This window comes from Cynocephalus volans, chromosome 4, assembly GCF_027409185.1.
Source record: "Cynocephalus volans isolate mCynVol1 chromosome 4, mCynVol1.pri, whole genome shotgun sequence".
In the NCBI taxonomy this organism is placed as follows: Eukaryota; Metazoa; Chordata; class Mammalia; order Dermoptera; family Cynocephalidae; genus Cynocephalus; species Cynocephalus volans.
The window spans coordinates 92,071,923-92,193,818 of NC_084463.1; the positions used below are offsets into that span (position 1 = coordinate 92,071,923).

The 121,896-nt window shown below is 38.6% G+C and overlaps 1 protein-coding gene and 1 pseudogene across 2 annotated transcripts; both read left to right on the top strand.

Annotated features, from left to right (window-relative positions):
- The first annotated feature begins 28,831 nt into the window (after positions 1-28,831).
- RAB30 (RAB30, member RAS oncogene family) lies at positions 28,832-108,397 on the top strand. Of its 2 annotated transcripts, none has more exons than XM_063093955.1 (5): positions 28,832-28,988; positions 90,893-90,993; positions 94,225-94,308; positions 101,198-101,381; positions 105,705-108,397. In XM_063093955.1, exons 2-5 carry the CDS (start codon positions 90,901-90,903, stop codon positions 105,953-105,955), a joined length of 612 nt encoding a protein of 203 aa, XP_062950025.1. In that variant the 5' UTR covers positions 28,832-28,988; positions 90,893-90,900; the 3' UTR covers positions 105,956-108,397. The 2 variants fall into 2 exon arrangements, with proteins under 2 accessions (XP_062950025.1, XP_062950026.1); XM_063093956.1 differs by lacking the exon at positions 28,832-28,988 and adding an exon at positions 49,384-49,450.
- Positions 94,814-96,246, top strand: LOC134374998 (translationally-controlled tumor protein-like; annotated as a pseudogene).
- Positions 108,398-121,896: the final 13,499 nt, after the last annotated feature.

Consider the following 121,896-nt stretch of genomic DNA (forward strand, 5'->3'; position numbering starts at 1 on the left):
CATAACCTACTGGGACTTGTATGTAGTAGATAAAAAAAATACCTGCAAATCTATAACAGCAAGTAAAAATACCCAATTTTATGAATGGGCAAAAGTCTTGGACTGGCACTTCACAAAAGAGAATATCCAGAGGGCCAAGGGACATCAGTATACAGGGAAATATTCATCAAAACCACGATGAGTTACCACTACACACCCACTCAAATGGCAAGTATTAAAAAAGAGAAAGGAGGAGGAAGAGAACTGACAATACCAACTGCTGATGAAGATGTGGAGCAATAGCACTCACACATTGCTGATGGGAATAGAAACTGGTACAACCAATGGGGTAAACTCTTTGTTATCAGCTCTGGAAGTTGGATATATGACTATACATACCTATGACCCAGCCATTCTACTCCTAGGGATGTACCCAACAGAAATGCATGCATGCGTGTGTCAAGAGACATAAACAATTATGTTTATAGCAGCATTCAGCATTATTCATAACAGCAAACAATTGGAAACAACCAACGTCACTAACAAACAGTAGGATGAATAAATAAATGTTGGTATATTTTTATAACAGAACACTCTACTATGAAGAAATAAACATAAGACAACATATTGAACTAAAAAAGAATCAGATATTAAAACAATTACAATATGTATTATTCCATTCTTAAAGTTCACAAGCAAAAGTTAAACTATAGTGATTAGGAATTCATTATTATGCAGTAGAACTATAAAGAAAAGCAAGAAGTTGTGACCATGAAATTCAGGGTGGTGGTGATCTTTTGATGAGGGGGCACAAGAGGGCTTTGGGGAGGCTAGCAGGGTTCTATTTCTTGACATCGGTAGTGGTTACATGGGTGTTTGCTTTGTGATCATTCATTGAGTTATACATTTTTGTTTTGTGGACTTTTCCGTATATGCATTATATTTTACAATTTGAAAAGAAGTTTAAAAGAACCGTCTCTTTGGAGAGAAAGTCAGTGTGGCAAAGTGCCAACAATTACTGCAATGAGGTGAAGGGTATGTGGGTATTGTACTATTCTTTCAACTTTTGTAAGTTTAAACATTTAAGAACATTTGGAGGAAAACTCTCATTTTATCTAACTTCCCCTGCAGCCACTACTGCCCCATTCCAAACCCCTTACCTTATAGCAAACTCCTTGAAAGTGTTGTTTGTTTTGAGTCTCCAGTTCCTTTCCTCCCACTCTCTACCCAACATGGTCCAACCAGGGTTTCGCCTCCGCTACAGCAGCGAAACTGCTCTTCTCAAGGTCGCTATGTGGCTAAATCCAGTGATCATGTCTCAGTACTCCCCTTTATTTACTATCATTACTATCCGCAGCATTTTTCTGTTGATCTCTCTCCTTCCTGAAACATTTTTCAGTTTCCAGAACAGGTGTCCAATTTTTCTCTTACTTTTCCAATTGCTTCCTGGCATTTTCCTTTCCTGGTCCTCTTCCTGATCTCTAAATATTGAAGTAGCCCAGAGTTCTGCCCCTGGACAGATATGGGCACTTCAAACCTTTACTTAAATGCAATTTTTTCAGTGAAGCTTTATTTGGCCACTCATCTAAAATTACAATCCTATACTTCTAGCTCCTTTTCTTGGTTTGTTATATTTTTCTTAGCACTATCTAAAAATACTGTCTACTTTATTTATTTATTTATTTTTATTGCCTATCTCCCCCACTAGAACGTAACTTCTTTTTTTTTTTTAAGAAAAAAAGATGACTGGTATAGGGATCTTAACCCTTGACTTGGTGTTGTCAGCACCACGCTCTCCCAAGTGAGCTAACCGGCCATCCCTATCTATGTAAGGATCTGAGCCTGTGGCCCTGGTGTTATCAGCACCACACTCTCCCGAGTGAGCCACGGGCCGGCCCCTAGAACGTAACTTTCAACACGGAGAGATTTTTATGTTTTGTTACTGCTCCATGTCCGGCATCTAGAACAGTGCATGGAACACCAGGCACTCAATCGGTGTTTGTTGAATGCTAATGAATTGCACTTAAAGTAAAATCCATAGTCCTAGCTTTAAAAACCCTGCTTAATTAGTCTCCTGTCAGCCTCTCCACTCTCATTTTATACCCCTTTAATTTCTCTAAACATACCAAGCTCTTCTCCAACTCCGAGGCCTTGCACTTGCTGTTGCCTCTGCTGAGAAAGCTCTTTCCTGGCTCTTCACGTGGTTGGCTCCTTCTCATTCTTCAGTGCTCAATTTAAATATTCCCTCCTGAGAAGGATCCACTCTGACTATCCTATCTCTGTTTGCCTCCATCTGTACACAATTATTCTCTTATACATTTCCCTGGTTATTTTCTTCCTACTTTTTGTCACAATTTTTTGTTAATTTATTTGATGACATGTTTTCTTGTCTGTCTACCCTGGTACAACATAAGCTTCATGAAGGTAGGAGTCTATCTAGTCTGTCTGGCTCTCTCACTGATATATCCCCAAGATACAGCACAGGCATATGTTTATTGCTCAATAAATGTCTATCAAATAAATGAATGAATGAATAAATGAATTAATAAAAAAGTAAATAAATGAAGAAAGCAACTTTCTCAGTGTTTAGAGTAGGGTTCAAATATATACAAAGAACCAATGCCATCACTATACAGAAAAGGACAAAGGGCATTTGTCCTAATGCATCAAGAACCCAAGAATGAAATATTCAGCATTCCTTTAGAGTCAACTTCCTTACCAGATCCTTTTTCCCTCTGAACGGTCTGACTAGTTAACTGAGGAATAAAGAGCAAATGTGGAAGTAGTCCACCTGCACCAAAAGGACTCCTTTTGATGTACTAATTAGAGATGGCCTGAAATGTTTGGATATGGACAGTTAAGAATGGCTGATGTTTGAGATTCTGTAGTTTGTGCTTGAAATAACCACGGCTATGTGGGAGGAGGAGTAGGAGGGTCGCTTCCTAATTAGGGCGAAGTACACTGTGCGTCCTGACCACATCCATTTATTATTATTATTATTATTATTATTATTATTATGTGTGTGAGAGCAGGTTGTACAGTAAATTAAGGTCAAGTTTAAAGGGAAAAAGAACCTGCAAAAGAGAAAAATGTAGCTGGGAGTGGAGAAGTCGGCGGAACAGAGGGACATATTGTTTTCATGAGAGGGAGGAGCCATTAAGGGGCAGACAGTCCACTCAAATGACTCCACTGAATCTTCATAATAACCCATCATGGAGCGTACGTCATTCCCACTTAACAGATGAGGGAATGAAGGTTTAGAGACATGAAGGATTTGTTCAAGTTCACACAGAAAGTATGTAGCATCCCGTTTGAAAACCTGATCCCTCTGATGCCAGAGCTCATACTCTTCCCACCATACCTGGTAGCCAGTCCCTTCTTCTTTCCAATGAGCAGTCCTGGGCCTCCAGGGCTGGGAAGCCTAAGATGATTGCACAGACTTCCCTGCAATGCTATCTTGTGATGTATTTCTCTCCTTTCTCAGTGACTAGCATAGTGCCTGGAACATAGCTGGCTTTTCAATAAGAGTCTCTTGAACAAAAATAAAAGAATGAACAAATGAACAAAGGAGATGTCTTAAACAAGGTGTCTTCCCTTGTGACTCACATGCTGAGAACCAAAAACACTTAGCTCCTGGGGGTCTTTCTCTCCACAGCAATTCTCCAGGGACTTTCTAGGCACAGTTCTCCAAGAATAGCAAAAAAGACCTGGCAAAAGGAAGCTGTAGTCAGTCTGGTATTTTGCTTCCTCTGCCCTGATTTGTGGAACACTGTGTGTGGTTGTAAAGCCTGAAGGATTATCTTCTGGTTGTGTGGTAGTTGTCAATAACAATAGCTAGCATTTACTGAACACATACTGTGTGCTAGCCAGAGTGCTAAACCCTTTACATGTTTTATTTTATTTAATCTTCTAAAGCCTGAGAGAGAGGTATATCTATTATCTCAGTTTCACAGATAAGGGAAGGGAGATTTTGGCTTGTCTAAAAAAACCAACTGCCAATTTGTGAGGTAAATACTGTAAAGTCCCTTCTTTTCCCTCTCCTTTTTCTCCTCTTCCCTTCTTAAGATGTAAATATGTGATCTCTACATTTGCACAGTCATCTAAAATGCAAGCAATCCTAAGATTTTGTATTTTCTCTGGTGAGTGTGGTAGAGCAGGGCTGTAATATGTACATGTCTTTTATATGCAATGTATTTGATATCAAAAGGCCTAGATTTGAACTCCAGCTCCATGATTGACTTTGGGTTTTGGGCTGGCATTAATCTTGAAGAGCCTTAGCTTCCTCACATATGAAATGGGGGTAATACAAATTCTTTCCCCATGAGGCTGTACTAAGGGTCAAAAGAAAGAATGTGATTTGGACAGAGTGAGCCAGTCTATAAACATTGACTACTCTTCTGTTTGGAGAACTCGCAAAGATCAGAGTCCACCATACAGCCCCATCAGGGCTGGTGACATCCTGTATCCAGGATTGGACACAACAGTGCTGAGACTATCAGGAGCTGTTTCTGTATAGAGTTTAGTTATTCCTTCTTGTACAGACATTTGTTAATAGCCAGCTGATCCACCTAATAGAGGAACTGGAGGCAGTTAGTTTTCTGAGATGCCAGGACTGGGGTTCCAGGTAGGGACTGTATCCAGAGCAGTTAGAAGTGGGGTGAAAGAGACAGTAAGTCTAAACCTGGTATATTTCTCCATTTATTTATGTCGTCTTTAATGTCTTTGGGCAAAGTTTTAATCTCCCTAGAGATATACACATCTTTTGCTGGATTCCTAGGTACCTGATATTTTTAATGCCATTATAAGTTGTTTATCTTACACATTTTAAAATTATCTGTGGCTGGTATATAAAAATGCAATTGATTTTGTATATTATCTTTGCATTCAGTAAGCTTTCTAAGCTCTTAATAAGTCTAATAATTTATATGTAGTTGTATTTGGATTTTGTTTCTTTTCCAATTCTTAATGCCTTTTAGTTATTTACTTTTCTTGCTTTACTGAGCTGGCTAGTAACAGGACAACAGTGAATAAAAGAAGTCTAATTCTTAATCTCAAAAAGAAATGTTGATTTTTTTAATCATTAAATTTAATAATATACTTTTTAAGAGATACTCTTTGTCAGTTTAAGTTCTCTTCTATTCCCAGTTTGCCAACTTTTGTTTTTGTGAATAGATGTTGAATTTCATCATTTTTTTCCCCCTGCATCTTTGAAATGACAATATGTGTTTATCCTTTCAATCAGTTAAGGCATAAATTACATTTTTGATTTTTTAAAATATTAAGCTGAACTTGTATTTCTGATACAAATACAACTTGGTTACAATGTAAGGTTTGAATTTGGTTTGTTAGGATTTTACTTATCTTTGTATCCATGCTCAAAAGTGAAACAGCCTATATATCCCTCTTAATATTCTCATCAACCTTGAAAAGTGGGGTTTACCAACTTCATTTTACTTGTGATTCTGAAGAGGTGGAATAACTGGCCAAGGTCACTTTACCTAGTTAGTGGCTGTGCCAAGAATGTCTGAACACAAAGCCCATTTGTTTCCTTTAGACCACATAGCTTTCACAAACATTTATCAAGGCTTCAAAACCATTGCCCAGCTCCTGAACGTTTCAAAAACATAGAATTGAGAGGAAGAGCATGATAAGGGTGATAGCAGCAAATAGTCTTGGGAGGCTGTGCTGATATTCTCACTCACCAAAATCAACAAGAAATAATTCATCTGCATTTGAGGAGAAAATGTGAAGCTGTATAATTCCATAGAAATCTATTTTGCAAGTAAGCATAAAAAAGAGGAAAGCATAGTAATATTTTCTAGTTAAAAAATTTGATATGAGATTATTTAGTGACCAAAGGTAATCCAAATAACAGGAATTCAATCATTCAAGCTAAAAAAATTGTCCCAGCTAAGTATTGTAATGTCCAGAAAATTTGTTTGAGTGAAGGAAACTATTGACCATATGCAGGCTAACTGGAGGGAAAAGTCTAAAACACATTTCAGCTGTTAGATTTGAATAAACAAGAGAAAACTTCATTAAGGTAAAGGAAGGATTCCCAATGCAGTATAAAAAATGTATTTGGTGCTGGCCAGTTAGGTCAATTGGTTAGAGTGTGGTGCTGATAACACAAAGGTACAGGGTTTGATCCCTGTGCCAACCAATCACATGCACACATACACAAATGTATTTATCCTTTTTTTTTAAAACCTATTTTTATAAAACTTAGAGTAATGTGTTAAACTGATTTAGTAGACTATAGAGCATAAGGTATTGAAGGGGCGGTATCTCCATTCTTTGAGGAGTTCCGAATGGTGTCTGTGAAAAGCTTTGGAAACCAGAGTGTAAATCTGTGAGTCCTGGCATTTTTTCACACTTTACCCAAAGGACTTTTACAGATACTTTCTTGTAAGTTATCACATGAAAGTAATCTTCATTTTTGTTAAGTTAATGAGGCTTATCAACCTTTTTATTGTACATTATGTGCCAGACACTGTAAACAATTTTTCTCTTCCTCCTCTGGGTTCTTGTCAGACCTTGTTATATTAGTTGGGGTACACTAACTGTTGTAACAAACAACCCCCACTTCTCAATGACTTAACACAATAAGAATTTCTTTCTGGCTCACATCACAGTCCAATACAGGTTGGAGGTAGGGAGAAGAGAAGAGAGCTCCTTGTACTTAATGGTTCTGCTGAATTCTCTGGCAGATGAGGGAAGAAAGAGAGCATGGAAAATTGCAAGGGAGAGTTTCATGGGTCAGGCCTGGAGATGGTGTCGATCACTTCTGCTCGTATTTCAATGGCTGGAACACAGTATTGCGGATACAACCTAACTGCAAGGGAGGCCAGGAAATGTAGTCCTTCTGTGTGCTTAGGAGGAAAAGAAAAATTGTTTGGTGAACTAGTTAGCCTCTACCCAATAGGATATTGAGGATTAAATGAATGCTTGTAAAGAGTTTAGCTCAGCATTTCTGTGCACATAATGTAGGTTCAATATTATCATGTTACTTTTCTTACCAATGAGGTAGATACAGTATTAATTATCTTCATTTTAGAGACGAGTAACAGGGTCCAAGAGGTTGTTGTTTTCCCAAAATTGCATAACTAGTAAAGAGCAGAGCTGGGATTAAAGCTAAGTCCGTTTTCTTAAAAACTAGAATGTATTTGTTTGAGGTACTCGATGAATGTTGGTTCTGCTTTGCACGGACAGGCCATGGTCTCAAAGGTTCAGATACTGATTTCCTGGAAAATCACATTGTACTCTTTCCATTTGTCACACATAGATGAATCTGGGTCAATCCTTGCTAAAGATGGGATTGGTTATTCCCACTTTATGGTTGGCTGTAGGTGCTGCTGCTTAGACCACTGATCTCTGAGGTGGAGTGTGCCCACACTAGGGGTATGCAAGACAATTTCCTGAGGTGTGGTAAGAATTTCTGTAACTTCTACTTATGTTTGTTATTCATAAAAAAATCTAAGTTCTATTAAGATGGATTGAGGTTGGCATCCCCACACTGCCCTGTATTTGATGCTCATGTCAGATAAGGCACAAATGGATGTTCTTTCACTTTCAGCTTTTAGTGACATATTGCAGTTCAAAAAGCAATTTATCGATTTTTAAATCTAATTTTCAATAAACTAAATCTCACAAAGTGAATAACTGGCTTAAAAAGATGGCTGGAAAAAATCCTGTGAATTGAGAATGATACGTAGTAGGACAAAAAATGGTAGAAATGACACTTCTACCTAGTACGAGCACTTTGTCAGTCACATGATGAGGTTAAATACAATGATGAATCAAATCTGACTAGCTGACCAATGAAAATCCAAGATTATGAAGTCTATTTGAAATATTAATTTATATCCACTATTAATAACAAAAACTTAAGTATATATTTTCACTGAGGTAAGGTAGTTTATTTCAACTTCATTCTTTCACTTCAAACTTTTTTTTCTACACTTCATAATGCAATCTTATACTGGTACAGTAGTTCATGTGTATAACTTACAAAGTAATATACATATAGTGGGGGTATATGCTCAACTAAATGTACTTGATTTGAAATTACTGATTTAGATGAAGCCTTTCCACCTTTCTCCAGTTGAGTTCTAGTCTGTGAACATAACAGTGATTAGTACCTAATAATCACACAGTAAGAGTTAGTAGCTGTTATTAATATTAGGTTCAGTTCCAAAGCCCAAGGTGGTACAGATAATTCTTATGCAGACAGATACCATTTATATATAACCCTCACCATTTCACCTCCAGTAAACAGTATAATCTGGTCTCTCTGTAAACAGTTTCTTTGTTTGCAACTATAAAATTTGCTGCAATTGTAATGCTAGACCTAAAAGGCAGTCATATGAACTTGAGGAATCCCAGAAATGCCTCCCTCTGACCGCTTTCTTTTAGTGTGACTTGGGGGAATGCAGAAAGAACTCAATTAACCAGTAAAAGCCTCCTACCTTATTCCCACCTGAAGCCCCGTTATTAGTATTCATTCCTGTGAAGGGGACTATCTTCACTCTACCCCCAGAGTTCACCTTTCCTGCTCCGCGCTCCCGAGCACCTTGCATAAACCTCACAAACAGCACTTTGAATGTAGGTACTTGTTTATGTGTCTGCCTGCTGAATAACATGCTCTGGTGAGGATAAAGTCTACCTTCTTTCACACTGTCTAACTTTGCAGTTAGACAGTGCTGACTATATGATCTTAGGTACGTTACTAAACCTCTTTCAGCCTGTGATCTCATCTATAAAGTCGGAAAATGCTTCATAGGGCTGTTGTGAACATTGAATGAGACCATATATTTAAAAAAGAAATTGGCTCATTTTAGGTGTTCAACGAAAGTTATTGCTGTTTTCTCCATCTCTCCCACCCAACACAATAAAGAATGCCTTTTGACTGTTTGTTAAGTGAAAGAATGATGGATCAATTCATTTATTTTTTTTAAGCCCTGAGATCCTCTTATAAAACAAGAGTTTTCATTGAATGATGACTAACCTTTCAAGAGTGTTTACTATGTCTCAGGTTCTGTGGTATATACTTTAGACTCGTTTTTGTTTAATCTTCACCACAACCATATGAAGTGGTTACTTCTAAAATCCCCCTTTCACGCACAAGAAAACTGAGGCCTAGTAACTTATCCACAGTTGAGTGGTGAGTGAAACCAAGTTTGGAATTCAGGTCTGTCTTACTCTAAGGCTCACATTGAGGAGTCTTCAAAAAGTTCGTGGAAGGATTTGTATTATCTTTCTTGTATGATTTTATTTGTATTATATTACCTTGTATTGTTCTATTTTTCCATGAACTTTTTGAAGTACCCTTGTACTTACTTCACTGTTGTTGTAGTACATAACACTTAAGGTTTAAATACCCAGTTTTCACCCCTGCTGAGGACCAGCCCCATGGTTTTTATTGCCAAACCAAGAGCAAGCTGCATATATTTGGACTTGGAGCAAACACTGCCTAGGGCTTTCGCAAACACTTCATGGAGACCATCCTGTTCCCTCCCCCACAAGGCTGTGCCTTCTGAAAAGCAACATGCATAGCGGTGCCAAGAATCATATCCTTTGAAGTATATAGCCCATGAAATCAACCTGCCTGGGCTTTGGCCCATCCGCCAGCTCTGAGTCAGCTGGCAGGCGAAAGGGCCAGAGGTTCAGATGTAATCAGTACCTAAACAAGCCCAACCACGCCACCTCCACCTTCCTCAGTCTCTCCTATCCTTCCAACCTGATTTCACCACAGGAAACCTGTTTGTGAGGGAAGGCATCACATTTCTCAGAAATGGCCCAGTGACTCCCTCTTAATTCCTCCCTCACTGACTCTCTGTCATAGACAGCCACCCTTACTTTGTAAATGACAGCCATGATTAATGATAATTAATGCTGGAAGCTTTGACAGTATATTGGAATGAAGTACAGACTTTGGGGTGTAATCAGCCAAGGTTCAAAGTTCCAGCTCTGCAATATTGTTCGGCAAATTGTTCAATCTCTTTAAGTTTCAGTTTTCTTACTGACAAATCAGGGATGACACTATAAACTGTATCTTACAGAGTTGTTAAAAAAAGATTAAATGAGAATGTGAATGAAATACATGTAATGCCCTTAGAACAGTGCCTTTGCTTACAGAAAGCATCAAACAGTAGCTATAACTGTGTAGCCTGGGGCAAGTGAACAATGAAGATTCTATCACTCTCCACCCGGAAACTTTATGTGAAAATTACAAAGCCCCTGGCACGTAAGTGCTCAAAACATTAATCCATTTGATCAATGAACTCCCTTTCTGTTTTCTACTTTAAGAATAATAATAAACAACTCGATTTTCTTCCATCACAAGCCTAGGTGAGATGCAGTCTTGCTGTCATGTATATGAGGGAAAACACTATTGGAGATTAGGTAAGAGTCTAAATAGCCGCTTTGGCTAGACTGTACTAGGCCCTGAAGATTCTATAGCAAGGAAAGGGCCAGATGGGTAATTAGAAAACTTTATAGTTTATATGATGCTTAGTTTTCCTTTAACCAATTTGACCCACACAACTTCATGTGATAGTTCTCATACCATTTTTGGAATTATTTAAAATACCTGTTATACATGTCATTCTCCTCTACTATGAGGCAAGATAATCTTTTTATTATCTTTCTCTACACACATAAAATTTCACAGATGAGGACACTGGCCTAACAGAGTTCTAAGTGAGCTTCTGAATGGGGACAGGTACAAGAGGAAATAGGAATCATTCTACCTGGAAATCCAGAGATATGTTACTCATGTGAGATAAACTTTGGGACAAACCTTAATTATGTGTAAAATCGCAGAATTCATACCTCAAAATCTAAACAAGATAAAGTATATAATGCTGAGTTTTGGTTGTAGCATATATTAATGAACCTGAAAGCAACTTGGATACTATTTCTGCTCATAAAAGGAAAATTGAACATGACCATCAGTCAGTGGTCAAGAAGCACGGTGTGATTTTTTCAAGTCTATAAAAGCATGGTGGAAGCACACAGCACTATGCGGTACTATAAAGTAATGAAACTATGCTTCTGCACTACCTAGATGCTGAGTTCTTAAACTGGGGCATGTGAGTAGATTTCGGAGGGACCACAAACATTCTAAAATTATGGGTTTTGCACAAATGAAGTTGTGGGGATGATTAGGGCAAGGAGAAGAATTTGGCTGTTTCCTTTTGTGTGTAGTGGGGAAGGTAATATCCTGGATGGGTCCATAGTTTTTATAGAATTCTTAGAGGTCCATGGACCTAAAACATTAACAAACACCACTATACGGCATGAGAAAAACCCTTGTTTATTCAACAAACATCCACCAAATACTATGTAGAGACACTATGCTGTCTTTTACCTCATAGTAGAGAATGACATGAAAAACAAATATTCTGAAGAATGTTAGTGATTTATGGCATGAATTTTTTTCCCTTTTTATTTTATTATCAATACAAGTAGACTCCCTTTGTGATGTCTCTCTACCTATCTGCTTATCTCAATGATCTAAAGTAGAAACCCTGTATAAAGTGCCTAGCACATAGTAAGTAGATTCTCAACTGTTAGGTCTTTTCCCTTCACTTATCAATTTAAAGCCACATTCATCTCCTCCTGCCCTTCTTCCCCTCTCTATTGCTTCTTGTAATATTCACTGAAATGAGATCTTGCTGTAGGAGTATGTTATCCAGGGTGGAAGTAGGAGGCATGGGATGATTTTCCCATATCTGTACACCTATAAAGTATGGCAGCATTACAAAAGTTCTTAAGTAATGTAGGTTAAATACTAAAAGTTCTGGCACAAAGAAGGTACTGAATGAATAGTGACTAATAAAAAATAAACAACAAAAAATTGAATCAGAAGAAGAGCAGATGCAGACCCAAAGGAAGTAAGAGTAGAAGGAACACTGGTAAGTTTTAATAGGTTTATTGATATGAAAACTACAAGGAACCTTCCTTTGAGTACATGGAGTCATTCTAAATGAGAAGACTGAGGGTCAGAGAGCTGTATCCACTCAAGCAAAACTCAGATCAGCCTTAACTTTGCTATGCAGCTTCTAATATCACACTACATGAGATTTGGAGAGATCATATATTTGCTAGAATTTGGTTATTATTATCCCAGTTGTGCCTCTCCAGTTAAAACTGGGGGATAAAACCTTAGGGAAACTCACACACACAAGGGTTTTGCCTCTAGTTGGAACATACCGAAGTGGACCTTAGAATATCCTTAGTCCAACTTTACTACTTTACAGATGATGAAATTGAAGCCCAGAAAGGGGAATTGACTTTTCAAGAATAAGTTACTGGCAGAATCGGTACTAGAATCCCAGATTGATATGCCAATTTTTACACGAAGGGCACCCATCCTCAGGGCTCATCTTCTCTTTCTTTGGGGTCCCTTATCTTTGAGAATCCAGGGCTCTTACATTACTCAAAACATACTACTCATATCCATCCTTCCACGCACTTTGTTCCATTATCAGTCTCTCAACTCCTCACTCCCATCCTTTACCTAACCTAACGCACACACTCTTTACCTTTTCTGAGTCCTAATTCCTTTTCATGGTTTAAACTACAAACTAAGGTGCTGACTAACAATGGTGTAATGATTTAGTCTTTCCTTGTATGTATTTCTACAGAGGCTTATTAGAAAAGGTACTGTTTTAACAAAAAGACACACTTTTTCAGTAAGGAATGAATGTACATGAAACATTCAAACATTACTTTTTGAAAAATAAAATAATTATTTTAACTACAAAAATTATAAATGAAGCAGCACAAGAGAATGTTTTGGGTGATGGAGCTAATTTGTATCTTTTTTTTTTTTTGGCGGCTGGCTGATATGGGGACTATTCTGTATCTTGATTGAGGGGTGCTTACGTGACTCTACGCAGTTGTCAAAACTCATATAATTATACACCAAAAAGAGTGAATCTTTTAAAAAAATTTTTTTATTTGACACATAATAATTGTACACTTTACAGGATACAGTGTGATATTTCAATGCGTGCATATAATGTGTGATGATCAAAAGAGTAGTTAGTATATCCATCACCTTAAGTTTTTATCACTACTTTACATTGGTAACATTCAAAATCTTCTCTTCTAGCTATTTGAAAAAATACAATGAATTATTGTTTACTATTGTTACCCTACAGTGCTATAGAACACTAGATTTATTCCTCCTATCTGGTTGTGATTTTGTATCCCTTAAACAAGAGTAAATGTTACTGCATGTAAATTTTTAAATTAACAAAAATTTTTAAAAAGAGCAAAAGAAGTAATTCCATAGATGTGACTTAGTTTTCCTGCCCAGAGGCAATCACAATGCAATACTGGTCTTCTAAAGAATGACATTCTAATGATAGAAATTTAGCACTAAGTCAGACTTACTGGAGAGAGATTGTTGGAAATGAAGACTTTTTAGTCCTCTTAAACCAAGACACTCCCTGTTCTACTTGGCGTTAAGGTTGGTACTTACTGGGGCAAATGAAAATGGGAAAATTAGGTGTGAGGGCTGGGGAATATAGGTGAGAATTAGGACTGACACTAAAATTTTAACACACTAGACAAGCTAGAACCAAAAAACCAAACCAAACCAAACAAAAACAAAAACTGGACTGCATAAGAACAAAAGCGTGATTGGTTTCAAAGGTTACAGGTTTTACCCTAGAGCTGTGATGAAAAAGCACACTGCTTGATAGCTTATCTGGAATAAAATATTCCCCTTCCTGCTCATATTACTAGCATGTATAATTCAATTTCAATACAGTTCTTACTCAGTGTTTTTTCTGTTACATATCATTTATGCTGACATATCCACTTGACCCATTTACTTGATATTGATTACTAAATGTAAAATTGATAATTCTGGCACTTTATTGCCATTACAATATTCATATTATACTGCAGCTTTTTTGGCTTGAAGATCTATCTTTCCATTTCTCCGCGACAAGACTGTCAGACTCCCACAATCATGTCTCTTTATTTATCTCGGCATCCCCAGAATCTACCTAGTATATTATCTGACACCTAGTGGATAACCAATGAATATCTGCTGAAGAAACAAAAGCCCTGTTTTAAGCATGAAGGAAATGTGAAAATAAATATGGTATATATATCTCCTGCTCTCAAAGGAACTTACAACTTAGTGGTTAGGTACTGTCAATGTAGTTAGAAGTACACAAATATAGATGGGTAATAGAGGACAAAGGGAAGGGAAAGATTGAGTGTACAGTAGTGTGATTATGGAAGCAACTTTTCTTAATGTTCTATCACGAACATTAGTGTAGAGGGTGTAATGGAAGACCCTTTAATGTCCTTTCATAGAGCTATGGCTGATGATAGAAAACCTTACCAGGTCACAGGAAAATAGACCCAATGGAGGTAGCCTATCTAAAAATGCTCAATCTAAATGAGGATGGAATAGCTTTTGACAAAACTGTATCTTCTTGGAAGGTGTTATCATAAAGAATCAGATCCCAAAGGAAAACAAAAATTTTTTCACTAAAAATCAAGTCATTCTGGAGACATTTCAAAGGCTTCCTTTAGAAGTTAAACTTAAGTTACAGTAATGGTTTTACAGTCATGGCATTAAATACATGATGACATAAAGCTCGACTTCAATATATAATATTGTATTCTCAAATATCATGGTCCTCTCAACCTGTGCCTTTCACAAGTTAGTTCTGATACACTGGGAATCAAGGACTACAGTTCAGTCTCCTGTTGGGGCCAGATAGGATTTCATCAAGAAATGTTCCATCTTCTTCATTATCTGAAACAGTCTACTCTGTTAGTACAAAATCTGTCACGAAAGGATCAGATGATAAGGAGTGATGTAAGCCAATTATTACTTAAAGGACTAAGCAGTCCATCAAAGTGTTATAACTTAACAACTTATTTATCCATTAAACAATTACTGCATGGACACTGTGTATGTGCCAAGCAGAAGAAAATAGCATATTACCTGCTAGTAACAATAACATCTGGTTGCTAAAAGCAGTTTACTGGTTTATGAGCCAGTCATTTTGCAGCATTGTGCTAAAGAGGAAGGAGAGTTAGAAGATAGAATCAAGTTGTTTTTTAGATACTGTAATCAGCTTTTGGGGAGCTTTGGGAATTTTAAAGGTGGTTTTCTAACTCTCCTTTTCGGTCTACAATTAATAGGTTCTACCTTTTCTAGGTCAAGTGATAAATGTTAGGCAGTTTATTCATAATTATTTTCAAAACACAGAATTGGGTCATGACGCCTGCATAAAGACTGCAAGTTAAAAAAAGAGTATTTGGAATTAAAATTGTTCTGTAAAGTCTGGGACAAATCTTCAATGTATTTATGCTTCTAAGCACCAAATGACCTAGATGACTATTCTGGAAAGGAAATGACTACAGGTCAATAGTCCCTTATCCTAAATCTTTGGGACCAGGAGTGATCTAGAATTCAGAAATCTTTGGAGTTTAGAATGGCAATAAGGTCCATATACTGTGTATTATGAAATGTCCCCAGTAGGGTCTGGGGCGGTGTACTGTGATCAAAAAATATTTCTGCAATGAAGCGAATGAATGCTCACACTAAGTAGGATTAGTAAAACCTATAAATGGCTTCACATCAGTATAGGCCAGGCCAGGTTTTATTTCCTAGGTACTTAATTTCCTTGTCTGTAAAATGAAGTTCTATTTAACTTCTCAAGTTATGGGTTGAAAAACATGACTACCTCTGAGTCAGAACTGAAATAATGTGTATCATGCACTAATTTGGAGATGTTGGTCTAGTGCTCCCTATACCCATCAAAAGGGCTTGGAAATCATTATTAGCATGTTCTCAGTCCGAACAATGATGTTTTTGTCTAAATTGGTTTACTTCCTTCTATACAAGCTATGCGAAAACACATCCACTGATGGTGGGGCATGGGGGAGGGAGGGCATTAAAAATGCTATTAGCTGTAAATTACCAACACAAACCCCAAAAATCTTGAAATGTTTTTCTGGGAACGTAAAGTAAAAAAGATGAAAAGATTCCAGTTACACTGTGAAGGCAAAGCAGAGACAATTATTGCAATGGAAACTACAGTTTATCTATATTTAAAGTTTTAAAAATATTATATATTTAAAAATAAAAATGTATTTTATTACCTGGTCTGAGTTTCACAATGGCTGTATCTCTCTGGAAAATGTGTAAAAAAGACCACATTTGTACTGCTGGCAAAATGATAGCTTTCTTTTGTGCAGAGAACTGAGTTACTTAGGTCTGGGACATCCCCTATGTTGTTTTTTTCTTATGTGTTTCCCCAAAAGGAAAAAAATACTAGTAGCAGTTCTTGTGTAGTGAATTTTAAATGTCACACAAACCTGGATTCTATTCTCACTTTTTCTACTTGTTAATGGGTGACCCTGGACAAATTTATACCTTAATTTTAAAATGGAGGAAATTCTTACCCTGATGTAATGAAAATGGTAGCTAAACATAACACTTATGGCAGTACTTACTTATTTGCTTTCTATTGAGGAGAAAATAAAATGTCCCTCTTCATTAACTTATTGCACGCCCACAAAGGAAGAAGAGATTTTTAATTTCTATAATTGGAGGTAGGTTAATGCTGAAATATTTGAGCAGTGTCTAGAGAAAGAGAGGTACCCTAAATTTGAAGCTGATCAGGTAGGGATAAACTAGTTGTGTGCGAGGCACTTTTGTAGGCTTTTGGGATACATCAAACACAGCGAATAAAACAGACAAAAATCCTTCTCTTATGGAACTTACACACTAGTGAGACCATTTGAGGATACTAGTTCTAATCGATAATTTATCTATGATGGACATACTTGGGTTACAAATAATCCCTCCAATCTGTTCACTTATTGAGCAAATGGAGCATTGAATCCCTAATATAGTACGAGGGTACTTCAAAAAGTTCATGGACCAACATCCAGGGTTTGATCCCTACACTGGCTAGCCACCAAAAAATGTTCATGGAAAGATGTATATTATCTTTTAACTATATTTTTCCACAAACTTTTTCAAGTACCCTTGTATTCCATTTTTCATATTCCTTGATGAATTCTGTTCCCTAAAATTGTGAACTCATTGAAAATGTCCATTCACTTGTTCTATTATTGAGCTCTTACTATGTACCAACTGTAGCGGATATAGCCAAGCTTGGGTAATAAACCTACACTTTCAGATATCAGTAAAGGGGCTACCTTCTCCCCACTCCCACCAGGAAACAAATAGAAATAATTTAGTATTTTCTAAAAAGTATCTTAGTCCTTCACTATGAGAAAATTAGAACTTCCTTAAATTCACTTTATGGAATAAATATTTTGATTTTGAATTATATGAGTTAAGGCACCACAAGTTCCTCAGAGCTTAGGTCTCTAAAGATCTTAATCAGGCCTTGGATACAGCAGTGAAAAAGAGAAAGTTCTTATTAAAAATTTTAACCAGGGTCCTTAATCAGGGTTTATAGATAAAATCCAGGGGGTCCATAGGCTTGAATGAGAAAAAATTACATCTCTTTTCAATAATTTCTAATAAAATTTGAATGTAGGCAATAAATCACAGCAGTGTTCGCAGTCAGTAAATGTGACTCTGACACAACTGAACTCTATTTTCATATCACTGTTGTTGCAGACAACTTGAAATATCATTTGTGTTCACCACTATGTTGAAAATACAGTACAGCCACTCCTAGATCTTAATCAGTTAATTAATGAATTAATAAAGCACATTTATTCTATCTCAATAATTATTTTAAATTTTTTGGTATTTCAATATTATTGGCTCCCTTTGTAATTCAATGTACTGTACTTTATATATTTAAAAGTTGTTTTCTTCTTAAATTAAGTGGTCCACAGACTTCACTAGATTGACAAAGGGGTTCATGACACTAAAAAAGTTGAGAGTCCAAGGCACAGTCATCTTTGTACCTCTGGGGCCTTGTACTTGGTAATGTATATACCTACAGAATGAAATAGATTTAGAACTGGTAACTGTGCCCCCCAAATATTGATACTTTGGGCAATATTTGTAACAGAGTACTGTAAGGCCTTTAATTTTTTAATTTTTTTTAATGCTTTAGATGAAGCATGCAATGGCTCATATAATCTATAGAAAATTTCCCTAAAATAACTTTATTATACAATTTTTTATATAAATATTTGCTCATGTGGCTGGACTATATTATTCACCGCATATCTATGTACACAGAAACATATTTTAAATATTGGCATCTGTGTCTTGGAATTGCAGCAAGAATAAGAGGTACTGGAGCACAGTGGAAAGAAGAGTGAATTAGAAACACACAAAGGAGAGGGGGCCTATATTTAGAGGTTTTACTCTGGCAAGTTATTTACCTTAGTGCTTTTTAGGTAAAATTAGGGACTGAATTAGGTAGAATATTAACCTTCTAGCTATTAAAAATGCGAACTCCCATACCTCACCCTCAGATTTTTAAGCAGTATATATATCTAGGTTGACATCAGAATCTGCATAGTTAGCATGTGTCCCAGGAAATTCTGAGGCTGGAAGCCTGTGGATCACAGTATAGAACTAACATTACAGAAAATTGTATCTTTGGTGCTCTGTTAAATGTTACCACACTTTGAAGATAAGGAAACAGATTCAAAGTGTTAATTTGTCTAACTGACACCATAGTTGCTAACAATCAGAGTAGGAATCCAGAATCCAGGCCTGACTCTACAGCAGTTCTTCCTACTTAGCTATGCCTTTGGAATGTTACAGATCTAACATTCTTCAGGTGGGCCATACAGCTTGAACTCACTTCAGGTATTTGCAGACCAAATCCTGAAAATGGTTTTATTTATTTAGGCAATACTTTCCTTATCTCAATCTTTAAACCGTCAGTGATGGAAAGAGTCCTTCAGTTAATCGTAAATGATGTTTATATATACATATACACATGATATTTATATAGTGTATAAAACATCATTTACTAAGCTGGTGTTTGGTAAACAGTTAAAACTGAGGGGACATTGCTTTACAACACCTAAGGCAGAGAAAATCACACTTTTCATGATAAAAATGGTTTAATTTTTAATATATGTATTTTTGGTGAATCCTAACGCAAAAACTTGTGTTTTGCTTTAAATGAAAAGTGACCTCACATGTGATAATACTTTACATATTCACTTAATTCTTACAGTAACCTGGTGAGGAAGGTTTTATCCCCACTTCACAGATGAAACTGAGGCATATAGTTAAATAACTTGCTCAAAATCAACAGTGATTGGCAGAAGTGTGATTTCAAACCAGGCCAACTGGCTCTGAAGTCTATGTTCTAAGTCACAACACACTGCCTTTTGAGTACTTATTAAGCATTAAGTATTTTTTCATGTTTTTCTTTAACTCTTAAAAATACCCAATGAAATAGGCACATATTCTTTTTATAGGATTAGAAGTCTTGGAATGATGAATATGCTCAAAGTTATGTAATAAATGTTGAGAATCAAACTCAGAACTTTCTATTGCTAAAGCCCACACTCTTAATGACTAAACCAATGTCCCATGATGACATGGTGATGATCTTAAGTGGATTTATCCATAATGTACAACAGTACAAACAGTGTGATAGTCTGCAGTTCTATTTTGACCTCAACTAGTACACAAATATTTTAATACTATGTCCCTGCCAGTGTTAAGAGAGGAATTACTTTCCAGTTACCTGTAAGCCATTAAATGAATTTTAAGTGAACTCTACCAGAGTACCAAGACATATTCTAAAAATTTAGGGTTACCCCAAGCTACAACAGATCATACAGTTTCTGAGTTTCTACGAAGGTTCAGGCACATAAATGAACAACCTATATGAGGTTTATCTCTTACCTCAGACTACTGAGCAGGTATTAAATTAATGATTAACAAGTTTATAACTAATTACCTTAAATAATTAACTTAGCAGTAAACAGAGGTGTCAAATATTTCTCTAAATCTAGGTATAAGTTTGGACCAAGGCAATAAGCAATTACCCTATCAACATTTATTTTCATGTCTTTTCATCTCTCCAAACAGTTGAAGCGGTAGGAGATTGCTGGACCAAAGCCCACAAATAGGTACTAGCCTGGACACAAGTCAGGGTTTAGCCTAAATTTTCCAGATATGGGGAGTCACTGTAGATGCATAGGACCTTGCACTACTAATTAGTTTAAAATGTGTTAACTTGCTGCAGAGAGCAATTCAACTGGCAGTCACATTTTGTCTTTTCTTGGAAATAAATCGGGTTATTCCTACTGATGCATATCTCATGTGAAAAAATGAAATCACATTTGGACATACTGGGTTCTAGTGCCAGGATCTAGTAATAACTTAGATACACTTTTAAAAATTATATTGAACCCTCACCTGTCTTAGCTGCTCCCTTCTTTTACTGACATCTTTCCATTTACCCTGCCAGATAAATCTCTAGAGAAAGCAGCTCATTTAAATTGGGTAATAGGATGAGAATGACTTCATGTAATGAAAAATGTAGTTCATAATTGTGTCAGAATTGGATTTTCTACTTTTTGTGGAGCTTTGTTGCTCTCCTTGTGCATTTTTCTGTTTGCACAATTATAAATTTTTTCACATAAGTAGTGTAATGAATTCAGCCATCTCAGATTTCTTCTCCTCTAGGTAATGTGTACTGATAAACACAGCTGGACAACAAGATGAGACCTGGTTGTCTAACCTCCTGGTTCAACTGAGCACCGTTTTCTCTAATGGTGATTGTGATGATTCCAGTTACGTTTGGCTAGAATGTATTAATGATATAGGTGTGAACAGCAAACACTATGTTTTAGAACCAAGTTAATTTCTCAAAAGAAGCTGAGGCTCACTGTCATTGCTATGCTTTTTTGGAAAAGAATTGTAAAAATGCACTATTCTTGGAGCACACACTTGGTTAAATAAGCAGCCATAAAGACATGAAAAATGGGTACTATGGGAAAGAAAAATAATTAAATGAAAACCACTGAGTATCATGTAGAAAAAAATAAAACAGTACTTCAGAGCTCTTCTCCCTTTTCTACTGGTTGGATATCAGGGCAGAGTAGAATTTTCAGTGTCCTCAGATTCCTGTGGGAAGTGATCAAATTACCCTTAGGTAGAATATGATTTTGGTCTCTACTAAGTAGGGAGATCATGTACTCATGCCTCTCTTCCCATCTTAGATAAATCCTTGTTTAATCCTGTCCCCTCTAATCCATTATTTATGGCCTCATTCAGTGCCAAACTTCTTAAAAGATGTTATCCACATTCAGTACTTACTTCTTCTCTTTCATTCCCTTCATTCCCTTTCACTCACTTCTCAAATCCCTGAAATCTGCATTCTCCTCACTACTTCAATAATTCAGTTTATCTGGAAAATGAGAAAATCCAGCAATCCCTCTCAGAGAAATACACTGCCAGTTGAAAAGCAACAAAAATTGTTCATAAATTGTCTCAGGAGCAGCAAGAAACAGAAGCCAAACAGTTTTAGAAAGACACACAAACATGAATAATGACAATAGAGCAGCCATAGGACTGAAACTCAACAAAGAGGCATAATACTCAATATTAAAGATATACAGTGTAAACAAAGTAAATGGAGGTTCTTGCATTTAGATTGCCAAGTGTAAAAAGTAATAAATGTGAACTTTATCACCAAAAGCAATGCTTAACTTTTACGACATTCTCAACTGCTGAGACAGTAAATGTTGCACCATACTATTGTTAGTGAAGTATTCTATCGAAATAGCCTGTGACCAGTAAAGGTCATTTATAATATATATATGGAAATTGCTTTTTAGTTGCAGTATTCCAATTGTAATGGAAGCATTCTTTCAATATTATATGCAACAACAGGATACTCTTATACAAACCACTTAAAGGCAAAAACAAAATCCTTCAGCAATTGTTTTATTTCAGCATGTTAAAAAACCTAAGTTTTTCTAGTTTTCTTGTATAGAAAATACAAACCATTCACAAGAAAATGGCTTTATATATGCTTATATTGAGCCAAGAGAATATTGTCCAGTTTGATGGAGAGAAATCCTAAGAAACCACAAAAGATCCCATTTAATTTAACAAAAATGTTTAAAATGTCTGTAGCCACCAGGGTCCAGGGTTTGATCCCTGTACCAGCCAGCTGCCAAAAACATGAAAACAACAAGTCTGTGGGGGAGGGCATGACTTTTATTTTGGCTCAAAGTCCTAAAAAAAAATTGAATTGCTTAGGTATGTCAAGGAGTATGGTTACTGAATTTTATCTTCTGGTGGCAGAGTAGATCAAACAAGTCCCTAAGCTATTAGTTTGATAAGCACCTATGTGCTAAATCCATCAAATCAAGAGTTAGGTGTGAAGAGGGTGACTCTGATGAAGATTCCATTAAAGATTTTTTAAGATAAACTCCTGGAGGATTAATCTTTATAGCAAGTTCAGATACAAATAGCATCCTCAAAGATTCTATATCAAATTAAGATTTATGAATATGAACCTTCTTATATAATTGTTCACAATTGAGCTTCTCTGCAAATTTGAATTTCTTTAAATGCCTATATTCATTTACATTTGGTAAGTTCATCTTCATATACTCTTGCAAAGAATTAATTATTCAAAGCTGTTAAAAACTGAAAAATAAAATAATAGGATAAAGAGGACTCACTTTTCTGGTTAATCATTAACTATGGGCATCTGGATTTCAAATCTTGACTTTGGGATATTTACATATATCTTCAGACACACATTAAATCCAGCTGCTAAAATTATGCCAATTTGTTACAAACACAGCAGTTAGGTTTCACACAAAGACTAGAAAACATACTTTTTAGTTTCCTGAATACTGTTAACTCAAACAATGTTTAATCCAGACTGACAATCTTTGTCCTTTTTTGGGGGGCTGGCTGGTACGGGAATCTGAACCCATGGCCTTGGGGTTATAAAGCTGAGCTCTGACAAACTGAGCAAACTGGCCAGCACCAAAGTAAAAATGTTTAAAAGATAAAGTATTAAAAAGTTTTCTATTGGCCCAGAAGAATTAAAGATCTTCCCTAGAGAAACTCCAGTTGTTAAACTCTATATGGTGTGCTCATCTGTAAAAAACATTTAACTCAATCTAACGTGAGGTTTGAAAGATATTTTTTGGTAAAATGTTTTTCTTTTTCCCTGTAAAGTTTGTTTATTGTCTCAACTATGTGATTAGGTTAAACTAGTTTTAATGTAACTGCCGGATGTATATCAACCGGATCTATATCACCTGGCATTTCATTTCCGAGAAAGGCCACAACATTGATTTTATTTTGTAGGAGACACACAAAAGCCAGACAACATAATAGACAGTAATTCTTCCAAACTTAACAGCTTGAAATATAGGAGCATTATTTTAGAACTTTGTCAGGTTCTAAACAATTCTAATATTTTTCACAATTTAGAACACTGTTTTCTTTTAGGGAATTAACTAGAGATTCTCAATGAAGACAGAGCCTGATCAAATGTGGGGCTTTGTCAAGCTATAGATACACAGGCAAAATCTTTAGTTATGTAATTCTTTTGATTTCAGCCACCCCAGGCACTAGCATAATCTATTAGTAATATAACTCAGTAACAGGCATGCCACATTCCTTATGTGTTATGGGCTGAAAGATGGATGCCCCATATCAAAGGAAGAAATGGAACTGCATTTTCATAACTTGTCACATAAATTTGGCTCAGAAATTGTTGAAAGAGTACCTCTGAGGTAACCCCTGTCCTTGGAATCCCAACTACCCTGGGACTACTTTTTTAAAACGTAAGAAAATTCTCTGCTAAATGCATTACAAATTATTTCATTTAATCCTCACCAATACCCCTGAGGTTGCTATCATCACTGAGGCTTAGACTGTTACACAAAACACTAGTCAATCTTCACACACCATCTCCAAGAGGCCTCCCTCCTCTAAAGACTGCCCCAGTAAGTGCTGGATTCTTGGGGCTGCTTCAATAATTTCAACTGCTATTCTCTTGGGTTTTATCTTCTTTCGTTAGCATATACGGAAGAAAGAATGTTGTAGGATTTCGAATGTTAAGACCCCCAAAAAAGTCAGTAAGAGAGCCAAAAATTTGGACCTAACAGGAACCTAAGGACAATATACCTAATTTTTCTAAATTACACTGATGCAGAAAAGCAAAATGATTTGACCATGGTGACATAGCCAGTTAGGAGCACAAAGCACCAAACCAGAATCTGTTTGAAGTCTAAACTGCATTAACTAACTAATTAATGAGGCCTGTCTTCAAACAAAGCAAGGCCTTCAACACTAACCCTTGCCTAAGCCTCCATCCTCACTGAAGCAGTTTCCATACTACTGGTTTACATTCAGCACAAACTTGGTCAGTGACCTGGAATAGTTTGGCAATAGGAACTATAGAGCAAGCCATGGTGTATAACTATTTATAATTAGTCAACTAATCCCAGTGGTCCTTAAACACTGATTTATAGTCATTCTCTATAATGCTATTATTAATCCACCTTAAACAGAGTAAACCTAAGTTAACTCTACTATCTTTGTAAAAAATAACACTCAGTAACTGAACAAATCACCGCAGGACAAATTATGTCTTCAGAAGTCTAAAACTAGATTACTGACCACCTAGAAAATAATCACCTATGGTAACAGCAAAATGAGATAGAGCCATGGTTTTCTACTTTTGATTTACCTCAGAATTACTGATATGCCTGAAAATAAACTTCATATTTAGTTTTACTTGAGAAGAGTTCATCTATTACTAAGATTATATAATGGTATACTTGATGAGAATTAGGAATAGATTAATATATTAGCTGTGTGAACCTAAGTCACTTGCCCAGTCCATTTCCTAATCTGTAAAGAGTAAGCTCTGAATATGAAATGCTTATATGAAACTATTTTGAAAAACAAAGTTTATTATTTTTGGCAGGTGGCCAGTATGGGGATCTGAACTCTTGACCTTGGTGTTATAAAACAGTGCGCTAACCAGTTGAGCTAACTGGCCAGCCCAGTAAAGTTTAATACCATTCTGAAGTATCTGAAGCTCACATTCTATTGTTTATAAATTAAGACCCTAGACTCCTCTATTGAAGGAAAATGTGAATTAGCTGTTTGAAACATAACTAAAATATAAAGCATATTTCACGTGCACTACTACTGTCCTAAAAATTGTCTTGAGATTCCAACATTAAAATCAAATATACACTGAATTGTACAAAAATTAAAATCTTAGAGTATCACAAGAAAAAAAAATCTAAAGCTTAAACAAAGAGTAAAGAGAAACAATGGCAAGCTGACTGTAGCATTAAAGACACTGAACAGGTAAGAAAACTTGATTCTAGTTCTAGCTGTCTTGCCACTAGTGTACAGTGTGACCACTACCAATTTTTAATTTCACTGTGCCTATTTCCTCATCTGTAAAATATATGGATTAGATGACTGAAAAGATTTCTCAGCTCTAAAAAAGGGATCTGTGAATGCTATGGTTTGAATGTTTGTCTCCTCCAAGACTCATGTTGAAACTTGACCCCCAAAATGGTGGTATTGAGGTGTGGCCTTTAAGAAGTGAATGGGTCTTCAGGGCTCTGCCTTGATAAATTAATCTGCCTTCATGGATTAATGGGTTCTCCTGAGAGTGGACTAGTGGCTTTACAAGAAGAGAAAGAGAGACCTGGGCTACCACGCTCAGACCCCTTGCTATATGATGTTCCGATCTGCCTTGGGACTCTGCTGAGTCCCCACCAGCAAGAAGGCCCTCACTAGTAGTAGCCTCCCTGATCTCGGACTTCCCAGCCTCTAGACTGTAAGAAATAAATTTTGTTTTTTTATAAATTACTCAGTTTCAGGTATTTTGTTATAAGCAGCAGAAAACAGGCTAAGACAATGATCTAAAAGATCCCTAATATATATCATTTACTCAAATATCAAGACCAACCATCAAATATAAAAAATTTTTTAGGACAGGAAAGGAGTTATTAAAGAGATTGTTTTCAGAAAATTCTACAAAATATCAGATACTTCAATTTCTTTTAAATTTCTGAATAACTATCATATCATAGCATTGAGCTCTTACTGGGTGTTTCTTATCATTAGACTTTTGTAGTATTAGGCTAAACTCTCACTTTAAGAAACATCCAGGCAAGTCAGGATGTTGTGGTACTTTTAAGGCTAAAATTGATTCCTCCTCACTCTGCAAATGCCATGTATAGAGTAAATTGATTACCAGGGGAATTCCTCATCTACACATTTTCAGAATTCATTCATGGGTATAATTAGCAATAAACATAAAATCTTTGCCAAAGCTTTTGTTATTACTTGTTTGACACACTACAAAAACACAAATACAGGATGCAGAAAACTACTCCACCCAACTTCTATAGACTCACCTATAGAGTTCTAACTCTGGAGAATTCAATGGGGATGGGTGGGCAATAACAATATATTTTTTACAGTACTATAGGTAATCCTGACACTTATCCCTGTTGAAAAAACTCTTGCTCTAACAGCAACTGACTCAATATTCTCTAATGAGCTACCTAAAACACAAATCAATGTCCTAATTCTCTTTTGAGAGATGAAAAGAATACGGGCTGCTTTATCTCCCTAAGGCATTCCTAATTCCACTTCGACAATGTTCTCTTAACCTACAGCATTTTCTCTGAGACACTGAGTTTATCTTTCTAAAAGCCAGCCTCACCAACTCCTCACATATTAATTTCGTAAATGAAATTTCTAAAGAGAAGTGCAAGATTTTTTTCATATCTTAATAGTTAGATGTCTGTTAAATATAAGGCTGGAAAAACTTCAAACCCCCCAAACATATGATAAGTTATAGAAATCACTGCATTCTATATGTATGAATTTTCACTCACATGATTTCTGAGGAATTGGTTGTTTTCCCTACAAATTTGAATTCCACATAACTCGAATTCAGGCAGTATGGCGTATATTAAAAAAAATCTTACAAGCAAGATTCTAAATTTGTGTAAGATAATAAGACATGAGAACACCCCTAAACCATTAACCCCTAAAAATAATTTAAGAGCTTGAAACTAAGCTTACATGTAAATATGTGGAGTCTATTTTATCTTTATTAAGCTTAAAACATTTCCATAGTTAAACTGAAGGTCAGAAAAAAAATGGTAACATTTTGTTCCTTTTCCTATACTTACCACCATTAATTGCAAAAGTGTTTCTAAATAATAGAAATACTTGCATGAGACTTTTTCACTGTTGTATTCATGGATAAATGACCCCAACCCATATTACCTTTGCTTAAAAATGAAACAAAGCTATTCATCTTGTTCCCATAAACATGACACTGTTGAAAAAGTTTTTGTAATTATCATATGCCTATATCTGAGAGTGTTTCTACCCTGTTTTGGTCATCTTTAACAACTCTGCCTAATCTTCTTTGATATGAGAACCCATTTATCGGGCGTAATTTTATTGACTCTTAACATAGAGGTGAAGTGCATACCTGCACTGACCCAAAGTAACTAGTTAATTTTGTTTTTACGATAATGTTCAAAAGGGAGGGGGGTAAACAACACTAAGTATATAAGCATTTTTAACCCTTCAGACACCCTCAGGAGGAAAAGAAATTTCTCATCATTCCACAGTGTAGGCAGACTCTGAAAAAGAACAAACAGTATTGTTTTAGTAATACAACTGGAAAAAAAAAAAAATACAGTACATTTGAGATACTGGGCAAAATAAGAGACCAGTAACTTTGGTTTTAGTTCCTTAATTAAAAAAATTAGTTCTTAATCATATATGTATGGGGTAACACAAATTAAAGACAATGTATTTTTTTAAAAAAACTGGTGAGCCACACTAATGAACTTCGCGTCTCTGCAGTATTTTAGCATTCACTCTAGATTTATCCAAGAACCAGTATTACTCTGGAACCGATCACCAGCCATCGATCGGTACGCCTAACATCAATAATATCCCCTCCCTTTCAACATTTCCCCGCATTCGCTGGTAGGTGAGATGTTTTAAGCAGGATGTGTTGCTCCTTTAGGTCGCTCCTTGTCTTTTATTTGCACGGCCAAAGCAACGTCCCTTTCCAGCTTGGCTAACTTCCAACAACGATTTCTTCGGAACCCTTTGCATATCATTCCTGTGTGAAAAGTCAGTGAGGGTCTGAAACCTTGGGGAGAGGGAAAGACGTTTGGGAATAAATGACCAGAAGACAAAAATAAATTTAGGAGGGGCAGTCCAACTCCGTGAATGGAAGCGGGCTTCTCCGACTAAAGGCGAAAGGGTTGCCGCCCAGGTCCTCGCACCTCAACAAAGACACTAACAGTCCCAACTGTCCTGTTAGTCTGTCTAAATAATAACCCGAGCCCAGAAGTAAACCAACTCCCTTAATCCCTTAGTTAGGAAAAGGAGCAAGAGGCGTAGGGCCCTGCACGATCTTGAGGCCGAGGCCAGTCGGACCCGCCGGCCATCAGCCCCCCGTGCGGCCTCCACCCCCCGGCTCCCAGGTTCTTGCCCTAGGCTCTCCGATCGGCTTGTCCTCCACCTCACCGTCCCCACTGCATCACTCGGCTGCCGCACTACCTAAGACCTCTGCCAGGCTCCGCGGAATCTTCCCCATTACTCCAGACATGGCGGCCAGGTTCTCTTCGCTTCTTCGCTCTGGGCGAATCTGACCTTGGCGCATGTTGGGCATTGTAGTTCCGGCGATAGCCTCGGTGTCCCACCAGGACGAAAGAAGACTACAATTCCCACAGTGCACCGCTCCTGAGCATGGCTATTGGGGCCTTTCGGACAGAGGGATGATGTCATTGCAAAAACCCCACTGCATTCATTGTGCTACGGTCTATCCACCCCCCTGCTGCCGCTGGGTTTGCGATTACCGCTCGCTCCAGCTGAGCTAAGAGTAGCAGCAGCATCGGGGCAGGGACTGATTCCAGCCCTTGGACTTAGGACATCGCAGCACCTTCCCTTACGTGCGTGACTCATTCGCACATCATTTCTGTGTATGCCTGGGGTGGGGAGAAAAATCCCAAACCAGGTGAGTTGAAGTGATTTATTAAAATGCTTCTACCAAGTTATTCCTCCCGCTTAGTTCTCAAGGCTTTCTTTTGGGAAGATGGGGGCTGTGTGTATGTGGCGGGGTGGGGTGGATTGGGGAGGTACTCGCAGGCGCTGCTAAGTGAAAAGCTCTGTGCGATTTGGGTCACTGCAAAGAACAACTCCAGCAACCTTCCCCCGCCAAAGAACTGCTGCCTGCCAATTCCCTAATCGCAACTCCCCTCAACCTTTTTAAGGCTGGGAGAGGGGGCTGGGCCGGGAAGGATGTTGGGAAGCGCTCTTGGGAGATCAGGAGAAGGCAGAGGTGGGGGACTGCAGTCCTGTCACATACGGCCCCATGCTGAGGTTTGAGTGGGAAGGGGTGATGCGTGGGGAGAAATGGAGACGGTTATTTAATGCGGCCGCACTACTTTGGAACATTTCTATGTCGTTTGGATGAACACACATTACTCATTTTTAAGGTGAGCGTGCTGCTTCTGAGTAGCCTAAGTTTTGTGGGGCTTTATTTTATGTGTGCGTGTCTATGTCGTGTGTCTCGCCGTTTTTGCTGATTTGAGGTGACAGTGTCCTTTAATGGTGCACTCCGTGCCAGTCAGGAACATTTCACGTGTCTGGGGAAGGTTCTTTTAAGCTGCTGGAGGCAGCATTTTTGTTAAGTGTTTTCCGTTCTCCCGACTTCAGGACTCAGGATTGTTTGGAAGTGGAGCCGACAGATTTGTGCTCGTGTGAGTGTTTTCAATTACATTGTAATAGGTTCCTTGCCACTGACAGTGGTACCATAATGAGCTGCCCTTTCCTGAGGCACAGTCACCACTCACATATAACGGTTTGGAGAAAGGATCAGGGAACCCGGGTTCATTTTAACACATTAAGGAAAGGGAAAGTTAGAAGTGCTGTTAACCTTCATTTGCCTTTAAGCGCCCCTGGAAGAGGGATCCTGGCAGAGAAACCAGTGAACACAGTAGTGCTGTGTTTTTGGTTGCTGTCGTTGTTTTGTTTTTGTTTTTAAACGAATGGATACATTTAACAGGACAGAAACATTCTGACTTGTATAATGTTGGCTCTCTTGTAAGAGTTATAGGGATGATTAGTGCAATAAATATTACTTTGAGATAAACAACTGGTTGGCTCCAGAACAGATGGGGCCAGTCTTAGCTGAGAGATCTACAACCTTGGAAATGAATGGATCTGGGGTCAACCACACCTCCACTTGGAATGTCCAAAAAACGAGAATGCCAGAGTATTTGCTTAACTCTAAAATACTAAATCTTTTCATAGCTGAGTTGGACATTGGGGGAAAGTCATTACTGGCTGTCTTCTGCTGCTGCTGAACCAATTTTGTTAATTTCTGATACAGAACCTTAGATCTCCAAAGTTGCAGCTGGGCGATACTTCATACTTCCTTAAATGCTGTTTGTTACTGAATGCAAAGGACAGTCCATTGTATGGGCTTTGTAGTAGAGTGTTTTATTGGGATACAATGAGCAGCTTTTGGATTTGGGAAAAGACTGACAGTCTGCTGCCTCTTCGTATGTCTCTCTGTTGCTTACCCGCTGCTCTTCTGGACACCCTATCCTTCTCACCTGTACCTTCCTTTCTCCCCCCACCCACCCACATCTCTTAAAATTCTGTTTCTTTCTCTGTCTCTCCATTTGCAGTTCACATTTTTCCTCTGTTTCAGAACCTCTCCCTTATCACCAGTATGTCACATCTTTTTCTCTAAGTCTCTTTCCAGTCTCTGAACACACTCCCCAACCCTCCTCCACCTCACCAAGGAATTCCGGGGTGACTGTAGATTGTGTGAATATTTATTGAGTGCTCTTTGAAGAGGCTTTGTCTTTTCTCTTACTTGTAGTCTGTGCTTGGCAGGATGAGCAGCAAAGAGCCTGACCCCATGGCCCAGTTTGTGTTTTCTGTGACAGACATAATCTGGCTCCAGCAGCATGTGGACAATGAAACGTTGCAGTTGGGCTGATGCTGCTTTTCCTTAAACTGGCACCTGTATTAAGAACTGCCAATGGGTTAGCAAGGTTTTTAAATGCTTAATATGAAACGTTCTCATAATTCCCAAAGAATAAGTAGTTTTCAAATGGCTTTTGCCTCATTTAATACATTTTTTTGTTGTTGTCCCTACCTCAGCAAGTGGTGGGAGACTCTCTTTCCCCCTCTCTTCCTGTTCCCTGTTGATTGCCGAGGAGCAGTCCAGGTGGCTTAACTGCTCATTTGTTGTTTTTTGTTTTTTTTTTTTTGAAGTTACTTGGAGGGACAACAGTTTTCCCTCCTGTTGGTTCTTCCCCTTTGTAGAGGAAAGAACTTTGTTATTTTATACCCTTCTCTTAAGGAGAAGGGTGTGGTGGTGATGATGTTTGCTTACTTAACAGCAAGGCTTCTCTAGGCATAGAAAGTCTAATTGGTGTCCATCCGGAGGCAGATAGTGTAAAAGGCAGATTCAGAAGCTGTCATGCTAGACCTCTCGTATCACCTTCTCATTCCTAATTTTCATCTTCTGAAAGCCTCCTTCAGCCACTGAGGTTTTTAGTGTTTTAGAGAGGAGACATGAGCTGAAATGAAAGGTTAGATTTGGCCGCACAAATCTGTCTCTTTGACCTTGAGTAAATGTGAATTTCTTTTTGCCTCAATTTGCATATTTACAAAGGGATAATGATTCTTGCCCCTTGGTTTACTTGGCCTGATGTTATAGCCTTCTATAATCTGGCCCCAACCTATCATTCTGACAACAAATATTAATTGAGCAGCTACTGTGTGCTGAGCACTGTGTATATATCAGTGAAAAGAAATGCTTCCTTCCACTGCCCTCATGAAGCTTATATGCTAACAGAGGAGACAATCATCAAACAATTGCAAGTGTGATTAATGCCACTTCCAAAGGGAAATGTACTGCAAGGTGGTATAGGAGTGCCTATCAGTGAAGGTCTCCTGTAAGAAGTAACATTTCGAGAGACTTGAAGAGAGAGCGGAAGGAATTCAGGATGGCAATGGGAGGTGCTTAGGGTAGGACAAAGAGGGTTTGTAGCCGAGGGAACTGCATGTTCAGAGTACAAAGGGAAGAGTGGTGAGTCTGAGAATTTGAAAGTAGGTCAGTTGGTATGCAGAGGTAAAGCAAGGGGAGGGAGACCAGAATGAAGAAGGAGGAGGCAGGCGAGGTGCTCAGAGGCTAAAGAGTGGGCAGTTTTCTGACCTACAGGTGAATTTTGGTCTTTATCCTAAGGGCAATGGGAATGTAGGAAGGGCTGTAATTAGCTAGATGAATGATGTATGTAGAATGATATTAAAAACATCACACTGGCTATTAAGTGAAGAAGAGATTGGAGAAAGGCCTGGCCAGAGTGAATGTGTGAAGACCAAGTAGCACGTCATTTTTGTAGTCTATGAGAGGGATGATGATGCTAGGATCTAGGGTGGTGGCTCAGAGAGAAGGAAAGAAATAGGAGAGACATTAAGTTTGAAAATTATAATTGATAAGATGTGTTGGTTGCTTGCATGTGAGGACAGGGAGAAAAGGGAGTCAAGAATAACTTGTTTTTTTCCTTGAGGAACTGGGGATGACATTTACAGAGCAAGAGAATGCTGAATGCAGACTAGATTTTTTTATGTTTTTAGGAAGGGGGAACTTTGGGACATGTTCAGTTTGAGGTTCCTGGAAGACATCTACAACCTTTCTCTCACTCTTCTTGTCCATGTGTAGGACGTGGCATGGTAGAGAAAAAGCAGCTTTGGATGAGGCTTTCTAAAGCCGAGTACTACTTATTTATTAGCTGGATCATGTCAGATATGTCACATTCTTTTGCTCAGCTTTAGTATCCTCATCTGTCATATGTATTTATTACACTAATTTATACTGACCCCCAGTTATGTATGTACCATGCTAGGAACACAGCATTGAATAAAATACTGTTTGCTTTGGAGGAATTTGCTCAGGTTAGGGAGACAAACATAAACAAATAAAATCACATACAGAGTGGCCATGCTAGGAGAGCACAGCCCCAAGGGAGGCATTTATTCTTCCTATGGGAATGGGGGGTGTAAACAAAGTGTCAGGCGACCTTTGACCCTAAAGCAGACTGTGTTCCCAGGTACCTAATAAAGTGCCTTGCTCAAATTAGGAAATCTGTGAATGTTTGTTGACTGAGTGAACTAACCTAAGTCACTAAGGGCCCATTCAAAAGCTGGAAATATCAACACATTAGAAGAGGGCAGTTAATAATAATGCACATGTCAAATGTAAAATGCTTTTAATAATTCCATTAAAATGTTTGCCTAAGACCTGCAGCCTTTGAGGTATAGATGTTTTGTAGATGACTTTTAGGGAAATTCAGAAATATTTCAGATTTGTTTTTTGTGGGGGCTGAATTTCCTTGATTCAAGTGATCTTCTCAAAAATCATTCTAACTGAATAGAGTTCTCTAAACCAATGGGTATCAGACTTTTGAGTTTCACAGATAAGTAAAATTACAAAAAATGAAATAAAATTGGATGAACTGTTGATAATATTCTTTTGTAGTAAAAATATTTTTTAAATATCTCCACTCACTTTTATAAAATATAAAAATATAGTTAGCTTTATGAAGACCATGAACCTTGAGATTGTATGTTAAATTGTGTGTGGGTTCATGTGCTGAAGTTCACATGTACATGCATGCATTTTTCTATTACTCCATGTCTGTCTCTGTGTAAATTACTTAACCTCTTTGAATTTCTGTTTTTTTGCAAGATTGTTGTGAGGTTTAAATGAGATAATATGTTTTAAATGTCTGGTACTATGCCTGGGATAATAGCTGATGCTAATGGTAGCTGTTTTTAACATTATATTTACTTAATGTTTTTTAACATTTTATTTATTGGGTGATGCTTGTTTAGTACCCATAAAGACAAAATGAGGAAAAAGGTAACTAACTTCTTGTAATGAGACAATGTAATACACAGCATCATCGATGTAGAATTTTTGCCAGAAGTGTTTAACTTAAATCTAATCATGAGAAAATAATCAGACAGATCCAGATTGTGGAACAAACTGGAAAACAGCTGGCCTGTGATCTTCAAAAATGTCAATGTTACGGAAGATAAACAAAGCAAAATAAAAGGTATGGGGGGTGATCTACAATAAAGGAGACTAGAGAGATAGAGGGTACTTCAAAAGGTTTGTGGAAAAATAGAATTAAAAGGTAATATGAATCTTTCCATAAACTTTTTGAAGTACCCTGAAATGACAACCAAATGTAACATATAGTTCTTGATTGGGTCCTGCACTTAAAAAAAAATAAAAAAATAAAAAAAGCCATAAAGCACATTTTGGGGACAATTGGAGCTACATATTAGATAATCAGTAACAATGTCAATTTTCTTAGATGTGATAATGATTCCATCCATTTAGCATGATATGTTGTGGATACTGGTATTTAGATCAGTTGCTGTTCCCGAACGTTGCCTTCAGGAATGTCACAGCAAAGCTAGAAAACACAAAGGGCTGCTTCAGACGGTAGTGATTTTTTTGGTCACTGCAAGTATTTAATCCTACGGACTGGGATACCATTCATCAGGATATTGTAAGTGATCTTACATGTCCTTTCTAAACACAATCTTGTCATTCTATGAGAGTGCAAACTTTGACAGCTGGCACTCTATCCTTGACATTACTAGAGGTAGTAATGCATGTGGAGCATTAACTGTTTCCAAAGTGAAGAGGAAAGAATGGGAAAGGCCACATAAATATACATCTTAAATTTTGATTTTTGATTCTAGAAATAACACAAGATTAATCAAAATTCATTACAAAAATACACAAAGAACTACTTAGGGAAAGTCCTTTTTAATTCCGCCCCACAAGATAATTAACTGAGATTTTCATGTGTATTCTGTCATTTTCCCCCATACATATATTAATATTATTATAATGCATATTATTGTTTATAATAATTCTCTTTTGCTTAATATATTTTGGGCATTTCCCCCGTATATTTCCATGTTGCTCTAACTTACCTGTTTTAATGGCTATTGGAAACTGTGCTACAGTGAGCCTATGTGTACATGATTTTGTTATGAATTTATGGGAATATTTCTGTACCTTTGTAAGGGTGGAAATACTGAGTCAAAGGGGCACAAACAATTTCCCTTTAATTGCCCCTTCATTTAAATTCCTATTAGCAATGTCTGAGAGTGCTATTTCTACGTGCCTTTGCCAAGTTTCTTTAGCCACTTGGGCTAAACTTTCTTACTAAGGGAATGAAGTTGTGAAGGTTGGACAGATCATGGACAAAAGTAGGATAACAGAGTTTCTGCTGGATTTTGTGATGGCTGTAATAAAGGTTGATATGTAAATAACATGGAAACCTCTGGAAGAGGGAAATAAAATGCATTATCCCTGCCTGCAACACAGCACAGTATTTAAAAAGTGAATTGAAACAGTGAAGCAGTCAAGAGTTTTCCCCAGAAAATTCTGCAAAAAAATTTTATTTTTGAGTTATGGTTAACTCAAAAATAAATGTGGGCATCATCAACCTTGAGATGTAAATACCCTCTTCTGCTCACTTCCTCTATGTCTCAGTCACAAAACCACATTGGAAAGGGGAATTTAAGCTCCATTTAAAAAATATCTGAAGCAATCCCCTCATGGCCAGCAGGAAAAAAAGAAAAAAAAATTCTGCAGTAGGTGATTAAAAGGCCTTGAGTGTTCATCTTTCTGAATTTCAGTCAAAGCAAGCCTAGGGCAGACTTTTGACATTTTTCTATAGAAAAGCAGGTATGAGCTTAGGAGTGGCCTTCAGTGACTCACTGATTGTGAAGATCAGAAACCGTGAATTATTTTCACTCCTAAGCTTTGTGGTTGGGTGGGGCAAACAAAAAATTTGAGCTGTTTATGCTACATGGGCAACTAACCTTTTAAAGCCTCAGTTTCTTTATTTATAAAAGGTGGATTATTGCGAGGCTCAATTGAGATAATGTATATAAAGGGGCTTTGGCAAATTTATGTGCATGTGAATCTGTGCTGTTGTTAAAGTGCTGAGTCTCTGACTGAGCCAGTTCTTAATAATCTTTCCTTTAATTTCAGGGGCATTCGTCGTCTGAGAGACCTTTTTTCAGGAGTTCTATCTCATAATGTCTTAGTGTTATTTCTTCAACCAGTGTTTGTGTGCATAAACTAAATACAAGGTCCTGTGCTGGGTAGGAAAACAAAGTTGAAGCCATCTGGGAGCTTTCCTTCTTTTCCACTTTTATTCTAGGAGATTAATGTCTTTTAATGAGGGTCTTCAATAAAAGATGTTCTACAAAGGTGTATTGTGTATGCTGTGTTATTCTCTCAATCCTAGGCAGTACATTTAGGTCCCCCTTTTTTTTCTACATACAAATGAGGAAATAATTCTTAGTAAGGTTAAGTAACTTGTTTTATTTTTTGACGTTACCTAGCTAAAAAAAACTTCAGATGTAGACCCTCGGTAGGTTTCTCGAACCAAAACCATACTGCTTCTCCAGCTGCTTCCTGTTTTTGCCTTGTCTTTTGATTGAAAGTACACATTTCAAAAAGGCAGGATGGGCTGGTGGCACTCATTTTCATATGGTTTATGTCACCTTTAGGCACTGTATTAGTCTGTTACTGTTGCTTATAACAAAATACTTGGAACTGGGTAATTTATAAGAAAATAAAATTTATTGCTTCCAGGTTCAGAGTTGGTGAAGTCCAAAGCCCAGAGAACACATCTGGTGAGGGTCTTGGTGGTGCTGACAGTGACTCAGGGGTCTCACACGGCAGAGAATGATGGAGCAGAGAGAAATGACTCCTCATGCAATCTCCTTTTAAAGCCCTCAGAACCACACCTGTGACCACCATTTTTAATCCATTCACCAGGCCTCGGAATCCAATGGTCCTCAGAATCCAATCACCTCTTCAAGACCCCTCCTTTGAATTACCATAATAGGATTTCTCACCCTCTTAACAGTCACATGGAGATTAAGTTTTGGGGGGACATTCAACCCAAGGCAGGCACAGATGGAGGAGTTTTCCATAGACATGTTAAGTTAGTTGAAGCCATAAGGTGAACTGTCATAGCATCTTCTGGGTGCTGGGGAGTTTATGTGTTTTATTTGATTTTTTTCTTATAACTTTTTCCTAACTTAACTCTATAGGTTATTTTCAAACCTACAGAAAAGTTGCAAAAATAGAATAGTGAACAATCTACATATCTTTTATCTATCTTTTAGATTCATATGTTTTCTCTTTTTACGCACACACATGCACACACTCTCTTTTTCTAAATGACTTAAAAGTTGCAGACATCACCACATTTTTATCTCTAAGCACTTAAGCACGTATTCCCTAAGAAGGACATTCTCCCATGTAACCACAACACCATTACATTGAAACAATAATATTTTTTAGAATTTCTGTCATTCCAATGTCCTTTGTAATTTTTTTTTCCATTAATTTTGATCCAGGATCTAATCAAGGATTACTTATACAAGATGTTTAGTTTTCTTTAATGTAGCACAGTATTCTAGCATTTTTACCTTTTGTGATATTGAAATTTTTGAAGATTTCACTTTGTCTTGTAGACTGTGAATTGGATTTGTCTGATTGTTTTCTCATTATTGGACTCAGGTTAAATACTTGTGGTAAGAATTCCCCAAAGGTAATGTTGCATCCCACCCCTTGCATCGTTGGTGACGTAGAGTGTCAGGTTGTAACATCACTGGTAATGTGGAGTTTGATCATGTAGTTGATGTGGCACTGCCAGATTTCTCCATTGAAAGGGTACCCTTTTCCCTGTGTAATTGATGAAATTATCTGTGGGATGATATCTAGAGACTGACTGAATATCCTGTTCCTCAACAACTTTCATCCAGTGGTTTTAACATCTATTGATAATCCTGGCCTAGGTCCACTGGTATTTGAAAGGATGATTTTCTAATTCTCTCTTTCCTTCTGTATTTATTATCTGATAGATTAGCTTTCACCTCCCTCCCTTTTCTTTAATATTACTTGGACTCATGGATTCTCCCTGCCCCTCATTCCATTTGTTATAATCCATTACCAAAATTCTTGCCTTTTTTTTTTTTCCAATCTTATGCTTTTCGATACTCAGATTGTTCCAAATTTAGCCAGTGGGAGCCTATCTTACCTTATTTTACCCTAAAAGCAACCTGATAAAGTAAATGAGATTTTTCCCATTTATGTGAGGAAAATAAGGCTCACAAACTACTATTAACTTTTCCAGGATCACATAGCTAGTTAGCAGAGGAGGCCAGATGCAAAACCAGTTCTGACTAACTCTAAAGTAGTTCCTAATACTCCACACTGCCTCCTGGCTGTCCAGGGACTGCCACCTGCTGACCTCAAGTTAAAAAGTAAGAGCACAAGCATTTCATCGTGGTTGCTAATAGCAAATGATTGAAAACAGCCCTAAGTGTGCATCAGTAAGGAACTGGTTAAATAAATGTGTGTATTTACACAAGGGAAAACTGTGAAACTACAAAAAAGAATTAGGGTATTCTCTAAGTATTGATAAGAAAAGATCTCCAAGGATTTATTAAATGAAAGAAGGAAGGTATAGAACTGCATATTTGTGAAAGGAGCGGGGGATAAGAAAATATATTTGAATTTGCACAGAGAAACCCTGGGAGGATATAAAAAAATAATGTGGTTACTGGTAGTGGGTGGTAGGGGAGGATGGTGTGTGTGTATGTTCGTGTGTGTGCATGTGTGTGTGTGTGTATGTGGACTGAAATTTTTCAAGATGTGTTTTTTTATATAATGTGGATTTTTAAATAGGTTTATTGAGATATAATTCACATACACCACACAATGCACTCATTTAGAGCGTACAATTAAATGGTTTTTAGTATGTTGATGGAGTTGTGCAACCTTCACCACAGTCAATTGTAGCACATTTTCATGGCCCCAAAAAGAAACTTTGTATTCATTAGCAGCCACTCACCATCTCCCTCATCCCCACCCTCCCAGCCCAGGGGAACCACTAATCTACTACATCTGTATAGATTTGCCTCTTGGACATTTCATATAAATGGAATCATACCATGTATGGTCTGTTGTGACTGATTTCTTTCACATAGCATAGTATTTTCAAGGTTCATCCATGTTGCAGCAAACATCACTACACTCTTTTTTTTTTTTTTTTTTGGTGGCTGGTGTGGTATAGGGATCCGAGCCCTTGACCTTGGTGTTGTAATACCCGCTCTAACCAGCTCAGCTAACTGGCCAGCCCCTGCATTCCTTTTTATTACCGAATAATACTCCGTTATATGAGCATACCACATTTTACTTATCCATTTACAGTTGATAGACATTTGGGTTTCTACTTTTTGGGTTATGAATAATGCTGCTATGAACTCTTGCATACAAGTTTTTGAGTAGATACATGTTTTTATTTAATTATAATATATACCTAGGAGAGGAATTGCTGAGTCAACTGGTAACTCTCTTTGGCCTTTTGAGGGTCTGCTAGATTGTTTTCCAAAGCAGCTGTATCATTTACATTCCTACCAGCAATGTAGGAGAGTTCCTATTTTTCCACATCCTTGCCAACACTTGTTATTTTCTGTTATTATTTTTTATTATAACCATTCTAGTGGCTATATCACAGTGATTTTTGAACAATATCAATGTATTAGCAGTATAATATCTATTCCAGAAGTAAAATTAAAACAAAACAAATTAGAAAGAATTGGCAGTTTATAAAGAAAAGTTTCAGATGACCAGCCAGAGGGTCAGGGTGTGGAGAGATGGGTAGGGACAACCTTCAGGTTTTCCTTGTTCAGCCTGGTGTCCTTATGTATATACATTTTCTATTTTCCGCTTTTTAGTATGAGTTTACCATTCTTCCTCTAGTGCTCTCCCAGTTTCATTGCCTGGAGAGTGTGTGTGTGTGTGTGGGGTGGGGGGGCTTGGGTGTAAAGTGCTGGCCTCAGGATTTCTGCACTTTAATAGAAGCTATAGAAACAGAGTAGCTAGGACCACATTATTTCCTAAGATCAGAGGAAGTACCAGGATTCTGTTGGCCATGACGTTTTCACATTGCTTCCCCAGCATGCATGGTGAGGGCATGAGACAAGAGTGCTTTGGCCATTGTTGGCTGGTCCAGGAGGCAGAGGAAAGCTTTAGAAGGATCCTGATGATGGGAGCCTACAAACTGGAATTTGAATTTGTGTTTTGGCATTTCAAGCTATGCGATCTTGAACAAGTCACAACTTCTCTGAGGCTCAAATTTCTCATCTGTAATAGGAAATACCTAGTCTCAAAATATCTTCTCACAAGATACTTACTAATTACAAAGGGGAAAATAGTAACTTTACAATGGAGAAACATGGCAGACACTTTTACTGAGTGATCAGTGTTAACACCATTGATGTGATGGGGCAAATCTGAGAAGAAAACAACATCATGTGTGTGGCATTCCTGCTAAAAATGCATAACTTCAATCTAATCATGAGGAAATAGCTGATAAAACCAAATTGAGAAATATTCTATATAATGTTTTTTTCTGTATTTTTCAAAACTGTCAAGGGGCTGGATGGTTAGCTTACTTGGCAGAGCATGTTGACAACACCAAGGTCAAGGGTTCGGATCCCCATACCAGCCAGCAGCCAAAAAAAAAAAAAAAAAAAAAGTCAAGGTCATTAAAAGACAAAGACTAGTGAAAGATTAAAGGAGACCAAAGAGACCTAGAAAATGTAACATGTGATCCTGAATTGGATCTTGGAAAAGAGAAATTTTATTTTCCTTTTACCATAAAGGACATTGTCAATCAGTAAAATTTGAATGAGGTTTGAGATTACATAGTATAGTAGTATAGGATCAATATTAATTTCCTGATTTTGATAATTATACTGTGGAAATATAAGAAAATGTCCTTGTTTTTTTAGGAAATGATAAGTAAAGCAATACTGTGTCTGTGTATATAAAGAGAGAGAATAATAAAGAAAATGTAGTAAAATATTAACATTTGGATAATCTGGGTGAAGGATATATATAAATTCTTAGTAATTTTCGTGCAGCATTTCTTTTTCTTTTTTTCTTAGTATTTCTTCTTGCAACGTTTTTGTAAGCCTGAAATTAATTAAAAATAAAAAGGTAAAAATGGAGGGAGGGGAGATGACAATACTGAGAGCATAAGGTTGTTGTGAGGACTAAACAAGGCTGAAGTACCCATCACCTGGTCAGCTTCACAGTACATGTGGGCATCCTGGGATGGGCAAGGCAGATGGTGTTTCTTAGCCATTATTTGGGAGCCAAATTAAAATTGACCTGTGGCATACGGTGACAGTATTGTTCTGAACCCAAAACTGGGATTTACAGTCTGACACATAATTTTGTCCCTTATTTCTAAATTCATTTAATTGCAAAGTCTTATGAAAGTACATACATCAAATAGCATTTAGTTATGTTTAACAAATCATCTCAGTTTAGTATTAAATTTACATGAAGTTGTGATTATCCAAGGAATGCTAGGGGGAATGGTCACTTTCCGTTTGGCCCATATTTGGGCCAGTCCCAGCATTTGGGCAACTGCCTCCTACCTTCTCTTTTTCTTCCCTTCCTTCTCTCCCACCCACACACCCAGTTCTGATTTTGTTCCAGAAAATCATTTTAATTATCTATGTCAGTTGTAAATTGCTTTGGCAGACAAAAGAAACTTGAATAAGCTTTTCCTTCCAATACTCAAGAACTCTGCTTTCTAAGAGCTAACTTCGGAAAGAATGTTTCTGGTCTGGAAAATTTGGGTAGCAACCTCAAAAAGAATTCATGTCCTAGAGGAAACGGGAATGGGGTGGGGAGCTCAGTTTCTTTTGAGAGAGATTGAAATAACTACTTCTGTCTAAAATAGTAATAAAGATCTATTTATTTTTTCATCTTTTTGCTAAAATCCTTAAAACATGAATGATTAAATTCAGAATAAACTTAGCCTAGGCACCAAAAAACCCTCAGATAATCTTGATTTAAAATCATTTAGAGATTTTGGATAGGCTACTTTGATGACTGAGAAGATCCTCAGTGTAACTAGCATTTAAGCCTGTCCCTTTGAAGTGACAAAATTTCCAACTCTTGGAGCTGCAAATGTATAACTCAAGATTCAAAATTTGGTGGCACCAATTTGGATTCATTGCTATTGCCATGGAATTGTCCTTTTGTTTTGGCTATTACCTGCCATAAATTGTTTGGTCTTACAATTCTGTATGCTTCTTGCTTTTAAGGTTATCATGGCCTGGCAGTGGAATGGCATGTTTGTATGTACAATAAATTACTTTTATTATGTAACTTAATTTACTTATTTTTTTAATTAAAAATTTTTTTTTTATTTTTAAAAGATAACCGGTAATGGGATCTTAAACCCTTGACTTGGTGTTGTCAGCACCACGCTCAGCCAGTGAGCAAACTGGCCATCCCTATATAGAGATCTGAACCCGTGGCCTTGGTGTTATCAGCACCACACTCTCCCGAGTGAGCCACGGGCCAGTCCTATTATGTAACTTTATAATAATAATATTGGCAAACTATTTTTAGTTTACAAAGTGCCAAGCACTATGCTAACTACTTTACATAAGTTATATCATTTAATTGTGGCAAAAACCACGAGGAAACTGAATCTCTGAGAGCTTAAAGTACCATGCCTAAGATCATATGACTAGTAAGAGGCAGATCCAAGACCAGAAATCAAGACTATCTTACTGCAAAGCCTGTGTTGTGTGATTTTTCTGCTGTGCAATTTGCAATTTTGTAGAAAGATGATTAGTTTTTCACTTTATCTTTGGAGCTGAGTCCTGTTTTATTTACCTGATATGTATTTATTGAGTGCCCATCACATGTCAGGTACCTTCAGAACTATAGAGATGGCTGAAACCTAGTGGTTCATCATTAAGGAGTTCATACTCAAGTGCAAGAGAAAAAACGGTACACCCATGCTCATAGCAGCATTATGCATCATAGGTAGAAGCAAACCAAGTGCCCATTGGGTGAATATACTTCACATTACTGAACTGTACACTTAGAAATTGTTAAGATGTGAATTCTGTGTTATGTGTATTTTACCACAATTAAAAAACCAAACATATACACCCCTTGTCGTACTCCTATACGCCTATGTTTGTGCTGCTATAACAAAATACCTGAGACTGGATAATTTATAAACAACAGAAATTTATTTGTCACAGTTCTGGAGGCTGGGAAGTTCAAGATCAAGTTGTCAGCAGGTTTTGTGTCTGGCTAGGACTGCTCTCTGTCTCCAAAATGGTATCCTCCCCAGGGGACAAATGCTGTGTCCTCACACAGCAGAAGGGACGGAAGGGTGAACTCATTCCCTCCAGTCCTTTTATAAGGCACTAGTCCATTCATGTGGAGTCCTCATGGCCTAATCATTTCTTAAAGGCTCCATTGGGAATTAAGTTTCAACATGAATTTTGGAGGGGATACAAGCATTCAAACCATAGCACCCCTCTACTATGTGGTGGAATGTGATCAGTGAGACAAGAAAGGACTTGTAAAACCTCTAGGGATTAGAGATGGCTTCCTAGACAGAGTAGATCTGGCTGGGCAGTGGAAGATGGGTAACTTTGTGTGGCAACGAAGAAGATGGGAAGGGCAACTCAGGTGAAGGGAATAGTGAGCAAAGTTATAGAGCAGCTTTAAGATCCAGTCCTAGTAAGGAACAAACCTCCAAGTACATGGTTCTATAATTATGGGTGTCCCAGCCACCTTCCACATGGGCAAAGACTTAAGAGCAAAGTCTAAATCAGGTTCATGAAGTCACAGAATGTTAGACAGGGACTCATTCATGATTCATTCAGTAAACATTTATTTAGCACAGAGTACCTGGTGCTATGCTAGGCACTTTATGTTGGTAGATTTAATACCCCCAAGAACTCTGGAGTTATTAGTAGCCCCAATTAACAGATGCAGAAATTGTGACTCAGAAAGATGGAGTAACTTGTCTAAAGTCACGTGACTGGTAGGTGGCAGAAGCAAGACTGCCTGTGGAGCCCATGCTGTGTGCACTAAGCTATACTGTCTCCCTTAGGGGGTGAGTGTGAAGTGATGTCTGCCTCTGAATTTATAGTTGAAATGGCATGTGATTGCCACCACTTGTCATCTTCTTGCTGCTTTTGAGGGTACGTTGGCTGAGTTATCTTACATGTCTGAGGCTCAGCTTCATCTGTGAAATGAAGACCTATATCAGACCAGATTATTTGTAAAGTTTACTCCAGATCTAAAAATCCCATTCATTTATTCATTCATCAAACACTAATTTTTTTTATCTGTCATATACTGGGCACTGTGCTGGTGGGTACAGGCAATTGAGATTTGGCAGGACACTGTTCCTGCCTAGGAGAAGATTGTAGATTAGTGAAGAAGACATAAAAGAGATGATTATTATACAATATGGTCATACTGCTGGTAGTGGTATATGCAGAGAACTATTAGGGTGTAGAGGAGGGGCACTTAACCCTGTCTTAGATGAAAGGCTGCTAAGAGGAAATGACCCCAAAGACCAGGAAGATAATGAAGAAAACCACAAGAACCTCATCCTTCTTGTAGTTCCTGTGGTTGTAAGCATACTACATATTTATTAAATTCAGTAAACCTTTGGGGAACTCAGAACTCTTTTATTTTAAGCCTGTGGAAAATTTAGTTGAATTGGACAGTTAAGTGCAGCTATGTGCCAAATATTTATAAGGTTTGTATTCTCTTTCATGCTGGAGAGAGACTATAAGGTTAAAGAGAGACCTGGCAGTTAAATTTTTTTTTTTGGTCGTTTTCGTGACCGGCACTCAGCCAGTGAGTGCACCGGTCGTTCCTATGTAGGATCCGAACCCGCGGCGGGAGCGTCGCTGCGCTCCCAGCGCTGCACTCTCCCGAGTGCGCCAGGGGCTCGGCCTGTGGCAGTTAAATTTTTAAAAGGGAATTTATGAAGCATGGAGCAGATTAGTAAGAGGCCCAAGGGCCCAGAGTTAAATGAGATGTTCACAACTAAAGTCACAAATGAAATGGCAAAACACTAGGTAAGATAAGTGATTATCTCAAGAGGGCCGAAGACTGGTGAATTACTCAGAATTAAAATTACTAAGGATTAGAATTCCAATACTAAGGAAGTGAAGTTGGGGTTGAGGGAGAAAAGTCAGGAGCTAAGTTTATTGAGCAGCTTCTGTGTCAGGAACTGTGCTATGCCCTTTACATTCATAGTTTTATTTTATCTTCCCCACAATTTTGTCAGGTAGATATTCTTATCCTTGCTTTACAGATATAGAAACTGAGGCTCCAAGCGGTTGTGACTTGCTTAAGGTCACAGCTAAAAGAGACTGAGCCAAGTGTGTCAAATCAAGGCCTTTGTCCCTTCCTCTAACCGATGCTCCTTCAGGATGCTAGACTTACTATTTCTGGAGGAACTGTACCAGGGCAGGGCCTCCCTTCCATCTGTGGAGCCCGGGGAAGTAGTGACAGTCAGAAGAGGCCCGCTCTTCAAGTTTTTTAACGCACTGAAGGACAGCTTTGCCAATTCCCCATGTCTTTCTTCGGAAGTGGTAGATCACCACCTCCCAGGAATAAATGGCTCTTACTAAAACATTAATTATTTTCCCCTTTTTCTCCTTTCCTAGGTGGTGTATAAGTGTTTGACCTTGGTGATTTGTCTCAGAAATGGCTCATAAAAATCATCTGAGCGAATGTTGATAGAGGCCAGCCAAGTTTATGTAGTTGATTCCCTCTCCCTCCCCCACAAAGGATGGCTTCAGCTCATTTGCTCCAGATTTTATCTGTGGGGCCCTGTGAGACCTTGTCACCTGGTTCTTGAAAGCCTCGAACTGTAAGATTCTGACAGGATCACATGGCGGTCTCAGCACTTCTAATCCTCTGCCTTAGGCTCCTTCCTTCTTTCTCAAGGTCCCTTGTGGGCATGGTGTCTTCTCAGGGAATGCTTTTCCAGTTGGCTTTGGAGGCAGGCCAAGCGTCTTTCCCAGGCCCTTTAGCCCCCTGGAAATTTCCCACATATGGCTGCATGAAACATAGAAAACTAGCCTCCAATATGGGTTGACGAATTATGCCATCAGGGAAAAATCTCCAGCCAGGCCATTTCTCAGCCCTGGTATTCCATAGTTTGGGCTACAGTGAAATGGATAGAGGGTCCAAAGTCAGGAGATTGGAGCGCAAGTCTTGGCTCAAGTCACAGATCCTGGGCCTGTGAGCCCTCAACCTGTCTGAGCCTGGGTTTTTCAGCTGTGAATGAAGGACTGATGACGATACCACTCATACTGTTGTTCTGAGAGTCAATTAACTCAATGTAAAAGAGCTTTATAACCAGCCTGTAGAATGTATTGCAGATGTCAGTGCTTGTTGTTAGAGATCAAATTTGGCTCAGAGAGGAACATTTTTGGAAACTGATCAGGAAGCTTGCTGTGTCATCACTGGCCCTCAGTTCCTGGCAAACCTGACTGTTGCTCAAGGAGGCATTCATGGCATCATTCTCCTGTTTGTAATCTTCTCATTTATAGTCTTGTAAATGCTACCACAAGCTTTGGTGGTTCTTGAATATTTATTGCCGAAAACTCTAGTCAGGATTATACACTTATACCCAGACCTACTTACCCCAGAGTAATTATTTGAATTCTTGGAGCTGCATAAGGATTCATTTTCCAATAAAATCTGGGACAACAGCTGGCTATGTGTGATCAGTGAGGTTTATCTTGCTTGCTAGAATTTTGGGTGGTTGAGAACTCCTGAGGGTGTCTTAGTAGGTAAGCTCTAAGGCAGGGCTATTACAGCTTTAGACGTGCTTATGGGAATAAAATGAGGATGGGGAAGAGAGTATTGTACTGTGTAAGTGGTTTATGAGTTTAAAGCTAGAATCCCTTGGAAATGGAAAAGGGTCTTTTGTGTATTGTCATCAGTTTGTTGGAATTATTTCCCTGTTCTAGGAAATGTTCTAGGTGTTCCCTAGACACTTGGGGATTGTCACTTACTTACATCTTCTTGCCGCTTCATTCTTCCAGGCTGTGTTGGTCAGAACTCTTTAAGTTGTAAATGAAAGAAACCCAACTCTAATTTGGGCAAAGAGGGAATTTGTGGGAAGGATACTGAGGTATTGCATGTAACCATGAGAAGAGCAGGTGTAGCTGGAACCGGGAGGTATTAGAACAGGTAACTTCCCTAGCAGCCCCCAAATTTCAGTGGCTTAATACAAACGAATTTTATTCTTGTCCATACAGCAGTTCAACATGGTTGCTCCTGATTTGGCAGCCTTTAACATTTTGGGGACCCAGACTCTTTCCATCTTGTGATTTCTCCATTCTTAGAGTTTTCTCTTTTTAACCTATAGATGAAGAAGGAGATTGAAGGATCTCACGTGGGAGGTTTCCATGGACCAGGTCCTGAAGTAGCTTCCATCATTTCTGCCCTCATTCCGTGGACTATAACTCAGAATATGGTCCCACTTAACAGTAAAGGAGGCTGAGAAGTGTGGCCTGTTTGCCCAGGAAGAAATAAAATGGGCTTGGTGGGCACCTAGCTAGTTTGAACAATACAGGGACGCAAAAGCTGCCAAGATTCTCTTGCCTTTGCTTCTCTCCTACATGGCAGGGAGCACAACTGTAGTCTGCTCTTGAACTAAAAATCTCACTGTCCATGCCAGTGAAGGACTGATGTATACTCTCACTGGCTTCAAGTAAAACATCTCAGGAATAATGATTGGACCAGTGTGGATCATGTGACCACCCCTGGATCAATCAGCAGTGGCCGGAAGGACAGGGTGATTTAGCGTAGATGTGGCCACTGGGAGCCCACTTGTGCTGCTCTTAGAGAAGGGGGAATCATTGTGAGATAAAGAGTTACCTCATTTGCCATCCACTAAAAAAGCTCAATCTCTCCTTTTGTTTGTACTCTTGTGGAAAATCCAGGGCAGCTCTACAGCCATCTTTGTAGCCCTCCTTATCATAGCCACACCAAATGATTGTATTTTATTGAATCTGTGACACCATCATTTCTAACGTGTATGATTATTTTACGTAACACTGAGAAAGAAAGAGAAAACAAGTTTCCAGATAAATTATGACACGATGCTAAGATGCCACTCATTGTAAAATGCATCCTAATTTCCAAGCTGTCAAAATGTAAGAAAAATGTTTGTAGAATTGATGAAAGATGATATTTATTACTCCACAACAAAGCTCTATACTTTTATGCCTGGTACCATTGCTCATTTTGTTTCTTCAGTCCATCTGTCTTAGTCTGTTTTCTGTTGCTATGACAGAATACCACAGACTGGATAATTTATAAAGAAGTCGATTTGGCTCATGATTCTGGAGGCTGGGAAATCCAAGAACATAGTGCCAGCATCTGGTGAGGGTCATCCCATGGCGGAGAGAGAGAAGGGCAAGCGAGAGCGTGTGAAAGAGAGAAGAGGCCAGACTTGATTCATAACAACTCACTCTCACGATAACTAACCCATCCCTGTGATGATGACATTAATCCATTCATGAGGGTTCTGCCCTCATGACCTAATTATTTCTTAATGGCTCCACCTCTTAATCCTGGTAAATGGCAATTAAGTTTCAACATGAGTTTCAGAGAGGACAAACACTAATTTAATTCAAAAAATATTTTGCAGGTATCGAAGAATAAGACAGGTTCAGCTTCTGCCATCTTTCCTCTTACTGTCTGTATCCTTTCCAGCCTCACACATCCCCTCTCCCCCTTTTCCATCCTGGTGTTATGAAGTACCAGGTGTTTTCCAGGCAGACTTTTGGGCACTGAAGGCTCAAGAAGGAATATGATGGGATCCTCAAGGGACTTAGAGCATGGAGTAGTAAGGGCAGCAGGGTGTGGGGCGATAGTCATACAAACAAATGAGTAAATAAAGTGTTACAGGTCCTGCTATTAAAGTCCGTACAGAGTACCATGGCCCCTGAAGTAGAGGGAATGGTTAACTCTGCTCTGAGGAGTGAGAATGTTGTACTGTGCTTACTGTTGATTGTGTACTCTTAGAAGAGTAAGCAATAGTCTCTTTGAGTATTACTGTGTAATTATTTCCATAGATAACTAACAATCATCATTAAGTAGGCCAAGATGCTTTGCTAAGTCTATTTGAATCACCTCAAACTTCCTATTAAACTCCACCTTCAAAAGGCACATGTAGGCCTCCTTTCTTTGTGCAAGCATTAACGAATAGTTTGCGATGACTTTTATAGAGACAACGTGAGGAGATATCAAATTTATCTTATGATGTAGGCAGTCTGCATTTCTTTATGTTAATTACCTACCTTAAAAAGGATTATTTTTACCTGTGTGATTATTTTTCAGTCCTTAGTGGATGCTCTGAATCATGTGCTCTGCAGAGAGAACAGGAGCTGCCAAGAAGGGCTGAGCACAGGCACTCAGGGCCATGCTGGATCCCAGCAGCAGGGATTCCAAGGACGGAATTTGGAGAAAATGTGAGTGAGGGTGTTTGGGCCTGAGATCAGAGAACATCCATGGCAGGATCTTTCCTTAGAGGTCCCAGAGCTCAGATAATGTGACCTGAGTGCCAGCTCCTTATCTCTTGAGCAAGGATGCCAGTTATGATTAAACCAATTTTTATTGGTTTGAAAACACATGAAGACAACAACAAGATTCTGGAAAGTAAAGAGATTTTTTTTTTTGCGGTTCATAGAGAGGTCATCAGAGGGCTAATGTCCATCTGTCTGTTCTGGCTATTAGAAAAATCTTATCTAACAAGTAAGGGGAAGAATCCAAACTTAAACCGTTCTTCTCTCTTCTGGTTTATGAAGAGCCTGGAAATGAACACTGAGATACACAGAGTTTTTTTTAACCTTCCAGGCCAGTATATCTAGAGCAGGGTGCCTGGGGGAGAGTGAGACATGTGAATCCAGCTCATCATTGGGCACAGGGGGCCTTGTAGAGAGAGATGGGCTTCTCTCTGGAGAACTCCAAGTAGCTTCTTTAGAGAAAGGGAGAAAGGGCGGAATCTCTGGATCAACTTTGTAATTTCTGAGTAACAGTCTGACTGTGTAGTATGTGGTTGGAGTGTTGTGTACTTGTAAATGGAGATGCTTAATTGGGGGAAGGTGGAAAAGCAACCCTAGCCCCTTTCAGGAGAACTCCTTGTAAGCATACGAAAAGAGGAAGAACAAAGGAAGAAGAAAAGAAATCCATCCTTTGAAATCAGCAAAAGGTTTATGCCTAGCCATGATTTATGAGTATACAGAGGAGGAACATTAAAAGACTAATTGCTGGGTGTTTATTTTGGAGAAGTATGTGTAGTGTGAGTCGAGGCAGGGAGCTTTATTTTCCTTTTTACCTTGCACTAACTTCCATTACTGTTTATAGGATCATATATTCTAGACTTTCTTTGGCTTGCTGCCCTGACATAAATGTTTGAATTCCTTGTTTTGGTATTATATATTCTTAACAACAACAAAGGGAGCTGTGAGCTAAATTATTCTATATGCCTCATTGTGGATGGGATTTATTCTCTCTGCTCCATGGCTATTACTATTATCTGTCCGGATGATCTGTGTTTCTGATAGCTACTTCTACATAGCTTTATAATTTGCCCAAGGGGTTTGTTCAGGGGATGGCTAAATGTATTTTTTATTTGGTGGAACAAGATGAGTCTTAATCCTGGTTATTTGGGTTCTTACAGGTGCCACTGTCATCCAAAGGGCCTGCAGAGCTGCATGTTTCCCTCATTGTGGTGTTCATCCTGGGGGCATTTATTATGTAGTCCTTTGATACGCATTGCCCCGACTTACCCTCTCGGTGGGGATTTAGTTCTTAGGGTTGTTGCTACAGAATCCATTTGTTCAATTAAACAAATAGCAGTTGAGCTCCTGTTGTGCCCTGGGTATTGTTTCAGACTTGGGAACACACTGTGTGAAGAGCCAGAATCAGACTGCCAAGGAAACTCAGCAGAATTAGAATGCTAAAATGTCAGGATTTGAAGGGTTTTACAGATGTTCTTATCCAGAGATTAGCAAGATTTTTCTGTAAAGGGCCAGAAAGTAAATATATCAGGCTTTGGGGACCACATATGGTCTCTGATGCATATTATTCTTTGTTTTTACAACCATGTGAAAACATAAAAATCATTGTAAACTTGGGGTGGGTGCACAGGCTGGATTTGGCCCATGGACCATAGTTAGCCAGCTCCTGATCTAATAGACTCCCTTCATTTTACCAGTGAGGAAACTGAAGGCCAGAGGGTGAGATGCGCCCCTGCCTGCCCCACACCCCAAGGTCACCCAGCTAGTTCTTTACACAGCTGGATTGGTGACCCATAGTAAAGCATCCAGAGGTAAGGCCACCCACACCTCAAACTGCCTAGTCAGTTTGTGGATGTATAGCTTTGGTCCTGAGGGAAGTACAAATCTTACTTAATTGTTAAATCACTGGGTGCCTACCACATTCCAGCCACTGTGTTTGGGACTGAAGATGCAAAATTAAGTACAACAAAGTCCCAGTTTTCAATCAGCTTAGTTGTTGGTATAGGCAGGTAAGGGGATAATGTGGAACATGGCATATTAGAGACAAGTGGTGGGTACTGTGGAAGCACAGAAGGGCACTGCTTCCTCAGTGAGTGGGATGCTTCAGTGGATGAATGAATGAAACCATTCATTCATTATACCTCCCTGACTAATGCTCTGCAAGCCACTGCCCAGCCTATATGACAGGGCCTGCCTTCCCCCACAGTTGCATGTTTCTTTCTTTGAGGACTGATACCTTGTGCACATCCCACATATGCATGGATTGGTAATGAGGTTAAAAGACCTAAAATGAAAAAAGATTCAGATAGCCAGCAGAGAAGGATGGTTTATTTGGAAGTTGCTTTGTTGCATCAGTTTATCTGAGCAACACATATGGTTTCATCAATCATAGAGCCTTTTAATATTCTAGAGCATGAAGGGATTTTAGAATCTCTTAGCTATAACCTCTCATTTAACAGATAAAGAGAGTGAGGCCCAGAGATGTTAAATTATTTACTCTGGGTCACACAGCTTATTCATAGAATATCAGGGAATTGATTCTAGATTTAGAAAAAGATATCTGGTATAACCACCCATATAATAATAAAGATTACTAATCATAGCCAACATTTATCTAAAGTTTATTATGATATGTATAGTAATATATATCATCTCAGTTAATTCTGACAGTAACGTAATGTAATAGGTATGATTACTATTCCCATTTTACAGCTGAGGAAACTAAGCTTGGAGGGATTAAGTAAAATTTCCCAAGCTCACTAGCCAATAAATGGTAGAGTTAGGATTCAAGTCCAGACTCAACTGCTTAACCCCATACTACATGCTCAGAGCACTTGGCTCCAGTTTGACTGAGTGCTTGGATTGTGCTTCTCCAATAGTTTGTGAGCTCCTTGTGGGCAGGGCCCATGTATCTTTCATCTGTGTTTTCCCACTCTGTGCTTGGCATGTAAAATTTGCTCAATAAATGTTTGCAGAATGAATGAATCGATGAGTCAATCAACCAATGCACACTTCTTTAAATAGTTGACACTTATGGTGACAAATGAATGGAACTCAGTGGCTGAGCCAGACCCATTCCTGGCTATGATGTTAAGACAGATAGGCTAAGATGCAGATTTGGGCCAGAGGAGCCCATTGCTCTGCAGCTGTCTTTATGGTGTCCCTGAACATCTTTGAGAATTAATGTGCACAGTAGAATTCTCTTTGAACATCAAAGTTTCCTTGAAGATGTGACAGCCTGGTTGGTTTCTTTGAATCTGATGAAGTTTGTGGAGGCAACTGGAAGATTCTCTCTGCATGTGGTATCAACTTCCTTTTGCACAGCCATTTTAATTTAAAGTTGTGGTTTCAAACTATATTCTGAGGCATCCTAGGGTTTGTGGGCTAGAGAATTGAGGACTTCTGTAAGAAAAATCATGCATGGATTTGGCTTTGAGCTAAATAATGCCTGAAACAAATATCTTTGCTGAATTAATTTTTTAGTTCTGACAGATGAGAACAACTGACTCATTAAATGGACAATACTTTGCAATGTTTTCCTCCCTTTCTTACATAAGTTGAATGTTTCTCTCACCCAACAATAGTAATACACGGGATTGCTCCACTGCTGATTTTTGAAGTCAGACATTTTAACAAATTTGTAGAGATTGTTCTTAAAAAAAAATGTGTATGTTTCTACCTAGATTACTGCTTTTTATATAAAGAATGGCATAGGCTTTGTTTGCCATTCACTGTAAGCAGGGTTTCTCTATATGACATAATAAAGCTGAGGTCCTTGGATTTTAATTCAGAAAGCTATATCCTTTGAACCGAGTCCCCTAGGTTTGTTCATATAAGTCAATACACAGCATTAATAATTGCTGCATATCACTTGGAGGAAAATCCACACGAATGAAGAAGGTCTTCATTAGGCTGTGAAAAGAACAGATTTAGGTTTTATTATAAGACGTTTTAGGGATTTTCAGGGGGAAGAGATGTAACACAAGATACCCTTCTTATTTGTAGGCGTTTGAGAAATTTCTTAAAACAGAGAAACACATGAATAGTTGTTTTCTAACAAAAATAAGACAAAGACCTGCCCATGTTTCTTCCAAAGCTTTCTTCTTTTCAAGTTCTATCGAACCCTACACAATTTTTTTTTTTTCTGATTATATGAGGAAGAAAATCTCACCTGGTGATTGTTTGCTGTTAATACCTACTTTTAAGCATTTCTTTATTATTAATGAATCTTTCTCATCTCTATCAGGGTATACTCCTGGTTTACTACAGTTTATATCTGCTCCCCCCTACCCCCCCTTCAGCAGCAGCAGTAGTTGCCTCCAGTAAGAAGGAGCAGAGGTAGGGGATGACGAGAAGGGATGAGAAGTATGTGTTCACTGCATGGTGGTTTGCTGTGTTACCAGCTAAATATTCAGTATCACCATGTTCTGGAGATAGGTGTGTGGTTTTTTTCTAACTTTTTAATTCTGAAAAATTTCAAAAAGAGTACAAAGAATACTCAAAAACTCTTCACTTAGATTTACTAATTGTTAAAATTTTGTCACATTTACTTGATCTTTCTCTATAAACATATTTACATCATGATACCTTAAAGAGGTCAGTATTTCTCCAAAGTATTATTGGACATTCTTCTACAGAACCACAATACCATTATCATGCCTTAGAAATTTGACATTGATTCCACAATATTCTGTAATATACAGTCTATATGGAAATTTTGCCTTTGATCAGCTAGCTTTTGCTGTATAACAAATCATGCCAAAACTTTGTGGTTTAAGACAGCCCCCATTTATTAATACTCATAATTTTGTGAGTCAGTTGGGTAAGTGAGCCTCTAATGTGGATCAGGCTCAGATGATTGGCTGGGCTCCCTATATATCTACAGTTAGCTGCTCCATCAACTAGGGGCTGGCTGATCTAAATTGGCCTCAGATTGGATGCTCCACAGGCTCTGTCATCCTCCAGCAGGCTAGGACAGGCTTGTTCCCATGGCTTATGGGCAGATTCCAAGAGGGAGAGAAAGTGCACAAAGGCTTTGGAGGTCTAGCCTTGGAATTGGCACAGCATCACTGTGTTGCAGTCTTTTGACCAAAGCAAGTCACAAGCTCCTCTTGATGCATATTGCTCAGGGATATGGATACAGGGGTGTGAACAATTGTAGCCATTTTTGCAAACAATCTATCATACTCCTATTTTCAAATAATATTAATAGTAATGTTAATTTATAATGGTAATATAACTGTTTTTAAGCTAGGATGCAGTAAAGGATTACATATTAAGTTTAGTTGTTATATATCTTTGGCCTCTTTTTTTTCTTCAGTCTTTTTGAATCTGTAAGAATCTCCCCTCCTTTTTTGTGTTTTATGATATTTTTAAGATCCCAAGCCTGTTTTCTTAATACTGCACAATCTAAATTTGTATAATTATTTCTCCATGATTATATGCAGGTTAAACATTTTAGGCAATAATTCTAAATATCTGATGTTTATTTCCCATTGCATCACAAGAGGATGCATATAATATTAGTTGGTCCAGATTATTGGTGATGCTAAGTGAAATCATTTGTCTAAAGAGAGGGTCTGTCAGATACCGCAATTGTAAAGGTGACATTTCCTGGAGAGTTAACATTCTTCCACTCACATCAACATATATTTATTAAATACCTACTGTGTATCTAGTTTATCTAATTTAGTATTATGAGGAAATCTAAAAGAATAGTAAGTAATATTTCCTGTCTGAAGGAATATACTGTTTTCTTGAGTTACTATTTTAAAAATGGAACAAGTAGTAGAGAAGTAGTGATTCTAAGTTAATGATTGGTTCAAAAAAACTTTTTATTGAAGTATAGTGTACATACAGAAAAGTGCATATTATAAGTGTAGAGCTTGATGAAGTTTTCAAACTGAACACATCAATGTAACCAGCACCCAGATTAAGAAACAAAATACAACCAGCATCTCAATAAAACTGATGTTTAACTGTATAGAACTTATATCCAAATAAATGTTGTTTTTTTCAATACCAATTCGTGAATGGCCCAAGGAAATCAATATCATTTTAAGCTCAAAACAGTGTTATCCAACTTGATCACTTTTTGTTTTATTCAAGATTGGTTCAGATTAACTTTTCACAACGTTCATACATCAAAGTCTCTCTTCCTTCATTGCTGTCTTAGAGCAGAAGGTGACCTCTCCTTTACCAAGGGTAGCTTTTCCCCTGCACATTCTGTCCTGTCCCCTTTTGACTTCCTGGGGTCTGGTCTTCCTACTTCTTTCTTACATCTCTGCTTCTCCTCATCGGGCTACTATTCTTTCCCTCTTCTTCTTTTTATTGATGAAGTTCTTAAAAGCCTGCCCCCTCTTTCTCTTTAACCCGTTCATTCAGTTGCTCTTCAAAACTTGGTTTCTTTCTCCACAATTCTAGTGAAGTTCACTGGCAAACTCCTGCAGTAGTCCCTCATTATCCACAGAGGATACGTTCCAAGATTCCCAGTGGATGCCTGAAATCATGGATAGTACCGAACCCTACATATCCTGTTTTTTTTTTTTTTGTATATACGTACTTATGATAAAGTTTAATTTATAAACTAAGCACAGTAAGAGATTAACAACAATAGCTAAAAATAAAGTAGAATAACTATAACAACATACTGCAATAAAAGTTATATGAATGTGGTTTCCCTCTTTTTTCAAAATACTGTAATATTTTCACACCGTGGATAGCTGAAACAGCATGTATTAGTCCATTTCTGTTGCTTATAACAAAATACACAGAACTGGGTAAATTATAAAGAAAATGAAATTTATTGCTTATTAGTTTCAGAGGCTAGGAGGTCCAAAGTCCAGGGAGCACATCTGGTCAAGGCTTTCTTTGGTGGTGACTTCAGTGAAGGCGGGGAATCGTGGTGAATGGTGGAGCAGAGAGCATAGAGACTAACCTCCTCATTCACTCCCTTTTTAAAGCCTTCAGAACCATGCCCATGACCACCATGTTTAATCCATTCATTATGGCATAGTCCTACAATTTAATCACCTCTTCAAGACCCCACCTTTCAATTACCAAAATAGGAATTTCCCACCCTCTTAACCTTGTCACAGTGAGGGTCAAGTTTTGGGGAAACACTCAGTCCAAGGTACCGTGGAAAGCGAAACCACAGATAAGGGGGGACTGCTATACTAAGTCAGCCATTTTTGTTTTTAAGCCTTTGTTCTCTTAGATTTCTGATTCCTTTGGAAGTCTTACTCATCATTTTTTTTGAGACTGTCTTCTCTTTTGGCTTCCATTTATTGTGTGCTCTTGGTTCTCTGCCTCCTGCTCAGAGCACTCTAACAGTTTTGACATCCCCAAGAAAGAACCACAGTAATTCTGGCTTCTTTTGGTCTGTAAGAGAATGGCATTTCTTAGGATGTTTTTTCACGGACTGTGGGTCATTATGTTGGCAGTTTATCTGCAGCTTGAAGATTGTGGTTTTAATGGCAAACTCTCAACCAAATTGATGTAAATTCTCTGTTATCTTAGTTTCTTGATGCTTGCCTGGTAGAAACAAAATAAATGTTTGTTGGAATCATTCATTCACCCAATTATTCATTTATATGTTCATTCAATATTTACTAAATGTCTAGTCAGTGAATTGAGTTTTTTGTTAAGTTTAACAGTAGGTTAGTTTTTTTCCAAATTATCTAAATACGGTTTTCTTTGTCTTTTCATTTCAACCTTTGTTCAAGTCTGTTTATTTTATTGTATTTTTTTTTCTAATTTGGGCAATTACTAGTTATATAACTCTATGGCTCTTAGATCTAAGTTACTTAACCTTTTCAAATTGGTTTCCAGATTTTTAAAACAGGGATAATAATGGTGGCTATCTTCTGGGTTGTTGTAAGGATTAGATGAAAAAAAAAATACACGTAGCACGTGCTTAGCCTATAGTTATGGATCTATAATAACAGATAGTAGCGATCACTATTATTCTTACTAGAATGTGTCAGACACTGTGCTTTGGTCCTCATAGCAAATGTCTTGAATTAGGCATTATTCTTTCCAATTTTCACAGGGAGAAATGGAGACTCAAGGGATTTAAATAACTTGCCAGAGGACACAGAGCTAATAAACTGCAAATATGGGATTTCCAATTCCATAGTTTGTGTCCTTCAGTTACACCAAAAAGCCTTTCAGCATTTTGTATGATGCTTAGAAGTGAACTAGGAGTCACTTTATAGTGACTGAAATTAGCTAATATTGTTCTCATTTGCCTTTTGAGAGGTAGGACATACCAAGGAAGTTCTGCCCTGTTGGGAAAATTCCAGTCCTGAAGGTCAGATTAATAAGGATTTTATTTTAAAATCACAAATTCTAGGGTTTAGAAGGATTTTAGGTAGCATTTTGCTTCCTAAATTACTGAATTCACTCTGTAACAATCTGGCCAAGGGGCCATCTGGTTTATTTTTTAACACTTCCAATGACAGGGAAGTCATCATTCCCCTCTCCCACCTACTCCCAAGTCAGGTCATTCTACTTTCCTTAGCTCTAACCATGAGATAGCCCTTCCTTATATCCAACTAAACTTCTTTCCTGTGTCTACCTTCTGCACGTTGGTCCCAGTTTGGCCATGATGGCTACATGAAGTCAGTGGAACCCTGTTTCCTAAGGCAACCTTCCAGATTTTTGCAGTTAACTCTATCTTAACCCCCAAACACCTTCTCTTCACCAGGTTAAGCAGCTTCAAGCCTTTAATTCATAGCTTTTCCACAACACACAACTGGATTTACTTTCTTTTTTCTTCTTGGTGTAATATAGAAGAAGCATGGCCATCTCATGAGCATTTTGCTTCCTCTCCAGTCTTTCTCTTAATACATGGTATCAACATCTACCCAGTTGTTCAAGCTAGAAATCTAGGAGTCTGTTCCCTTCACCATTCACATATAATCGATCAGCACATCTTTTCAGTCCTGTTCCTAAATATAAAATCCATCTTCATTGACATCACCCTGGTCTAAGCCACCATCATTTCTCCCCTGATTCCTAACTCTTGCACCATCCCCAAATCCCTCTTCCACACAGCAGCCAGAATTATCTCTTGAAAACACAAATCAGATCATACCATTTCCCTTATTAAAACCCTTCTTTGATTTCCCATTGCCCTTAGAACAAAATCCAAACATTTTTTTTGTGGTCAACAGAACCTGCCTCATCTCAACCATTCTGTCTTCCCCATTACTCATTCAGCCTTGGTCCCTGGTCTCTGTTATGTTCCTAGGACATGCCATGCCTTTTCCTGCAGCTGGCCCTGGTGCTCCATGTGTCTACTGCCTGTACTCTTCCTAACTTTGCAAATGGCTGGCTCCTTCTCATATGTCAGGTCTCAACCCAAATCCTACTTTCTCAGAGCAGCCTGCCCTGATCACTTATCTAAGGCCCCAATTTCATCATCCTGTAGCTCTCAGATCGGCATTGTCATCTCTCCTCATGAGAACATAAATTATTTGGTGACTGGACGTACTCTGTCACACTGACAGTTGTATCCTTTACAAGTGGCACAGTAGCTGGCTCATAGAAGGTGCTCAATAAATACCTGAGAAACAAGTGAATGGACTCATAATTGGCTGAATGAAACAGCACTGGAGTCATATTGAAAACAGATTTGAATCTGAGCTTTGCAACTTCCCATGTGACTTCGGGCAAATTACATTATCCCTCTGGGCTTGTATAAGCGCAATCCTATCAACCTCACAGAATGTTCTGAAGGTTCTTTAAGATACTGGCTATAAATGTATCTGCCTCAGTACCTGGCACATATGAGGTGCTCAGTCCACCTCAAAGCCTGGTGCTTAATTCCATACATGTGTAGAAGAGTTTTTATCAGGTTTCAGCCTGATTTAATAGGACTGTATATGTGGTGTGTCTGTGTGTGGGTGACCCTGGGCGTCAGATGCTCGTGACCCCTTCTAACCCAGGGTATCAGCTATCGTGTTAAGAGGTGCTCAGTCTGATAACCTGAGGATGCCAAGCCCTTCACTGGGGTGCTGAACACAGACCCGAAAACCTAAGTGATCAAACCTGACATCATATGGCCAGTCTCTTGTCAAGACGGATTGGGATGCTCTGTCTAGACAGTCATCTCCCTTGGGAAATCACAGTTGCTATAAGAGGAGGTGTGTGTGATCTTCTGTTAAGAATACAAAATGGACCTCTGAGCTGTTGGGAGGGGGCTGCTGTGTGGTTGTGAGGGCCTGTGGAGCACAGCCTGCAGAAAGGAGCTCTCTGCTTCTATACTCACTGGAGTTTCTGGATCATGGTGGTAGCCTTCTCCTTCACACCAGTAGGGTCGACAGAGCCCATGGGGCATGGGAAGGTGGAAACATAGCTATCAGCCATCTGAGAGCCAGTGATTCTGTGCCTCCACTGAGGAGTGCTGGGAGGAATTGAAGGCTTAGCCTAGAGCATGGGTGACCTGCCTGGGAGGGGAGCTGAAATCTCCATGCAGCTTGCTTGCTTGGCATGATGGCTTAGTGATTCCACTCTGCAGGCTGTTAGGGAGAGTGTTTTAAGGGGGAGGCTCTAGAATTAGATAGACCTGGATTCAAATCTTGGTGATGCAGCGACCTTGGCCAAGTTACTTAATGCCCATGCCTTGGTTTGCTCATTGTAAAATGGAGATATTAATGACCCCTATCTTATCTGGTTGCTGTGAGGATTAGATGATATAGTGTATGCAGAAATCTTCATTTAGTGCCAGGCACATAGCCAATGCTCAGTAAATGATCATTCTTTTCAGGCAGGACAGGTCAGGATTTTCAGTTTGGTATTTTTGATGAGCCTTACCCATACTGAACTTTGAGTCCTGATTCAGCACTTGCCAGCTGTGTGCCTTGGACAAGTTCTTGAACCTCTCTGAGTCAGTGTTCTTATCTGTTAAATGCTGTTTACAATTCCCACCTCGTAGTGAAGGTGAAATGAGATCAAAGCACCTGATACATAGTAAGTGCTCAAAATACTCACTTCCTCCCCCTTTGGATTTCAAGTATCTGAAATACGGCCCCTTTAAGCTTGTTAAGATTCCTCACTAGCCTTGTATGCAGCTGTGGGCAGACAGCTTTGGCAGAAGGAAAGCAGCTCTTTTTTTTTTTTTTTTTTAATGACTGTTTCATAATCTGTTGGCTCAGATCTGCTGCTGCCACACCCTGTGCTTCTCAGGGTCCCTGGGTACAGTTGCAGTTAGCATGTGCCTTGCCTCTAACCTAAATGACCCTGGAAAGTGGCTGCTATAGAAGACAGACGTTACTGAATGCAAAGTGGATTTTATTCCCTGCTCTTTGGGGTGAAGCTGGCTCAGGGATTCTTAGTGGCAGGGGGAGGGGCTGGCGGGCCTGGACCGCAGTTGGACTTAGCAGCCAGGGGTTTTCTGGTTTTCATTAAAATTCTCTGGCTGTCTTTCGGGATTGCTTCATTGGATATGACTATGCACTGGAGCTGGTCATGCAGTTCTTTCAGCTACACACACCCATTGAATCATAGTGGCCCTGAGGACGAGAGAAAATTGAAGGTGGAGACAGCCTGACTGAGGGGGTCTCGCTCAGCAATATTTGTAATAATGGACCCTCATCTATAACTATAGAACTTGAGTATTGCAAAGCCTTAAATACAGATAGGAAGGCAGACGCAGCTGAGCTGGGAATGGGTAGTAGAGCGAATCCTGTTACAGCTTGCTCTTGAGGACAGACTTGTTCTTAGGACATTTGGGGGTTTCCTGGCAGCTGTCAGAAGGTTCCCAGTTGTTACATTAATGAAGTCAGTCTGATCCGATTATTCTTTGGAGGTGCTGAAATAGTCACATGCCCAAGGGGTTTGGGTTTGGGAGGCAGTTCTCTGAGGGCGACAGGCTGAATTAGAGACAAGAGGATTCAGTTTTAAATGTTAATTTCTGGTAGCTGGAGGAATCTCTCTTGAGATTGAAACTTGAGTCTGAAAACCTAGGTTCAAATCATGACCCTGCTATTAACTTGCTTTATGACCTTGGGCAAGTTACTTTCCTGGGTCTCAGCTTCACAGTGTGGTTGCAAGGATTAAATGAATAAATTATGTAAAGCTCTTGGCATATCATATGTTCTCAACAAATGGTAGATGTTATAATAATTTGGGCTAGATTTGACCTGCCACTCCAGCTCACCATGATGTATCCCAATTCTGTCATCTAAAACATTTGTTCTACATCCCTCCCATCTTTGTGTCATTTAAGAATTTGGGGCAAAGATGCTCCCTAGGGCAAGCTGAAAGTCCTCTCACTGGAAAAATATATCAAAACCATATTATTATGTTTCCCAATGACAGGCTTAAGATGTTGTATGTTTCATCTGTAGGTAACTTAGTAGAAAAAAAGGATTTTTCCTATTCTTGATGGATAGATTGTGGGAAAGCCATTTTAATTGATCTTAGGCATAACTATCCCTTGATAATACACCTAAGAGAGCATCACTAAGGCTCACATTTCAGAGTAAACTTCTTCAGAGTAAACTCCATTTCCAGGATTTTCTCCTTTTACTCTACTCTTCAAACCCTGTGACTAGCCACAGTGGACTGCTTATGTAAAAATAATTAATAGAGTTGGTTAGAGCACAGTGTTATAACCCGAGGTCAAGGGTTCAGATCTCCATACTGGCCAGCCACCAAAAAAAGAAAAAAAAAAACATTAATATGAAACATATAATGCATACCAAAGAATATTTCCAATATAAATTTACAGTTTGCAGAAGAAGATTAAAATTGTGTATCCACCATGCAATTGATAAAAATGAACATTATTGGTACTACCCTAGAAGCTGCTGGAGTTTACCCTGCCCTGAAATCACGGCTTCCCCTCTTACCAGAGGTAATGATTACCCTGACTTTCGTGTTGATCATGCCCACCCATGTTTGTATTACCAACACATATATTGTTCGGTTTTTTTTAAAACAAAGAAGCAAGCACAAACCTAGCAAGCTTTGTAAGAAAAGGGTAATATTGGTACTGTTAGATCTAAACTCTGGCTCATAATTTGGCTTTGGTTTCCCTGAGGGTTACAAAAGTCCCTAATGGGAAAGTCGGTGAGCAAGGTTGTAAATGAATCCTAGGAAATATAAGGCTCACCACTACTGGGGCACCTGACGGGGTTGTAGTTTGGGCAGGTACTGGATGGGAACATGGTCACAGAGAGTGGACTGCTCTGTCTTTTCTACTTCTAGTCCCTCTTTGGCCTACCTGCAGCTCTCAGGGAGTAGGTCAAAGCAAAACTCTTCTATAAGATGGAGTGAGTGACAACAGCATGGAGGAGATGAGCAGATACTTCACCAGCACATGGTGAAGACAAGTAGAATCTGAAAAGAATCTAGACTAAGTTTACCTATGTGTGCTTTGTGAGGTTAAAAAGAGAGTATGCTGTACAGCGTGTGAAATTTTCTTACCTGAAAGTTGACTCCTAAATCTAATCAAGCCTCTAGAGCTAACTTTGATTTATTGGAAAGATAGGGGAAAGGATGACAAGTTGAATAACACGCTATGGAAGCAAACAAATAAATTCAGAATGTAGAACATTCTGTCAGACAACTGACTTGGTTTCTGTGGCAAGTCAATGGCATGAAAAAATAAAAAAGTGTCTGAAGAATTATAACCAAATGTAATATGTGAACCTTGTTTTGATTTGGATAGTCTATGTATTAGTTTGCTAGGGCTGCCATCACAAAATGCCACAGACAAAATACTGTAACAAATAAACAACAGAAATTTATTTCCTCTCAGTTCTGGAGGCTGGAAGTCCAAGATCAACGTGCAGGCAGGGTTGGTTTGCTCTGAGGCCTCTCTCCTTGGCTTGCAGATGGCTCTCCCCTTGCTGCCTCTTCACATGGTCCTTCCTCTGTGCACACATGCCCCTGGTGTCTCTCTGTGTGTCCTAATCTCCTCTTCTTATGAGGACACCACTCAGATTGGATTAGGGCTCACTTTAACAGCCTCATTTTATCTTACAGTAGTACCCCCTTATCTGTGGTTTCACTTTCCATGGTTTCAATTACCTGTGGTCAACTGCATTCTAAAAATATTAAATGCAAAATTCCAGAAATAAATTATGCCTACTTTTTAAATTGTGCGCTATGCTGAGTAGCATGATGAAATCTACCATTGTCCAGCTTCATCCCATCTGGGATGTGAGTCATTCCTTCATCCAGATGTAGATGCTCCTTTCCCTTTGTCACTTAGTAGCCATCTTGGTTATTACATCCACAGTACGGTATTGCAGTGCTTGTGTTCAAGTCACCCTTATTTACTTAAGATGGCCCCAAAGCACAACAGTAGTGATGCTGGCCATGCCAATGTTGTTGTAATTTTTCTATTTTATTATTAGTGATTGTTAATCTCTTACTGTGCCTGATTTATAAATTAAACTTTTACTATAGGTATCTATGTATTGGAAAAAACATGGTATATACAGGTTTCAATACTATCTGAAGTTCAGGCATCCACTGGGGGTCTTGTAATGTATCCTTCACAGATGAACAGAGACTACTGTAATTACCTCTTTAAAGGCCCTATCTCCAAATACAGTCACATTCTGACATATTGAGGGTTGTTTAGGGCTTTAGCATACGAATTTGGGTGGGGGGTGGGGAGACACAATTCAGACTGTAACAGTCTAATTGTAAAAAAGGCATTTTTGAGCTGTTGGGGAAATTTTATTATGAATGGGCTATTAGATGATATTAATAATAACTGTTAATTTTTTTAGGTATGATAATTGTATTGTAATGTAAGAAGATGGGTAATGTAGAGATAGGTTCTGTAAAACCTATGGGTACCTATATAGGGATGAAATGATAAGATGTAGAACTCGTTTTAAAATATTTAAACAAAGAAAAAACAAAGACAAACAAACAAAAGGACAGATTAAGTTACCATGCCAAAATCTTGATAATTGTTGAATCTGGGTCATAAGTGTAGGGGATCTACTTTTACGTATGTTTGAAAATATTACAATCATATATTTCAAATATTTAGAACCACGACACAAAAGAGGGTTTAATGGCAGTGGGGTCGTTGGTGATGACCGTCTTCAGTGTGTCTGCCCTTGAGTTATACTTCTCCAGTCTGGTTGGCTTCTACCTCTGGTCGTCACCACTTGGTGAGGGACACCCTCCAGGAGCTTCTTTAAAAAAAGGCGTATGGAATGTGAATTTCTGAGATCTCGTATACTTGAAAATACCTTTGTTCTATTCTCATACTTGATCGATAGTTTGAGTATTGATTGCATTCTAAGTTAGAAATCATATTCCATCATATATATATTTTTTGGTGGCTGGCTGCTACAGGGAGCGAATCTTTGACCTTCGTGTTATCAGCACCGTGCTCTAACCAGCTGTGCTAACCGGCCAGCCCTTTCTTCAGGCTTTAGAGATATTACTTCATTGTCTTCTTTTTATTGTTTGTGAAAGAAGTTGGAAGGACTCTGATTTCTGATTCTTTGTGTATGGCCTATTTCTTTATTTTTTCCCCTCTCTAACAGCTTGTAGATTCTTCCCTTTGTCCTCAGTTTTCTGGAATTTCACAGAAATTTCACACCGGCATGCTGGACCCTTTCAACCTGCATCCTTCAGTTCTTTGAAATTTTATTGAGTTATGTGGTTATGATTTTTCTTTCTTTTTTCTGTTCTTTCTTTCTTGGGAATTTCTCCTATTTAGAAATAGAATTCCCTGTGCTGGTCCTCTAAAATTTTCTTAACTTCTCTCCTTTGTTTTCCATATGTTTGTTTTTTATTTTATTCTGTTGAAGACTTCCTCAGCTTTATCTTTCAGTACCTTTATTGAGTTTTTAAAATTTCTGCTATTATGTTGTCAATTTTTAAGAGCTCTTTTATTAATTTTTAATTTTTTTTAATTGAAGCTGAATTAATTATACATAATTGTGGGGTTGACTATCAATACTTGTGTACAGTATGTTATGGTCAAATCAGGATAATTAGCTTATTCATCATTACAATAAGTAATCGTTCTTTGTGTCCATTAACCAATTTCTCGCTGACCCCTCCCTCTCCCCCTCCCCCCTGCTCTTTTCCGGCTTCTGGTAACCTCAGTTCTGTTCTCTCCTTCTGAAAGTTCAACGTATTATTGTGATTGCATTTTTTTTTCTTCCTCTCCTTCTCTTTCTTTCTTTCTTATTTATTTTTTAGCTCCCTCTTATGAGTGAGGACATGCGGTATTTCTCTTTCTCTATCTGGCTTATTTCACTTGTAATTTTTTCCAAGCTCATCTATTTGATGAGCTGTGAATGGCAGAATTTCATTCATTTTTATGGCTGAGTAGTATTACATTCTATATATACTACATTTTCCTTATCCAGTCATCCATGCTGGATCACATGGTAGTTCTATCTGTAGTTGTTTGAGAAACCTCAATACTTTTTTCCATAATGGCTGTACTAATTTACAGTCCTGCTGTCTGGCTAGGCTAAGGCCTGGAATCCTCACAGTGCCAATTGTCTAGCTCTTAATCCTATTCGTGACGCCAAGCTACTTGACCACGACTACGCCAATTGTGGTGCTCTTTTACCTGCTGGTAATCCTGCACCAACTGGGCTGATTGTCGAGGTAAGGCTGGGTCTGGAGCCCACAGACCCCTCAAGCCCTTTCACAGACTGGGTCACAAACCCTTCACATGCCAGGCTGGGTCACCAGACCTCTTCACGCAGGTCTCTGAGCTAGGTAACCGGCCAAAAGGTCCTTGGAGCCATAGATTAGAAAGCATGGCCTTGCAGGGCAGATGCCTGAGGCAGACGCCCACCCACCTGCTTCACTAAAACTCCTCTCTCCTCTCTCTCTCTCTCTCCCACTCCCTCACTCCCTCCCTCCCTCTCTGAAGAACACAAGAATAGCAACAAAACTAAAAAAATACATTGGCGCACATGAGCACTAACTCCACACACACACACAATTTACTTACAAAGGATGCTGAACCACACCCAACTGGACCTGGGGTGAGGGCCCTGACCAAATTATTCTATTTTCCCAACACCTGCCAACAGTGTAGAAGTGTTCCCCTTTCTCCGCATCCTTACCAGGAAGTCTAACTAGGGTGAGATGATATCTCAAAGTGGTTTTAATTTGCATTTCCCTGGTGATTAGTGATGTTTAACATTTTTTCATGTACCTGTTGGCCATTTGTATGTCTCCCTTTGAGAAATGTCTGTCCAACTCCATTGCCCATTTTAAAGTCAGATTATTTGTTTTTTTACTGTTGAGTTTGAGTTCCTTGTATATTCTGTCTATTAAGCCCTTGTCAGATTTATAGTTTGCAGATATTTTCTTCCATTCTGTAGGTTGTCTTTTCATCCTGTTGATTATTTCCTTTGCTGTGCAGAAGCTTTTTATTTTGATATAATCCCATTTGTTTATGTTTTCTTTTGTTGCTTGTGCTTTTGGGGTCTTATTCATAGTCTTTGCCCAGTCCTACATCCTTAAGTGCTTTCTCTATGTTTTCCTCTAAGAGTTTTATAGTTTCAGGTCTTATATTTAAGTCTTTAATTGATTTTGAGTTGATTTTGGTATATGGTGATAGATACTGGTCTAGTTTCATTCTTCTACACATGGATATCCAGTTTTCCCAGCACCATTTATTAAAGAGGCTGTCCTTTCCCCCAGTGTATATTCTTGGTGCCTTTGTCAAAGATCAGTTGGCTGAAAGCATGTGGATTGATTTCTGGTTTCTCCATTCTGTTCCATTGGTCTGTGTGTCTGTTTTTATGCCTGTACCATGCTGTTTTGATTATTATAACTTTATAATATAATTTGAAGTCAGGAAGTGTAATGCTTCCAGCTTTATTTGTTTTTTTTTTGTGCTAAGGATTGCTTTGGCTATTCAGAGCCTTATTGTTCCATATAAATGTTAGGATTGTTTTTTCTTCCTGTGAAGAAAGTCATTGGTATTTTGATGAGGATTGCATTGAATCTGTAGATCACTTAGGGTAGTGTGGACATTTTCACAATGTTAATTCTTCCAATCCATGAACATGGAATTTCTTTCCATCTTTTGGTGTCCTCTTTAATTTTTTTCAGCACTAACAGCTCTTTTTGTTCTCTGAGTGTTTCCTTTTTTAGTATCTTATTTTTTTTCATAGATGCAGATTTATTTCATTTTTGTGAGAATATTACTGGTATTTCCCCCCTGCATACTATCTGTTTCCTTCAAGTTGCTTTTTTGTGTTTGCCATGGTCTGTATCTTTATTAGAGGTTTTCCCAAGATGTCACTCTGAGTGTGATCCTTGGCTGTGTTGCTTCCTGATTAAGAGGAGGAGGGAAAAAAGCTGTCAAGACCTTGACATTATGGTAAGTAAAGAAGCCACTCCCAAAAGACCACCTCGTGTATGATTTCATTTATATGAAATGTCCAGAATAGGCAAATCTATACAGACAGAAAATACTTTAGTAGTTGCCCAGGGCTGGGGAGAGGTGGAATGCAGAGTGACTGCTAATGAGTATAATGTTTTCTTTGAGGGGGGATGAAAATGTTCTAAAATTGACTGTGGTGATGGTTGTACAACTCCATGAATATACTAAAAACTGTTGAACTGTATACTTTAAAAAGGTGAATTGTATGGTATGTGAATTGCATCTCAATAAATCTGTATAAAATAAAACTGTCGGGAAATTCTGAAGGGATCATTAACCCTGAGCCTCACTGTGGGGTGATCTGGGTGGGCTGTTGGTTGGGAACCTCTGAAGTCAATATCTTCAGGTTTACCCTTGGTTACATTCACCAGAGAGGAGGCTTCTACTCTCCTTTGAAGAGTGAGGTTCTGCCTGACAGTATCTGGTAGTCAAGATGAGAAGGAATATGGGGATCTTTGCACTCTGCCTTCAGTAGACACGTGCCTTGTCTTTGTTATGGTCTCTCCCCAAACCATGCTGGGTACTCCCAGGCCAGAGACACTGTTACTTTCTATTATGGAAAATTCCAAAGATTTACAAAAGTAAAGAGGATGGTACAAAGAACCCTTACCCATTATCCAGGTTCACCAGTTATCAGTTCATGGACATTTTTCTTTCATCGGTATCCCCCAAGCCCCTTCCCCAGATTCTTTTCATGCAAATACTAGACATTTTTGTCTTATGCTCTCCAGAGACTAAGCCTCCAGAAGTTAGTGAGGAGGAGGAATCTAGGAATCTAGCTTTTTGAGCAGCTTTCACTCTTGTGTGCTTTATTCTAGCATTCTATATCCCTGCCCTAGCAGTACAAGGTACTGTCAGTTCCTGTGCTTTTTAAGGATTTCGTGGTTTAAATCAGCTGAATTCTCAGCTTTCCCTGCATCTGATTTAGGATTCAGGTTTTTTTGAGTCTGCTAAGTCAGTCACTACTTGTTCATCTGCTTCCCAGGCTTCCAAAATTTGACACCATCCTCTTCTCTCATCTTTCCCAGTAATTGTAAGATTTTGTTAGTAAGAAAAAAAGTGCTTTACTGAATTTTTGTGGGGTTTGGGGAATGAGTGAAATTAGATGCAGTTTTTCAGTGTGCCACCTTCTCTAGGAGATTGGCTGTTAATTTTCCTTTCCATCTTGCCCTATCCTGTCCTATTCTATACAACCCTATACCCTATTTTATTTATTTATGTATGTATTTACTTATGCATTTATTTACTTGTCTGGAAGACTCCTTTCCAATCTTTTAAGAACTAAGAGGATCCTCCTTACTTTAGCATGCCTTTCTTCTGACCTTAAGTCCAGGCAAAGTGAAGGAGTCCCTGCTTTTGTGCCTACCTGGCATGCTGTATTCACCTCTTGCTGTGGAACTGTCTACTCTCACTTTGCATGCTGCACTGCAGTGTGTTTACCTCTCTGCCCCATCAGCATGTAAAGCAGGATTTGTAAGATTATATCTTGTTTTTCTCTGTATCATGAGCACAATGCCTTGCTCCCAATAAACATTGTTAACTCACAGACTGTATAATTCAGCATTGCACTTCCAGGATTGGGGACAGACAAGTGCATGATACCCCTTTCCTTCTGGTCCTTGACAGGCAAGACTGTTTGGTAAATATTAAAGAACAAAGCATGTCTCTTGGACTTGTTGTTATGCAGCATTGTTCCCTTTGCTTTCAAGTCTGTGTTTTTGACTCAGTCAGCAGGTTGGAGAGGGAGGGCAGCTCTATGAGTGTAAACAGCCTAACGATGAAGGAAAGGACCAGTCAGAGATAGATGTCTTTTTTCCCTCCCTTGATAGAAAGGCTCGGCTCGGCATCTGTGCTATGCTTCACACTAGAGAAGGGGCGAATTTGTTCTGTCTTGACAGCTACTTAGTTCTGCAGTGTCTTCCATTGCTCTTTCCTTTTGGACAAAATGGCAGGAGAATTTTAAAAATTGCTGATTGCATTGTTAAAAAATTCTGATGTTAAAGCATTATCTATATAAGGTCCTGTTAAAATACAAATATATAACTTGGAAAGAGTAACACTTAGCCTGTTGTTTCTTAAAGTATGTTCCCCAAGATGCTATAAATATCTTCCAGGAGAAAAGAAATAGGGAACTGGTGGTCGAATTTGGGATGCTGGATTAAACACAGTTAAATAGGGCTTCTTATTTCAAGATTTCTCCGAGCCTTGTTACTGAGCATTGTGAGTCTCCAAGAGGGGTACGTAATAGGTAGCATTTCTTAAATTTCCTTACTTTTCATTTGAGGAGCAGGAGCATTTCAGTGTTGTGTTTTGTGGAACACATGAAACTCTTGAAACAGCCCCTCAGCTTAAATCCATCCTTTGGGGTCCCATACAAATGCCACCTTCTCCAAGGCTTTCCTGTCTATCCTTAGAGGTATACAACCCTTTCCTTCTTTGGACTGTACTTCCTTCATTTGTCTAGTTGTCTCCCTGGCTCTTCCCTAATCTCTAGGAGATCATACATTCTTTGCACATTTTCTGTCACTTCCCACCATATCTGGGACATTGCCTTGCACGAACAAAGGTGCTCAAGAAATGTTTACAGTACTGCATTGGTTTCTTAGCTGAGTCATCTTAGAGTCCAAAGGGCACTGGCAGGAATGGGAGCCCAGGAGGGGCCTGAAGCTTAAGACCCTCACTGCTCAAGCATATGAATGGGTGGGCGCTCACAGCGAGGACAGAGAACCAGTGAAAGAGGCTGGTTCTGAAGGGCAGAATTGGAAAGCAAAAGCAGGAGATGCTGAGACGGTAACTCAAATGTGCTGAAGGCCTGTTGTATGCCTGTGGTAAGCTTTCGATACTTAAACTTAATCTCCACCTTTCAAATGGGTGATACTTCACAGATGAGGAAATGGAGCATCAGAAAGGCAAAGTAGGAGTAAGTACTGGGGCTACAAGATGAATACAACCCAGTCCTTTCCCCCAAGGAGCCTTCATCTTCTGGAGTAGATAGTCCTGTAAATAAATAATTATGAACAGTGGGTTGACTGCAGTGATTAAGCTATGTGCAAGGTGTTGTGGGAGAACCAAATAGGAGACTCTAAACTGTGTATGGGGGGTGGGAGGGAAGAGGTGGAAGGTGGCAAATCCAGGAAAGCTTCCTGGAGGAGAGTGATGCCTGAGCAAAGTGGAGTAAGAGTGCAGGGACTGAAGGGACCAAAAACCCCCCAGAGCTTGGGGGTGAAAAATAGCATGAGGAATTGATTGTTCTTGGAGTATGGAATGTGAGTTAAGTGAGAATTGAGGTTGGAGAAGTTGAGAGGGTATTATAAAAAGGCTGAGAAGTTCTGACTTGATTTTGAAAACCGTGCGAAGCCAAAGTAGGGTTTTCAGCAGAAGAACAAAGTGTCCAGCACACGTTTTGGATGTACACCTGCCAAGGTGTATCTGAGCTGGGTATGACCGAAGGCCAGTGATCAGCTGGGGCTCTCTCCAGTAGTGTCTGTGAGATAGGATGAATTCTGACCCAGGGCAGAGGCAGCATTGGAGGGGACGAGAGAACTGGTTTGATAAATACTCAGCAGATAAAATCAGCAAGACAGGAGATAGGAAGCAGAGGGGAGTCAAGTAGGACACTCAGGTTTTGTGCTTGGGCACCCCCTTCTTCCGTGAACCGACCTTTCAGTCTGCCCTGTCTGACTGCTTACCTTAAGCAAAACCTATGCGAAGTGTAGGTTTATAGCAATTAATTAGGAGACAGTGTTTTATGGAGAGATTGTGATATAAGTTTCCTTTAAAGATTATTGACTTCAGAGCATTTATAATATACTGTGCTTCTCAGAATTCTTATTTTTATAACTTTAGGAATAAATCTTTTGGGTAAAGCATTGGTTCCCAAACCTGGTTGTGACCTGAGAATATTTTTTTCCCCAACTTTTAATTATAAAAAAATTCAATCATACTGAAAATTTGAAAGAGTAATAAAATGAATGCCCAAGTACCTGCCAACTAAATTAAACGATTGTTAATATTTTATCTTATTTCTCAAATATATGTGTGTATGTGTACATGCATACATATATATGCTGGACTGTTTGAAAGTAAGTTGCAGACATTATAACACTTCACCTGAAATGCTCATTTCAGCATTTGTCTTCCAAGAATAAAGACATTCGATACAACACAATTATTGTATCTAGAACAAAAAGCAAAATGATCTTCTAATATCAGGCCGTGCTTATATTTCCCCAGTTGGAACCAGGGCATGTTTACTTTGTTAATTTTTTTAAATTCTGCATTATTAATGGAAGAAACTCTTTGTAGTACTCTAGATTCCACTTCTGATTCTTGCCAATTTTTCTTTTTTATTTAAAATTTATCTCTATTTTAAAATTGTAAAATAAAGCATACTTATTTTTAAAAACTTCAAATAATGAAAAATATACAGAGTAAAAAATATCTAAAGGAAAAATTGAAAGCCCTCTCTCACTTATTCGAAGCTAAAGAAATAGACATTCTTAATCAGAATATCTAGGGAAGGGATCTCGCAATCCTGTTTTTAAGAAACTACTTGATGAGTTTAATGTAGTTCCCCCAGTAGCATTTGGGAAATCCTGCTCTACTGTAAAGCATACCTACAGCCATTGTTTTTACTTGAGATCAAACCAAGAAGTACTTAATCAATGCCTGTGATAGGTGGAGCCGTGTGCTGGGGACTGTAAATGATCTAATAAAATATGTAAAATATGTGATCTATCTTCAAGAACATCTTATTGGAGAAATAAAACTGACATTCACAAAGTCATTAGGAAGAACAGAATTAATATTTATAGAGCACTTACTATGTGCCAGGTACTGTGGCAGGTGCTTTACGAAAATATTTTATTTAAATCTCACAGCAGCCCTTGAGGTAGGTAGTATTGTTCTTATTTTCTATATGAGGGAACTGAAGCTCAGAGGGTGACATGCCCAAGTCATTCAGCCTGTAAGAGGTGAAACAGAGCCACTATTTCAACCCAAATCCATCTGAATCTTTCCAGCACTAAGCTACTTCTCAAAGCAACAATGGCCAACAACTGTATTGAATTTCCTACTGAAAAGCAGTCTTACCCCCACTCTGATATTTGAATCAGAGAATAGTTTTAAGAACTAACATGTCATCCCACCAAACCCATGGCTGAAATCACCCCAAAAGAGGAGGCAGGGCAGTTCCCACAAGACAGTGCCGCCCCAAACAATCCCAAGATGGGACCAGTTGGGATTCCAAAGAAGCACTAAATGCCAGGGTGATCAGTCCAGCGCATTTATTAGGGGAATTTACTTAGAGAGTGCTGCAGTGGACAAACAACGAGAGAAAAGGGATGTTCTCCTTCGTATGTCTGTAGTAAGGGAGTCAGGGTATGGAGTTTGTATGAGAGTTTAAGGAATTTGGCTCAGGGCTGAGGTCAATTTCTTTCAGTATTGTGGCAACAACCTAGATATTTTTATCAGTGCCTGGGAATGTTCAAGGTTCCAGTTTTGCTCCAAGCCTGCTGGGAGGATCGTGCAGCTCACTGGATCACAGAGAGGTCAAAGCACTGTTTGATTTTTGGTCAGGACACCAAAGTGGGGGAACTGGGAAACCCTACACCTAATGTGATCAAGAGCTAAATTTATGTGGTACTAGTAACATAGTGTTATAAAGGTTCAGAAAAGGAGAGATCAGGGAAGACTTCATTGGGGAGGTAGCGTCTCTGTTGCCCTGAAGGAAGAGACAAACTAAAAGAGGTAATGGGAAGTGAGGTGAGAGAAAGGTAGGGCTTGAGGATGTGGAGCTGTGCTGCCATGTGGTGGAACAGGATAGGCATGGAAAACAGGTGACAAGAGGCTACTTCCTAGAACACCCATAGCCACTTGCTTCCTGAGATAGCCAGGCAAAGAGGAAGGAAACAAAATGATCATGTGCCTCTATTTCCATCTTCACTTTTGCTGAACATAAATGCATAACTGATATTTAAAAACATTTTTACTACGTGATTAAGTCACCAGAGAGTTTATTCACTACAGTTTTTCACTTATACTGCATTGTGATTTTTCTCAGTGTCCCCATCCTCTCCTCAAACCCACTCTGAATGTAAAAGGGTGACAAATGAGGGTCCTGCAGCTAGTAGGACTCCAGCCAGATATGCAAACATAAGTGACATTTGAATGAAAATGCCATAATAGAAGTGTATATGAGGAACAGAGCTTGCTTACGTAGAAGTGAGTAGGGGATGTGTGTTTGCGTTGGCTCTCCCAAGTTCTCTGCAGATTCTTTCCAACTCTGTTCTGATTATCTTCAGAACCTGGATTTGGGATCTTTTGCAAATGCTGCTATGTATATTATAGTCAATGGTGTGGTGGAACTAAGAGGCCTGTAGGAGTCAAAATAGACCTGGATTAGTATCTCAGCTCCTCTGCTTACCTATTTTTTTTTTTTTTTAAACCTTGGGCACATTACTAATTTTGTTAAAATTAAGTCTTATGGACAGAACTGAGGTTATCAGAGGTAGCAAAGGGGGAGGGGGAAGAGGTTAGCAAGAAATTGGTAAAAGGTCACAAAGAATGATTATATTGTGTAATGATGAATATATTAATTATCCTGATTTGATCACCACATATTGTACACGGGTATTGATATTCAACTCTGTACCCCACAAATATGTATAATCAATTACGTTTCAATAAAAAAAGTTTAAAAAAGATTAAATCTTATAGATCTTTGTAATTTGTAATTCTAGCCCCTTTCTTTGCTATCATGAAATTTACCCTCGCCACTGGATAATTCTCAGTAACAAATAAACATGCTGTGGTATTTCTTATCTGAAAACAAACCACCCCCCCATTCCCAAAACCTTTTCTAATTTTGTCTCTTAAATATTGAAAAATAAACTCATTATTACATTTAAAAATTTGTTGACATTATATCCCCCCCAGCTATCTCCTAGTTCCTGGTTCCTTTCCCGAGTAAAACTGAGTTGTCCGTAGTTGGGGCTTTGACCTCTTCCCCTCACTCTAATCTCTTCCCATCATTCCACCAGGACTGTCCTTGTCTGTATCAACCAATGACCTTCATGTGGCCAACTCTAAGGCCGCTTATTTGTTTTAATCTGACTTATTCTTTCAGCAGAATTAGCCAAGGCTGATCACTGTTTCCTTTGACATCTACTTTCCTGGGTCTCTTTCTCCTTCTCTGGGCTTTCATCAAGTCTTTCTCTCTTCAATCTCTAAATGGCAATGTGCCCCAGGTTCTAAAATTGCCCTCTTTGCTTCTCTATTTATTTACTGTCTGTGAATATTCTCTTCTAATCCAATGGCTTTAAATGACATCCATTTGCTAATGACCCTCAAATTTGTATCTTCAGCCTCAAACTTTCTCTGGAACTTGAGACTTACATCCGTATGAGACGTGTCAAACTTAACACAGCCAAAAGAGAACTCTTGATTCAGCCTCCACTCCAAACTGGGCCGAGCCCGTGGCGCACTTGGTAGAGTGCTGCGCTGGCAGCGCGGCGACGCTCCCGCTGCGGGTTCGGATCCTATATAGGACTGACCGGTGCACTCACTGGCGGAGTGCCGGTCACGAAAAAACGACAAAAAAAAAAAAAAAAAAACAAACGTACCGTTCCCACAATCTTCCCACCTCAGTAAGTGGTGCCTCTGTCCCTCCACAAGCTCAAGCCAAAATAGTTAAGCATTACTTTTGATTTCTTTCTTCCTCATCCTTATCCAGTCCTTCGGTAAGTCCTATCTTCTCTATCTTCAAAAACGTTCCCAAATGTATATCCTTCCCTCCATCTCTACTACCAGCACCCTTGTCCACACCACGTCATCTCTCACCTAGACTACCTGTAGTAGCCTCCTAACTAGTCTCCTTGTTTCTACTTGTATCCATACCACAGTACCCTCCATTACAGGGACCAGAGAAATCTTTTAAAAATGTTAACCAGAAATGTCACATTTCTTAAAACCCCCCAGGTGGCCTCTCATTGCACTCAGAATAACATCTATACTCCTTGCCTTGGCTTTTCAAGCTCTGTGTGAGCTGCTCCACATCAGTCTCTGAGTCCTCTTCTTGTTGACCATGCACTCAGCCTCAGTGTCCCTTCTTTGGGTTCCTTGAACATGCCAAGCCCATATTCACTGTAGGGGCTTTGCATCAGCTGATTTCCCAGCCTCAAATGCTCTTCTTCCAATCTTTGTGTGGTTGGCCCTCATTCGAATCCTATTTTAAATATAGCCACCTCTGAGAGACCTTCTCTGACAACCCAGACTAAAATAACTGTCTATTTTAATTCTCTACTAGCACTTGTCACTATCTGATGTTTTTCTTGTTTATTTATGTATGTGTTTACTGTTCCATTCATTCGTTCATCACCCTATTTTATGATTTATGGGAAGGGGGACCTTGTCTGCTTGTTTATCACTGTATCTCCTGCTCGTGGATCAGTGACTTGCACATAGTAGATGCTCAGTTTGAATATATAGAATGAACGAATATGTTTCTCTCATCTGTAAAATGGAGAGACTAAAACTTATGTCTCAGAGTTGTTGAGGACTTATATTATCTAATTTGATAATGCACACCAAGTCAATAAGTGTGTGTCCAGCATATTGTATTTAATAAATAGAAGCTATTATTTTTTAAGTGTCTGGCTCATTGTAGATATTCAAGGGAGAATAGTTCTCTTTCTTTCAGGCTGGGTCCCCTGCAGTATTTTATATTTAAAATCTGCACTTTGGGCAAAGTGATGGAAATTTCCCAGTCAGCTCTGACTCTGTTTTTTTTTTTCTGAAGAAATGGCTTAAAAATCACTGTTCAAGGAATAGTCAACATCAGCTAGTTTGGAACAATTATTAATGTCGGTTCTGTCCCTCTCCCCCAGTACACATAGAGACACTGTATTATAAGAAGGTTTGGCTTTCTCTTGGGAAATTATAATTTTTCCTTCCCTTTGGTGATGTGATTGTTGCCAATTAACTCTCCTTAGGACTAAAGTGCTTTGGGGTTTGATTTCCTCACTCTGGTGGTTTAGGTTTTCTGAAAAGCATTCCCAGCTTTTGTGTGTACTGGTCAGTTTTTCTTTTGCATTTATTTAATAAACAGTTATGGTCTACTGAAGTGGCAGGCAATCAGGATGCAAACAGGAACTCATAGGGGCCTCTGTCCTTAAGGCCTAGTGGAGGAAGCAGGATACATAAACCAATGAGGATAATAAAGTGTCTATGCAGAAAGTCTCTGTAGAACATAGAGGCAGCACAAAGGAGGGTTGGGGAGGAAGGTTTCAGAGATACCTGGTTGTTCACCAGCCGACAAGGAGAGAAGAGCCCTGGGAGTAAGGATGTAGAGAGATGGACCTGCCTGCGGGTCCATACTCTGGGAGCTTGGTATGGCTGTGTGATCACAGTGGTGGTGGCAACACAGAGGTCATGAGAAGTGCAGCCAGGGAGAGACGCTCGGGCGTGGATGGCTTTGTATGCCCTGCTAGGAAATTTGAACTTTTCCAACAATAACATTAACACTAGCAGCACCTCAACTTATTTAGTGTTTCCTATATGCCAGGCTCTCTCTCTCTCTCTATCTCTCTCTTTTTTTTTTTTCTGTGGCTGGTCAGTATGGGGATCCAAACCCTTGACTTTGGTATTATAACACTGTGCTCTAACCAACTGAGCTAACCGGCCAGCCCAGGCTCTCTTCTTTGTGCTTTATTGTATTAATTCCTTTAATCTGCACAACAACCCAATGAGATAGGTACTGTTATTATTCCTATCTACAAATAAAGAAATGTAGAAATGTGGAGGATAGGGAACTTGCCCAAGGTCACCCAACTCCTAAAGGGCAGAGATAGGATTCAGACTCAGGCTGTACTTCCTCTTACAGACAACTTTGTGGAGGCAGCCCAGAACCCCTGAGGAGATTTAAATGTGGGGATGACCTGATCAGATTAGTTCTTTGGAAAGATTGCAGTGAAGTCACATTGTATCTTGTACAGGAATTTGTTCCAAAAGCATCTAAGGCAAAAAAGGCCAAGTTCCATTTCTCCTTGACTGTGAGTGAGGTTTGCTACATTCTCTGTGGCATACCATGTCTCAGTCATTCCAATGCAGCTGGTTTTCCTCTACCCGTGGAATAGAGGGCAGAGTCTTTGGAAGACATGCATGTAATAGATGAATAGTTGGTTTGTGTTGAGGGGCCCTGTTGCTTGAAAAGCACAAGAGCATCATACTCCTGCAGAAACTGAGCCCCTCCATGGTGACAGCAGACCCAGCCCCTGTCTCACTCTCTCCAGGCCCACACTCGTCTCATGGGCGGCAGAGCCCATGCACTGCTTAGATAGTGTTTTTCCCTGCCCCCATTTCTCTCTCTGGAGGAGTCCATGGATGTGGGTGCAGGTTAGGTGTGTGTGTGATGATCTGCACTGCACTCAGTAGCAGGGTGGAGGAAGGACTGTGCAAGTGGGGAAGCGGGAAGAAGGCAGAGAGAGCAGGCAGAACACAGCAGCTGCCATCCAGGTACCAGGATTTGGCCTCAGTGAAGGTCAGGGCAGGTGGGATGGAGAATAAGGGCATGAGAGATGTAAAGGAGGTTAAATATTTTGGACCTAATAACGAATGATTGGATTTGTTCCCTTCAAGCTTTTTCTGATCTGAAAATTTAGTACATCATTTTGTCTCTCTGTTTTCAAAGTCTGATAAAATTTCTTCTAATTTCCAACTACATCAGCTTTACTAACATAACACATTACTCTCTGTGCTCTTGGCTTATGGCTTATGACATAGGCCTAAGAGTCATCTGCAGGTGTTAAGAGCTATCTATTTTGTCATAGTAGTGCAATATTTCTTTTTACTTACAAACGACCATTATATGAAGTCTCTTGAAATAACCCACCACTATGTTCTAGTACAGGACTTGTATTAAATTAAGTTCGCTAGTTTTAAAAAATTGAAATGATTTTGTAACTACTTTAAAGAAAATGTTGACATGAGTCAACAAACATGATGATAAAAACAAAACAAAACCATCTAGTGCACAGGAAAAAGAGGCCGGGAGGAACACATCAAAATGCTGACAGTGATTGTGTTCCTATTAGCAATTTATTTTTCCCTTTTCTGTGTTTTCCAAGTTTTAAAAAATGTGCCTATGGTACATGCAAAATGTTAAAAACACATAAAAAAGGGACAAACTTAACAAATAATCCTAACACAACATGCTTTTACTTTTGAAATGCCTTTGTTTTACATCCATGCTTATTTTTCATAGCTGCAGTACTGACAAATGCAGCTTTGTATAGTTTTTTCATTTTATAGCCTGTCAACATTATTTCATATTTCTACATAGTTTTCATAATTGGCGTTTTTAATGGCTGCCCTGCATTCCATGGTGTTGATGTTCTGCACTGAACTATCCCTCTTTGGACATTTGAACTGTTTTCAATTCTTTATTCTCTTAGATAAGATTTAATGAGCATTTTTGTTCATTTAGCATTTTGAGTTCACTCAGTTCTTCCCTTAAAGTGAATTTCCAGCAGTGAGCTCACTGTTTGAACTCTGTTACGGCTTTTTGTGTGTGTCGAGTAAGATCCTGCTCTCTACAGGAGCTGATGGAATGTGGCTGGTCACTAGCTTCATACGTATGCACCTGTCCCATGTTTTCCTCACTAGTACTGAGCCCTATCATATTTTAACAATGTGCATTGTTTCTAAATAAATCATGTTTATTGAAGAAAATTTAGAGAAGATATAAACTTATGAAGAAAAAAATAAGCTATTCATAATTTTACCACCCAGAGGTAAGGATTTTTAAAATATATTTGCTTCCAAGTATCTATTTCATAATGTCACATCATGTGGCTCTTTGAAAGTGTAACTACTTCTCTATTGGGTAGAGGTTTTATTCCTGCCTGCATCTTGGGGGTCTATTCTTAGTAAGACTGTAATGAACTTTCTTGTGAATAAATCTGTGTGCACATCTTGGAATCACTCCTTAGGAAAATTCCTGGAAGTAGAATTGCTGCGTCAAAGAGTATGGACCTTGTTAAGGCTTTTGATGAATGTTGAAAACTTGCTATTGAGGAAAGTTGTGCCTCTTCATAGTTCACCTATTAATGTTTGGATGTCATTCCTGCATTCACTGGGTTAACACCAGTGGCCATTTTTTTATCTGTTTATCTTGAAAGAGGTTTGAACCTCTCTGTTTTTTGGTCCCTGGACATGATGTTCTTGGCATAAAAGTTCCAGAATTTCTCTCAGATTTCATCCGTTGGTGAATTGTACCCATCTACATCTTCCACCCAGCCTTAAACTGCACCCGGACCATGTTTACTTGAAATCTTGATTTCCTAGACTTTTTGAGATCTAGAACTCTATGAAAGACACTGCTTATTTTAGCGTAAACTTTTCTCCCATTCTCAGCTATTTCTTCAATAAATACTTGTGGAATTCTGGTTTGAGAAATTCAGAGTGTAGAGAAGATGGAGAGATAATTACAATACAATGCAATAAGTGCTGGGTTGTGTTATTTGCATTTGTTGAGAAAGAAGACATTCATTCTACAAGGGGTATTTGGGAAACAGTTGCAGAGGAGGGAGCGTCTGGCCTTTGTCTTAAAAGATAAGAAGGAATTCTTCAGCAGGAAAAAGGGTATGCTCGGGAAGAGAAAGGACATGCAAAGCTTGGAAGCATAAAAGGACATGGGGTGTTTGGAGAAAAGAGAAAAGCCCATTTGATGAGGTTTAACGTATCTGGAATTGGGGAGAGGTGAATTGGATGAGATTATAAAAAGCATTGTTGCACTAACCTAAGGTGTTTAAACTTCATCCTCAAGGCTGAGAATTTGTAGGCACTTTTGGGGAGACAATTTGTAAACTAGCTACAGGGAGCCAAGTTAGAGTCTATAGTAGCCTGGCTGGGTGAGAGCTGACGAGGGCCAGAGCCACGTGGGCAAGGAGGAGGAGAGAGGTATTCAAGCCCATTTCTGAAAGAAAATCTTGGCAACAGATGGCTTATAGCATGCTGTGTGTGCGTGTGCGTGTGCGTGCGCGTGTGCGTGCGTGTGCGTGTGTGTGTGTGTGTGTGTGTGTGTGTGTGTGTAGGGGGCCATGTTGAGGGAGAACTTGTACCATCTTCTGGCATAGGAATATGCCAGGATGCAGGTAAGATAATGCACAGTAAAGCCCTTAGTAAACTATAAGTGCTCTATAAATGTAAAAGCTTATTGATAGTAATAGTCCCCAAGAAATCCTGCCCAAAAGAGCTGTTTCGTAGATGAAATGGGCCCATGTGTGTAAAGCACCTGGACTCTGGACAAATAGTCATTCTTTTGCATCACACAGGACCTGTCACAAACTTGAAAGACAAACGTGCGAGAATTCCTATGTTTTATTCTCATCTATTTGGGTTCTAGAGCACGTGGCCACTTACTTCCCTTTTACTTTTTCTCCTGCTTCCAGTGTGGAGGGAATCTGAACAGCTGAGGGAAGGGAGCAGCCTGCTCTGACAGTCTTCCAGCTAGGGAGGAGACACCTCTGTCCTTGGTAGGCCTCTGGTCCCTGGAGCAGAGGAGCATCAGGGGAACATGTGAGCCCAGTTCTGGGCCCAGGCCCTGACCTCTGGCTCTCTGGCCAGGCTGGGGAGGAGACTGAAGATGCTGATAAGGAGGCCCTTCCTGTCCAGCCAAACAGGCGCAGGAACGCTTCTGCAGAGGAAAGATTAGACACAGCCCCTGATTTAGAGAACACAGCAGGGAGGGAAGTTTGTGCTTTCTGTTGGTATTGTTTATTGTTGGAGGAGGACAACCGAAGGAGCCTTGCCTGCTTGTGAAGAAGACAGAAATAGCAAGTTGGGTCTGGGAGGGCCTTTTTTAGATCAGTTCAACTAATATGTTTTGCAGACAAAGCTCCCCATTGGGAAGGGTATCATTTTTCTTCCCCCAGGGAACGAAGTGCCAGTGTTTCCAGGTGCATCTAAGTCCCTTTGTCAAGTACCTGCTCCCAGGTGCTGTGGTACAAAACAAACCAGCTCCACTCGGGGAGTTCATGAGTGGGAGCCCAAGTCGTTCCTAAACAGTGGCCTTTCCCTTCTCCTCTCACCTGTGTGTGGAAAACCAAATCTGTGCTCAGTGCTAGGACACAGTATGACCAGTTTTCTCACTATGGTAAAAGTGCACTCAATACAGATGTTTGCTTTTGTTAAGGCTGATGAAATGCTCTTCTGTGGATTAATTTTTGTTCTTCTTACATGTTTGGTATCCCAAATCTGTCTTGTATTTCTGGGAATTAGGAAAATAGAAAAGACAATATATAAAAAGAATAAAAGAATATTATTTTATTGTCTTGAGTTTTGAAAATAATATTGTGGAAATCTTAGGCCTGCTTTGTTTTATTTTTAATTTTTTCCTTGCGAGTCTTAAAAAATATTTTAAGGGTTGCTTTTGAGTACCTACTCCTTATTCCACCCCAATCTATAGCATGGTTACATGCCAGCTGCCCCTGGTAGTTATGCCTATGGCCTTTACCAGTGGGAATTCATATTCACAGACCTTATTTGTCCTGACAGCATCTCTGATTTAGGCTCAGGGGACCTACATATGCTCTTCTGGCTCTGTTGCTTACATGCTATATAGTTTGAGGCAAGTCGTTTTCTTGGTTTCAAATCCATCTCTGTAAAATGGGGAGAAAAAGATGGGTTCCATCTGCTTCCTCAGGAAGATTGTGTCAGAGTGCATAGAAAGTAATTGCTAAGCTGTAAAAATGTGTGAATTTTGTTTTTATTAGTGACACAAACAAGCTACTGTTTGATCCATTGGTTTTGGCTATCACACGATAGATACTTGGTTTTGAGGGAAGTTGTTCTGAAAGAATGACTACGCCTTGTAGGGACTCACTGGGCTGAGACACAGTTTAATAGAGAAAGCAATGATACACACAATGAACTGGAAAAAGCAACTCCAGAGTCTGGGTGGGACATTTCCTCTTGAGGTCCCTGTCCCATGAAGGGGTACAGCAGGGCAGACAAAGAGAAAGACAAAAAGATAGAAACAGAGCACCCCAAACAGACTTTTTAGAGGGCCTTTCTCCCTAAATTAGGAAAACTGTTTGCCTTTCAAGCACTTCTGTAGACTAAATGGAAGGGCAGAATATAATTTACAAGTTGGAGATCATCTTCTTTCCTAGGAAGAACTAAATATTACAGCCTCCCTAGGGACAACTACGATTGCCAGCTTTTTTTTTTTTTATCATTCCAAAAATATCTTATGCATATATAGATATAGAATTATATGTCCCCTACCCGTTTTTTGTACTATACACACCATTCTCACCTTGCTTCTTTCACTTAATACGTTTCACAGATATCCATGGCTGTGTGATCCATTGATGTAAGGTTGCCATAATGTATATAACAATTTTTCTACTGATGGACTTTCAGGTTTTCATAATTGCTATTCAAATACTGTTGTAATGAATATCCTGCTATATGTGCCTCTGTACACAGGTATGAAAATAAATGTATGATAGATTCCTAGAAGTGCAATTGCTGGCTCAGAGGGTTTGTAATAGCATTTTTAGTTTTAAATCAATATTGCCCTTCATAGTGGTTGTTGCATTGATTTACCTCCCACCAGTAGTATACGAGTGCCTCATTTCTCCATATTCTCTCCAATACAGAATGAACTTCGTCAATCTGACATGAAAAATAGCCTCCTATTATAAATGTGCAATAGTTTTAATTTACTCTTATGAATAAGGCTTATCATTTTTTAAAAAAAATGGAAGTGCTATTTTTATTTCCTTTTTTGTGAACTATCTGCTCATGTCTTTAGCCCCCATTTTTTCTATTGGGCTATTGGAGTTTTCTTATTTATTTGTAGGAACTCTTTATGCATTTAATGAAATTAGATCTTAATTATATGTATTGCAGATATTTTAGTCAGTTCTTCATTTTTATTGTTTTGCCATACAGAATTTAAAAAAAATGAATTAGTCAAATTCGTCAATCTTTTTATTTTATAGCCTCGATTTTGAGTAATTCTTAGATAGCCTTCTCCACTTTAAGTTTATATATATATATCATGTTTTCTTCTAGTACTTTCATGCTTTCCCTTTTTTTAGATCCAAACCTTGAATCCTTCTGGAATTTCACTCCAACTGAATTTATTTCCAGAAAGACCTGGATTTTTAATCCAGGCCCTTTTTACTCGTTAGCTATATGATTTTGAACAAAGTAATTAACCTCTCTGAATCTCAGTTTCCTTATCTGTATAATGGGAATAATAATACCCATCTAATGGGCTGTTGAAAGGATTAAATAAGATTGTATATGGAAAACATTTAGTATAGTTCCTGGTACACAGTGTGTTCAAATTATGGTCCAAATACCAGAAACCTGGGAAAACATTGCTCTCTGGCAAAGAGAAGAAATTCTAGGTGGCCGGGATACACAGGCCACTCTGTGACTCACTAGTATGTGACTTAGGATGAGTCACTTCATCACCTAAATCCTGTTTCCTTACCTGCTTAATGAATGATAAGAAGTAGCTTATGAGGTTGTTGGGAGGTCCAGATTAGATCACGTCTGTGAAAGCATTTAGTAAACTGTAAAGGGCCATATAGAAAGTGCTGGAGTTTATGGCCTGGTGAATGAGGAGCAGCCGTGGCACAGGTGGGTGTTTGACATCTGTGGCTAGGGAGAATAATTAACTTGCAATAACATGAGATTAGCAGCTGATGTAAAGCAAGTGAGTTTGTAGCTGTTGATTATAGTAATGGTTAGTAATTGCCTCCTAGTAATTAAGCAATAATGAGCTTCCTGGGACAGAACCTTGTTAGCGTGAAAGATGGACCAAAGGCTTTCAATTCAATGTATACTTACTGAACACAACAATGGCCTAAGCAGAGGCGAGTGTCCTGTTGAGATATAGCCCTTATCCTTAAGGATAGTCAAGGTGATAGGTAGAGCATGGGCCTCTTCACCAGGCAGACATATATGCAGGGACATAAGCTCCACAGTGCTTTGGGGTTGTCAAGGAGGGAGAGACTTACCTGCACAGTCCCTCTATGCCGGGCCGAACCCAGTCTGGCCCAGATTCTGGAGAACCCCAGGCCAGTAATGCCTTCTTGAAATTTTACTTGTTGCCCCTTTTTTTATTCCTCTGTTTGGTTGTTTTCAATTTATCAGGGATATCTTGTCTCTCATGCCCTGCCCATCTCCTTTCATAGCTCTGGGTGAGCATGGTGTTGTGTTTCTATTATGACCTGACTACTCAAATTTTCCCCGGGTAGGCTTGTCAAATAAAATATATGATATCCAGTTAATTTTGAATTTCAAAAAAACAGCAAATAATTTTTTAGTACAAGTATATGAGACACACTACTGTTTTAAAAAATTATTCATATGTCCCCTGTAATCTTTGGAACAAACTTATATTTAAATTTATTTGTGCTATCTGAAATTGAAATGTAAGTGGGTGTCCTAGCTTTCTTTTTATTTATTTTTTTAAAACCTTTTTCTTTTGCAGTATTTGGCAATCCGTACCTGGGCAGCTCTGATTTCAAATGCTACAAAATAGCATTTACCACACTAATGTTTCAGAGAGCCTTGGTAACAAAGGATGTTAAAAGGTCTTATATGAGAAAAGAATTCTCAGTTAAAGATATGTTTGATAAATACTGGATGAAACAAAGTAAGCTGGTTTTCTTTATTATGGGAATTTTCAGAACATTTTATATCCCGAAGACAGGGTTATAGTATTTAGTATTTATCAAAGTTATGTCATTGTGAAGCTATGCTCTACACCTACACTCCTTTCCTGAGTATTTAGGGTCATAGGAGCAAATGTTGAATGAATGCTGAGGGTCTCTGGTAATTGGTTCTATTTACAGACCATGAGTTCTGATTTTGGGTTTTGGGAAAATATTACTCTAGGGAAAACAAAAAAACCTTATATAATTCTGTTTTTGTTTTAAAAATTCCATAAATTTACAAAAAAATGCACACATAGACAAATGTATATAAATAAAGCAACTAGAAGGATATATACCAAAATATATATATAACTGTATACCAAAATATTAACTGTATGCCAAAATATTAATTGTATCCCCAGGGTACAGAAGGAAGTCTGGGTAGGGAAAGAGATTATAGGTAATTTTCCTTTTTGTCTGTCTGTATTTTTTGCATTCAGTATGCATGACTTTTGTCAGGAGGGTTTGATTATTATATTTTTGATTATTATATTTTTAATTATTATATTTTAATTGATTTGATTATTATATTTTTTAAATGGGCACTTTCCTGTATATTATCTTATTTGCCTCTCAGGTGACACAGTGATATAGGTTCTCATATCATCCCCATTTTATGCAGAAGGAAACTACACTGCTCTTGAACACACCTGGGTCTCTTGGCTTCATTACCCATGCTGTCTCTTTGGTGTGAGTGACAGCACATGCTGTCCTGGGAAGGGACCTTGGTGCCTATTCACCCAGCAGTCTCCATTTACAAATGTCAAGGCCCTGCAGGGGAAAAGGACCTGCTGGAGACACATAGTTTTTGAACAAGGACAAGTCCCCAAAATATTTTTTGGAGGCAGGGGCTGGGAGTCAGAAAGTGGGGGAGGGAATCAGGCTCACTTTCTCTGTTATACTGAGCCCCAAAGGCCAACGGGGAAAATGCACAGATGTGCAACAGTAAATACAGTTATACTTTTTAAAGATCACTATAAAAAAATGGGTTGTTGCCAAATTCATGTTGCTTAGAATAATTTTTGTTTTTCTTTTTAAGCTTTTCATACTAGATATCATTTCCTATATCTTAAACTAATTTTTTCCTTTTCCTTATCAAAAAATAAAAATTTATTTTTGAGTCTTATGCATGTAATGCATTTATTTAGGATGGTTGTGGTGATTATGATATTTGGGATTTTGCTTTTTCATCTGATCAGTGTTCCTGTTTATATTCCCTGATGAATGATGACTAAATTGTGGGGATGGTATGTGGGGAAAAGAGAGTCCAACTCCTAAGAGATCTGGGCTGGGGAGCACTGTGAGGAGCAGCATATGATCTCTGTGCCTCAGTTTCCTCTTCTACAAGTTAGGGATGTTAATAAGAGTACCTACATCATAGGGTTGTTGTGAGGATCATTTGAATGAATACGTGTAGAAGAGTGCCTGGCAAATAATAAGCATTGATAAGTGTCAGCTATTGTTATTGTTAACAATAATAGAATATAAAATCCTACAGTAATGTTTGGCCAGTAGCATATCTTGTGATATGTTTGCTCCCCAGATAAGGCAGGACTTTTTTTTTTTTTTTTTAATTAATTTATTTTTTGGTGATGGCCAGTACAGGGATCTGAACCCTTGACCTTGGTGTTGTAACACTGTGCTCTAAACATCTGTGCTAACCGGCCAACGCCAAGGCATGACTTTTGTTGTTAGTTTAGTGGCTGTAACTAGCCAGTCTGCTTGGGAATGGGTTTCCTCCTCCTGGGATGCTGTCTTATTGTCTTATCACATGGGGAGTGGTGATACCTTATGGGTCAAACAGAATGGTTTCCTCAAAGCTTAGTAGTTTCCAGAGAATCCTGTGAACTTTTCATTCAGTAACGTGTTTTCTATTAGAAACAGAACAGTAACCACAGCAGGAAACCTGGAGTTTACAGTCCAGCCTTAGCCATAAACAGCTTGTGTTTTTAAAGAGACCAAACACTTTTATCCCAGAGGTTCATTTAAAAATATTCAATTGTTGATTAGAGAGTGATGTTATAACATCAAGGTCAAGGGTTTGGATCCCCATACCGGCCACCCACCAAAAAAAAAAAAATAAATTAAAAGTAATCAATAGAGAATTAAAGTAATTTCTTATAGAAAGAGGAAGAGTCTTAACTTTTATTCTGTGGCTTGCTGCAGGTGGTAACCACATGAGACAATGTTGACTATGACAAATACTCTCTTTCGCCTTCTTTTCCTAAAGGGCACTGTTAACCTTCTCTTAGAAGCCCTATTTCTCAGATCTTTATTTTTTGGACATTTTCATCTGAATTCCCTGCTTTGCTTCATTGACCTCTGACAAAAATGTTGAAATAAATGTGGGTCAAAAAATAAATGTGTGGCACAGAAAAAGAATGCAGCCCAGACCTATGCTTCCTATTGCTTATTGACTTACGAAAGCAGCGAGTCGTGGTCCATGGAGCCTCAGGTCTTCCTGCCATCCTTGTGCCTATCCCCGGGTTGTATTTTCTTTTCACATTTAATAGCTTTATTGAGTTTTAATTGACATACGATGTCCCTGAGTTTTTATCAGGATTTTGACTTTGATCCTACCACTGTAGTGGTAGAAAAAAGTTTGGACTTGAAGCCAGAGGAGAAGAGAAAAGGGAAATCACGCTTATTGAGTGCTCGCCCTTCATTATTCAATTCATCTCATCTTTCTAGAGCTCTTACTAGGAGCCAGGCATGAGGAAAGGCACTAGAGGGTCATGGTTCAGGGACAAGGTTGCTGGAGCCAGGTTATCTAGGTTTGAATCTTGGCTCCACCACTTATCAGCTGTGGGTCCTCAACGACTTCTTATTTAACTTCTCTTGTGCCTCATCTGTCAAATTAGGATGCTACCAGAGCTCACCTCGTAGGATTGTTGTGAGAATTAAATGACTTAACAATGTAGAGTGAGATGATGACGATGTCGATGACAATGACGGGGAGGTATTAACCAGCTACTTCATTGCTCTCATGCTGCTCACAGTCATGAGTGTGTGTTGCGGGGTGGGGGTTGGGGGGATGAGGGACCGAGGGATGGGGTTGGAGTGTGAGACATGTAAATAATTACAGTAAAGCCTGGTGAATATGACCGTAGGAGAGGAGGAGGGTCTTGCAGGAGTGTCGAGTGGGGCTGCCCAGGCCCCCTCTCAGGTCAGAGGTGCATACTACAGGAAGTGACGTTTAAGCTGAGGTCTAAAGGGGGAGTACATTTTAACTTGGTTGGGGGCGACAAGGGGAGATTGTGTTCTGTGTTCTGGGCAGAAGCAACAGTATATTTGAAAGTCTAAAGAGAAAAGCAATCCTGTGGTGTTTAAGGAACTGAAAAAGTCCAGGGGGCCTAGAGTGTGGGGTAGGAGGAGAGAGGTGAGAGCTGGGGCTGCCAGTGAAGGCAGAAACCAGATCGTGGAAAGCTTGTGAGTCATATTAAGGAGTTTGGGTCACTCAGTACCAGGTACTGTCCTTGGGGGTTTCCATCAATTCCTTCAAGCATCACAACTCTGTGATATAGGTGTTATTAACCCTATTTTATTGTTGCGGAGGTTGAAGCTCTGAAAAATTGTTGCTTGCCCGAAGCCGCAGACTTAGTACAGCCAGGGTTAGAATGTAGGTCTCTCTGGCTCCAAAGTTAGAATTCTTTTGATGACACCATATGCCTTTGGAATTTGAAGTCTGGCTGTTAGCTTTATGATTTCAGGCTACCCTCTTAATTTCCTTTACTCACCTATACAATAGGTAATATATTAATAAATAAAATCTACTGAAATTCACATAGAAATCACCTTTGCACACAGGGAATTTACTCCCCTAGGTACTTGACCGGTTTGGTACATTGGGCTGTCCTCTCTGCCCCACAGCCTATAGCTATTTGAGCATAAGGTGTGCTGGTGGGAGTGACCCTGAGGCTGCTCTAACTCTCCCAAGCACCCTTCCCCTCATGGGCTCACTGAGTGTCCTTTCCTCTCCCTCCAAAATCCACTGGGCTTGCTCTGCCTATACCTTATGAAATGAGCTCTGCCGCTAGCTCGATTTTTGTTGCTATTTAACTTTGCTCCTCTTGGTCTTGAGGACAGACATTGTCTCCTCTCTGTACTTCCTACAGTGATCAACACAGTGTGTAACAAGCACTCAACAGATAACAATTGCTTTCACCAGGACAGGGCTTTATGGGTACCGAGGCTCTTTTGTATAGTTTTTTAAACATCTTCACAACAGTCATCTGAAGTAGACATAGCATATAGTATTCTTTTTAGTGCAACCGGAGAAACTAAGTCCTACACTTCAGCAATATGCCCATTCATTAATTCTTTCCTTCTGTCAAGTAGACATTTACTAAGTGTAATTCTGTCCCAGGGGCTAGGAAAATAGAACTGAAAGGCATAATCCCTCCTCTCAAGGATGAGGCAGACCTTTGAACAAATAATTATGTACAACAAGTGAAGTTTTAGGTCAGAGGAATGATGAGAGTTTTTAACTTTATTTGGGGAAGATCAGTGAAAGATTCAGAAAGAAAGAGATGCTTACATTGGGCTTTGAAGGATTTCATGATTCAGAAAGGATGGGAGACAGCATCCCAGGCAGAGGAAGTGACGTGTACCAAAGCCTATAGGAATGAAAAGACAAGCACTTTGGGAGGGGCTGTAGCATCAGCATGGCTGACAGGAGGTGTATAGGAATGGGGTGGTGGTAAAGGAGAATGATGGCTGTAACTCCCACTGTTATGACCCCCAAGATCTCCAGAACTTGCAGGAGACTGAAAGGACCCTTCTTGGATCCTTCCTCTTCATTCAGTCTCCTAGTCACTAGCATTTCTTCCCAGAGGCACACACAGCCCATAAACTATCTTTCAGCTCTGGATAGGCTCACTTTTGTTCCCTGCGTCTTTGCACCCCCAGCTTGCCTGCACATAGATTTGTAATCTCATTTTCATGCAAAAAGAGAACAGATCTTATCACAGGAGCGACCTGTGACCTGTCTGCTTGGAGGAATAAAGGTTACCAGGTGAAAGGACATCTGTGTCATTTAGTCTCTGTGGCATGAGGTAGTTTGGAAGGGATAAAGTCCATCTGACTGAACACCTGTGTTCCTCTCTTGCTGGCAGGGTCACAAAGGGGAGTGTTAAATTGCTCTTCAAATGAGTCAGACCTCTTGTTCCTGAGGAGACGGGGCTGGCATGGTTTGAGCTTTGTGGGCAAGTCTGACGGGGCCTCTCATGCTTGCCTGTGTTTGTCTTGCAGCTGTGTAAATGAGTATGGAAGATTATGATTTCCTGTTCAAAATTGTTTTAATTGGCAACGCAGGTGTGGGGAAGACGTGCCTAGTCCGACGATTCACTCAGGTAAGGGAACTTGGAAGCCCAGGGTTGGGTTTCTCAGTCTAGCCTGTGGGGTTAGGGAATTTGATGGGATGGGTGACTGGTCCCAGTACCAGCTTCTTGGCTCATGTTCTGAATGTGTCCTTTGAAAGCTGCATCAGCTTTGTAGCCTAGACTGAAGTTCTGTAAACCACCTCAAGGGTGCGTGGTTCTGTGGGTCCCCACCAACCCTCCCATGCCTCTTATGGCTTTCTTTAATGAGAGAGGCAAGTGGTTTTGCTTTCAGTGTGCAGTATCAAAAATAGATTATTAGATAAAAAATAGATTATTAGTTAATAACAATCCAAAGGTGTAAACAAATGAATCTGAACATCAAACTGAATCTAAATATTAAGCTTTTAAAACTCTAATACAAATTAAAACAATCAAACTCCCTACCTATGCCCCCTCACATCCTCCTAGGAAACCAAGTCAGTCATTTTGGGTTAGAACCAGATATGCTGACTTTCTAAATCTCTTCAGTGGGAATGAAATGAGATCAGTGAAGAACTCTCTGAACTGAATCGAGTGTTCCCTCTGGATTGAATTCTTATCATGTGCCCTAAGTACAAGTTGCCTTTGGGGCTGCTCTTTTGAGAATCACTGCCTAAGGTTATACACCTATTTTTATAGAGAAATTAGTGAGAAATCACTCTGAAGTTAACTTTTTATTGTGTTTTCCCCTGAAAAATATGCATGGTGTCCTTTTCAGGACAATCACACTATTTACGTATATTGCATTTTCATAAAATGCTCATTGGGAAAGCCTAGCTCTTCTCTCTGAGGCATAGGGCAACCTGGAACTGTGGAAAGAGGACTGGCTTGCCCTGTGAGCCTGGGTAAGTTACCTCTTCTTCCTGGGCTTCCCAGGCACTTGCTGCACATGACCACCTGGTTGATCTCCAAGACCCCTTCCAGTTCTGACAGTCTGTGGTTCTGTCGAAAACTGGAGAGGCATATTGGATAGGGGCTCCGAGTCATTTTGGAAATGTCAAGGTTTTTCCCATGAGAGATAAACACAGAATAGATCCCATGCTTTTACTAAGCCTTGGCCTGATGAAATCAAAAGTAACAAGCTAACAGGCATCTGAGCTCAGTCAACAGCTATGGAGTTACACTGGAAACTCCAACTGGTTTTACTTCTGTCTAACATTAGTAATCTTTTCTGCTTCTGATAGAAGGACAAGACTGCTAAACTGCAGAGACATAGAGAAGTTTTTAGTTCTTTTATCAAGAGTTCCCTTGATCTTTTCTGACAGGTCGCTTAGAGATTATTCAATCCACTCTTAATTTTGCAGATGAAAACATCAGATCTAGAGGGATGGAATGACTTACTTAGGATCTGTCATCATGTTGGTGGCAAGGCCAGCACTAGAACCCAAGTTTCTTGCTTCTCAGTCTGATCATTTATATCTCCTGCATATTGTAATCTCTGAAACCATAGGAACCGTGACTTTCTCTTTAAAAGCATAAACCCTGGTGAAAATAATTCCATTTTTACCGACATTTTTTTTCTTTTTATTTATTTATTTATTTCGAATATTCATGAGATACAAAGCTGATTGTCCCCCCTCCTGCCCATGTTGTGGGGGCCAGATTCATATTGAGGACATACCCATTACCAGAAATTGCTTTTGTACCCTTTGTCCCCTTCCAATTATCCCCCAACCTCCCTCCCCCTTTCTTGTTTTTCTTTTCTGTTTATTTTTCACCTCTCCTGACTCCTCAACTTCCCCAAAAGTTCATATTTCATAGACAGGATAATGTTTGTTTTTGTTATTTAGTAGACAGTTAGAATGAATTGGATTCAGTTGTTTTTGAGGCATGAGGGGCTGGGGAACAAAATGATGGGGGAAACATTGAGAAGAATTTGTTTTATTTTTTTGTATTTGTTAAGCTGCAAAACAGCTGGAGTTATAAACTTGAAGCTTGGCAGCCTTGTGTCTGAGCCAAACCAAAGTAAAAGAAAATTGACTCAATATTTGTAAGTAAAGTTATGAATGTTTATATTTACATTTTTTGCAGAAATGCAGTGTAACATTTTCTGTTGGTTTGAAGCTCAGTTTTTTTTAAGTTCAAACTGTAATTAAAGAACTCTCTTGTTAGGGAATGGACTTAATTAAAGATGCCCCAATCTTACTGTGGAGCTAATAAAGTTCCTTTTACTTTAATTTCTGGAAATTCTGGAATATGAGTGAAAAGAGAAGAGAACCCAGGTGAAGAGTTCTTTCTTGACAGAATTCTTTGGTACCCCCAACTCCCTCCCTAAGTTACAGGAAATATTACGTAATAGTAAATTACATAATACATGTACTTTTGCTAATATCCCATCTTTCTGGTTAAGTTTCCAGTTTGAGGTAAAGCTTTTTTTTTTTTTTTTTTTTTTTTAAATTTTGAAATGCTCAAAATAAAACTTATCAACCTCAACCTTATTGAATTTGAGGCCCAGGGGTGGTTTATCCAAGGTCACACAGTGATCCTAAGGCTGCTGCCTCCTGCTTTAGCATGATTTCTGCTCTACTGTCTCCCTGATGACTTTCATTTTTAGATTATCTTCCCAGTGTCATTGGCCCTGCTCCCATGTAATTATATATCCATGGTACATAGCACTGAGGAAAATAGTGATCACCATCAAAGCAGAGGAAAATCCAAACATTTCATTGTCTTGTTCTTGTTTCATATGCTGAATTCTTCTTTGTCTTTCATACTGGTTGTCCATCCCCATGTCTGTCCATGCTCAAGACTGATAACCAGTGTTAAGCTTCCTTGATTTTACCTCTTTTAGAGCACCTAATCCATTTTGTCCCCACCCTAATAATCCTGATCTCGTCCCTGTGGCTCCATGCTCCTCGGTCTTATCCTTGTGTCTGATTTTTGTTTCATTCTTTGATATTGGGTCACCCCTACCCTTCCTAATTCTCTCCCTTCACCCTCTCTGTCTCCTTTTCTCCCTTTCTTTGTCCCCCTTTCTCCTTCTTCTTTCAACATTTCTCTCCCCCACTTTTTCCCTCCTCTTTCCTTCCCTCAAAACATACATACAAAGTGAAATTAAACAGGGCTCCCATGACACTAACCAGAGTTCTCTTTTGTAATAGTTAACTTGGCCAAAGGAAGGGCCTGGGGAAGGGTAGTGGTGGGGAAGAGGGGGAGGAATTTCATTTCATTGAAAGATTTGCTTATCTGTTTTTTTTTTTTTTTCTGTTATTTCTTCTTTAGGGTCTTTTCCCCCCAGGTCAAGGAGCCACAATTGGAGTTGATTTTATGATTAAGACAGTGGAGATTAATGGTGAAAAAGTAAAGGTAAGATGCTAAATGTTCAATAGGGCTTTCATTGTGCTTGCTAGGAGAGAGTTTAAGGAAAGTAGTACTTTTATAACATTTATTAAATCTTCTAATTGAAACTCACATTGAAAACAATACATTCTGCCATGACAGCTTATTTTCAAAGAGTTCTTCTAGTCTCTTTATAGGGGCTGGAAGGGGTTTTGGGTGATGTGTATACAGATTGGAAGACAGAGAGAAAAGGACTAAGGCAAGTTTGTCCTGTTTTGTGTCATATCAGAAGTGATGTGAAAATGAAGAAATTTCTTTTTTGATCTACTGAGCTGGGCCAATCAGCGGTGCTACCTCCTCTAAACAGCAGCCCCACAAAAGAGCCTCCTGATTCCTACATTTCGTTATGAATAATTTGTTAAAATTATCCTGCCTCCCACTATCTCCTTCTCCCTAGTAAAAGAGAGATACTGAATGAGGGATCCAGGAAAATCCAGGATCTCTACCCTGTCCTCCCCTTTGTGGTGTCGGGATGGTTTGGTACCTGGAAAAAGTGAAAGAAGAAGGGAGATAGTGTTTATTAAGTGTCTACTATGTGTCAGTACCTCTGCTAGATGCTTTCACATGTATCATCATATTTAGTGTAATCCTTACTGCAAACCCTAAGAGGTAAGTGGTATTATACTTGTTTTAAAGGCTTCAGAGAAGTTAAGTAACTTACTTATCCATGGCTGTACAGTTAGGAAGGGAAGCAGGAGGGATTTGAACAAGTTTTGCCAACCAGTATACCCCATTCCCTCCCGGGGTCTCCTCAGCTATGAGAGGAGAGAAATGAAGGCACAATTGGCCCATCACCTTGAAGCAAGGAGAGGAGGAAGGTGATGAAAAGAAACAAAGCAAGACTAAATTATGTGGAAGGAGGCTAAAGATCTTTGGAAAGTGCTCTACTTGCCATATAGAGTAATTGAAATTCCACTGTCACATCTCTGAGAGCAAGAAGTGATAACCCAGCCATCAGCAGCACAATAGCATCAGAGTTCTAGCTGGATCCCAGCCTAAGCATCCCAGGTTTGGTTCCATGTTATTTGCACCTCTCTCCCATACGTACCTGTACTCCTTCTTTTGAATGCCTTGGGAAGGCAGAGAAGCTCCATGATGCTCTTTTAGCCTTTTTTAGATACTCATCATCACAGAGAAATGTTTAGGATGAGGCTCTTGAGTGGGGGATAGACACTTTTCCAGTTTCTCTTTCAGCCCTGACTCCTCAGAATGGTTTCTTACTGCAGAGACATCTGCACAACACATCAAGTACAATAGTGAATGGAGAGCTGGGGCACTGGAAGGTAAAAGCAGTGTGTGAAACCCACATATATGCCAACCAACTTTTTCTGCCTACTTCCCCACTCCTGTCAAGCACCACTCTGGCTGCACTGCGCTCGCTCTGAGCTTCAGGCTCCTGCTAAGCTGGCGCTGCCATCCTCTCCCTCCAGCCACCTTTGTGATTATCTACCTGGACCTCATCAGCCAGGATGAGATGTTCTCCAATGTTTACAAGACCTGGGAGATCGTGGATGGGCTGTGCCTGGAGGTGGAGGGGAAGATGGTCAGTAGGACAGAGGGCTGAAGGCTCCAAGGGTGAAGGTACTGAAAACATAATAATCACTGGTGTTGATGTTGTAATGAACCATCAATTGCAGAAAACCAGCTTCATAAAATAAGTACATCAAAGATTACATATAATCTGTGAAAGGCAAACTCAAAGAACAGAGAAAAGAAAGAGTAAAACCTCTATGATGTGGGTTGTAGGACAAATCAAGCACATCCTTGTTAATTTCAAAAACTGGCAGTTCTTTATTGCTGAAAACAAGAATCTACATGGCATGGATGCTCTGCTGGACAAGCATGAGGGTGGGATGACCCCATATGTGGGTCTTTAAGGCTGGTTTAGAAATAGAAAAATGTTAACAAATTTGGCAGTTACTTTGGATCTATCACCTGCCATCATAAATGGTTGCTGCTTGTCATCCACAGAATACCAGGACTTAAGACAAACGATACCGATGTCATCTTGAGCTCTTCATTTATTTTGACCATGATTTACTTGTAATGGAAGTGTTGTTTTTCTTTAAGAAAACATGTCATGTAGGTTGTCTAAAAATAAAATGCATTTAAATTCATTTGAGAGAATGCTTCTTAGTTTAATACATATTTATACTAAATCCATGACTAGAAAGCATAAGACTATCTTCAGATAACTTCTACAGTGAAAACTACTTCTGGGACTGGAATATAGAGAACAAGAATCAAAAGTTTTAACTCTCAGTTGCAGTAAAGGGAAAAACCGTGCTTATAGCAGTGCCAGCATTTGAAGTGGAGCCTTATACGTTTTATCGCCTACAATGGAAGTAGTTAACTCTGGAAGAGATTACCAAAAGAATAAAAAAAGACTAATTCAGTTGGGGAAAAAAATGCCAACCAGAAAGTCGAAAACATAGTGCATTTGGGGTGGGGAGAGGGAGCTGGGGTGTGAGGATAGGAAGGAGAAATTAGTGTGCTCAAGAGGTGTTGGCCAAAAGAGCCTTTTGTAGCTTTCTGTTGTTCTAGCAGAGGGGATCTCGTTGTCAGCCAAGGGGGTTGGGTAAAGATAACTATTGTTTTATGCAGTTTATATCCAGATGTTTGTGTTTCACATTTACATATGCATAAGTGTGTGAGTTCATTTGTTTGATCAGAAATGTCAGTGCCTACCATGTTCCAGGCTCTGGTCAAGAATAAGGGTGAATAAGAAATGGTCCCTACTGTTAAAGAACAGGATTATTTTTCTTTTCTGAAACCCCAGACTTAGGTACTCCATTTATTCTACTTTATACAAACCGCAACCTCATTTTTAAGTGCTTATTACATTTTGCTAAAATTCATAGTTGTATAACGTCTGACTCAACCATGAGACCACAGCCTCCACAAAAGCAAGCTTTGTGTCTTTTGTTCATCTTTGTATTCGCAGTACAGTTCCTGTCCCTGACACTTCTTTAGGTTTCTGGAACTTCATCTATAAAAAAGGAGAATTGGCTAATCTCCTACATCTAGTCCAAATCAATTTGCCTGTGATTCTTTCTAGCCTAATATGTACACTCAGATACAGGACGACCCTCTTCAACACATAAATTCCGAGGGCCTCATTAACCTTTGAACATATGAAGAGTAACTTCTTTAGACCTTATGAGAAGAGGGCAGAGCTGCCCAGGTATACTAAGAAAACAGTTTTTGTCTTAATGTCCTTGTACTTTGACATTTATTGAATACCTCTTCTTGGTGATGCTTAAGTGTCTTTTGCTAGTGGTTTCCAGGCTATCTCAGAGCCCCATAAAGTCAGTGGAAAGGAGGATCTGCCAGTGCAGTGTTATCCACCTGATGGGTGGCAAGGCCGGGAACAGAACCTGGCTCTCCAAGCTGACTTGTCATCACCCCCTTCAACCTCCCCACATTGTGCATTCTTCCAGGATGGCTCCCAGGACTGAAGGCAGGGAATCCATGGTGTTAGAAAGATTCTTGTAGCTATAAAGACTAAGTGTCAAATCAGTAAAGGCAAAGTTAAGGAAGAGGCCCGTCACTTCAAATGGTCTGCATTATGAAAGTGGCCCTGGGTATGCAACGTAATGAAAACATTTATAGACCATTGAACTATACACTTAAAAATGGTTAAGATGGTAAATTTTATGTTATGTGAATTTTACCACGATACAAAAATTGGAAAAAATCTGGAATTTTCTGCTATCCATTAAATATATTTTTTTAGTCTATCATAAATTAGTTAGTAATAAGCAAAACTTTAAGCTCGGTCTAAGACGTTTTAACCTTGGGAGATTAAATATAATAGAAATAGAAGATTTGCTATATTTGTCTTTAATCAAGTCTATGTTGCATAGATAGGAGAGTCATGAAAGTATGTACATATATTTACTCCTCCAACCATCTGTCTTCCATCCATTCATCCATCCATCCTGTGTTATTGTAGATGCTTCGTGCCGGGTATTGTGGTAGGCAAAGTACCTCTGCCCCCTATGAACTTTCTATCATCTAGCTCTAATAACATTTTAAAAGTGAAACTTTTTCTGATACTCTACTAATCTTTTAAGTAGAATTTATCAGTCCTTCCTTTGTGAATCTACAATCCTTTATTCATGCAGTTGGCCATCATTCAAATGTGTCTACCACGTACATGCAGTGTGTTAGGAAGGCATCGAGGTATAAGGTCAAATAAGACAGCCCTTGTTCTCAAAGAACTCTAGGAAGGAGATAGACTAGGAAACCAATCATTGCAATACATTAGTGTGACAGCGAGGCAATAGAGGTTAAGTAGTGGTGCAAAGAAGAGAGTAGATGAACAGCGTAACCCCATGCTGGAGTTGAAAGTGGTTGGAAAGCCCATGACTGCAGTCTTGAAAACATATGGACAGGGCCGAGCCCGTGGCGCACTCGGGAGAGTGCGGCGCTGGGAGCGCGGCGGCGGGTTCGGATCCTATGTAGGAATGGCCGGTGCACTCACTGGCTGAGTGCCGGTCACGAAAAAGACAAAAAAAAAAAAAAAAAAAAAACCAAACAAAAAACATATGGACGAGCATGAGACTAGTGCTAGGAGACATTCTTTCCTGCTGGCACCGCTTAATAGGGACATCTCATTTTGTACTATGGTTAATTAACTATGTATGTGTCCTACCTATAGACTGAGCTTTTTGAGATCAGGGATTGTGTTTTATTTATCTTTGTATTCTCCCTGGTCCTAGCACAGTGCCCTGCATATATTAATGTCCTATAAATGCTGAAAAGAAGTAAATGACTTGCAGATAATGGTGAAACCAAGTTGAGTAATAAAGGCAGTAAAATATGAATATCCTCCATAATCAGCTGTTGGGCTAGAAACAAGAAGCCCCCTGTGAGAAAGTAGCATATATCATGGCAAGGCCACACAATCATTATTCTGGAAAATATTTCAGTGGTTTAAACTCTCAAAGCTGTTCTTAAGATGTGCCAGTACGAGAACATACTAATTTCTAATGATTGACAGTATTTAAATCCAGTCACAAGTGTTTTAGAGGCTAAGCATGGCTTTGTAACAACAGTCTGTTGTTCTTAGACACATCCTGGCAGAGGGGAACCATGTCCCTGTGTTTGAGTAGAGAAGAGAAATAGCTTTTGTCCAGGCAAAAACCATAACATCTATATGGTTGCCTTTAGCATACACAGACTTTTGTGTATATCATCAAAGAGCAGCTGCAACTTCAAATAAAAGGACAGCCTGTGTGCCACCAATTCAGGGTGGGGACTATTGGTCACTCATCAGCTCTTCAGCTAAACTGGTATCAGAGGGTGACACCAACTGATTCATCCTCTTTGGATATAGATGCACATTTAAATTGGTCGTTGGTGGCAAAGGCAGCATCGTGGTATGGAATGAGTCCTCAACTGGGAATAGAAGACCTGGAGTCTGAGTCCCAGCTTTGTAAGTAACCAGTTAAGAGACAGTTTCCTTTAATAAGTGGAGGCATAAATTTGCCTACCTCACTGATTATTATAAGAACTATAATGAGACTCTGAATAAATATTTGAGCATCTGCTATTTGCCAGGCTCTGTATTTGGTGAGTAAAATGGACTCTGACTTCTCCCTCATGAAGCTTTCAATCTAACAGAGAAGACGGCTATTAAACAAATTATTTAAAATAATGATTCAAGTGTGTCAGGTTCCATAAGGGCGAATGACACGATATGTTGCAAGAGAAACTCTCTGGGGTGGAAGATGGGGAACATGGCCTAAGCTGAAGGTTCCAGAAGGCCTTCCCTGAGCAAGTCATGTTATGTCTGTGGAGGTGAATGCACCTGTGATGTGCGAAATATTTACAAGTAGAAGAGAAGATTATTGTTGCTGTTGATGTTTGTATTTCTCAGGGTCTTATGATTTGTTCTACACTCAGCAGTCTCTCTGGAGAACAGTTCTCTTTCAGTAGTCACCTGCTCTGTGCAGGGAAATTCAGGGAGAAGTGAGTAGTATTTTGCTTTCTTCATACCAGAAACATTGGTTACCAGAACCATCAGTTATTAGGTCTTAGAACTGGTAGATGAGCTCAGAAAATGCGAACTTTCAGCAGGTTTCATATTATTAATCTCTTTTTATGAAAAACAACTGATGGCCGAAAGAGACTAAGTGATTTTTCCCAAGGGCATAGAGCTTAAAAATGGTGGAGGGAAATTATTTTTTGTCTGCGGTGGCATTGTGCCTATTTTCATTAACAAAGATAATAACTTAATATATTTATTTGAATTTTAAACTGGGAAAGGTGGTGAGGATGGATTTTCTCCTTTCTGGTTGCTGACTAAAATGCCAGTAGTCACAGGATGACAGCTTGCCGTGCATTGTGACTTTTGTAATACAGCATTCTGGTTAAGAGCATGAACTGTGGGACCACAATGTCTTGTTGAATTGGCTCTAGAGCATACTGGCTGTGAGACACTGAGCAAGTTCATTGATCTCACTGTGCCTCAGTTTCCTCATGGGAAAAAATGGTATTGTAATAGTACCTACCTCATAGGGTTATTGTGAGGATCGAGTTAGTACATGTAAAGTGCTTAGAGTAGAGTTTAGCACATAATAAATGCTCAATAAGTTTATTTTTTTTTTAGAATAAAGGGTATATTCTTAAATAATCTAACAAAGAAAAAAACAAAAACAAGCCCTTCTCTCTATCCAGAAATGCCTAACAAATTAAAAAACAAAACAAAATATAGGTACTTTTTTTTTAAGGGCAGAAAATAACCATGAAATTATTTGGCTGAAGGTGTTCTCATTTCCAAAATAAAGCAAGGCAATGCTTACTTTCTTTGCTGCTTCTCTAGTCTGATCCTTCTCTTTTGCCTTTACAGCTACAGATTTGGGATACAGCAGGTCAAGAGAGATTTCGGTCCATTACCCAGAGTTATTACCGAAGCGCCAATGCCTTGATCCTCACTTATGACATTACCTGTGAGGAATCCTTCCGTTGCCTTCCTGAGTGGCTGCGGGAGATAGAACAATATGCCAGCAACAAGGTCATCACTGTGTTAGTGGGTAAGTAAAGGTTAGTGAGGAGGGAATTTGATTTGTGGGCATCAGAGAATTTATAATCACATAAAGCTTGTACCTTGGTACCGTCCAAGAATATAGTCTATAGCTGTATAATTCATGCAGTCAACATTGATTTCTTCAACTGAAGAAAACTGAAGAGAAAATGAAATATGTCCTAATGTGGTGATGGTTTTAAAACATAAAGTAGAAAACATTGTTGATTGATTTTTCTATCAGTGTGGACTCTAGGGAGGAAGTTGGATGGTCATGAAAGTTATGTGGGCTACTAAACATTAAAAAGAAATCTGATTACAAGATGTGGAAACTGCTGGTCTAGAAATAAAACATATCTTTTAAGTTGATAAAGAATTCATTACTGAAGCAATTTTTTATTACCTGAAAAATGGACTTAAGTTATTTTTTTCTTTTCTTACCTTTATGCTGCTTTGAGAAATGCTATGTTTCAGAAAGAATCCACTAAAGGAAGTACTGCAGTTTGTTTCATCTTGTAGGAGGACAGAACCTCTGTTTAGAATGGGGGAAAGCCATTGATTTTCTATGGTGACAAATACACCAATTAAAAATGGGATTGCAGTGAAATGGACCAGGTCATTGAAAACTACTCTAATTTTGATGGAAAAGTGTTAATAACTATATGGTTACTTAAATGTTTTCTTCACAGGAAGGAATGTTACTGTATAATCTAGCAAGACCTAATTTTGGAAATTCGAGTAGAGAACCTTAGAAACATTGCTAAGTTACAAATTAGGGTTAACAGTAAGCTAAGTAAACATTTTATAATAAGCATTATAATTGGTATATATGTACCAGGAATCATACTAGGAACTTTATGTGTCATAATCCCTAATTTACAGATGAGGAAACCAAGGCTCAGAGAGGTGAAGTTCTTTGCCCAAAGTCATACAGCATATAAAACCGACTCCAAGCCCTGTAGTTGTCCAGCTGTAATATGCTGCTTTGTAACAAATTGCTGGATTTTTCCTTCAGGCCGCTGGGTTAAGTATCTGCCTCTCTGTGAGCTAGTGTTCCATTCCCAGACCTGAAAACCCTCTTGCTCAATGGTGAACCTTTGCCATGAAGCATTTGAAGGTCCCCAGCTCTAGATTTATGCTTTCTTTCTGTTCCATGGAAAGCCCTTGAGTCAAATTATTACTACTTGGGATTTTTATCTAAGGAAGTTAAACGAGAATTTTAGGGGAGATAATTAGTTCAATATGAAAGAGGTATTGGCTTTTTAAAAAAACTTTTTACTATGGAAAATTTCCAACATAAGCAAGAGTAGAGAAAACAGTACAGTGAACCCCCATGTACATATCACTCAGTTTTAACAATTATCAACTCATGACCAATTTTAGTTTTTATTTATTCCCCATATATTCTGTCCACCCTCCCTCCCCTCAGATTATTTTGAAGCAAATCCCAAATATATTAATTCATCTTTGAATATCAGTGTGTATCTTTAAAAGGTAAGGTATTTTAAAAAAGAAAATCTAATAATAATGCCATTTTCATACCCCCGAAATATTAACAATTCCTTAATAGCCTCAAAAATCTATTTAGATAATGTTTAAATTTTCCTGATTCATAATTTTTTTTAAAGTTTGTTCAGGGCCGAGCCCGTGGCGCACTCCGGAGAGTGCGGCGCTGGGAGCACAGCGACGCTCCCACTGCAGGTTCAGATCCTGTATAGGAATGGCCGGTACACTCACTGGCTGAGTGCCGGTCACGAAAAAGACAAAAAAATAAAAAAAATAAAGTTTGTTCAAAGCAAGCCAAATAAGGTCCATATGTTTTACTTGATTATTGTGTCTTTTTTCTCCCCCTTTTTTTGGCAGCTGGCCAGTACAGGGATCCAAACCTGTGACCTTGGTGTTATAAGGCTGCACTCTAAACAACTGAGCTAACAGGCCAGCCTGATATGTTTTTTAATTCTCCTTTTATCTGTAGGTTACCCCTCCATTTTTTTTCTCTCTTTGAATTTATCGTTAAAACATTTGTTTGTCTTGTAGAGTTTATAAGTCTAACTTTTTTCAACTCTGTGGTGTCATTTGATGTATTCCTCCAGCACTTGTATTTCTTGCAGATTTGTAGGTAATCAAGAGGCCTGATGAGATTCGGGGTTTTTTTTTTTTTTTTTGCTTCTCTTTTTAGCAAAAATATTCCATATATGGTATTCTGTGGCACAGTTCTCAGAGGACAGGCAAGAAGAATGCTTGGTTCTTTCTTTTATATTCACTTTTCAAGATAATGACTTGGTTCCCTAGTATCTTCCAAAAGTAACTATTGAAGTTTGTTTATATTTTTAATATTATTATGAACGTATGAATTTAAATATATTCGATGTATTCTAGTCCCTTGCAGTGATTATTATTGATGCCTCAATAGTTCCGACTTTGACAGTGGGAGCTTCTTCTAACAGGCTCCTGAGCCCTTTTGACATGACCCAGGAATCCTTGACAATTTTCTTTCTTTCTGGTATGACAGATGTTCCAGGTATATCTTGCATCTTGTACATTTCCTGCTCCTGACCTGGAATTAGCCATTTCTTCAAGAAGGGCTGTTTCTTTTTAATGGAAAGTTGTATTTAGAGGCTACCACCTAGGTGCTAGGAGTTCTTGTTACTAGTGGGTAGATCATTGTTTCGGGCTTTTTAGTGGACAGAGTTTGTGTGTATATGTGTGTGTGCATGTGCGTGCATGTGGTAAATTCTGTAGCATCCACGAGGGGGTTGTCTTACTGGGCTCTTCTAAATGTTCTGACTCACAAAATTACCACAGGCCGCACTTGGTATTAGGTTAACTTAAAAGGACACAGGACAGGAAACAGGGCTTAATAACAGGTCAGCATCAGGGATACCACTTCAGTGGAAGTAGTCCTCATAGCAGTCCACATAGCTTTCCAGGACACCCTCCCACCCCAACACACACACACAATTCAGGTGTGAAAAAGCAAGGTTCACTTCAGGCAAGTGAAGGATCTGCCCTGGCCTAGAAGCCTCCATGCCCCATAGGAGCCAAAATCTCTTAGAACAACTCCACAGGCATAACTTGCAGAATCTCTTCAAGTGAAGAATCATTACGATCAAGGGAAGCCCAGAGTTATGGCTTTCCGTTTGGTATTTATAATGCATACATAGAATTCCCAGGCCAGATGTAATTTATCAGTCAGGGGTCATTTTTACCATAAACAATGTTACCAGGTAACAGCTGACATATCACCCTTGTCAGATTTCCTGGAGAATAGAGATAGGAAACTTTTTAAAGATAAAATACACCATGAATTATTCACACTGATTCTTCCATTTATCATTCAGGACTGCAGAAATTTTAACTTAACACCATTAATCTTATGTCTGTATTTCCTTTTTCCCATGCTAAAAATCCCAGTTCCCTATGATGCCAGCATAATTACTCATTTTCTTTAACCCATAATACACATATAGTATCCTCAGAATAATAATACCAGCCCTGCTATCCACACGACCACTGCTGAAATCGTTCAAGATTTTTTTCTTCAATTCTTTTTGTCCTTAGGGTATATACCACTAGGGATGCATGGTTAAATTACTGTATTTTAAACTCACTTGAAATAGTTCCTCTCTGTGTGGTTATATCACCACATGATAAATGTGTTCATTTGTTTAATTTTGCTTTCAATATTTAAGGATTGCTTATTAAATTTAATTTTGTATAAATTGTATAGTTGTAATTAATTATATAATTATATAAAACGTGTAAGTTTCTGATGTCAAATCTACAAAACAGAGTATATTTAGAGAAATCTGGTTTCTATCCCCATCTCCTCAACCCTGTTCCTTTCGTAGGTAATCATTATCTTTTAAATTAAAATTTTGGTTAATTTTTTCATTTAAAAAATAAGCAATACAGTGTTTGTGTAACATATATTAATATTCTTCCTTTTTTCGTAGACAGTTGCATATTATACATGCTTTTTTCTGCTTTGCTTTTTCCACTTAACAATATATCCTAGTGTTCTCATTCTATGGCAGTATATAGAAATATTCCTCCTTACTTTTTACTATGGCAAACATTCCATTGTGTGGATGTACCACACAGTTTATTCAGCCAGTGTCCTACTGATGGGCATTTTGTGGTTTCCAGTTCTTTGCCATTACAAATGGTACTCGTATTTTAAAATAAGCATTTCCATAATCGTGGTCACATTTGCTTTGCTTTACTAGCCTATCTGTCTGGTTTAACTTCAGATCTGGAATTGCATTTTGATGCTTTTGAGCCTACAAAAAGTCAAATGATGATTCTTTCTTTGATTTTACCACTGTTCCAGGCAACAAGATCGATCTGGCTGAAAGGAGAGAGGTCTCCCAGCAGAGAGCTGAGGAATTCTCAGAAGCTCAGGACATGTATTATCTGGAGACCTCTGCCAAGGAATCTGATAATGTGGAGAAACTCTTCCTTGACTTAGCGTGCCGACTCATCAGTGAAGCCAGACAGAACACGCTTGTGAACAATGTGTCCTCACCCTTACCTGGAGAAGGGAAAAGCATCAGCTATTTGACTTGTTGTAATTTCAACTAAAGGCTGAGGCAAGGAAAAGCAAAAGGAATCAGCAGCTGTCCTGATGGGCCACAAGTTGCTGGGGCGATCTGGCGATGACTGTGGCTCCTGCTCTCGGACCTTCTGACTCCTGTGGGCTCCTGAGCTTACAAAGCATGGCAGGCCAATGGCCTCGTCCACAGGCCAGCATTAGCAGAATATATAATGGTTTCATCCTTTTGCAGTCTGGAGTTGGAGCAAGGAGAAAATTGCACTAGGCACTCCATGATCTGCAGAGCATGTTGCTTTTGTTTTTTTAAAAAGCAAGTAAAAGTGCATTCCTGAACACAGTCCAGGGGGGAATGTACCATAGGGACCCCTCCTGCACGTCAATAGGTGCATGTGGGAGCTGTTCTGTAGGGCTTCAGTGGTCATCTTCCAGGGCCCTGGTTTTCTTGTCTACCAGATAAACGAAAACTGGGAAGGCCAAGTACTCTGTGGTGCATACTGATAATCCCACGGAGATTTTGAAAAGTGTTGTTTCTCTTGTCCACAGGCACTTTCAAGAACTTGGGGATGTAAAAATGAAATGAAACCTTTACCCATGACCAACAGTAATAACAATCATTGTTTTAATAATATATACAAGCTCCATGACTCCTTTTGGTGCTAATGATTCCACTATTTCACAGACCAAATGTTTTAGTACATTGATGTCCTTAAATGTATTACATAGAAATTAAAAAAAAAAAAAAATAGGGGGGAAGTCCATGAATCAGTACTCTTCTCAAAGTCTCATTACCACCTTTTCTAGGGTGGATTTGTTGGACAAGAGAATACTTCTCCTTTCATGTTCCCCTCTAAATCTCTACGATTTTTTTCTATTCTCTCATCTTTCTTGCCTTTTAAGTAAATGAAAAAGTTTGAAAAATGAAAAAAAAATACAAATCATTGATGATATTCTAATATAAAAGATTAGCTCTAAGACATTATGAGCAGCATGAGAAAACAGAGCAGATATGACCAAAATACTGTGGATTAATGGACTGCAGTGCAGGGTTCCAAGCAGAGCACAGTCCTTGATAGCAGATCACATCTTTTACTTTTGGTACTATCCATCTTGGACAGACCAATGCTTCGGATTTTGTAGACGTTTTTAGTATAATAAGTGAGAATAGCAACAGATAGAAAGTCTCACAAACAATTTTTGTATCTTCAATAATAACCATAGAAGAATTCTGCTTGTGGAAGCAGGTTGAGCTGTCGTTTATCACCTCCTTGTAATAATGTTATTCTCAGACGTGTGACCATATATTCTTTCCTGTTTCTTTCTCTTTTCCTCTCTCTCTTTTTTGGTCTCACCCTTCTGTCCTTCTTTTCTCCCTCCGTCACCCCCTCCGTCTCTCCCATCCTTATATGCATGTGTTATTGCAGATCTCCAATTCAAATGGAGATGTGGATGCCTTTACTTAGCCAATTTAAAAACAGGACTTAAAATGGAAGATGTGCTGCTCAATATGTGTTATTTCTTCAGTGCCATACTTTGATACCTTCCAATTTGTTCACTGATACAAATGCATATTGGGAAAATAATTAAACCTGTATGCTGTTGATGCTGTCAGATATTTCTTAGCTGCTTAGCATAACTGAGGGATGAGCAATGGAATTAGGATGTGATATGTAATTCCACTGTTGCTGTAGATGGTGACAATCTCGGTCCTGATATGTTAATGTTTGAAAGCTATTTAATTGTAAAGAAATGAGTCATGTAGAGACATGGTATTGATAAAGCATTTCTAGCATTATTCTAGCAGGTTTCAGAGTGACCATTCTCTTACACATGGTATTGTACATATTGTTTAAGGGACTGATAATTATGGTTGGCCTCATTGTGTTTTTTTCTGATCCTGTGGGAAAGAGAAGGGGATGGTAGAAGTTTGAATTGCTTTTCTTTTAGAATCTGTTTCTACAAGAAAGAAAAATAACTTTAATAAAAACCAAAATAATTTATAATAATTGTTGCCTTTCCCTCCCATCTTCTCCACTAGGCCACCGTCAACTAAAAGTATCTAGAAAAACGAGTTAATCAAGGTGGCAGAAGAACTTCTCTTTTTAAACTGTGAGGACATGTCCCTAAGTTTAAATTTATTAAATTTCATTTAGAGCAAAAGTCCAATGTTCCCACCACATGATGACCCAAATTTGACCCATGGCAAAAAATGTGTTGAAAGTAAGGTTGCTTTGTGAACTTAGAGGAAAGGGCTTTGTTAAATTGGATTAATTTAGTTGCAAAATAACAGCTTCTAGGGCCACACTTGTAATTATGAAATTTTTATTTTCTAGGGCTTAGCCTCTTCTATCTACACTTGGTCAGATGCAGAAGGGGCTTAGAAAGCTCTGCTTTTGGCTCCTTTCTTCCCTGTTACTCCTGCCAGCCTTTCTGTAGCTTATAGTCACCCATCCATGGCCCACCAGCAGGGACACAAGAGAATGTGGGGTTGGGGAGGGGGGCGGGGGCTGGGAGCGAAGGAAAAAAAAAAAGAGAATGTGGGGTTTTGTTTCTTTTCTTTCTTAGTTGTGTGAATTCCAGATTAGGCCTTATGGACACTTGTCTAATGATATATCTCAAGTTTGAGAACAATCCCTTACAGTACTGTAGGTGCAATAAATCTTATTTGAATAAATATTTTAGTGCCAAGAGAGGCTTTTTTGGTTTAACAGAAATTCTTTCAAGTAGAACTTGAGAAAGGACACTAATTAAATGAAGTCCTCTTAACCCAGGTCAAGACCTAAGGTTATTGGTTTGCCTAATAATAGTTCTTATGCTCATGGCAATATTTGCTAAGGTAAGAGCCTTCTTTGGATAAGAAATGATTCCTCATTTAATGGTGGATAAAAAAAGAGAGTTGCTTTATTGTGATTTAGTTTGGCTTGGTCTGACTAATGAGACTATCAGAGTCCATGTCTCTTCCATTTTTGGTGTGATCTTTTTCTCTTTTTAATAAAGTTATTAAATATATGGCAAAACTTTTTTCAGTTTCCAGTGAGAATGCATGATATTGGCGTCATGGGGTCAGGTCAAATCTTGCAATTTGGTGATATTAATGATATTTAGCATGGCTTTGTGTAGACTATATCCTCAAAGGATTTTATACTTTCTTCTTTGCCTATGCAAGGCTTTTTACTCCCTTATATGCTTTTATTAGATCTGTTGAATTATATTAACATTTAATTTTTTATTATACAGGGCCAATTATCTTTTCTGTGGATTACTCAGATTAGGCCATTGACTTTTCCTGGACTTTCTTTTCCCTCGTCTTTTAGTTCCTTCATGTTAACATCTCTCCATGAATAAAGTAGCAAGAAAATAATTAAAAATGAAACTCATATGGATTGATTTGACAGTGTGGCAAGCTCTGATTTAGAGTTTGGTAAAAAAAGGTAGAAACCACTGACCAAAATAAGATATTTAGGTTAGGATTATTTATTTTAAGCATTTAAACTTGTTGGAGGGAGGAGGCACATGCAACAGAGGACTGGATTCTTCCTCTGTTCATGAATGTATGCCTTTGGAGGACACTGGTGACTTCCACAGTGTTAGGTCAATGATTTGCCTCATTTACCCTTTAAGCTATCCCGTAATTCTTCCAGATCCATGATCAACTTTCAGTTCATCATTCGTTCTGAATAAATAGCAGTTGCAAATGATTGTGAATTGTTCTTCTGACTAAAGAAAAACATCTTTTTTTTTTTTTTTAATAAACCAAGCCACACGGATGAGATATCATTATACTGCAATCAGAAAAAAAAGTTTCTTTTTTTTTCACATATCAAACTAATGACCTTAAAAACAGACATTTTTCATTTCTTAATCCCGTTGAACTCTGTATTTCATGGTTAGAAGTACTTAGAGATCATTGCTCTATTAGCCTCTGGGAGAGCTTTTCTAGGGCTTGCCATTCCTTTTTTCTAGAATTTGTTTGTTTGTTTTAACTGCAACTGGTTACTTACTTCCCTCAACCATGGTCCTGACATATGTTTTGATGTAACTATAATAACACTTTTGAGACTTAGCTAGAGAATAAAAAGCAAAACGTATTCCATATAATCAGTACGGTTAAATGCTCATTTTGGGATAAGGGAGGGATATGTTTTCTTTTCTTTCTTCTTTCTGGATTTCGTTTCTGTGACATGAGTCTATTTATGTTTGGAAGGAAAGCTGCCTTCCGTATGTTCTTCACACTGCTAATTTCTTCATACTTAATCAAGAAATTATCATCTCTTTAAATCACTAATTAATATAGTAATGTTAGAATAAAGGAGATGGCATTTCAGCTCCTTTCCTAAGTCCCATGATGTTGGAATTTTACAATCATTTGTGGGAGCGATACTTTGAAATTAAAAACAAATTGAGGCATAACCAGCATGGTGAAGGAATTTAAAATTTAAGACAGTTGAGGAATACTTAAAGGATTTTGGGAGATTTAGCTCAGGAACGAGAGGGAAATACAATTTGTGTGTTAGAGCAAGATGCTCTGTGGTTCAAAGGGGTGGACTGAGGCCCACTGAATGAGACCACAGGGCCACAGATTTGGGCTCCAGGTCAGGTAAGGGTTTGGGCCATAATCCTGAAAGATACAATCCTGAACACTGTAACGTTCCTCAAATGTTGAAGTCCTGAAAGATCCCCAACATCTAAAATCTGGAAAACCACAATCCCAGAAGATAAAAATCCCAACATATAAAAACATGACAGAACACTTCGTAGGTCACTTTTCACAGTAAAATAGGTAATAATAACATACGTATTTTTGCAAGCATAAACACTCAGGTATACTAATGGCAGTGGCATGGGTATAACCGTTATGAGCAAACTGTATTCATAAAGAAATAGGTCAAAAAGCAAAATATATAAATGCATATCACTATGGTTGGTGATTGTGTGCACCCACCTATATAACTGTGGTCATCTGCAATACCTTGATGGACAACCTAAGTCTTTTGACAAGATGGATCAAAAACTGCAGTGGGTCACCACCACATGTACAGTCACCTAAAGAGTGAGATCTTGAAAATTTATCTTTCACAAATAGAGATGTACAAAAAGACATCTCTTCATTTACTGAGGAAGTTACAACATTTTTACATAATACACGGTGCTTACACACAAAGTCAATGTTGTGGTAATGGACTTTTGTGGAGTCAAATTCGCAAAATATACATAACACGAATTGCAACTCTCAAAGTCTTTATACAATTTATACCTCCAGTATTGGAAATGATGCAAAGATGAAATACATAGCTTAGTGAATTGTAAAAAATAATGCTGACAATTTAAAATAGTGGGGAAAAAAACACTGAAAAAAAAAATCCCCCCTCCACTCCCCCCAAAAAACCAAAAAACAAAACTGAAAAGAAAATGAGACATAGGAAAAACTGTCTTACAGGGATAGATTATGGGCAATTGCCCGGAGGTAGTACATAAAGGCTGGCCAGCTTTCACAGTCATTGACTATATTTTGAAGTCTTGCATTGTGATGAATAGATGCTTTTTTCTTTTTAAGGCATGGCTCTCCTCTGAGAATACATTCACCTTCATTTTCCATGTAGTGCTGCTCGTTTTGAAATTCTCATGTGATTTGATATACACTGACATGAGCATCCCCTATTAAATTTTCCCATCTTCTGTGTCATGCTTCTGTGTTGTTCGGGGTACATGGGAATCCATTCTGCATGTACTCATATACAGACCAAAAACCTGGTGATTTTTGATTTGGGGATTTTAATCTTTCAGGACTAATTTTCGGGATTCTAGATGTTAGGGAGTTTAGATTTTAGGGATTTTAATCTTTAAGGATTTTTGATCTTTTGTGATTTCAACATTTGGGATTATGGCATTTGAGATTGTGTGTTTTGGGCATTTAGGATTATGATCTGCACTGGTCAGGGAAAACCTCTTCAAAAAGTTGGTTTAGGACCGGCCTGTGGCTCACTCGGTAGAGTGCGGTGCTGATAACACCAAGGCCATGGGTTCGGATCCTATATAGGGATGGCCGGTTCGCTCACTGGCTGAGTGTGGTGCTGAAAACACCAAGACAAGGGTTAAGATCCCCTTACCGGTCATCTTTTTTAAAAAAAAAAAAAAAAAAAAAAAAAAAGTTGGTTTACTGTGAAGGCTGACTCAGGTAATAAGACCTTGGCAAAGACGATGTGGAGAGAATCCAAGCATTGTTTGGGGGTTGGGCCAGATAATGTACTAACTTAAAATTCTATGTTGCAGTACTTTGCCTCTCATAACACTTTCAGTTGAGTATCTGTTGACCCACAACTAATGATTTTTTAAAAAGGGCTTTGCTCTTTTGCCACAAGTACATCTCACCCTCCAGGGAGAAGGTTGCTTATGTGTTGTTAGGCCAAAAGACTGGCTGCTGTTGTGCCCTAGGCTGGGATTGCCTTGGCAGTTCATTCATTGATGTCCTGTTGAAATCACAAACTGGTTCTGGACTCGAAAATCAAAAAAGTATTGTTTTAGTAGAAGTTACAGGAAATCATGGAAAGTACTCATTTGTCACTTGCCAAACAGGCCTGTCTCAGTTTAATGAATAATGGGTGTCTCTTCACTATTTCAGGTTAGGCCTTTTTAGCAGAGCAGAATCTTCTATTAAAGATCCCACAAATAGACCAATATAAAATTTTGCAACTCCCATAAGAGATGGGCTAGTGGGAAACTGGCAAAAAGCAGCCCCCAAGATGTATTTTAGAAAAGTCTCAAATGATACTTGGTGAATTGGTTTGATTCTTGTGAGAAAAAGGTGAGTGAGTTTAAAAGAACTGAGGCCAAATTGCTTCATGTAGAAAGTAACAAAACACAGGTCCTTGACTTGAAAATTAGAGATAAGTGTAATCAGTTTTTGCTAAAAAAATCTACGACCCAAATGATTCCACCTGCAAAATAACTTTCACCCTTGTGGGCTGATAGATGGCTCTTCATTGATCTTTTTTAAAAAAAGTCATTGGTCTTGAATCAGTATGGTGAAAAACATACCTCAGTTTAGGTGAGACTTTCTTTGACTCCTTTGGATAAGAGAGATCAGAGCACAAAGACTAGCCATCACTTCTGTCATTCCCTAAGGTGTATGAGTTAAAATTTTACTTTCCCACTGATTTAAAGCAAAAATGTGAGATGATGTGTTCTAATTCCTGATAGTCTTTGGTGGGTGGTGATTTTGACACTCCAGGGAGTGATGTAAGGATACGTATAGAAGCAGGAGCACTAATTTAGGTGTGAGGAGTCCTAGTATGCCACAAATTAGCTGTGACTTTAGGCGAAGCACAATATCTCGAGCATCACTTTTTTCATCTATAAGATAGACCTATTTAGACGAGATAAATTGAAAGCACAGTGCTTGGTAAATAGTAAGCACTCAAATATTGGTTCTTTTCTCCTTAATTAAGAGCAGACTTTGGATGGTCTGATACATGTACAGATCCTGAAGGGACAAAACAAAGAAAACTTGCTGGCTTCAAAGAAAAGAACTCCATTTCTGAAAGGGTGCCTTAAAAGGAAGTCACGTATTTTTTTATTTTTTATTTTTTTATTTTTTATTTTTTTATTTTTTTTAATTTTATTTTGTCGATATACATTGTAGCTGATTAATGCTCCCCATCACCAAAACCTCCCTCCCTTCTCCCTCCCCCCTCCCCCCCAACAATGTCCTTTCTGTTTGTTTGTTGTATCAACTTCAAATAATTGTGGTTGTTATATCTTCTTCCCCCCCCCCCCCGGTTTGTGTGTGTGTGTGTGTATGTGTGTGTGTGAATTTATATATTAATTTTTAGCTCCCACCAATAAGTGAGAACATGTGGTATTTCTCTTTCTGTGCCTGACTTGTTTCACTTAATATAATTCTCTCAAGTTCCATCCATGTTGTTGCAAATGGCAGTATTTCATTCGTTTTTATAGCTGAGTAGTATTCCATTGTGTAGATGTACCACATATTCCGTATCCACTCATCTGATGATGGGCATTTGGGCTGGTTCCAACTCTTGGCTATTGTAAAGAGTGCTGCGATGAACATTGGGGAACAGGTATACCTTCGACTTGATGATTTCCATTCCTCTGGGTATATTCCCAACAGTGGGATGGCTGGGTCGTATGGTAGATCTATTTGCAATTGTTTAAGGAACCTCCATACCATTTTCCATAGAGGCTGCACCATTTTGCAGTCCCACCAACAATGTATGAGAGTTCCTTTTTCTCCGCAGCCTCGCCAGCATTTATCGTTCATAGTCTTTTGGATTTTAGCCATCCTAACTGGGGTTAGATGGTATCTCAATGTGGTTTTGATTTGCATTTCCCGGAGGCTGAGTGATGTTGAGTGATGTATTTGATCCATGCTTCTGCCTTTGGGCATTACTGTCATCCTTCCATTTCTTTACATATTCAGGAAAGGTATTCTCTCTCCCTCCCAATGGGCAGTTCCAGGGTTGTAAACTCCTCATTATCTTAGAACTGAAATACCTCACAGTGCAATTTAAACCTCTATCTTCTTGATCCCATTCTCCACAGGAAGAAAAATGGGTTAATCCCTATCTTCTTTTTAAGAGGTCACATTTGCCATTTATTATTGCCCTTTTACCTAATTAAAAATGTCAGAAAAAGCTCATTAAGTAATAATCATTATTCCCTTGGTGAATGTAAGGATAGGTATTAACTCTTAGCTTTTTATTGCTATCAGATTTAGATTATAATCTTACTGTTGAGTCAATTCTTCAATTATACATAAGTTTTTCTTCTTTAGTTATAACATAATTGTGTACTTCTGAAGAATTATTCTGATTGTGTGGCTTTTCTTTCCTCCCCTTGGTAAAATGGAGTCATGAATCCCAGTTTGTGATCTGCTTTTAGAATTTAATTTTATATATGACGTTATTTGATGGACATAATTACCAACACCCAAAAGGGTTTCTTTCCCTTTCTATGTGCACACTAAGTTCTGAAATAAAAATTGGAGTACCATATGCCTAATAAAGCAAAAATTCATGTACAGAATAACAAAAGTTAAGAATCTGGTCTGTTAAGATAATTTGGCCTTAGTTGGTTGAATGGTGCACAGCTTCTATTTAAGGTCACATAGTTATGCCTGGATTAAATAACAATAGTAATACTTGACAAGCCCTCTGAAAAACAGCTGCTAAACGTATTGCTTTCTGGAATGTAATTATTATTGTTCTATACAATTGCAGAGTGCTAGTAGAATTTTCTTGTAGGCTATGTGACAATGAATGTTAATTGATTTATTTAAAAATATATTTTAAATACTATACCTTTAAGGCCTGTTGGGGCTTTCATGTCTCTGTTGTAGAAAATTTCAAACGACTAGAATGCTGACTTCTAATTTTTACTCACTGAAGTGTCTTCTAGACACACCTGATGGTTGGAGCTCCTTTGATGGTATGTGAGGGAGCTACATAAATGTATTTGGAAGAGTGCGTGAGTAAAATTCTTGTTTTCAACAAAGAAAAAACTCCACTCAAAATTTCAGATAATAAAGGTTTAAGAGATTTTTGGTAATCAAAAGGGGGAATGCGTGACCCATTATGTATTGCTGCACACACTTTAATGCATGACTTTTAGTATAAGGATGAAATAAAATGCAAAATATATAATTTTGAAGATCTTAGCAGCTAATTAAAATATCTAGAAGCTGCTTTATGAAGACATAGGGAAACCTTGAATTTCCCCTTTTCCTATCTCTTCATTAAAACATGGATCTTTAACATACACATAGTTTTAACAAACAGGTTAATCTGAGTTTTATGAACTCAATTCTTAATATTTGGCTACTGGTTTTGAGCATAGGATCTTAGTAAAATCTACATACATCAGTATATAAAATCTAAACATCAACTTCAATACAAGCATAGTACTTGATTTTAAACATTAATATGCAAATATTGAGTATACTGTATCATATTTTATGTTTATCTATTGAATTTTTTTTTTTTTACTTAACAAAAAGCCTGTTAGAAATATAAGCCACTGATGACTTGAGTGCAATTAGCTTAAGACATTTTGTAGAAAGGTGATTATATGAAAAATTTAATCAACTTAAAGAAGTGGGGTGGGAGGGAACAGGAACCTGAACAAAATATTTTTAAATAAAGCTACCTATGTCTTTTTAAAGTTAAGATATAATTCACACATTATTCAATTCACCCTTTGAAAGTGTAAAATTCAATGTTTTTTAGTATATTCACTAAGTTGTGCAACATCACCAATATCTAACCTCAGAATATTTTAATTGTCCCCAAAAGAAACCCCATGCCCATTAGCAGTCTCTCCTCCTGTCTCCCTCAGCATCTGGCAACCACTAATCTACTTTCTATCTCTGTGGATTTGCTATCCTGGACATTTCATATAAATAGAATCATACAATATGTGGCCTTTCGTGTCTGGCTTTTATTAGCATAATGTTTTCAAGGCTCATCTATGCTGTAGCATGAATCAATACATTCTTTTCATGGATAAATAATATTCCATTGTACAGATATACCACATTTTATTACTCTATTCATGAGTTGAAGGACATTTGGGTTGTTTCCACTTTTTGGCTATTATAAATAATGCTGCTATGAACATTTTGTAAAAGATTTTGTGCAGAAATATGTTGTCACATCTCTCAAAAACAACTAGGCAGAAAAATCAAGCCATTTGTGTTTATTTAAGTAGGATCTCTTAAAATCCTACTTGGAGAATGTAACTTATGATCTTAGTTCAATTGATCAATTAGGAGATCACTGAATAATGGCTAACTTCCCAATATATCCATAAGAATTTTTCTATGAGCCCATAATTTAGATATGATAATCAATTTCATGAGGTCTGCTTCAGTCTTGTAGAAATTGAATTGTCATCACACAGAGAATTTCTAAAGCCCTCTGCATTATTTCAAAAGCTACAAATCATGCTGGAGAGGAGTACTCATTCAATTTTTTAGGATTCATGAAGGAGCATTTTTAATATGCAATTTCTTTTGTATATCGACTATCTTTTAAAGTTTGGATTTTCCTTCTTGTAAAAAGATTGTCAAATTGCCAAACCACCTGACTGTCCATTGTAGGTTTAGTTTTTATTATTAAGAAATAATTCATACTGACAGTAAAAGTAAAAAGAATGTATTTTGTGTGCAAAGGATGAATGTATTAAAAAATCCTTTTATTTGTAACAATTTCTTTAAAAAGCTGAATGGAAATTGCTTTCCCATGTACTTGTATATAAATAAACATTTCCTGTTGCCCACATTTGGAAGATCATATGTCATCAAAGTATGTAAAAAAGCAAATAAGTCTTGAGTTTACTAATGTCCTTCAGCATGGTGTGAAATCTGGATCTGGAGATCTGGAGACCCAAGTTTGAGTGTTGATTCTCTAACTGGCTAACCTTGGACAAGTCATTTAACATTTTGCACCAGTTTTCTCTGTAAAATAAGAGACTAGATTAGATAAAATTTAAGGATTCTTCCAATTATAATGCTGAATAAGACTACTCTGCTAAATTCAGGATGTGAAAATTATGTAAATTATTTCTATTGGTGAGAAAGATGATTTATCCTATGATATATTGGAAGGAGTATTACACTGAGAACCAGGAGTTATATATTCTAGTCCCAGTTCTGACACTGAGAAGCCATAAATTCTAGTCCCATTGTGACTTTGGGTTAATCATCTCATTTCAAGCTTTAATTTTCCCAACTACAAAATATGGACACTAGATTAGATATCTTCAAGGTCCCTTTTAGCTAAAACATATTATGTGGCTCTCTATATTCTTTAGTGATATCACTTAAGATCTTATCCCTTACAATTAGGAATGAGACTACTTACTCATCAATAGTAAGACATTCATTCATTCACCCATTCATTAATTCATCATTTATTAAGCATATACCATAGGGCAGGTACAGGAATCTGCCTTTTAAATGAACCCTTCCCCAACCTCCACTGCAAGAGTTATGGATTTACACCTTGTCCTGAAATTTATCTTCACCCCAATCCTTGCTTCTTACCCTCGGACTTGGGACATGCATTTGAGAGAAAAATGTCTTGGATTAAGAGTGAGTAGAGTAGATCATGGAGCGTACTAGAGTTAACAGGATGACAAAGGGGTCTAACCTATGACCTTAGACTTTCTGGCTTGGTGATCTTTAGTTGAGTGAACATAGGTAACCTGTAACCTTATCTGTCAATATCATTTGGCTTTTATATGAAGGTACTTCGAAAAGTTCATGAAAAGATTCATATTATCTTTTAATCGTATTTTTTGTCTTTTGTTTTTGACAGCTGGTTGGTGCGGGGATCCAAACCTGTGATGTTGGTGCTACCAACACCATGCTCTCCTAAGTGAGCTAACCAACCAACCCTTTTTAATTCTATTTTTCCACAAACCTTTTGAAGTACCCTTGTAAAGTATGGGCTTCGCAAAATCATTTGCTATGATTTTATGTTATTGTCCAATGACAGCTTCTCTGCAGTTGGTATAAAAGTGTTCTATTATTAATATTAGTTTGAACTACACATGAAACTACTGTTCTTATAGATCAAAAATAGTCAGATATTGGCAATTTCATATGATTCTGATATAATCTAGTAAATCGTAAGCAGCAAAGACTGGGAAGCAAATACCACTAGCTGGAGGAAAAACTTTGACTCAAATTTTTTCATACAGTTTTTGTTCCGTTTTGCCAGTTCATCTTGCATATTGGTTTTTCCATTGTTAAATGGAACAAATTGCAAACTTGCATAGAATGTTAAGATGGTCTTTCATATATAAACCATTACAGATCATTGGAAGAAAGGTATAAATGTGGTTTATTCCCAAAATATCTAAATGTTTAAATCATTGTGCTTCTCATTTGGGCAATGCAATGCTTTAGAGACACAATTCTTTGGCAAATTGGAAATCAGTGTTTTGAAAAACTTTGAGGATCACTGTCATTAATTGACTCAATTATTCCATGTCTGCTAACTGGCAGACTTTACTTGATGTATGCTGTCTACATACTACAAACACATTTGCAACTGAGAGATGAAACCTGGAGCTATATTTAAACCATAATCACATGGGTGTGCTTTTCGCCAGGTGTTCACATCTGAATATTTCAAGAACTTCAGTACATTTCAGGAACTGAAATATCTTATTTCCATTACTTACAAGAAACCACTTGTTAATAATGTAAGACATCCTGTCTAAATTTTCATACCCAGAATTTTTTCAGGCTTCCCAGAGAATAGCTGTATTTCCACATCTACACAAAATAAGCTTGAACAGGCAGGTTTTCTGACTTTGATCTTACAAATAAATCCACAAGAGCTAACAAATGTATAAGGCCTAACATTCTACAAAGTTTTTTAATGCTCATATTTATATTTAATCTTCACAGTAACCCCCTGAAGTACTTTCAGCAGCTGGAGTAGAAAGTGCATAGGCTTTGAGGGAAGACAAAGATTAAGACCCTGCTTTGAACACGGAAAGAATTCAGACAAAGGAATGAAGAGCGCAAAGGCTTTAGCCCAAAGTATCTGTATTACTTTGGGCAAGTTACTTCTTTTTACCTCAGTTTCCTTATTTACAACATGAAGATCTCAGTGCTTGCCTTCATTTATTTGTCAGCCACATTCTATGTGCCAAGTGTGTTCTAGTTACTGGAATTACAGCAGTGAACAAACAAAAATTACTTTCATGAAGTTTAAAACATAGCATGGGAGGAGTAAAAAATAAAGAATGGACACTGAGATACCATCTCACCCCAGTTAGGATGGCTAATATCCAAAATACTGTGAATGATAAATGCTGGCGAGGTTGCGGAGAAAAAGGAACTCTCATACATTGTTGGTGGGGCTGCAAAATGGCACAGCCTCTATGTTAAATGGTATAGAGGTTCCTCAAACAATTGCAGATAGATCTACCATATGACCCAGCTATCCCACTGCTGGGAATATACCCAGAAGAATGGACATCATCAAGTCGAAGGTATACCTGTTCTCCAATGTTCACTGCAGCACTCTTTACAATAGCTAAGATTTGGAACCAGCCCAAATGTCCATCATCACATGAGTGGATACGGAAACTGTGGTATATCTACACAATGGAATGCTACTGTGCTGTAAAAAAGAATGAAATACTACCATTTGCAATGACATGGATGGACCTAGAGAGAATTATATTAAGTGAAACGAGTCAGGCACAGAAAGAGAAATATCACATGTTCTCACTTATTTGTGGGAGCTAAAAATAAATAAATAAATACACAAATAACCTGGGGGTGGTAGTGGTGGAAGAAGACACAACAATTACAATTCCTTGAAGTTGATACGACAAGCGAACAGATATGAGGTTGTTGGGAGGGAGGGGGGAGACGGAGGAGGAAGGGAGGGAGGTTTCGGTAATGGGCCATGATAATCAACCACACTGTATATTGACAAAATAAAAACAAAAATTATTGCATAAAAAAAACCCTAATAGAATGTATTTTCTGTTATCATTTAAGAGTAAGATACTAGTCCAACCCCTTTGAGAATAAACTGTCCAACACCTCTCAAGAATCTTTTAGCAGACCAATAAACTGATGGCTAGCATTTGAAAAGAAAAAAAAAAAAGAATGGGCTGGCTGGTTAGCCCATTTGGCTAGAGTGTGGTGTTAGTAACACGAAGGTCAAAGGTCCAGATCCCTATACTGGCCAGCCACTAAAAAAAAAAAAAAGAAAGAAAGAAAGAAAGAAAATAAGAAATGTACAGTGTGTCAAGTGTTGATAATTACCATGGAGAAAACAAACCAGTGCAAGGGAGAGAGGAGTGTTGCTATTTTATGTAGGGTGGTCAAGGGGAGGCCTCACTGATGATGTGTCATTTGAAAATAGACCTGATGGAAGTGAGGAGAGAACAGTGTGCAAATCTTGGTGAAGTGTTCTGGGCAGAGGGAACAGAATGTGCAAAGGAATTAAGGTAAAAGGATTCTTGTTGTTTCTGGAGGGACAAGGATTCTAGTATGGCTAAAATAAAATGAGTGAGGGGAAAAGGGTAGATGAAGTCTGAAGGGGTGGTGGCATAGATCATAGCACCTTGGAAGTCACTGAAAGGTAGCCCTTGGAGGGTTTTGACTAGAGAAGTGACCTGATTAATATTTTAACAGGACCACTCTGATGCTGTGCTGAGGATAGATTATAAAGGGGCAAAGGTAGAAGGGAGACCATCTAGGGAGACTACTACTATAATCCAGGTGAGAGATGGTGACTTGTGCCATAGGAGTAGGTGTGGAGATTGTGAGAAGTGATCATTCTCTGCCTATATTTTATTGAACTTTTTATTACAGAAAATGTAAAACATAGATAAAAGTAGAATAGTATAGTGAAACTCCACGTACAAATAACCCAGCTCCAACAATCATCAACTCCTGGTCAATCTTGTTGCACCTATATCCCACCCATTTTCTCCATTCTGTGTTATTTTGAAGCAAGATCCATATATCATATAATGCATCCAGAAATATTTCAGTATTATCATTAAAGGATAAGAGTTTTAAAAACAACAATATCATTACCACATCTAAAAACTTTTAAATAATTCTTTAATATCCTCTAACATGGATTCTGTATATATTTTGAAGACAGAGCCTACAGGTCTTGTGCATGGTTTAGATGTAGAGAAAGAGAACTGAAGGATGACTGAAATTTTTGGATTAAGCAACTGGTATTTTTTTTTTTTTATGATTTCCAACAAATATTTATTACTTCTCACAGTAACTTAGTCAAATCAAGGAAATGTAATGGGTTTCATTTTCTGAGTCATTTTGTTCATTAATGCTGTTACCTTGTGTAAATGCAAAGACAGAGTGCTTTAAAATTTTACATTACAATTAGAGCAATAATATTATCATTGCTTGAGACATTTTGTTTTTTTGTTTGTTTGTTTGTTTTATTTTTAT

Bases quoted from the DNA above. Each gene is read 5' to 3' on its own strand.
- RAB30 (XM_063093955.1), top strand. From the start codon at position 90,901: ATGAGTATGGAAGATTATGATTTCCTGTTCAAAATTGTTTTAATTGGC. The intron at 90,994-94,224 runs GTAAGGGAACTT...TTTCTTCTTTAG, and splicing joins TAGTCCGACGATTCACTCAG to GGTCTTTTCCCCCCAGGTCA. The intron at 94,309-101,197 runs GTAAGATGCTAA...TTGCCTTTACAG, and splicing joins TTAATGGTGAAAAAGTAAAG to CTACAGATTTGGGATACAGC.